The following is a 144,179-nucleotide window of genomic DNA, read 5'->3' on the forward strand; positions in this document are numbered from 1 at the left end:
AGCCCACCCATGAGGCAAGGTGTAGCGATGCCTCAGGCAGCAGGATCCATAGGAGCAGCAGATCTGGGCTCCAAGGAATGCATCACCCACTGCTGATGCCGCAGCCGGATCTGCTATCTCCTCAGCAGCCCCTACAACGTGGCCGCTACAGCGGTGTGCTGGTGAATAAGAGACACTACACTACTGTTCTCCTCTAAGCCCTAGGGAAGAAATGGCAGGGTCTGCCCTCTGGAGTCTCCTGGGCTTTGCATACACCCAGCGTGATTCAGAGCACGCGCCCCATACCAACAGCATTTGATTCTCACTTAAACCATCAGGAAAGGTTGCTTCGATTCTCCCCCTTGTTCCCGATGTAGATCTTCCCTTCCCACTTGTCCCTGATGCAGATCTCTCTCTCTGTCTCTCTCTCTGTCTCTCTCTCTGTCTCTCTCTCTCTCTCTGCATTCACCCCAATTTCCCTGGCTGGGGAGGCGCCATTTTGTGATTCGCTTCAGGTGTCAAAATGCCTTGAACCGGCTCTGCTTTGCTCCATCTGCCCTTATCTGCTTTTAAGTGCCAGGTAAAAACATTTTTTATTCAGCCGGGCCTATGTAGCTTAACTCTCCACATATTATTTTACCGGTAGTGCAGTGGATTTGAGTTGGAATTGCTCTTTTATGCATATTATTGTATTTTAGGCTGTTTTTATATTAGTTTTCAATGTCTCTGAATACCACAGAGTACATTCTTGGGAGCAGGATGAGCTATCGATATAAATAATATATATGCTGTCTTGGGGTTCATGATGGAAGAAAGTTTGCATATAAATGTCAGAAAATAAAGAAATAAACACAGGCATAAATAGATGTATCCAAGGCACACAGGAAAATTGCTTATTCTGAGTCTTACTTCTAAATATATTTTATTAATAATACTTTATTGTGTATTTTTCATTGTTCCAGTGCTCCTGCTTCTATACTCAGTCTAGGCTTGGGCCCACAGAGGGTTCATTAATGCAAAATGACAATAACCTTGTATTCGAAAAGACATTTAAGTCAGTGTCCACTGTAAGACGATCTTTGGACATGTCTCCATCTGCATTTCTTCAGCTGACCAAGATAAGCCTTGAATGTTTCAGATTACGAAATGGTTTGTGTTTCTTATCTGAGGAAAACACATTCTTGCAACCATACACCTTGCGATCTACCTTCTTATGGCCAGGATTAAATCTGGAGTGTAATCCCCACCCCCACCCTGGTTAGAACCAATCTCTAGCTTCCCTACGGAGCTACAGGCAAGCAGTTATTATAAAGCAGGGGAGGAAGTAGAAGTCCTTTTACGTAAACATTTTGCTGTTCCTGGGTGGTGAGAAATTAAAGCACACCTCTACTCTGCAAAAACAACAAAACATCACTGTAGAAATGACACTTTCTTATATAACAGACCCATTCCGCCTGCATTCAGAGTTGCAACTGCCGGCTTCCGTGTTTAAATAGAACTGAACTTTTACAGAACAAAAACAGCTAAGGAGACGGCACTGGATTTTATTGCCGGTTGTTTATCACAACACTTATTGGCTATAGCTGAAGCAGAATATATTGGGATTTGAACACCCCACTGTCGTCATAATTTGACCTCTGGAGTCATGCTTGCCATTGAATGATATGCACACAGAAAAAGCAGCAGTTTGTATTATGTATCTGACACTAGTATAACACCCGCAGAGGTGGCTTTACAGAGCAGATTGGAGGCTCAAGTATAGGAGCCAAATCCTAGGGGCCAAGGTTCCTCTACCCCCCCTAACATATTTGAGGGGTCAGCTCCCTCAAGGTGATGGGCATTGCCATTCAAATGCTGTGCATGTGAGGCAGGGATTACCTCCCCCTCCAATATTTTATTCAAGTTGGCACCCCTGGGCTTCGTTGGCACCAGAGAAAGTTCACAAAGGCACCATAATTAGAGACTTCTGAAGTTCTTCTAACTCTTAAAAGTGTTCGCTCTAGTATAGGATTATTAGAAAAATTCCTTAAAAGGGTGAAATACAATCATAAAATAGCTATTGACATTAATATTGAAGTCTATGGGTCACAGTCACCTAAATCACTGCATACTTAATGTAGTTTTCCCTTCCTCTTCCTATATTGTTATTATTATTTATTGAATTTATATACCACCCTATACCCGGGGGTCTCAGGGCGGTTCCCAGAATAAAATCAAGATATAAAACCACAAAATACATAATAACAATAAAAACAACCCAATAGCCCCCCCAACAAAAAGCACATTTTAAAAGGGCATAGGATGTAAATCAGATCAACCCAAGGCCTGGTTAAAATGAAGGCGCCAGGCGAACTTCCCTGGAGAGAGCATTCCATAGACGGGGAGCCACTGCAGAGAAGGCCTGTTCTTGTGTTGCCACCCTCTGGACCTCTCGAGGAGGTACATGAAGGAGGGTCTCAGAAGATGATCTCAGCGTCTGGGTACATTCATATGGGAAGAGGCGGTCCTTGAGGTATTGCGGTCCTCCCCTGTCCCAAACCTGCTCCAAAGTGTTGGGGAAAACCTCAGAGCAGATTTGGAGGGAATGTAGGAACAGTGGGGGGGGGGGGCATTCCATTTTGTTCAATGATTTCGTTGGATACAATCCTGTGTTTCCTGCATATGAAGTTGGATTCACACCACTAAGTCCACCCATTTTCCTAATCTCACACTGAACTGAATGGGAGCCGCACTAGATCCCAGCTGTGCTTTCAGCATGTTTCCCATACATTTCACCGGGGGTGGTATCAGAGAAGTTCTCAGTAGATTCAGCCCTATTGTCTCACAATATCTCTGCTTTAAAGAAACTTGTTGGTTTTGCTTAAGCATAAACCTCCCTCCCCATCTTTTTCTTTTTTTTCTTTTCTTTTTGCTAGCTGGTTTATTTAGCACATCTTGTATTGACAAAGTGTTTCATTTTCTCCCCTCCACGCTTTGCTACAGCAGCCTGTAAAATACATCTGGGAGAGAAACCTGTGCCATCCATCAGCATTATTTCAGATATGTTTTTTTAATCAAATATCAATACTACTTAAAAGAAAGATACAAGTGGGAAATGGTGTTTGTACAACCTGACATTCCCCGACCTAGGTGTATTTGCTGAAGAGGTTAGCAGCTTTATGGTACATATTAGGAAAGAAATGAAATCGCAGGGCTATGGGCATAGTTTGTTAGGCGATTATTCAGCTGACAGTACAGAATGTAAGCAGAACAAGCATCCTGGTCTCCAAAGAATGAATGCATTATCCCTTATAAGCAAAACATGACTCCCCTGTGGGATTGTAAAGTCTGCTTTTCTTTTCTCTATTGAACACCTTACCTGTATAAAAACCTCAACACAGTGTCATTTCATACCCCAATTACTCATTTTCAGAATGGAACTGCATGCCAAGACTTGACTGTGCTGTTTTTTCCTTCCTTTCCAATGGACAGGTACATGCGCTCTCCCTCCCTCCCTCTCTCTTTCTAATGAGAGTTGAACAATAAGCCATTTTAAATAATGATGGTCAGATGAGTCTTACCAATCTGACTTCTAAGCTGCTCCACACTCCCCGCCCCCAACCTTCAGGGTGTGTAAGAACAGATGGAAACTACAGTAATTCACTGCAGAAGTTCTAACTGGACAAATATAGCCTTCTGGAAGCATTGCTGTAGCTAGGGCTTTTTTCTCCAGAGGGGAACTCAGCTCTCAGGAGAGTTCCGGGACATCATCTTTCTAGAAAAATAGAACTAGTTGTAGCAGATATATAATATGGCTTTGAATCTGTCACATTTCAAGAAAACAGGATTCTAGCGGAATAGGGGTTTGAAATCACCATGCTGGTTTACTCTAGCATTTGGCAGAATTTTTAGCTTAGATGTAAAATCTGGTACTATGGTTTCAGTGGATAGGACATTGCCCTAAAGTTCCTCTCTCTTAAATCGTATAGTGTGTGACACTCACTAGCATTCACACACAGCTTCAGATTAATTATAATATCACAGATAGCACTATGATCCAATTGATTAAAAATAATGCAGTGCCAATCTGTTACCTACAAACTTGCTCACTGGAAGGCTTCCATTAAGTCAGTCTCAGTTCCCCATCTTATAAAATGGGGAAAATAATAATGGTCCGCCACTGAGTTTTTCAGAAGGGAGATAGTTTTGCTTACCATTTCCTTAACATTCATTGTGTCTTAGTCCCGGTTTGGAAATTTAAAATTATATATAAATTACTAATGTAACAGCTCTGCATGCTTTTTCTTTATATAGAGAGTTAAAATAACAGTTGGTTTATCATTCATTGATCATTACATTTTATATGTTTTGAATTTTAGGAGGTTTCTGAAACAGATGGAACAAAAACTAGATTTTCCACTATCAGACTTCTGAATCCTCGAGCTTCAATCCTACATATACTTACATAAGACTAAGTCTTGCTAAACACAGCAAGACTTTCTCCAGGTAAATGAACATAGGAATGGATTGTGGGACTTCTCTTCCTCTTTGAGCATAACTTTGAGTCTATGGTAGCCTTTTAAAATTAGTGATAAAAAAGGGAAAACCTGGTTTTACCAAAGGGGGCTAGTGCTCTTTTAAAAACTATTTGTTGCATCCAATGTTAAGTCATATGTTAGGAGATACATTTAAATTAATAGGCATGACTAATTAGCTCCATTAATTGCAGTGGGTTTACTCAGAGAAGAACTTAAGTTATATGCAACCGAATGAAAATGACTATGTGCAGAAAAAACTGCAAGGTTCTACAAGCATCTGATACATTTTAAATGCACTGAAAATGTTCTATTTTAGTAGTATGGTGAAACACTGGAAAGTTTAACAGTAAACTAGATCCAACAAGAGACTGACAGATACTGAAACTCAAGCTGCGTGGAAGGAAGCTTGGAAATGAGCCTAGATAGATATCTGAAGAGATCCATGTACTGGAAATTCATGTAAGATGCAACAGGCTGAACTAGATAATCTGAGCGCCTTAGTCTTAGGTGTCAAACTGCGGATTCTATTCTCTGACATTTCAGCTGGCCACAACCAATACAATTACTTATTAGAATAAAATAAATATTAACTTGGTTTAAGTACACACTATGTACGCTTTTATTCAGAAGCCTGTCTACTGAATTAAATGGCACTTGCCACTTAGTAAGTGTATGGGTAGAGGTATTTCATAAATGGTTTGGGTAGAGGTATTTCATAAATAATTATTAGAGTTGTTATGGAATGATTTTATATTACAATGACGTTCTCTCACTATTCTTAATACATTCCAGAGTGGAGCATTTTTATATTTTACTTTGTAATATATGACTTTCTTATTATGTTGCCATTAATCTTAGTAGCACCAGTTCTTCAGATTTATTTTCGGTTCTCCTCACACTTCTAAACTCTTCCAATTGGTTCCCCCGCCCTTTGAATTTTATCCTGTTAAATATGGCAGCACAACTTAATGGCTCAGTTATCCTAGAACCTGGTATGTTCTCATTTAGTTTCATTTCACAAGCAGCAGATCACTGAAGACTCTAAAACTGCACTCTCCAAGGCACCAAATACCAGCATTTCATGGGTCATAATTCTAGCGGGCTTCATTTTGGTTCTCACAGGCCAGCAAAACAGGAAACATTAAATTTGCAGATGGCACCAAACTGGGAGAGATAGCCAATGTCGCAGAAGACAGGTTTGAAGATGACCTTAACAGATTGGAGAACTGAGCCAAAACTAGCAAAATGAATTTGATTAGGGACAAATGCAAGGTTCTGCACTTTGGCAGGAATAACCAGCAGCACAAATATAAGATGGGGAACACCTGGTTTGCCAGTAAAAAGGGGTCTAGGGGTCTTAGTAGAGTCAACTCTAAAATTCTTTGATTCTATGAATTCAGGGAAGCCTCTGGTGGAAAAGATATCTTGAAGATCAGGATTTCTAAGCAAAGGAAACAACCAGGAAAAGGGCACCAGGAGAGAACTAGCAAGCCAACACTGGCCTAAGTGATCCCAGAACTGGCCTGCAATCCATTTAAATGGAAAAACAATCTATCTGAAGTGCTGAGCTTCTCCTAACCTGGCCCACCTGGAGAAACAGCTCCTGTATTAAACACACTTGACTGAGGGAGGTTTTCTGAACGGTTTGTTAAGAGATGCAATTGAAATCAGAAGAAATAACAGGCAGTAAGGTTGCATGTGAATGTTTTGAATTGTTTTAACAGAGTATATTAGGAAAACATCATTCCATATGTATCTATTCTGGAATCATTTTACCAAAACAAAACAAGTTGTCTAAACTGAGATATTGTGAAATGCCCCACTGTATCCAAACCCTTATCCCCCTTGTTTTTATAGATTGAAGAAATCCAAATGAATTCCAGCCTGAACTTTCCAACTTCAGAGAAATATACTCTGAATCGCACTGAAATGTCATTTAGGCATAATGCCACTTTTCCTATATCTTTCAGAGAGCACCGTAACACAGAAAAAAACAAAGAGAGAGAGATTGTTATCATTTTATGGTCATCAGTGAATACTGGAACAAATGCCACTGTTTCATCAAATGTCCTGGCTAAAACAGACAAGGCACCATTTATACAATTAGAAATAGTGTAAATATCTCTTTAAAATAAAATAGCAGGAGCTGGGCAGCAGAGGGGAGGAAGATCCCAATTGAGACCATGGTATGGGTGGCAGGGGGAATTGCCTTTTTGCCCCCTGCTGTGGTCCTGATCAGGAGCATCATGCCTGCTATTTACACTGGAAGAAAAGCTTCCATCGATGTGAATGGGCCGTTTCTTCATTTGCAAATAAGCAGGTTTGCAGTGCGGTTGTTTTTGATCTTGACCACAGCACAGAGGAATTAGCACCACCCCACCCCATAGTCACACTGGGTTGGCATCCACTTCCAGATTTTTTTGGGGGGGGGGAGCTTTGTGCCTGCTAATTACTTCTAAGTCATTCACACAACTGAGAGTAGTGTGAATGGCTTCTCATCTGCTTTGACCCTCAACTCAGGCAGAAATTAGTAAGAGCACCCATTAGGTTAGGTTGGGACAATGTAGGGAATTACAATATCAGCATCTTCGCAGAATATGTAAAGGGTGTATTATGGATCAATACTGCATGCCCAGGAAGTATGGAATTGTCTCCAGCTCTATGGTATTATTATTATTATTATTATTATTATTATTAATATTTTTTATTAAATGTGTGTACTGCCCTTCATCCGCAGATCTCAGGGTGGTTCGCAACATAAAAACAAACGAACGCAAAGCACGCAAAATGGTACACATATCTGGCATCCTTATCACTGCGAAGAATCATATAATCCACTCAGTGACTTCAGGTTATATTATCTTACTTTTGATCATGAACCATATACCTCTTAGCAGGAAATTAAAGTCACCAGTAAATTGAGATTTTATACTCCTGCCTACTAAATGCAAAAACACTGCTGATGGCTTTTCAGGAGATGTAAGTTGAGCCTGGAACATAAATCATTGCAAAATCTGGAAATGATTCATAGTTACAGTTCAGCACATTCTTTTTTTGTTTTTTTGCTTCAGCTCTGTTGTAAATGCCCATGTATCTGTAGGACACAGTATCTGCTCTGCTTCTCCAACATTACATCCCATCCTCCTCCTTTCTTCCACAGAGCTGAATCATATTTAGATACTTAAAACAGTAGCCATGTTACTACCATCCTATTTAATTAGCCAACTAACCTCACATCAATTACTAAAAGACAACGGTAAGTTGATGGCAATGTGCCATGCCATCTCTAAGGGAAATTGTTATGCATAGGTTGGGAGTTAATATGCACTAATAAATAAGAACCTAGGAAGCTGTCTTAACCAAGGTGCGACTATTCATCCATGCAGGCCAGTACTGTATACTCTGACCGACAGCAGCTCTCTGCGGTTTAAGGCCCAAAGCTCTTTCCCCTGACTACCTAATCCTTTTCGCCAGAGATAGCAGGGACTGGGATCGCCTCCCTCGAAAGCATATGCCCTACTACTGGGCTATGGTGGTGGAGAATCAGAGGCAAGAAACTCACACAGTGAAAGTTCCCCCCCCAGTTCCAGTCACTACACAGAAGCAGCTTAAGGTCCAAAATAGTTTACTGCTGCAAAAGGTTAGGCTTCAGTAGCACATTTCCTGATGTTGACAATGTGGGCAGGATACCTGCACTGTAGAGGGTTGGACTAGACCAGGCATCCCCAAACTCGGCCCTCCAGATGTTTTGGGACTACAATTCCCATCATCCCTGACCACTGGTCCTGTTAGCTAGGGATGATGGGAGTTGTAGTCCCAAAGCATCTGGAGGGCTGAGTTTGGGGATGCCTGGACTAGACCCTCAGGGTCCGTTCCAACTCAACAATTCTGTGACACACACACACACACACACACCTTGTAGGCTTTGCAGACAGAGATACAGATAAGTAGAAAACATTTCTGTTGCTCCCACAATTCAAGACGTAACACAGACTCCTGACTCACGGGAGGACTCACTGACCGGACATATCACTAATATAGATGGCACTCGACCGCTGTCATAGCAACTGGCTTGGCTGACCTTGCACCTGTTAGCTTATCTCGTACATGAGGGATTAAACTCATGAAGGAAATTAACCCTTCTCTCCATCTCCAGTTCCTCCAACTATGCAGTAAGTAACAAGTAAATGAGGACTGCTGTGCACAACCTTTTGCTTAACTGTTTGACTTCAGATAGCAGACACAGGGTAGAGTGTGTAAACACCTTATCACATAAAATTCTCTACAAACCTGAGAAATAGCTGTATGTTGGGATGGGGATTTGAGTCCAGCTTTGCTCCTTCTTTGTTTCTTGCATGTGTTGCAATAGGGAACCTCAGGCCTGGGGAAATGTGGCCCTCCCTGTCTTTCTACGAAGCCATTGGTATGCCCCCAAGCCACACTGCTCACTGGTTCTATTTGCATCCCAAGTCCTTTTTGCCTGGTTTGAATGTGTCCTTGAAAGCTTGATAATGCCTCTTGCCTGCCTGCATGGAGGATCGAGAGGGTAGGTGTGTAGAAACCAATCTGCACGAAGGTGAAATTTACATTTATTGCTCTGGCTGCTTTTGTGTCTGGCCACACTTACCAAACGCACATGGTCCCTGGCAGGCTGCCCAGAGGAGCATGAAGCTCATAGGTTTAAAAATAGGTCCCTGTCCCTGCTCAATAATATACCATACAAGCATCTTATTCCTTCCCAGACCAGCAGACCATTAGCGGTTACAGCAACAAGCCCTATGCATCTAAAAGACTACAGACTGTCATGAACTGGTAAGACGACAGGGGGGAGGAATGGGATCCTGGCAAAGGGGGGTAGCCAGGACTGGGACACACCAGGACATACAGAGAATAGGGAAAGAAGTACTCACGGGGTGATGGAGAATGGTAAGGGGATGAAGGTCAGTGCACAGGAACCAGAGCAGCAGGACCCATCACCCGAGCCAGAAGGACCCCTTTCTCCATGAACATGGCAGGCTCTAAGGCATAGGGGGCAGCAGGAGGGGTGATCCAGGAGACTGAGGCAGGCCAGGGCCCACAGCCCAGCTCCCTAGCTGGCCAGGTGGAGCTCGCTAGCTTTGGGAGGTATGATTCCTCAGCTGCAGTAGGCTTGGAACAGGTGAGGGTCACAAGCCTCATCAAGTCCAGATGCTGCAATCAGCATGCAAGGTATAAAAGGGCAGCAGAGCAGAGGCGCTGTGTCTGCCCATGTTGGTGGACCTTGGCTTGGATGTGCCTGGCGCTCTATGGGTCTGTGCTTCAGGTTAGACTTCGACTGTGTAGATTGACCCCTGGTCTTTGAACTTTGGCAAGCTGACTTGCCACTAGGTTGGGTAGGAGTTTAGGGTGCCAACATCGGCAGAGAGGACACACTTTGTAGTTCTACCACCTTCAGAAGGTTTTTCCCCTGGGAGATAAGGAGAAGACATTCCCTCCAGCAGTCCCTACATTGCAGAATCCCCCCTACACACACACACACACACACACACACACGTATCTGTCATCTTCATTGTATAATTCTTGCCAAATGCTTAAAGCACACCTCCTTACTGTTGCCTTTGACACCTGAGATATATATTTTAAGATGCACCCTATTCTATTGATTGTAATCTGTTTTAACTGGGGGTTTTTAACACTGTATTTTTAAATAGTTGTAACCTACCCTGGGACCTCATGGTAAAGGGTGGGAACGATAGCATACAGGTGGATATAGTTGTCATTATTCATTAGCTAAGGAATAAGAGAGAGAAAATCATCTCCATTAGCAGAACTAAGGCTCTTGAATAGGCATAGTCTTAAAGAATAGTGGTATTGAAATATACAAGCTAGATTTGAGGAGTCTGGTCCTGGCTACTGCCTTAAGTGGGAGAAGGCCTGGAAATCACACAAAAGACCAATCTGAAGGAAGAACAGGTGGGTGTATAGGCACAGTAAAAAGATAAATGTTGTCAGAGTATCAAATCTATGAAACCTGGAGAAAAGCAAGAAAAGGCCATCTCATGTGCTTGACCAAAACTGTGCCTCAAACTAAATCTGTCCTTAAAATTTCTAGATTTCTCCATTTTGATTATAAACTAGGAGAGCAGAAGTAGGGACTATCCCTGACTGGGATCTGCATATGCAGGGTTCAAAAGCTTGTGTGGACTATACTTGGATTCATTGTTAGTTGGGTAAGAAAGTAAGCAAGACCTTCACCCACCTAGTCTGGGGAGTTTCCCCACTAAAAATAGAATTTTTGAATAGGTTACAGTCTTAGAAAACAGTAACAATACACATTTCATTTATGGACCACCAATATTTAAGTTACCATCTTCTCTGCAGAAACGTCACCAAAACCAAAATCGACACAATATATTCCAAAGTAATTCAAAGAACAGCAAAACAAGGTAGCCCATACCCTGCCCCTCAATGATACATGTTCTTGGAACACTGGGAACTCCGAGGAGATTAAGTCAATTAGAAATTCAGTTTTCCTATCAATGATTTAATTTAAGTTACTGGCCAAAGAAGAGATAAGCCATTTATCGACAACAGCCAACTAAGCATTTCAGCAAACACTGCCAGCCAAGTTATCTTCAATACTGAAGTGAGAGGAATGTGATGGGAGAAATTAAGTCTTCACACAGTATCATGTAAGAGAATCCAGCTGTGCTTGTATAGTCTCCAACTATTTAACAGAAAAGAAAAAAGAAAAATGTTTAGAAACATGGAAGGTAGAAGAGAAATAATAAACTATGCAAATTAAATATACCCAAACAGCAACAAGAACTCCTGAAATTAATTCCCGTAAATCTGCAATGTATATAAATGTTTATTCTGACTGGGTGAGTTCGCCATGTGTATAAGCACAAATAAGGATATGCTATCCTGAAAGTCTCTTGTCCTTTTGTTAGTTTGTAGATTTAAAAGGGTATAGCAAGCATCACCTTGTTCGAAAGCACTTCAACGGCAAATGCGAAACCTGCATTCAGTTAGCGCTTTATAAGAGACATAACTCAGAGATGCAGTGCTTTGGGGGATGAAGCTATTACATGTTTACAAGGAAAGCTCAAACCAAAAACAGCTAGAGCCCAAGGACTGGTAATAAAGACTTATTAAAGGTAAAAGAAAGGTTATCAAAATGTAAGGAAGTCTGTAAAAGCTCCAGTACAGACCTTGTTATAGAACTCAAACAGCTCTTGATGACTGAATTCCACAAACACTTTCTCCATGTTCTGTGAAAGAGAAGAAAACGCCCAAAGAGTTAGCCCATATAATGTGATGTTACCTGCAACACTTCTTCAGGCGTCAAGACTCTTAAAGTTTTAACTCCAGCAGTTTGGGACATAAAAGAGCAGAATACTCCAGCAAACCCCTACAGATGTTGACAATACATACATATTTACATTATGGAGAGAGAGAGAAATGATGTTTTTTGATCTGCAACTTCATTTGTTCCTCTGGAAGTTGTTCTCCAAGTCATAACAAAAGTAGATGCAAAGGAAGAAAATTATTTCATTGTTGTGCTTTTCTAGTTAAATGCAAGATTACATTTCCACTTTCTCAGTAGTCCTTTCAAGTGCTGGCAAATTCCATTACAGGGAGACTGTGCAGGCAGTGAATGTGACTGAACTCGCAGAGCCATTAAAAGCAAGTACATCAGCTCGGAGTTAATACCTCAAATTAATCTAACAGTTTTGAACTTTTCATGCTGAGATTGCTACAGCCATTCCAAGCTGCTTCAAAGCAGTGGTAAACTAAAAGCAAAAGGAAAAACTGAAGGAAGGGGCACAGTGGGTGAAACAGGTAACGGCTCTGTGCATTAGTAAGCCTGTGGTGGTTTGATGGTGGAGTTAAATACATTGTTTTAGGCATTGTTGTTTTTTCCATATGTATATCCAACCTGATGGTCTACTTGAGTCAAAAAAAGCATGCTTCAAATGTGATGTCTTCCTACACTGATTCCTCTGAATTTGCTTTCAGTTACATAGCACTGTTTTCTATCACACTTTCATCTCGTCAAGAGCTGAAGGAGGACATAGGGATGCACCACAACTAACTCTGGCAGGTGGGTTAGGCCACAAAGGAATGACCTGTCCAAAAGTACACTTCATGTCTCCCCAACCCAGGTGCAGCACACTGTTCTCTCTATACCACAGTGGCCCAACAATTCCTGTAGAAAAGCTGTCACTGTTGTATTGATCCTGGTGTGCTGCTTTATCGATCTGTATGGAAGAATTTCTTCTTGGCACAACTGACTACTGAAGGAGAAACAAATTGATGGCAAACACACGCATACACACAAAGTACACTCCAGCCCAATTAAGAAATATATTAAGGTACTAAGTGGGACAAGAACTCCATTCAGTTTTCTTGAAGGCTGCAGTGAAAATTCTACTCACTCCAGTGTACTTATTTTCGGGTAAAACTACTGCATTAGCAGCTAATCTTTCAGTAGACGTTGTTGATCAAGTTACCTAAAAGGAAATAATTTCTGAAGGGTAAAGAATCTGATTTTAGTGCCCAGATTACTGCGTACTAAACAATGGAACCCCAAGGTAAACGAATGGTTTATTAAACAGTGGGATCGTGCTCTTTAAAATAAGCTTACTTGGTATATCCACATTAAACAAGGATAATGCAAAATGTATGTTGATTTAAGGTGGAAATTCTTTGGAGCTTTTCAGAATGCTAAGCTAAGCAAAATATTGTAAAAGGTAATCCTTTTCCTTTGATAAAGTGTTGTTGTTTACTCGTGTCCGACTCTTCATGATCCCATGGACCATAGTATTTCTTGCCTATTCAGACATGGATGTAACATGACACATACATTAAATACATCACTTGCCACAGCCAGTATGAGGAGCTGGCTTGCCCTCCAACCTGCCCCCACCCCCAACAGTTACAGGAAGAAGGTCAGGGGAGCTCAGAATGAACTCTGGCTTTCCAGAAATGTTAAAAACATTTAAAAGGTTTCTTCATGTTTGAAGCAACAGGAAGAACAAGCAACTAAGTAGGTCCCAAGGTCATTCTCACACACTTGATACTCCTAAAATACCCACTCACATAACCTTTATTTTATAAAAGAGATTCTGAATAAGTTGTGTGCAAAGGTTAGACTCGGACCTTCTGTAAAGTGATTTATTATTATAGCGGGTGTATAAAATCAGTTGTGACCATGCCAGACCAAAAGATTAAACAAATTAAAATGGCACTTCTTTCCCCCAAGTGGTTTAAGAGGTGTTTTATATGCATCTTCGGTTCAAGGCAGGAAAGAAAAACAGGAACTACAAGGATTGGATTTGACCACCAGCCCAACTATTTCAGGGAACTTGGGCCTGGCATACTGAATTTTCATAAGCAAACACACTGCCCAACACATACCCTTAAAAGTGGCTATTAACAGCCATAAAATCACTGGGGCCAGCATGTCTACCTCAATGCCACCTCCTCTCTTCAGTAGAAAAAGCCCCTATTCTAGCAATCTGGGGGAACTTACAAAGGACCAGTAATTTGTATGAGAGACTAGTCTTAGCTCTAGTGGAGGGAACAAAGCAATGCTGGGAATGGGGTAGTGAATAAAAAACAGAAGTCCTGGAAAAGGAGTTCTTTCTGCCATGATTCCCGCTGCTCCTCTCTCTATAAAAAACACACACCATAATATGCTAAAAGGAAAGTGAAAGATTTGTAAAATGTTCCGCCGGCCTTTAAACAGAGAGCAAGTCAAGAAGTGGAGGGAAAGACAGAGGAGGGGCCCATTTCTAAACAACAATTTACTGTAGTGTCTCAACCTCCTAGTTTATCACCTGCAATCTGAATCAGTGCTATTAACACACAATTCTGAAAAGCAAACACATACAAACGTTAGAAAATATTACTGGAAGTTTGCTCTTCACGCTATACAAACAAAACTTGGACGCTTTGGTCAACTGTCAGTCGAGATTTGGCACTGGTTAGCGCAGACCCTAACTATTCACAGAAAGTCACAGAAGAAAAGCCTTAATATACTTTTGCATGTATCTTTTAAACCATTCAGCCAATAAGTACCGGTATATAACAATGTTGTGAAAGGGTACCGCTGACTGGAAATTTTGCTTAACTTTAATTTTTGTTTTAAATGTAATATCCTTGGCACCCATTAACGTTCAGAACTTCTTATACTTTATAGGGTTTAGGTGTATTACATTTTCTACATTGCTTTCCGCTAAAAAGAAGTCCTGTATCAATTGACAACCAAAGTAAAAGAAGAAGGGGGGGGGAGAAGCAATTGCAACATTAAAACAGCAGTACAACATAGCTCACAACACATCAAAATGTAAACTGTTGAAGATGGTCTTGAAAAAAATAATCTACTGAAGATGCAAGGGAAATATTATTTAAGAGAGGGGTGAAGAACCTCCAGCAGTTCAAATGTGGCCCCTTTTATCTAAACCACGGTCATCTGACCCATAAATGACATCATATGTGACATCAGGTGTAGGGCCTGTAGAGGCGCAGCTGCCAATGAGCTAAAAGTGCACTTCCGATTGTGCATTGGTGAGGGAATCCAGGCTCTGACTCTATGGCACAGCCAAAGCCTGCCACATCAGGTGTGCAAGATTTAGCTGTGCACAGTGCTTTGGAGTCTTGACTTTGGGACTTCAAATCACCCAGTCACCTGGTGTCATTGTGACATCATGTGACCTTATAAGCCAAAAAGGTTCTCCATGCCTGACTTGAGAGATTTCACCACTTTAGCATCAAACACTTCAACTCAGCCTAGTATGGATTCATGTTCCATATTTCATTCATTCTTAGCTTCCAGTCTGCATTTTGACACAAAGCAGTACAATGGACACTCGGGTTGTGAACGTGATCCGTGCGGGAGGCATGTTCGCCACCCGCAGTGCTGCATCTGCGCACGCGCGGGTCGCTCTTCTGCACAACCCGAAAAGACGCAACCTGAAGTGTCTGTAACCTGAGGTATGACTGTATATACTTGGTTCTATTTTTTTCCTGCCTTTCTAGGGAACACATATGAAAACAGAATTATGTATTTAAAATATTGCCACATTTTGTGGAATTGTATTAGTGACTGGCAACCTGAATTGACAGCATGCTGCATATTTCATTTACTTTTTAACTAATGTTATTACTGTTGTAAGCTACTCAGAGAATTTGGTTACTGGGCCGCATATAAATACCGTTAAGATGTAATAAATAAATGAATGATGAGACTCATGGTGAACACTAAAAATATATATTTAAGGCTGGACTCCTACCTTGACTTGTATTGTTGGCTGTGCTGTGTTTACTTTTATTTATGTATTATTACAAGGTTTATATGTTGTCCATCAACACACATTCCCTGGGTGGCTTACAAAACAAGAAGTATTAAAATGCAAGGTAATAAGTTAAAAACCACGTTAAAACCCCCCACTAAAATGCAGCATAAAAATTTATCCTTTCTAGCAGATGAAAATACAATAAATTAGCGTCTCAGTTTACAAAATAAAACATGGCATAAAACAATGGTCCAGTTTGCACGTAACAATAAGACAAATCGTGGATAAGCAAGTGTGTAAAAATCACATCTGCTTTACTCGTCACAGGTCCTGCAGAATCAAACCACGGTTTGGCTTACGGTAGTGTTATGCCCAAACCCTGGTTCGTGGTTTGTTTCGTTCAAACTCAAAACAAAGCACAAGCTGTAACCAAGCTTTATTCTTGGCATTACCATTCATGGTTTGTTTGGAGAGAAACAAGCCAGAGGCCTGGGTTCAAATGTAAGGTGAAGCCAATCCATGACTTGGCTGCAGGTGAGCAGCAGCAGAACTGAGGAAGGAATGAGCACCTCCAAGCTTGCAGGGCTCCTTGAAGTCTTACAAAAATAAACCAGCCTTTAGGGCCTTTTTCGCAGCTTCATCAGAGCTGTGTTCAGGATCTGGATAAAAATTGAAGGAAACACTCCCCCCCCTTTTCTTTTCTTGGGAAATATATTAGCTGTTTGTCAAAAGAGTACCCCTCATCAAACATGCAGATTCTGACATGAAAAAGCCAGCTCAATTCTAACTAAAACTGGCATAATACTGACAGATGTCAAGTTTTAAAACTAAAAGCTACCTTTTAAAAAAAGGCACTAAGATGGCAAATTAATGTCAAGCACATCTAAGAAGGCAGATGGAGAGACAGGTTGGGTTGTGAATGAGCTGCAAAATAGCTCTTGCTGCAAAAGAAGCAGTCAGAATTTTCAATAGTTTGTTGGTAGAAACTAATGGAAGCCCAGTATATAGCCTTTACTTTTTAAGAGTCTAATACTATATGGAGTAAAAACAAAATTTATTATTTAATAATATTGGGATTTCACAGTGTTACCTGCCCAAAATACTATTTAGTCCCATGAAAATAAACACAAGTTCAGCTAAAATACAGCTTGTGAAGCTTTCCTTTATATTGCACAGATTATGCAGTACCTTATATCAAGATACCTGGCTGCACTTCTAGCCCTGTCCACGAAATCACAAATCTGACAAGATGGCTTGAAGTACCATCACTCTCAGCACTTTGAGGAACAAGTGGAAGTATGGTGTGAAGCAGCTTGCTGCCTAACTGACCTCTTTTCAGGTGCAAGGAGTGGGAAGGGTAGAGAAAACCTTAATAGCAAAGTGTTTTCCACATGGATGAGAGGATGGAAATCCTCTCCCTCCCTCGATGGTGCTCAGGGAACCCTCATCAGTGTGCACCCCGTGTGCTCCACTTCATAGGCCGGGATCTGTTCCTTGATCACACTAGTTAGTTGCACTTAGTTACTACTGAAATTAAATGGGACTTGCCCCATTTATTTCAATGGGAACAGAGCCCATTGCAATTTCATCCAATTAATGGGACAAAAACAGAAGCCGTTTTTATCTGTTATGGAACTCTATAATAAGATTTAGTCTGGGCATAATTAAACAACTTTGATAGTTTTGGTTTTTCTACTGCAGCTTTGTTTTATTTTTCCAAACCCACTACCTTACAATACAAGTTAATACTTGCATTAGCATGGATACCGTGTTTCCCCTTTTTTAAGACACCGTCTTATAACTTTTTCCCCTCAAAAAAACACACAGTGGCTTATTTTCAGGGGGTGTCTTTTTTTTAAAAAAAGTGCTGGTACAACTGGGACCCACTGGCTCAGGACGCTCAGTGCTCTCTTCTGCGCACTGCTGGGCGCGTTGTTGGCGCTGCCAGTTCTGAGCGCCTGCAGGGTGGGGTGGAGGTGGCAGTGCTTTAAACCCCCAACCCTGTAGAAAGCAATGGAAGTTATGGACCGTAACAATCCTTAAGAGGCGCAGGTCTTAAAAACCCCCTGGTATCGCCCTTGAAGCACAGCCTTCCAAAGTCAGGGGGGAAGAGGTCTGTTTAGACAAAGGAAAGGATCGGGGGTGATTCTGCGCCCTGGGACCCACAGAACTACTTTAAAAATCCCAACCTGGGGGGGGGGTCAAATAGTGAAGCCCCATAGCCCTGTAGCAACAGAAGGCACATTCTGAAGCACCCGAGCTGTTCGGTTCCATAAAAAATCCAGGAATTGTAAAATTAACAACAATAATGGGGGGGGCACTCTATCCAAAGAGTTAAGAAGGAATGGGAAAGTGTTGAGTTATATATGGAAAAATATGGAAAGGAAAGTTAGTTAAAGATAAAAAATAAATAATTATCGCAAGGGAAAAAATAACATCATAAAGGGTAATAATATTAAATATAAAATAGACAACACAACAGAAAAAGCAAGTATATGACTAAATGAGATCGCACAGGAGTGAGGGAAGTGGGGAGAGAGGGAGGGGGGGTAAGGAAAGGAAGGAGGCAATGGTTGGAGGAGGGTATAGGGGGATGAATTGAAGGAAAATTAAGACTGAGAAGCGCATGGTTTTTGTTTTTTAAAGATGCAAAGGCTTGCAATCAGCCAAAGTATAGAGCCCAACTTCCAGGAGACTGCGATCTACTTGCGGATTTATAAACTGGAGGTGATCTACCCCCGTTTTATTGGTGTTCAGGTCAGAGTTGTTTTTAGAGAGAGGAAATATCCCATTTTTGAGGTTAAAGTAAAAGTTCCTGACATTTTTTTTATAATGAGGAAATGCTGCTAAAACTCCGTTCTTCATTCCACGAAGGGGAGAGGGGGCGGGGCCGGGTGCTCAAAGACAAAAGAAATGGAAAAGGAGATAGCGATCAACTGCAGCCTCCTGGGGATCACCAGCCTCGCATTCATGCAGCCGCCGGGAGAGGCAGGGGCTGCAGCCGAGTGCTGCTTCGCAAACAAACGAGGGAAAGTGCTAAGAACTCAGAGAATTCGGCTGAAATACATGAAGCAGCAACAGCAATTGCACACACACCATCCCAAGCCAGCACAGTCCCCAAGTCCCAAAAGCAAGAAAGGACTCAGCAAACACTGCTGCGGCCGGTGTTGCTGCTGCTGGGTAACGCTGACTCAGGAAACTCAGTGTTCTCTTCCGCACAGCGCCTATCACTATGGCTTATTTTCGGGGTACGGTTTATATTTCTCAAATGCTTAGAAATGCTGCTATGGCTTACTTTATGACTACGTCTTAAAAAGGGGGAAACACGGTAGAAATGCAAACATTCTGTGGACTTCCTTGACCTTTTTACCTGCTGAAGAAATTTTGCCAAGAGCAAACTGTGACCATTCAAGAGTTACTTTCCTTCTGTACCGATCTCTTATCTGGCACAGTATTTCTGCTTTTTTACATTCTCAAACAGAACACATTGAACGAATTAGGTTACCAACTACATGCCAATCAGAACAGAGAATTCATTTACTGCTGTGTGTGTGTGTGTGTGTGTGTGTGTGTGTGTGTGTGTGTGTAAAAGTGTCTGTGTGTGCAGATATGCCACTATGATTTAAAAGCTCACCAGGAAACAGCTTAGCCACAAACATAAAATGCAATATGTATGTTAAGAGTTGCTTTTCGAAAATCATTAAGACTTAGCATTGCTGTGTAATCGGACTTCTTACTATTAACTGAAAATCATTGATTAAATTAAGAAAGAGCTTCTATTGCAACAACTCTTTCCTTAAGTGTTATCTTATCCCACGTATTAAAAATGAACTTTTCTTTTCCTACCCAAGCACACTGTATCAAATGCAATAACACACACCTTAATCACATTGTATTAGCTAGAGATTTGAGAAAGGCTAAAAGGCAAAGCTCTGCCTTCCTCAGTCAAAATCCATTTTGTTTGGTACAGTAATATTTTAATCACAGAAATGAATCAACATACCACTTCATCTTTTAAATTACATCACTGCCTAAACTCCGGAGTAATGAAGTCATTTACAGCACAAGAGGGAAAAGCAATGAGAAAAGCAAGTTAATATTTCTCAACAACATACAGTAGCTGTTTTTAGTTTAGAGGAAAGGCAAGGAAGAGGCAACATGACAGAAGGGTATAAAATTACGGAGAAAGTGGAGGCGATTTACTGCTAAAGGAGGCAGCAATAGCAAGGGATCCAGCGTCTCCCATCAGGACACACACACCCCAATCTGACTCTGGGCCCTTCGTCATAATATTCAGGTTCTAAAGCTCAGATCCAGTAATGCCGTTTGGCATTGGCAATCCATGTTTCCCTCCTTCCGACCTATGCAAGAAGAGGCTGCAGATCCCACGGTCAGTCTCTAGCTTCTCAATGCTGCTACAACAGCGGTTAAAAATGGATAAAGATGAAGTGATGTACATACTGTAATAATATATTAGGACCGCCCTTGAACAATGACCTTTATCAGGTGTAGGTTTACTAGGTGAGCAAAAACTTTTGAACCAATCAGTGTTACACTTATAATATTTTATGTACTCAAACGAATGTCACCATATTCAAAGAATACAATATGCAAAACACAGATTGGGCATGTTGTTGTTGTTGTTTAGTCGTTTAGTCGTGTCCGACTCTTCGTGACCCCATGGACCAGAGCACGCCAGGCACTCCTGTCTTCCACTGCCTCCCACAGTTTGGTCAAACTTATGTTCATAGCTTCGAGAACACTGTCCAACCTTCTCCTCCTCTGTCGTCCCCTTCTCCTAGTGCCCTCCATCTTTCCCAACATCAGGCTCTTTTCCAGGGAGTCTTCTCTTCTCATGAGGTGGCCAAAGTATTGGAGCCTCAGCTTCACGATCTGTCCTTCCAGTGAGCACTCAGGGCTGATTTCCTTCAGAATGGATAGGTTTGATCTTCTTGGAGTCCATGGGACTTTCAAGAGTCTCCTCTAGCACCATAATTCAAAAGCATCAATTCTTCGGCGATCAGCCTTCTTTATGGTCCAGCTCTCACTTCCATACATCACTACTGGGAAAACCATAGCTTTAACTATATGGACCTTTGTCGGCAAGGTGATGTCTCTGCTTTTTAAGATGCTGTCTCTGCAGCATCTTAAAAAATTGGGCATATCTTCTTCAATAACAGTTTCCCATAAAATAGAATCAGCTTCTTCTATATCATCAACAACAAAATTCCCAAAACCAGCTTAGACTGTGCTCAGTGGGGAGAAATTTGTTTCAGGCTAATGAAGCTCTAAAAAAGCACCCAGTCACACGGGTTTAAAAGTGTTTATGTTGAGCCAAGATATCACATCATTTGCTTACTTAATTATAAGAAACCACAGCTATATCCCAAGGCTCAACACCAAGCCAAGCAGCTAAGGTTGCTTTGATTTGGATTCTCATCGATACCTTACTGGACATTTGGACTCATTACATTTTCTTCCGCAAGGCTGTGGAAAGAAAAATCGGCAGCAATTCTGTAAGAAACATGTTAACTCCAATCTTCCATTTAATCTAATCCATGGTATGTCCTCAAACACGTCTAACCATTCAGTTCCATGAGAAAGTACATCTATTTCAATAGCACTCATCTTTCTTTAAACATCTTAAACGTTGTCAATATTATGAATGCCTCTGGGTCATTCATATCAATGAGGTTGAACTCTACCACTTTTCATTTGGAATATAATCCAAGTCTTCCTATATTTTGTGTGTCAGTGTCCCAAAGTTTGTATTTTCATTTAATATACTGGTCCTTTGAACACATTTATTACTATATAAGCAGTAACATTGCTATAAACAATGTCAATGTTCCTGGAACAACCTTATGAACAGAGGCTGAAGACTATATACTTTAAAGACAGGCATCTTCCCATCTTATTTACAGAACTTTGAGTCATTTTTGTGTGTATTTCAGAACTACGGTTTGTTTATTAGGGAATATGAGCCCTATTCATAATGACAGTGGCGATATTATAGCCATGTGAAAATACGAAAGCAGGGACATGATTATCTCAGAAGGCCTACTGGGAAATGTTACATTTCAAATTTTAAGACAATGGAAGACTGAGCCATGATGAAAAACTTGCCAGAACTAGTGATGTAATGCTAAATCATTAATGCACACCAATGTTTTAAGTATATTTTTCTTAAAATAGGCTCCACTGTAATCAACAGACACATTATAAGACAATTCCTGCAGGATCAAACTCAAGGTGCACCTAGTCTAACATTCTTCTCACAGTGGTCAACAAAATGTTGAATGGACTACCACAAGCCATTGCTCCCCAACAAGCAATGGGATTCTACTTCAGAACAAGGAAGGTTTTTTCCGTTATGGCCTGTGAAGCAGACTTGCTCAATTCAGGGTTGTGTTTTTTTGTTTTTGTTTTAATTGATTTGTGATCTTGCTCTGCGCTACATCTTCTCTATAACAAACACGTTAACCAGTTAACAGATTGGCCACTTAACATTTCAGTCATTTTTGTGTGTTTTCCAATGGCCTCACTTTCAAGGATTTTTAAGGATTTTAATCCAAGCCACCTTTATACTTTTCAAGATATATTGATTACGTAAATACAGTCTCAGAAACTGACACGATGGAAAGCCTGGTGTCCATCAGATGGTGACTCTTTCTCATTTATGCTTGGTCCTGTACCAAACGCTTGCCATGACAGCAAAATAGAATGACTTTGCTAAGGGTATGCTCCCAGATAGAATCAGAAGAACTATGAGTGGAATGGTACTCCTTGTTCTAATGTTTGCTCTGTAGAATAAAAACACTAAAGAATGGCAAAGTTTAAAAGACGGTTGTCTATACAGCATATTTGGGAAGTCCCATTTAAGTCTGTACAGCCAAAAGATCACAGTCTATAACAGGGGTCAGCAAACTTTTTCAGCAGGGGGCCGGTCCACTGTCCCTCAGACCTTGTGGGGGGCCAGACTATATTTTGAAGAGAAAAAAATGAACGAATTCCTATGCCCCACAAATAGCCCAGAGATGCATTTTAAATAAAAGAACACATTCTACCCTGTTTCCCCTTTTTTAATACGTAGTCAAAAAGTAAGCCATGGCAGGGGTTTTAAGCATTTGAGAAATATAAGACATACCCCGAAAATAAGCCATACTTCCGTGCCACGGAAACCAACCTCCGCAGGCACCTCCACGCACAGAGTCACTCCATGCGGCCGGCACTGCAGGAGCACGATCAGCTGTGAAGCGGCGCTCCAAAAGCTCTGCTTAAGAGCTGATCGCGTTCCCGTCTTGCTGGCTGCATCCCTGCGCTCCGCCTTCTCGTCCACCGCTGTCCCTGCCGCTTCCGTGCTTGCCGCCACCGCTAGGCTCACTGCTTCTTTCTTGCCTGGCCTGGCCAAGGAGCTTGGAGCGCCCTCCAGCAGCGGGCAGAGCACCTGAGCCAGCGGCCTCTGCCTGGCCCGGCCAAGGACGCTTGCCGCCCCGCCACCCAGAACCGGTGGCTGCTGCAGCACCGAGCACTCAAGAGAGCCCAGCAGCACCCTGAGCCAGCGCCCTGAGCCATAAAATACCGTACTGGTAATAATAATATAAAAAGACATCCCACCGAAAGTAAGCCACCCTGTGTGTTTTTTGAGGATACACGGGTACTCGTGTAAAAAACACCAGGCAGGCCCCACAAATAACTGATAAGCTGGAACGTGTCCAGAAGAGGGCAACCAAAATGGTCAAAGGCCTGGAAACGATGCCTTATGAGGAACGGCTTAGGGAGCTGGGTATGTTTAGCCTGGAGAAGAGAAGGTTAAGGGGTGATATGATAGCCATGTTCAAATATATAAAAGGATGTCATATAGAGGAGGGAGAAAGGTTGTTTTCTGCTGCTCCAGAGAAGCGGACACGGAGCAACGGATTCAAACTACAAGAAAGAAAATTCCACCTAAACATTAGGAAGAACTTCCTGACAGTAAGAGCTGTTCGGCAGTGGAATTTGCTGCCAAGGAGTGTGGTGGAGTCTCCTTCTTTGGAGGTCTTTAAGCAGAGGCTTGACAGCCATCTGTCAGGAATGCTTTGATGGTGTTTCCTGCTTGGCAGGGGGTTGGACTGGATGGCCCTTGTGGTCTCTTCCAACTCTATGATTCTATGATTCTATGATTCTAACCCAGAGATGCATTTTAAATAAAAGGACACATTCTACTAATGTGAAAACATGCTGATTCCTGGATCGTCCGTGGGCCGGATTTAGAAGGTGATTGGGCTGCATCTGGCCCCCGGGGCCTTAGTTTGGGGACCCCTGGTCTATAAACACAGACATAGCTAGGAGATGCAACAAAATTCTTTCAAGGTCAAAGGGGTATAAAAATGAAGGGAAACGAGAAATTGTCTGACTTGGAAACAGTCATGCCATGCCATGACATCTTCAGACAGATCCTGAGTGTGATATAGCCAGGCTTGCTAAGCCAGGCCCTCCAATGTTTTAACTGTTCTTACAAAGAAGGAGAAAGCATTTTAAAGGCATATAGTGAACACCTCTCCGCACTAAGAAAAACTGTACTCTACTGCCAGCACCCAGACATTTATTTCAACAGGATACTTTCCCATTAATTTTGTCCCTACCTTGAAATGGTTGAGATATGTTGTTTGTTTGTTTTTTAACATTTCAAAGAAAAATTTAATACAAACTCATCGTGCCAATATTTAGCCCAGAGTTGCTTTTATCTTTCTTAAAAGGCTCATAATAAGACCCTGGGGGGAAATCCGTAAAAAAAGAGAAGGTAAGCAAGGGAATGTTCTTAACTATATGGCTGGGTTCATTTTTAACAGCATCTGTAAATAACTGTTTAATGCTATGGAGTGTGCTAATAGCAACTGTTGCTGGGCAGACAATAGTAAGACAGTTTGGGCTGTGTGTTGTTGCAGTTTGTCTCTTGGCTATAAAACTAAAGGCAAAAGATCAGCAGTTTTTGCTGCTGAAAAAGCTGAAGGAGAAATGTTACAGAAGACATGGCGTTTCATAATTAAAGGAGTGGTTGGATTTCAGAGAAGAACCAACTAGCTCAACTTTCTGTTTTAAGAGTACTGAACAGCCACAGGCTACATTTTTTTAAAAAAATGCATAAACACAAAAAATACTGACTGTACTCCAGCCGTCTCACCACATCAGTAAAACAATACAGTTGTAAAGGGAGGGGAGAGTGAAACACATACTACTAACCCTACGCTGTTGCACAGTATCTCACATCAGAAAAACAATTAAAAAATCTTTTTTAAAAAGTCCTACAGTATCATTTACATTTTTCTCCCTTCCAAAAATTGATTCAATCAGTATGCAGGTTTTAAACAAGCCCATCTGCTTTCTTGTCCATCTGAGGAAAATTAATTTTCAGTGACCAGATTAACAATTCCTCTACATGACAATAAGAGGACTAGCTCTTAGGACTTTTACTATATTGCTCCTGGCAACATGCAAAGACCTTTTTCTGTTAACTCTTATTAAAATGTACATTGGTAGGGAATCTTTCAAACTGAATTTTTAAAATCTACAACTCTTCAATGTTTGGCGCTTCATATCCAATGCACATTCTAAACAAAGTGGGTCAGTAGCAGACAGCATATATTAATAATAATCAGGCTATTAGTATGGACCCTTTATTGCTGCTCTTAATAAGAAGAGGTCGTACACTGAAAAAAGCAAGTTGGCTGCCAATCTGAATCTCCTTTTCATGCCAGTCTGAATCATCTTCTAACGCTAACCACTTTGCACAACCCAAGATCATTTTAAATTAACTATGATTATACCTTTACTTACATGCCACGATCAAACAAATTGATATAATTTCAACATATGACTATAACACTTCAAATATGGGTGAAAACATATTCCTGGCACTGAGAAAAAAGGTGAAAATAAACACTCAAGCTACTGAATATAAAATTGTGGTTTTTTTAAAAAACAAAACAAAAATTAAGCTAAAGTATGCAAAACAGCAACATAAAAATCAAATCCATAAAAATTGTAAGAGACTAATTTACTGCTAATTCCATACTCTTAAAACATCCAGAAAACACTATAGACTTTTTTCAGTACGGAATCATTTACAGACCATTCAAAGTACTGATACACCTCACTCTGGTAGATGTGCAGACCAAGCCTATGCAAGGAAGTACAGGGGAAAGAGAATCAACATTCCACATTTTCCTCTCAGGAATGACATATATATCCCCTAACTTTAATTTGGTCGCTCATTTTGCCAAATGATACATCATCTCCAATCTGTACTCCATTGCAGGTTCCAGGGTTGTAAGCATTGCAAGCATTGTATAGTGTTGAGGGACACTGTCAGAACTCCCAAGACTTTCATGCCACCAAAAAGTACTCTGTGTCATTAAAATAGTCCAAGTGCCAGTTTGCATTTCTTAGTACAGAACGTATTGATCTGATGTGTAGAGATCTTTCCTATTCTACTTAGTTGAAGAGGGTTCTGGAAGCTTATCTGTGTGAAAGAAACGAGCAGAAGGTCCATGATGTTTGGGTTATTCCAGGCATCCCCAAACTTCAGCCCTCCAGATGTTTTGGACTACAATTCCCATCATCCCTGGTCCTGTTAGCTAAGGATCATGGGAGTTGTAGGCCAAAACATCTGGAGGGCCGCAGTTTGGGGATGCCTGGGTTATTCCTTCAGCGAAGCTGAGTATAGCTAGGTTGAACTGGTTCTCTTATCTCTTTGTGTCAAGGTCCTGCTGACTATAAAAGTAGGGCCAGAAGGAGCCTGGGCTTCACTTTCTCTTTCTATCTGTTGTGTGTTCTGTACATAGTATGCTTAGTGTTAAGGTTTAGACTTATTATAAGTTATTGTAAGTTTTAGTTTAAGTATGCTGCAACTGGATTTCTTATGGTCAGGTCGAATCCTGAATGTATTGGATTTGTGACCTTTATGTTCATTTGCCTTCAGTAGCAGTAAAGCTCTGCTGGGTGAAATACAATGGCCTCTGGTCTCTTTTGGGGGGAATCCTGCAATGTGTTTAAGTTGATACTCTGCTAACTATACATTGGAATCCACTCTGGATCAATAATGAGTAGAATTTTCATGACACCAAGTGCATTAGTTTGAGATTTTTAGAGAGAACCAAACAGGCTTTGAAACCATCTGGTAATGGCTAGCTGTGGGCTGTGAGTGTTGGAGGAAAAGTGCCATAACGTAATTGAGAGTGCTTTTAAGTAGATTACCTGTGGTGAAGCCATTTGCATGGGGTCATATCCCGACAACCACATGGAGAGAAGTGGCCAAATGCACATTATATTTTAACATATCAGCAGAAATGAGCAACATGCAGTTCAGGACATGCTAAAAATAGTCTAACCAACTAAACGTCCCTCGGCTACACTCCGTGCCCTGGACATATACTGGTGCATATATGTCAATTACATTAAAAACAAAATAAAATTCTGGCATGAACAGGAAACAAGACCAAAAATTGTAGAAAGCCAGGTTTTAATAGCACTCCATTCATGACCCCAAACAAAAGGCAATGAATGTATATGAGAAGATGAACTAACTAATTATTCAGTTTGGATACAAAAGTTCATGACAAAAAGATCTATAACTAGAAATTCAGTTTCACAGTGAGTGCATGCCTTCACTAATAATTCTCAGGAAGGACCCCTGCAGTAGATTATTTTATTTTCCACACAGGACTTCATAATTATGAACATACGACTACAATTTAAAGCTGCGTGAACTCCTGAATAGATCTCAGACCAGCCAAACAATAATTACCTACTGCTTTGATATTGCGGTTTCTGCTGAAAGGTTTATAAAATATAGTAGATGAAAAGAGCTAGAATTAATAACCTGGAATGGCAACTTAAAAAAAAAAGCACCGCATAACTTTTGTTGCAACAGTCTGAACTCAAACTCAACTAGCCCTTGCATATCATACGAGCATACAATCGCTTACAAGAATTTACATACAAAATAATTTTTTAATAGTAAATACAGTGGTACTTCAGGTTACAAACACTTCAGGTTACAAACGCTTCAGCTTACAAACTCCGCCAACCTAGAAATACTACCTCAGGTTAAGAACTTTGCTTCAGGATGAGAACAGAAATCGTGCTCCAGCGACGCGGCGGCAGCAGGAGGCCCCATTAGCTAAAGTGGTGCTTCAGGTTAAGAACAGTTTCAGGTTAAGAACGGACCTCCGGAACAAATTACCGGGTAAGTTCTTAACCAGAGGTATCACTGTAAGTTTATGTTTTGCCATATATTACTGTAATCAATGGACTTGTCTGGAGGTAATACAGGAACTCTGCCAAGTAAGGGGAAACATACCGTATGTCTGGCCTGGGGATGAGCAAGTGGCGATGCCTGGGCCAAATTTGGGCCAGCTGGTCTCCAGTTAACCACCCTTCCCTAAGGGGCCTTCCAGTGAAACCACAGATGCCAACTTAACATTTAATCTGCCACTAAGTGAGACGCGTCTTTTAACGGAATACTGTTTCCCTGTCAAGGTGCAATCATGCTATCTCTACCAACGCTTTCAAATCCTCATTTTTACCTAAGCATGGAGGTCTGCTAAACAGAGAAATCAAAAGCTGGAAATGGCATTTCCTCTGCCCCCACCTGCCACAGCACCCTGCTCCACATCCTACACACCATTCTCCCAAGCATCCCCCAAACCCCAGGACAGATTTTTAGGAGGGTACAGTGACGTGAAAAGGGGAAGGATGGAAAAAACCCTGTGACAATATTCTGTTCACAGAAGGAGTTAGGGTCTTGTTGCAGAATTTGGGGACAAACATGTGAAAGATATGTTCAAAAAGGGGGTGGGATGGATTTTGAAGTCTGATATTACAAATTGTCTTATATGTGTTTTGCTACCTTGCTTCTGGGAAAAAAGGACAATTTCCTCATCCTTTGCATAATGGCAAAACTGTTCCTAGAAGTGACTGCAATGAAGAAGAATCACAGGATATGTGTTATTTTGTAAGAAGTCTTGTCGTTTGGAACTGAACATGGAGGAATAGAAGTTCTGTTGAACGGAATGAAAAGATCAGGTTTTCCTACTTACCCATCCACAGTACCCATCTGTTTTTATGTTTTGTGTTACACTTTTATACTTCATTTATTATATTGACTGTGTCCATAATGGAGAAAAGAACATTTCAGATATATATCGGGCTCAAATTTCGAAAGCTGTTAGAGATGCTTTTACGAACTGGAAATTTGCCAGATCAGAATAGCTTTTTCACTGGATTTGGTCTAGCATTTCTGGTTAACAAATTTTGGGGCTGCTCCAGTAGCTCTGCTGAAGCAGCAGCTCCATCAGGCTCCTTCCTCAAGTGCTACTTGGCACTATCCATACCATCAGGCTGCTGCAGCAATTGAGACGGGAAGCAGTGCCACTCAGCTATTTTGGGAGCAGCCGGTCATTATAAGAACTACTTCGCAAGTGTAAAAAATGGTGCCCAAGGGTGCTTGTTTTCCTCTTTCTTCCCCATTCCTTTTACCTTTTGATTATAAGCCTGTGGGCAAAAAGGACTGTCTTGACTGATCATCTGGAAGTCACCATGGGAGCCTTTCTGGCAAAGAGTGGTATAAAAATGCTTTCAAACAAAGGTATATTATAGATGCCACAGGGGTTCTGCTGAATGCATCAGTGGAAACTTGGTTTGCTTCCATTATTTGGAGAAAAATAGCAACTATTGGTTTTGCCATCTGATCCCTAGGTTGGATGTCATATTTTGTAACAACTACAGTACTTTTGCAAGTTTATTTCATCTATATCCCACCTTTCCTCTAAAGAGCTTAGGGTGGTGTACACAGTTCTCTTTCCCCTTTTATCGGCACAACAACCCTATGAGGTAGGTTAGCCTGAGAGTGAATAACTGGCCAATGGTCACCCAAACAGCTTCAAGACTGATTTTGGGATTTGAACCAGGCCCTAGTCCAAAACTCTAACCTTTACAACCACACTGGCCTTACACCAAAGGACCAATATACATGGTCCATTAATGGTCTTTAAATGGCAGCAGCACTTTGTGGTCTTTTTTAACCAGTTCTGCTTTCAGAGAGCCTTTAAAAAGAGATGCAGGTTTGAATATTAAGTGCTTTGCATGCAAATGCAGATGGTCTACCTATGAGCAATGGCATCTTCCCTTCAAGGTTAAAGAAAGGGGTAGTAACATTTCCTCTCCATTCTTTACCTGGATGTTATGGTCGTCTTTAACTTTTAGTCCAAAGGGACTATTTAATTCTGTGAAGTGTTTCGAAATCATGACACTACAAAGAGCTTGGCTTATAAATCAGAACAGTAGGCAAGCAATCAGCACCAACAAAGACATACTTTAAGTTAGTACCCAGCAACATTTATAACAACAGCAAAACAGCAGCATTTATGAACTATTTCTAGCCCAAGGGGAAAGAGATTCTTACAAGTTCTTCAAAGATGGTTAGGTAAAACGGGACCAGAAAGATGAAGCAAAGTCATAATGGGACATGCTAATGGTACATCCATTAAATGACCATTGATAATATAATCTAAATAATTCTATGGTCATTCCCTAACACCATTCTCCGAACACAACTGAAATATTTGACATGGTGGAGTTTCAAGTAAATGGGATTGTTGCTGTCTCACAAACTATGATGGGCAATCTAAACTTCTGCAGGGTATTTGCATTGTTTCATGTCTGTCTGTCTGTCTCTCTTACATACACCATGTGGTAGGGCTGGGCAATGTCAGCTTTTCAACACTGCGGTATATCACCAACCAAACATCACGATATGGCTATGCATTCTGTTGCTAAACGGAGGAGATGCACCACCACACCTAGCAAGCTAGGAGAGGGGAAGGACAATTGCCGTCTCCTTGCTTTGCATCGTTCGTTTGCCACCCTTCCCAGCTCCACAGTACCTTCCCTCCATGCTCCTTCATCCACCCATCTCAAGCCTGGCCAAGGCTGCTTATTCCTGTCACCGGGTGCTGGAGGCGGAGGAACTCAGGAGCAGTGGTATTTTCACTCATGGTATACCGCTGGATGAAGCCACCAAAACGCTCTGGCCATCATACCGGTCCTGAGCGATGTATCGGTACATCGCCCAGGCCCACAATGTGGAAGCCAAATTCCTCATGGGGCTATCACTCACGACTCTGCTATGCAGATGTATACAGCAACCACAAGGGTGGTGTAGATCTCCCTTGTGTCTATTTGACAAGGTCTAGGTAGCCTTTGAGATTAATTTTAAAGAAAGAGAGGAAGCACAATGCAAGCATAGCAAGGAGTTCCTGGCAAAGGGGAATAAAAACCTCAGCTCAAGTGATTATATTGTCTAAAAGTTATGCTTTTCCTGTTTTTATCAATTTGTCAATTATGAGCCAACTAACCAAGAAGTAAGTACAAAAAATAGTAACACCCTATTGCTCAACAGGATGCTACATCCTTGAACTTCCTGCAGTGATGCTTCCTGTAAATTAAAAAACAGCCATACAGAGAACCACTTTCGTAAGATTTGCAGGAATAATGTCTGCTTAAAGAAACTCCACATGACCCAAATATAACCCGTATATCTCCATATAACCCAAATATTATACAGTACTTGCTTCTTTTTCCTCACAGAGTTTAGTGCTTAGAGGAGTTCAAAGTATAAGTAGAAATCTTTTTCTTTAGATTCAGTATCAGCAAAACATTACTATGTGCATACAGAAATGATCAGACCTGAGCTAGGAGTGCTCCTTTTACAAAAGAATAAGATGCTTGCCTGAGCTTGTGGAGCAGAGCTGAGAAAGGGACAGACTGTGCTCACAGATATCAACAACATCATAGTCTGCTGCTCCCATTTTCCAAAACTGCTAGACAGTGTCAAACACTTACTTGTGGCTGTTTTTGCCAAAGATTTCTGAGTAATATTCAGGGTCACTAGGTTTTTTTTTTTTTTTTGGAAGCTTAGCTGATTATATATAGCATTCTCCAGTGGAACCTGTAACAAAGCATTGCAGTTATCTCCAGTCCCTAAACTGAGGAGGGTTCCTGGTCAGAGCTTCAGCTAGGAAGAGGAAAGGACACATTCTGGTCCCACCCTAAGCCCTGTGCCATATATTAGCAGAAGGATTTCATTGCAGAACATTTAATAGTGGCATAGTGGTGGGTGGGGGTCCCGTAGACTGGAAAAGGAAACACGTTCCTTTTTCCTTCCTTTCCTGCTGAAACATTCTTGTATAAGTGCAGGGGCTATTTTTTTTGGGGGGGGCAACCCACCCACCCCATACTCCCTCCAGGATTCAATATAAGCTGTATGGGCTCTAAGATGGCCTACTGCCTCTCATCACCTGCCCTCCATTTTCTTTTCTTTTTTTCTCCCCCTCAGCTTACACTGTAACATTCAATATCTCCACCGCTCTCCGTCATACACTCAATTGATGGTCTGTCTACAGGAGTCTAATTTATGCTCTTTTCAAATCCCTTTACTCTCTCAAGTTTCAAATGCCAATGAATTCTGCAAGTCCTAGAACCATTTTGGTCTTTAAAAAGAAAAAGAAAAACCCTTTTAATTTATAAGCACATATACTTCTGCATCCTGCGAAAGCCCCGAAAGCATACAGATGCCACTCCCTTCTTTTTGAGTGGCCTTGTTGTGCTTCCAACCACCTGTGGTTAATGTTGAAATGGGTAATTTCTATTCTGAGGCAAGCTAGGAAAGGATACTTGCAACAGTAAGATCTACATTAATTGGACTGGAAGATAATGAGATCACTAGGAAAGTAGGCAACGGATCTTGCCGGAAACCTGCTGTCGCTAAATTAATAATGTTTTCATTGCCTAGAAAAACCATTTGAAAAGTAGACATTGATAGGGGAACAACTTGAAAAGCACTTAACACACCTAAAATACATGAAATGTGTTCCCATTATATGTCATAGAATTAAAAAAAAAACTATTAGAAGGGATTCACTGTTTGATCAGAGAGCTTAATGTTGACACAGCTGCTTAGAAGATTGTCAGGAACAGATGATGTCCTGTTCTGTAAAGGTCTTATCTTAAACAGTTAACTCACAACGCAAGCATACAAGTTTCAGTGACAGCACAATATTGCACGTGCCTACTCATAAGTCAGTCCCATTAAGTTCCATAGGACTTGTTCCCAGGTAAATGCGTATAGAGTCACAGCTGAAGAAAACTTTTATCTTCATAATCCCAAGAGGTAGTATTTCACTCTGAAGCGCATACTACAAGATGTTAGTTACAATTTGTACAGTTAGTATATCATGCTTGTCATTTATCAATATGAATTGGTTTAACGCGACAAATTGTTTAGACTAGTAATCTGCCCAAACCTAAACTCCTTTGAGCTTGTGTGCATAGCTACCACAAAGTTATTTGGCTTTGAAGTTTAAAAATATCACTGGCATCATAAGCACTAAGATATGCAATCAAAGCATAAATTCAAATTATGCCATTTTTGGTTTGGAAATATTTTGCTGAACCCTTGTTTGCTTAATTTAAAAAGTCAAGAGGAGCTCCTCATTTAATGGCAAAAACTCTGGACAAAATAAAAGCCTTCTCTTATTCCGCATAGAAGCCAAGACCCCAAAAGCAAATTTCGCGTACCCAAAGCTGTATTTGCCTTGCAGCCTGTATAGTAAAAAGCTCTCAAAACCAAGGGGAGCAGCAAAAGAAATCTAGGACAGTGATAGGCAACCTTTTGAGCTTGGTGTGTCAGAATTCGCCAAAAAAACGAGCATAACTCGGGTGGTGTGTCACTTCGAGAAAAAAACCATAATTTCATGATATTTATAGTTTAAATAACAAAAATGTATAATTATAATATATAACTGTATTTAATAAACAAAAAACTAATTATTTAACCTAACCAAACCAAAAACCCCTTATTTATCACAAAGTGCCCAGAGTTGTTGAGCTTTTGGGGGGGGGAGCTGCTGACCAAAGTTTTGGAGGTTTTTTGGGGGGGTGCAAAAGTTGCTTTGCTTTTTGGGAGGGTGCCCCAAAGCTGCTGCACTTTTTTGGGGGGGGAGAACAGAAATAAATGACGAATAATACATTCGCTGAAACTAACATGCAGCACTGACATAGTCTGCCAAGGCGACAAAAAAACCCAGCACAGAACAGGTTAAAAAATGAATGCTGTTACACCCAATCATAGTCTGCCAAAGCGCCAGGAAAAAACAGCATAGAAAGGGTTAAAAAACCAATCTCTGGCTACCAGCAACAACAACAACAACAAAAAGGATCCGGGTTTTAACAGCGGAGACAAGCTGTAGCGGAGACAAGCTCTAGTGGAGACGAGCTGTAGGAGGAGCAGGAGAACAAATGGGGGGAAAAATACAACAACAACAGCGTGAATGGGCCGATGGGGCGCGTGCCAGCAGTGAGGGCTCTGCGTGTCATGTCTGACACGCGTGTCATAGATTCGCCATCACTGATCTAGGATATGGCATGGAGGGGTGGGGCGATGAAATCTGCTGTTGAAATCTAAAATACCACTGGGTGGGTACAAACTCTTGAATAAGCTTAAAGTAGCTCTTTGGGTGCTGGCCAAATGCAACCCTTGTGAGGCTCCAATTTTAAGCATGTATAAACTCCGGTGGGGTTATCTCCATTCCTTCAGCTGTATGTATGTTTATGCACTTTGCTGCATGAAGCTCATATAGTGCAAGGTGGCTCAATTTTTTTAAAAAATCAATTTTTTTATGTTATGCTCTTCATTAAAGCCATAGAACAGTTTGCAAGTACAGTGGTATCTCGGGTTAAGAACTTAATTCGTTCTGGAGGTCCGTTCTTAACCTGAAACTGTTCTTAACCTGAGGTACCACTTTAGCTAATGGGGCCTCCTGCTGCCGCCGCACAATTTCTGTTCTCATCTTGAAGCAAAGTTCTTAACCCGAGGTACTAATTCTGGGTTAGCAGAGTCTGTAACCTGAAGCGTCTGTAACCCGAGGTACCACTGTAACAATATAAAATGCATAATCATAAACAGTTAATAAAAATAAAAAACCCAGTTTAAATCCCCTAAACCAACTCAACCGTTACAAACAGCAGTGGGCAATACTGTTCAGTAAATCAGATGTCTAAAAAGCTTCTTTAAAGTAACATCAAAAGGACCCAATGCCCTTTGTATTCAGCATACAAAGGAGAGCAACATATGCAAACATTGCAAATGTTCGGATATAAAAATGTGCAACTGTCATGATACTATTTGATCATTCTTATCAGTTGATTGCAACGAAGTATTTCTAAAAGCACTGTCTTTAAAAGTTTTAAAGAGAAAGCACTTCTGTTGAAATATCACTGGACAGAAAAAGCATTAAGCGGTTAAATTACAGTCACCCGCTGTGGATGTAGTCCATTAGGAAGTTCTACCAAAAAAATAAATAAAACCTCCCTAAAAAGAGTGGCAGCGTAAGAGCACATACCTACTAAAATAGAGAGGTCAATTTTACGAATGCTCCTTAAGACAGAGGCACATTCGGTCCTGCACCAAAATAATTTCATTTTGCTGTTAGAACATAAACCACAACAAAAAATACACACACATACGCACCTAAAGTACTATGGTGTGCCCAGTCTGGGGAAGGGAGCCATCACATCAGGTGATTATGCACTTTGAAGTTCTGAAGCCAGGACTTCAAAAGGACCTCACAACCAACAAAGTGCTGCTAAAGCAAAATAACAAACCCACCCCTTTCTTTCTAGCAGCAAGTTTCTATGAACAACCTTTTTCCTGAATTGAAACAAATGGAAAGATCCACTGGACTCACCTGAAGGGTGTATCTTCATGCCAGCATCTTGGACCTGCTCTAAACAAGAGGTCAACGTGGAGCGTGTCAATGGAAAAGCAAATGAGCAAGCCGACTGGTTGAGCAGAGCGACCCTACAACCAGGGGAACGCCATTTATCTGACCAACTGTTCTGCCAAATCCAAAGCGAATTCAGGCTGATCCAACTAGAGCTGCCCACTTTTCTCCTCAGCAACCAAACACCAAGGTTCTTTTCCAGGTACCACCCACAAGTAGAAGCCATGGATGCCCTCCACACAAACTGGTCCAAGGGACTGGCTCCTGTTTGCCTTTCCCCCTAATGCCTCTTCTAGCAGCCATAACCCTCAAGAAGATACAGTAGGAATCAGAAGAAGACCTTGGTTCACCCAGAAAACATGAAAGCCACCACGGCATCTAACCAGTGTTTCCAGACCTTCTCACACCAGAGACCAGCATAGGAGATAAAATCTTCATTTTAGAAGGGGACTCCATCCTACTTAGCTGGGTTCAAGTGAGCAAAAGTTCCCTACAAGGAGCTCTCTCCGTCATCCAAATGAGCAAGACCGACCTTACCATGCATCAGCTGCTGCATGGAAGTTTTACTCAACAATATAATCTGCAGGAGCATTGCTGGCTGTCCCACAAGTTGATGAAGTTCATCTGACAGCAAAAAGAGATCAAGCTTTTAGTGCAATTGGCCTAATCCTGCACAATGTTCTGTCCATAGATATTCAGCAGGTACCTTCTGTTTTAACCTTTAAAAATCTGGTGAAAACCAAGCTAATTACAGTACAGTATAAGCATTGAAAAAAAATCTTCCTTTAATAATTAACTGATCTATTATTTGAAATCTTTACATGGTGTTTTGTGTGTGTGTGTGTGTGTGTGTGTGGTTTTTGTTAGCTGCATTGATTTTTTTTGTATGAATAGCAGTATTTTATGTCTACAATAAAAATAACACATTATGATTGATCTCTTTGTTAGTTTTGTAATTGGAGTTAATTTTCTCATGCTTGTGGGGACTAAAATATTCACCAAGTATGAATTCACGGCAGCCATCTTGGATTCCAATGTGAAAACTACTTACCTGATTGGTAACAGCTTCTCCGACATAACGCAAGTAGCTCTAACTGAAATATACGCCTGCCACTTGCAGCAATGAGCTTCCTAAAAGGAAACACATTGTACTGTATCTATTTTTTTTTTAAAGTTTTGAGCATTTGGAAAGAAAGAATAAATGTACAAAGCTTCTGTTTAGAAGACCTGCACATGATTATCCTGTGAGATAGGCATGATACCCACTGTAGAAGGAGAAATTTAAACCAGCTGCCTTGTAATTTTATTCCAATATATGCTGAAAATATTCTTATTGTGACAGGTGTAAAGCATGGCATGAATTCAAGAGGTAATAGCTTGAAGATGGCAAGGCTTTGAACAGTCACAACAAAACAGTAACTTCTATTAGGTTACTTTTCCTAAATCAATATCAATTACAATAACCCACTCGTGAAACCTTTTCTAATCTAGCTGCCTTTTCGAACCCACTTCAAGAAGATAGAAGCTCTCTCATTCGCCACTACTTATCATCATTGTTAGGTATTTTACATAAACAAGTAGGAAAGCAAGAAAACCTCCTAATAAATTAATGTAATCATTCATTCATTTATCGCTAGAGACCGATACAAAAAAACCTTTAGTCATGTTACCTATAAAAGCTTTTAGAGTGCCTCGCAAATTTATGCATACGTGCCTCTTTCAAGTGACATTTAACTTACTTTCCTGTCTTACTGACATTTATTGAATGACCTAGTTTGGCTGAAGTTACTAGAGTGAAAAAGTATCTTCAGTTTGATAAGTAATTTTGCCCAGACACAATGTCTCATTCTGAACAGCATACAAGCATCTACAACCCTGATTGCAAAAAGCTGATTATTCATACACATATTCAGGGGTGTGTGGAGGGTAGGGGAGGTTAGAGAGAAATGTGGTACAGTCATACCTCAGTTTAAGTATGCTTTGGTTTGAGTACTTTCAGTTTAAGTACTCCGCAGACCGTCTGGAACTGATTAATCCACTTTCCATTACTTTCAATGGGAAAGTTCGCTTCAGGTCAAGTACGCTTCAGGTTAAGTACAGACTTCCGGAACCAATTGTGTACTTAAACCAAGGTACCACTGTACTTCTAAAAGAACCTTCTTTCAAAAAAGCAAAAGTAAAGGTTTTCCCCCTATTAACCCAAACACTGAAATATATGCTATGAAGTACAGTGGTACCTTGGTTGTCGAACATAATCCGTTCTGGAAGACCATTCGACAACCGAGGCACAATGAGTGGTTGGCAAATTCCATTGAGAAAATTGGGAAACACGCCTCGGAAGCCATTCGACTTCCGAGGTGCATTCGAAAACGGAAGCATTTACTTCCGGGTTTTCGGCCTTCAAAAACCGAAATGTTCGACAACCCAGGTACCTCTGTACCTACATGATTGTGTTGAAATTATCTCGCAGGTGGAAACATTACTTAAAAACAACTCCTCTTAATTAATTAATTTCATTTATATATCCTGTCTTTCCTACCTGGAGTTCAGGGCAGCATACATGGTCCTCTCCTTTCTACCTCACAATATCCTTGAAGTAGTGGGCTGCTTCAGAGTCAATGAAAATGAGCCTAGCCTCTTCCAAGCCTTGCACACACTCCATCATTCACTAGGGCGGCAACAAGGAGGAGTCTAGAAACTTTGCTGTGTATTTTTGATTAAACACAGTTTACTGTGGCATCCAAAGCTGGACGCACCATGGTTAATTTTAGTGGAAACAAGCCATAATTAATGAAGCTAAATTGTTTTCATGAGCCACAGCTGAGATTAACCACAGTAAGTTTGGACAGCATGCTGAAGTGTCCATCTAAGATAGAACCTTCCGGTCTCCTGTGGTAGAGGAAAGCGATGGGGAGAGGAGGGAGAGCAGAAGAGCCTGGGGGGAAGGCTAAGTTAATATGAAGTGAGCTTCATGGCTGATTTGGGATTTGAATCTGGCTCCTAGGCCAACACATTAAACTAGTTCTCTGTTTTGGCTGTAAGAGGGAACTCTGGTTTAAAATAAGCCATATCAAAGATGGCAATAATAGTAACACAGAAGCCATTAACTGCACAGTTTTGTAATTCAAGCCAACCTTTAGCCTTTCAATGTGTAATGTTTTATTATGTTTATCTTTATTACGTTTATGTTTCAGAAGCCACCCAGAGTGGCTGGGGCAACCCAGTTAGATGGGCTGGCTACAATTGTTGTTGTTGTTGTTGTTGCTGCTGCTGCTGCTGCTGTTATACCAAGATTTATTGTGTAATTTAATTCTTAAATATTAATCACAAAACCATACATACTAGATTCAAGTATTCCCAGGTAGAAGCATTATTTTGTACTGGAGCTAAAGTAATACTGGATTTTTCGGCCCGTCATCTCTTCTGTCTTACCTAGAACTGGGGATACCCAAGTTCAAATCCGCATTCAGCCATGAAGTCCACTAGTTAAAACTTCAGTGTAGTCATCATCTCTTTGCCTAATCCACCTCTGCTTTTATAGTTCCTGACATAAACAAAGCCCACCAGAAACGTCATTTTGCTGGAAATACTTTAAGAAACGCCACCCAGAACACCCTCTCCATTCCCAGCTCACAAATCAAATAACTACAGCAGCACCCCTTCTTGAATGCAACACGCACGCACACACACGCACACACACAAACAGAGAGAGAGAGAGAGTACCCACAACACCATTCCAAACAAAACATTGCTATGCTGGAGGGAAAAAAAGAGGTTGGCTTCTTAACAAATCCAGTTTCTGATATACTGTATCCTGATATTTTATATGCCAATTACATTCATTAATTTTATCAAACTTTATCGACTCAAATTATATCTCTAACTGTAGACTGAATCTGGTGGCAGATAGGAAGCCATTCACTGTTATCTTGAAAGTTCAGTAATGCAACACACTTGAAATATTTAACGAGCAACTTGGAAACTAGTCAGCTTGGCCTTTGGATGCAGACTGGTTATGCTGCAATACCAAACGCAGCCTAGAGTTTAAAGCACAGCAGATACCTGAATCACAAGTGCAAAAATAATGTATAATTGCAACTCCATGCAACCAACAACTGTGGAACGTGAAAATGCTCAGTTTCTTTTCCTTTAAGCCACTCACAATGCTACACTGTTCTCTCCTCAACAGGGCATCTATTCAAACGACACTGGATTTGGAGAGATCACGAGTGGTAAAACTGTAGCCCTCCAGATGTTGGCGAACTACAGTTCCCACCTTCCCTGCACAATGGCCATGATGGGAGCTCTAGTTCATCAACATCTGGAGGACCGCAGGTTAGGCATTCTTGCTACAGATTGTGTATGTCCTCTTCAATCAGGAATCAGGCATGTTTAAAACCTTACCAGGTATCAAATTTTTTCCACACTGGAGAAAATAAGACTTAAAACTGAGCTGGCACAGCCAAATTTGATTAGCGCTAGGGCTGAGCAATATCTGGTTTTCAGCACCAAGATATATCACCAGCTAAACACTGAGGCATGCTGATATATCACAATGTCTGAAATAAGGATGGAGCTATGTAGAGGCATTGGCTGGCTTCACAGTCCCCCCCCCCCATTGCGATTTTTGCATAGCATGCACATGCAACGCACACACATCATGATTTGCAATATATTGCCAGGTCAAAAACTATGAAACCAATATCATGATATGGACTTCAAACTGGTTTTGGACAATATATCGATATATCACCCTGGTTAGCGTGTGTGAAAAGCAGAGAAACAGCTAACAGGTGCCTAAAGGTAAAGGGACCCCTGACCATTAGGTCCAGACGTGACCAACTCTGGGGTTGCGGCACTCATCTCGCGTTATTGGCCAAGGGAGCCGGCGTACAGCTTCCAGGTCATGTGGCCAGCATGACAAAGCCGCTTCTGGCGAACCAGAGCAGCACACGGAAATGTCGTTTACCTTCCCGCTGTAAAGGTAAAAGGTAAAGGGCCCCCTGACCATTAGGTCCAGTTGTGACCGACTCTGGGGTTGCGCGCTCATCTCGCATTATTGGCCGAGGGAGCTGGCGTATACCTTCCAGGTCATGTGGCCAGCATGACAAAGCCGCTTCTGGCAAACCAGAGCAGCACATGGAAACGCTGTTTACCTTCCCGCTGTAGTGGTTCCTATTTATCTACTTACATTTTGACGTGCTTTCGAACTGCTAGGTTGGCAGGAGCTGGGACCAAGCAACGGGAGCTCGTCGAGGGGATTCGAACCGCCGACCTTCTGATCAGCAAGCCCTAGGCTCTGTGGTTTAGACCACAGTGCCACCCGCAGGTCCCTAGTTTTGTGCAAAAGCAAATATTAACAGAAGAAGAGATGTAAAAACTGTTGCTGCTTGGGTTTCTTGTAATGCTGCAACCCAGGTACTAAAAAGTGGGTGAGGAAACAACTAGCACCGCAAGAATTTGACTCTGAAGGCCTAAGTAGTAGCAAGAGGATGTATTTGGTTTGGATGAATCCTGAGCTGTGAACAGGATGGGTCCAAGACTCTTCTGACATGAAACGGTGTCCTCTGAGATACCGTGTTTCTCATATTATAAGACATGTCTTATATTTATTTTTTCCTCAAAAAACACACTATGGCTTATTTTCAAGGGATGTCTTATTTTTTTCCTCCTCCTCCTGCCGCGGCCGGCATTGCTGCTGCGCCTATCACTATGTCTTATTTTCGGGGTATGGCTTATATTCCTTGAATGCTTAAAAATCCTGCTATGGCTTATTTTATGGGTATGTCTTAAAATATGAGAAACAGGGTACAGGCAATGACCAATTTATACATGTGCAATTGACGTGTGACTGCACACACACACATGTATCGCCACAATCTGGAAGTGGCCAGGCAGACTTGCGTGCGCACCGCCAACATGCGCGGGGCCCAGGAATGTAACCCCCGTGCAAAACAGCCATTGCCTGTATCCCAAACCTGATCAGGCTGCTGCTGGAGCCTCAGGGCTTCACAGAAACCCAGGGAACTCAGACCATTTGTTTAAATCTGTTACTCCAAATAAAGAGGAGGTTTTAACTGCCTGACTGATAGTTTTAGCCTGTCCCTCAACTTGTCGAAATCAGACAATTAGAGACTAGCAATGAGCCTAAAACCTTCTTGAAGCGTTCCAGTTTTTTCAATATTTATAAATTCGTTCGCCAAAATGCAAACAAATGCTAGTTATCCTATAGAATATATGTTACTCCTATCTGTAATAAGTGAAAACGGATTTTTAAAAAACATATTCAAATGAAACAAGGTTAAAAAGCAGGATTTATAGCTATAAATAAGAAAAGTGTGTATGTGTGCTGGTATTTAAGTTTACTTCACAATATGGGGGGTGGGGGGAGGCTATACACAAATACATTTTATTGCTTGTAATAAAAAATAACAACTGTGAAAAAGCCAGTGGTATACTTGGCCTCTTTATTTTTGAATTCTGTGCTTCTGCAGTCTCAGTTAATTAAACTAAGGAACTTCTAAAATGTGCACTATGGGTACATTTGAAATTTATGACAAGGGACAACAGCAGGAGGCTTACTGTGGCCTTTGACCTTAAATGATGCTGTTCAATAATGAGGGTCACTTTACAATGCAGCTTTAGTGTTAACAGATGTGTAGACTGCCACTATCCTCATAATAAGGTATTAAGATGAATATGTCTTAAAAAATAAAACATTATTATAATTATAATCTCTGATTTGGAGTTTAGTTAAGAAGCCAGACAGTTGTCCAATAAGAGTTCTATTTTTAATTACTTTAAAAAATATCCATTCTATAATATATATTTATTAAAAGATGCACAATAAAAGCCTAACTCAGACCACACATACCACATATTACTTAGGTTAGCTTCCTCTTGCCCACAAATAATACAAAAGGTTGTGAAGCTTTTTAAAAAAAATCCCCTTCTGGCCAAAATCTGATGTAGCAATTAAAAAAAAATCAGAGCAATCTCTGGAAGAAATGAGAAATATAATTCTTGTTCCCCGAGTTTTTTTAAAATGGCATGATTCGATTATACATTAAGAGCTATGAGGAAATGTAATTCAAACTTCCTTTTTCATTTTAATAAGACCTTTGGTGGAATCCATCCCACCCAGGGCCTTTAACACATTTCTTACCTGGGTGGTCATTATGTCATCATTTAAACTTTTTACAAAAGGGGCTTTATTTGGTTCAAACAGTGCTGAACAATGAGTTTCCAGGGACCTAAGAGCGGACAAGGAAACGTTCTGCGGTGAAAAACTTCCTCAAAGAATAATATAACCTTACAATGGCTTACTGTTCTAGCAGCATATGGGCCTTGTTTGGACTTACAATTGAACATAATTCTACTTTATTTTCCTGACACTTTTTATGTCTCCAAATCTTCCCAAGTGCTGCGCTCTAATGCAGCCATGAAATCTTCCCAATCGCAGATATTCTATAAGTACATTATCACCGCCAAATGAGTCCTCAATCTTGAATGTTGGGAGGACAAGGAAGACACTAGAGCTGGATTCTCAAGTCCACCGACGATCGTGAGCCCACAAGCTATTACTTTTGGAGGAACAGAAGTACTAAAGAGAACGCCTAACCTGAATCATCACTAGGGCTGTTAACATTCTAATTTACTTTGAAACATACAGAAGATTTATTGGTTTGTTCCTTTCCCACCAGCTTGGCTCTACAGAGCTCTCAGGGCAGCCTACAACAAATCAAACTCTGACATTCCATCTTTTCCCAACAAATTTGACCAAGCTAGCACACACAAAACTAAACAATGCGTTGTACACCAAGTTTTCAGCAGTAGCAGATCACTTAATGCAAAACTACCAAACGCCTACTGAGATAATAAAGGGAAAATAGTAATATAAAATCACGCTGGCCTGATGGGATTTCCCCGTGGAAGGAGTTTCATAAATCAGGTGCCACCACAAAGGTGGCTTTGCTCCTCAACCCAACCAATCTGGCTTCAGATAAAGAAGATACTTTGAGGAGTGCATTTCCAAACGTACAATGTGAGAAAATTCGAAACAGCTCCTGTCACGGTCCTTGTTTGGCTACTTCTGAGAAACTAGTACCACAGCCATTCTGTCTTTAAGGCTTTTATTTTGCCTGATATTTACAATATGATTCAGTATCAAGAATACATGTCTGATCAGTCTGACGAAGATTCTCCCAATGCCTGGCGTCTGCTCCTCCCCCAGCATAGTAAGCATGGGATTCCTGCCCTCCTCCCTTTGCGCCTGCGCACCTTGGAATGTCTTAAGTCAGGCATGAACTAAAAAGGGTGAGGCATCTCCCCACTGGACACTTCCCCTGATCCCTCCCCCTGGTATCCTGTCTGAGGTTGCAGTAAGGGCTCTAGGATGCTGCCTGAGCCAGGGTGCCTCTCTTCTGCGATTGTCAGGGAATGCTCACTGCTAGAACAATCCCTGACAGCTCCCTTTGAAAACAGAAGCAAATAGCTATGGAATCATGTCTGGATTAGGGCAACCTATTGTACTCCATCTTATGTCTCAAACATTTTGGATCGGGTTATTTAAGAAAACAGCACATACTGCCAGTCAGAAAGTAGAGAAAGGGGCATCCAGGCCTGTCAAGAACAGGAAGACTGCCAATTTCCCAGACCTGAGAACCAAATACCCATAGCATGTCCATCTTGCTGGGGTTCAGCTTTAGCTTGCTGGCCCTCCCCCAACCTGTTACTGATTTCTATTAATATATAATTATTCTCAATGCCAGGTATTATACCTGATGTTTCATTGACTTCCTCAAGGTACCCCAGATGGCGGGGTATAAATAATAAATTAAAAAAAATAATAATAAATTATATCTGTCACGAACTAAAAAGGTCACAATAAAAACTTGGAAAGTTCCAGTGTATCTCTGAATCTGGAAACCCCAGTAGCTGCTAATAGCGACATTTTACAATTCACTTTATCATTTTGAGTCATAGTACAATATAAACCGCTGAAGCTTTGAGGTGGAGCTACTATGAGCTAGAAGGTTGAAGAGGAGACATATATCATTTTAAGTCTGACGTGAAGTGCATTTGCAGTTCCTTGCTCTTTGTGAAGAAATCTTGATAAAATGCATAGTTGAAGTTAGCAATCAGAGAGTCAGACCTGGAGTTGGCAGGGGGAGAAATTATTTTACACTTTGGATATTTTAATAATTCAGGGAACAGATGTTCGTCAGTAGCGTTAGATTAATAACACCATCCTATGCATGTCTACTCAGAAGCCAGTCTCACAAACTTCAAATGGGCTCATTCCCAGGTAAGTAAGTACAGGATTTCAGTCTTAATCTACAATTCAATGTCCATGCAGCTAGGGGAAAGGTAAAGGGACCCCTAACCCTTAGGTGCAGTCACAGACGACTCCGGGGTTGCAGCGCTCATCTCGCTTTACTGGCCGAGGGAGCTGGCGTTTGTCCGCAGACAGCTTCCGGGTCATGTGCCCAGCATGACAAAGCCACTTCTGGTGAAACCAGACCAGCGCATGTAAACACCGTTTACCTTCTCGCCAGTACCTATTTATCTACTTGCACTTTGACATGCTTTCGAACTGCTAGGTTGGCAGGAGCAGGGACCAAGCAACAGGAGCTCACCCCATCACGGGGATTCGAACCGCCGGCCTTCTGATTGGCAAGTCCTAGGCTCTGTGGTTTAGACCACAGCGCTACCCGCATCCCACTGAATTTGGCAGATTTATTTCCAAATAAACAGATAAGGGGTGGGGATAAAAGACTTTTAGCAATAAAAAGCATGGAAGACTTGCAAAACAGGACTGCAACTATAATATATGCATGGCTCTTTAATAGAACTATATTTTGGTATTAATCAAAAGCTTTACTGCTGGTGTCAAGAATAACGTACTTCCTCACTGATCAGCAGGACTAACTATTCCCATACCTCAGTGACCATGAAAGACCCTTGGAGGGAGGGAAGGAAAGACATGCCTATTCTAGGATCTGCCTGTTCCCAGATAAGATCTAAATATTTTCCACGTGTGGGAGGGTGCTTTGTTTTGTTCATTATTTTTAAATTGTGTTTCTCCTAACAAACCCAGCAGCAGCAGCAGCAGTTGGCTGCAATGTTGAATCTGTTTGTTTTACCAAGTGCATCCTAATAGATTTTTTAAAATGTTGTCCACCCCATCTCATTTAGTGAAATAACATTTTCACAAGCAATGAATAAATTCTTTTTTTATGCTTTTGCTTTCTGTTTTGCATTAATATTCACATATACCATATTTCAAACTAAAAGGCATTTTCTGAATAATTTGTAAAAAGAGCTCCAATTTCAGTTCATGCAAATTATAAATGCTAATGACAGGCAAGTGTTTAACTCCTGTTAATCTGTAACGTTTGAAAGAAATGTGCATTTTAAATTCATCTCACGTTCAATGCAGAAATATGCATGAAGAAGTCAGATCTAATCACTCTCTCCAGAGTGGAGATGTATACGAGATGGAAAAGAGAGGGCTGTTCAATTATTGTTGCCATCTTAGTGGGCATACAACACAGGCCTTTAACTGTGGAGCCACTAAAACCATAACACAAGGAGCAGTCCTCAATCCAAGGGGTAAATAATAGCAAAACCAACCAACAAACAAAACCATACTTGTAAGATGAAATAATATGACACTAACTGCAAGCATTCAGAGATTTTCTCTCTCTCCAAATAGCCATTGAATCTTGTCTCCAGAACAAGCTTTCACTAAACAGTTTGAAGTCAATTTCTGCAATTCCGCAAATTCACAGAAAAATAGACTGTAAGAATTTTTTTTACAGATAGTTCAGCAATTCTGCAATATTATTGCTTGGAGTTGATTGTGCTAAGGCAAACATGCAGGCTTCAAGAGATGAGCTTGCAACTGATTTGTTCCAGTCCTTTTTGCTGCTGCACCACACGAAGCCCAGATTTTCCTGCACTGAGACTCATAGACCTTTATAGTTTGTGGTTAGTGAGACAGTGTATGGCAATGATGTACCTAATAATACCATATAATAATGTGGGGGGGGGATGAGAATCTAAAAACACAATGTTACTCAACCCATGCTTGTCATCCTCAGTGATAAAATATAGATTTGTAATAATACATATTGTTTCTCCCCGAACCCTGAACAAGAATACCATGAAAATACATATCCTTGCAGCATTTGCAATAGCCAAAATCACATATGAAAAAAATAAATAAACTAAAGCATCCAAAAGGAGAACCCCAAATATAAAACATAAACATGCAAATTTACTAGAGTCAAAACAATGCCTTCACCTGGTTATAAGTTGTCATGGAAGAGGGCCTCATTCCTGCAGTTGTTTGCAAAGAGCCTTGTAATCCATTAATTAGAGATATTAACAGAGGTCCCCTGCGATAGTAATGTGTAACCAAGGTGGGGTTTATATTAAACAGGAGTTTGAGAATTAAGAATTGTTCCCTTAACTAGTGTATACAAGTGTTCATTTGTGTTTAAGGACATTCCCCTCTGTACCTTTGTGCCGACAACTGTAAGTGTGATGAAGTTAAGTTGTAGAATAGCTGCAGGTGGCAAACTTGTTTGCAGCAAACTGCACAATGGGATCGATGTAAACTGCTGGCCTTGCAACTGATTGAGGTGGTGACCTGTTCAGATACCTGAAACATGTCTGCAATGGTTGCTGGAACACTGTGACTGCTTATTTGCTCCCTGCTAAGCTTATACAGTGTTTATAACATGCAACAACATGGACTGCAATATTCAGCTTGTCAAACAATACAGGTTTTATGGAGATGAAACTTAATCTTCCAATAATCTGCATCATTTCATGTTTTTACCCCCCACCTTCCCTTCCAAGGGCCTCAGGATGTCAGGTCACAACAACTCTGAGGGGTAGCTTAGATGAGAATGACTAGCCCAGGGTCACCCAGTGAGTTTCATGACTCCTATTTTTTGTATGTTTGGGGTTTTTCCTCCTCATTTCCCTCAGCCCTTTCTTTGTATAACATTCCTGCCTGATGAAGAGCACTGGAGAACTTGAAACCTTGCTGGCTATTTTGTGACATTTGGTTGGTCCCAATGAAGTGACTGCCCACCTGTGGATTTGGGTGGTGGTGTTTTTTTTAAACTTATGAACAGATGCAGATGCCTTTGTTCAGACGCCTAGTAGACAGCATACTGAGTGGAATATATTAAGGTATAAGGACCCCTGACCATTAGGTCCAGTCGTGACCGACTCTGGGGTTGCGGCGCTCATCTCGCGTTATTGGCCAAGGGAGCCGGTGTATAGCTTCCAGGTCATGTGGCCAGCATGACAAAGCCGCTTCTGGCGAACCAGAGCAGCACACAGAAATGCCGTTTACCTTCCTGCTAGGTTGGCAGGAGCTGGGACCGAGCAACGGGAGCTCACCCCATCGCAGGGATTCGAACCGCCGACCTTCTGATCAGCAAGCCCTAGGCTCTGTGGTTTAACCCACAGCACCACCTGCGTCCCGAGTGGAATATATAGCCAGAGATTATTTTCTAGTACCTGAATTGGGATTCTGCATCCTGTGTTGGAAGCCGCCCAGACTGGCTGGGGTAGCCCAGCCAGATGGGTGGGGTATAAATAATAAATTGTTGTTGCTGCTGCTGCTGCTGTTGCTGCTGCTGCTGCTGTTACTGAGGGATTACATGCCCTCCAATGACCAATACTACACATTTGGCTTCAGATGACTTTTACCTTACTACCCACAATTTAATCTCCAGCTTTACTAATATAAATACTGCCATATTTAGCTTTGCAGCTGCTTCCTGCCTAACCAGAAACTTGCACGTTTTTGTTTAAAGCATTAGACAGAGCTGGGTAACAACCAGCTTTTAGGTTTTTCCAAATGGGGATCAGCCATTGTTTTGTCATCTTAGAATATTAGGTATTACTGAATACCTGCAACTACCCAGCAGGGACTAATTCAGCCTGCAATCTTCCTTGTCAGGCTGAATTGAAATGAAGACCTCGAGGCTTCAACATCCAACCTAATTTTTGCACTAACTCCATTCCCAGTGCCCCCAACCGTTGCTATGTGCAATATCTAGCCTGCTCATTGCTTTTGGGCATTATTGGTACTAATAAAGGTATTGCTCAATGTTCTTATGAACAAGTATGAATGCATTTGCTAGTTTAAAATTCTGTCTACTAGATCCTGAGAACAGATTTACCAGCCTCCTCAATAACACCCTTTTGTATCAAGTTTTTAATCCCTTCCAACACAGCATCTCTAATTTCAAACAGTAAACAACGTAGCTTCTGATATGCAGGTACTGTATCGCATAATGTTCAGTTTAATTTTAAGAACAAAAGCCAAGTTTTCCCTCACACTGGTCCTCTGATGCGGCTGAAACTGTGTTTGTACTGCAGCAGCAGCACTTGACTGAGGAGGGATGTGTCCATCAACTATACATTCAATGCATCAAATATACGTCTGCCAAGAACAGGAGTGCCATGAAGAACAATACAGAACTCTTTTAGGTGCCCGAGAGGAGCAAAAGGTCGCTTTTTAAAGGTAAACAATCACACTGAGGAATCTGATTCTTCATATACTAAAGCCAAAATTACGATTGGTGTGCTCAATGGCATAAATTAATGCAAAGAAACCAATTCAGGTAATATAGAAATTCCTGAGGCAATATTCAGCATTCATTCCATATCCTTTGGTAACCTTGCAGCTGTAGCAAAAACATTAACCGCACACTTTTTATTTTTTTTAAAAAAATGCAAGGTGTGTGACTAACCCTGTCCACACTCAAAATAATAACACCGGGTACTGTAACTATATGTGATTTCTAGTCAGACTGACGACGGTGATACACTTCAGCAAAATGTCCTCTTTTTTACAATTAGTACATTGAACCAGCTTAGCAGGGTATTCTGTGTAACTTGCAGGGTACTGCGAAGGCTTACAGCGGAAATGTACTCTCACTAAAAACACTCGACTTTGCTGAAGTAACCGTTTTCAACCAGCTCGCTTTTTAACTCTCCATCTGCTTTATACTGGAACTTCCCAGCACCACACCCGCTTTATTGGAGCTCATTATTTTGGCTTCTGTCAGTGCAACTTCAATTTTGGGTGCAAGAATTATAGCTCTGCCCAGTGTAGGATCTGTCTCTAGGAGCAAGTGCTCACATACAAGGCATTAGATGCTTTCTCAATCAGATGGTCTCTAGCCTCATCTGCCACATATCTGAAGCTACAAAGCCCCTTTAAATCCTTCAGAGCAACCATGCAGATTCCCCCACCTAGGTTTCAGTTCAAAGCTGGCTGAGTTTGTACTAATGAGCTACCACATTCGCATTTGGCACAAAAATGCTGCTTAAAACCGGGAGTGTAGCCTCATATTTATCATCTATCTACAAAGGGGAAGGGTGCTTTCCCAAGCCATGAACAAGCAATGCGTGTTTCCTTGCTTCAGGGATCACTTATCGTTATCTGCAAACAGAGTTTACAAAAGTCCAGATCCAAACTGGAAAAGTAATTGGCAAAAAAAAGAAAAAGAAAGCTGCAATAAGGTTCAGTGGCAGAAGAGGCATCCTAATCACCAATGTGCAATAACCAATATGCAAGGCAAGAATAAGTTTCAAACACTTTATTTTAACAGTACAGAAGTAACCATGAAAGCAGAACTGAGCAACAAGCACCTAGGCTTAAGGGAAAAGCCCATTGCTACTTCCCGCTTCTATTTATAGTCTGCTTTCCCTCATATTCCCAGCTGTTCTAAAAAGTTACACTCCCTACAAAATCACTACACAGCATCACTGGTATCTCAGGGGAAGGGCAGAGAAAGAACAAAGGAGTTTGGGGGCTGCAATAAGATTTGAAGATCGTACCAAAGCAGCCATTTCTATAGGCAAAGTGTGTGTGTGTGTGTGTGTGTGCGCACGCACACACACACACACACACACACAAAACACACCCGCTATAAGAATTCTGCATTTTATAAGAAACGAACTAAAGATTCAGAAATTGCCAATAACAACCTAAAGCCTAACACTGTCAATGCTGCTGGCTGCAATAATCACATCTTCCCACCTTGTAGGTACCCATGCATTTTCTGAAATTCCAAGATATGTGGGTGGGGATATGTGTTGTCTGCCCTCCTTGAAAGGAAAGAAGAAGCAAATTTCCAGCAGTGAAGGGGCAGAGAGCACAGATACAGGATACAGATAAAATTATACTTCCTGGTGTGCACTACTGGTTTAAAAAGGCTGTCGACAGGTATGGCAAAGTTAGCAAGCTGAAACATTTTCAGAAGACAGAACCCTGTGGACAGACTTGAAAGGGCCAATATAGCATTTGATTAGAACAGACTGGAAAAAAAGTTTTCAGTTTGAAAAGAACAGTACTTTTAGTTTATAAATCTCAGTGGCATGTTTATGCTTTGATTTTTATCAGGCTACTATAAAGCAGGGCTAGAGTCCATAAGAGAAAGAAATCATAAAATAAATCTACAGCAAGTTTGTATTTTACATTTCAGTATCATTTGATTTTGCTTAAATTAAAGATTGTCAAGAAGATTCTGTAAATTCCTTTAATCAGTTTGTTTTGCACAATCACACTATTCAAAGGAAAGAATTTGCATGGGAGTCCACTGAAATGCATCAAATTGCACAGTGTGGTGGATTTCATCTTTTGGCAGGTTTCACTAGATACATGTTTTAGGAGGCAACATGACCAATGCAGACTACAGCTACTACAGTGGTACCTCTGGTTGCGAACGGGATCCGTTCTGGAGGCCCATTCACAACATGAAAAGGCCGCATCCGGAAGTGTTGCGTCTGCGCACGCGTGTGACACAATTCGGCGCTTCTGCGCATGCACAAAGCACAATTTAGTGCTTCTGCGCATGTGTGCGCGCCGAACCCGGAAGTAACCCTTTCCAGGACTTCCAGGTTCTGCGCATCCGTAACCTGAAAAGACGTAACCCGCAGCGGACATAACATGAGGTATGACTGTACTTTTTTTTTTAAGAAAATAACAGATACTGTATTCACATAATCAAAAAGAGTCTTGAGGCACCTTAAAGACAAACACAATTATGAGTTTTCAGGGTGCCACAAGACTCTTCATCCATTTGGTTCAACAGAGAGACAGCTTTCCCTCTAGAAGATATTCACATAGTGATATAGGGATCACACAACAGCACCTCCTCTTCTTCTCTGCAACTATTTGTGCACCCTGAAAATTTGCTCGGGGGGCACTAGAGGTGTTTGTGGGAGCTGCCAGAGAACAGGATGGTAAAGTCTCATTGCAAGAGTTAAAGTCACACAATGTTGGATTCTGTCCAAGCAGAGGACCTTCTCGGTGATGGCGTCTGTCCTCTGGAACGCTCTGCTATCAGATGTCAAGGAAATAAACAACTATCTGAGTTTTAGAAGACATCTGAAGGCCCTGTTTAGGGAAGTTTTTAATGACTGATGTTTTATCGTATTTTTAATACTTTGTTGGAAGCTGCCCAGAGTGGCTGGGGAAACCCAGCCGGATGAGCAGGGTATAAATAATAAATAATAATAATAATTATCATCATCATCATCATCATCATTAATTATGTCCACAGTTTCTTTTTATATTTTCAAAGAGATGAAAATTTAAGTAGGATGAACAGAAGAGTACATTTATTCAATGGATACAGATCTAATTTTTTGTTGTCCAAAATGTAGAAAATCTGAAGGGCTCAAATCTGGAAAATTTGCCGTCACTGGAATTAACAATGGTCTAACGTAGCCATTATTCATTTGTTGTCAAACTGATGTTGCAGCATGGTACGAATAAATCCAAAGTACTGTACATGGAAGTTGTTGAGAAAGGGGGGGGAGCAGCATTCAGTTCACCAGGTTTTAGGAGAGAAAGGCTTACTTCCAGGGTTTTGCACAGCCTTTATTTCACACATTCCTCTTTTTTGGGGGGGGGGAGCACGACATTCAAAGCCTTTTACAGCACAATTCTGAACATGTCTACTCTGAAGGAAGTCAGAAGGAAAGATAAACAGGACTCACTACCAGGGAAGTAGGCCTACAATTGCAATTTGTGTGGCAAAAATGCTGAAATGACAGCATTTAAGAGTCCACTTACAATGTGCTGTTTCAGCATAGCTCTTTTATTTACATGCAGGATACAATGAACTACAGTGGTACCTCTGGTTATGGATTTAATTCGTTCCAGGGTGCCGTGTGCACCCCGAAAAACCCGTTACTAGAGGGGCCGCTTCTACACACACATGCAGCGCAATAGAGCACTTCTGCGCATGCGTGAGCAGCAGTATACGCTTCCGGGTTTGCCTCAGCCATAACCCAAAGATTCCGTAACCTGGAGGTTACGCAATACCTATTTTAATAGCCGTTAAGGGGCAGGAGGGGGTTTATTGTTCATGTTTTTGTTATATGTTTTGTGTTTTTATGTTGTGAGCCGCCCCAAGATCTACAGAGGAAGGGCGGTAAACAAATTTAATAATCAATCAATCAATCTCTCTTTGCAGACTTCCAGTATAATAGTCAACTGATCCACACTACCCATCCATCCATAGTTTAAAAGTTTAAGAAGAACTTGCAAAATATATGTTCGGTTGAAATAGTGGCAATTGAGGAAATTAACACAATCACTACGAAAAAAATTAAGACTGCAATCCTATGCACAATTTCACAGAAGTATGTTCCATTTAACACAGTGGGGCTTTCCTCCAAGCAAACATGCATCAAATTGCACTGAAAGAGAAAATTTACGGCACAAGAGAAACAGTTAGGGGGGATGAAGGGAGAAGCTTAAAAAAAGGAAAGAAGAGCCAGCATGATACATTTTGCAAAGACAATGTTTTTCATCCCGAGTGTTTCCAATTTGAAACTCTTCCCACAAGTAGTGCACCCTTTGCAAACAGAATCTAATCCAATTCTTTTTTGTAAAATAAATTATCCTTTGTTGTCAAGGCGATTTCATGGCAGCATCCTGGGAAGACGGATTAAATATAAACTCAAAGCAAAATGGAATTTTTATTTTATGAGAAATATAATCTACCAGAAGTGATTAGATCTGAAGTTACCAAAATCTCTCTTCATCAGTTCAGTCACTGCTAAGTTTTAGACAGCCTCCTTCCCTTACTGTTAGAACACTATAATCTATAGTGCAAAATATTCCCCGAGAGTCAAAGAGCTCTGACAAAACAACACAAATCTCTTAACACTAGAGCATTAACCATAAGCGATGAGACCTTGCAGTTTAATCCATTCATTTCCTTATACCCACTTGGTAATTGTTGCTTTTTTCTATTTTCAAGCAAAGGAATATTTTTAAAAATTCTGCTTATTTTTCCAGCAAGCAGACAGATCACACAATAGCAACTGAGTATGCACTGGCAAGAAAACTGTTTCCGCTCCTAACCATTCCAGTACAGAGCAGACTTAAAGAAGAAAGCCATGTTAGACATCATTTTCACCATGGAAAGTTGCCAGTCTCCTGGCCATAACATGAAGCGGAACTAACTGTACAAGTAAGGTGATCGTGGGGCAAGTTCCCATGTCTGTGCTCCACAACAGCAGTGGCCACCAGTGAAGACAGGGAAGCTAATATCACCAACTCACTTGGCAAGCTGGTGGGAAACTGATTGCAGGGATCAAGCCCACTTTGAAGTGAGAAAGAGAAGGGGCAGAGAGAAGGGGGAAGAAGGAAGGAGACAGGCAGCAATGGGAGAGGAATGATGATGAATGATTATTATCCAGCACTTCAACAAAAAGAGTTGCACATTATCAAGTTGCATACTTCATTCTCCTCCCATTTGTGGAATATGCCTTAAGATGTAGGAACCCGTAAGGAAACGGAATATTAAATTATCTCCGAATAGTCATTTATTGGAAATTTCTTTTAAAATTATGTCTAGATGGCATCTGACCACATGATGGGATTAAAAGAATGATAGGTTTTACAAATGGATTTAATATATTCTTCTTTTGTATCTCTGTATCTCGTATTTTATTTTTATTTATTTATTTTTTGTACATCACCACAATCTTTTTGAGTGGTGGGCAGTTTATATATTATTTAGTGATTTAAAAAAAACAAAAAAACCAGTATCCAATAGAACTCAGTACTGCTGCCATGATCCAAATAAGGCCTGCATGGGCATAACACAGTTTGGCTTTGCTATTTGCTTCACAAGATTTCTGTTGCCAGAGAGACAAGCTGCTTTTTATTCTTAACAGTGGCTTGTCTCTTCTGCACTGGAAACATCTGTGGCCAAAAAAAGCACACAAAGTTTCACACTGCAACCTTTCTTCTTTGGTTCCCATACTGGAACAATAAGCAAAAAATGGTAATATACCTCTATGGCTTCTTTTGAGGAGTCCAAGTTAATAAGAAATCCCTTAGGTATGTAGTTCACTGGGATTCCTTAAAGGGGGGGGGGCATAAGGTTTCCACTGATGAAAAAAGCATTGCATTGATTTTAAAAAGCATTAAAATGAGCAGGCAGGTATAACAGAACCGTACTGTTGTATGTAGATTAGAAAGGTAAACACTGTTTCCCACCACAACTAACTTCACAACTAATTCAACAATGTTATTTGAGGGAGAGAGAAAAGCATTCAATGTGTCAAAGAAAAACAGACACTTGGAAGAGCTCTACTGCCCTCTAGTGAGCCAATACAACACACATTTCAGGCCAATAAGTAGCTAACCACCAACCACTATTAGTAAAATCAGATTTTGAAGTCGTTGCTTTCCACAGCAAAATAAATAAATAAATGAAAATATGACCGCATAACTTTAAAAGAGGAAGAGGAAGCTGAGAAGGATTAGAAGAATAAAGCCACAAATGTTTTATCGCACTTGACAGCAATATTTTATACATTCCTCAAAATAAATAATTCAGAGCATTCATTTAAGGAGGGGACATACTTTTTACAAAAGGCTCTTTATAGTTCAAGTTTATTTCAGTTGGCTTCTATTAAGATTCAAGATGCAATGGACGCAGAAAGTTATAAATGTTTGCAAATATACAGAGGACTGAAAAATTGCCCCCAAAAGAACAAGTATATTATATGTACACAATCAGAGGTCCACATAGCCAGCCAAAGTTCATGGTTGCCAGAGATCCTACCCTTCTCCCAAGAAAGGGGGGGGGGCTTGCCCAAGATCACATGAGTCCACATGACTGCAAGGTCAAGACTGCACATTCGCCTCAAGACAGGCAAGAGGAAGAAGGTGTATGTTGTTACCATGGCACTAAGACTTCCAAAGGCTCAGAAAGCAGAAAGATGCTTCACTGCTTACCACACCTCTTCTTAAGAGTTCAGTACAAAGGACTGGAAGAGAGGGACCTCTCACTGTGCCTTGGGAAAGGGTGGAGAACAACATTCTGCATCACTCCTTCTAAGGACATTTGAGTCAGCATGACACCTACTGGCTGAGGGAAAGGGAAAGGAAACTTTCCAGAACAATAATAAAATCACTTTATTTTAAAAGGAACTCCTATGTCAAGTGAAAAATTTATACAGCAAGAGATTATCTACTTAACTGGAGGTAAATCTGCAAGTTGGGGCACTACTAATCTAGAATCCGGTTTATAATCCGTATAGGAAAAGTGATAAGGATTACCAGGTCCCATTTCTCTGGGAAGGGAACTCGCAGGATCCTTTTAAAATGATGGGCTTGAGTACAAAACGTTACATATCATGCCTCTGCAAGGAGCAAGTTGCACCAGCATCCACTTCAATAGGCTATGAGAGCTTTGCGAAGCCACAGGCTCCATTCCAAAAAGCTGTGTTCCACTTTTTGCTGTGAATGCTCATAATGGTGGAGGGAAACTGTTGCTAGAGAGGCTATTCAGGAGGAAATCTCCCCACTTCCACCAGGGAGATCATAGAGGGTAGCAATAGGCATTTTTCCTAGGATTGGTCCTGTGGCATCCCATAAGGTCAAGAGACAGGACTGTGCTGAGCTCTAGAATTCAGCATCAGCACGGTGCTGAGGACACACAATATGCCGTTCATTTTACTGAAGTCCTGCATACGTATGTGGGTAATGATGATCGACTATTTTGGGAGCGGATCAGAAAGGACAGAAAAGGAGACAGGAACAACAGTAATAAGCGGTTCTCATTCCCCAATCACAGATTCAGCTGCACAAATTGGTACGGTTTATATTTCTAAATTGAAGTTCATTGTAATGGGTATCGACTATTATCTCAAATGTGCTGAGTGCTCTTTAGGATTGTGTAATCTTTGTATTATGGTTAAGATATTGTAGTATTTGTTTTATTTATTTGTACTTAACCTTGGAGGCAGTGATGCATCCACTCCAGAGGAGGATTTTGCTGGACTCTGAAGTGCCCACTATTGCTCGGTGGCAAATATCCCCTTTTGGGGCAAGGTGCTCTGGGTGTGTGTGTGTCCAGTTTCAGGCATGCTCGGAGGACATTGAATATCTGGATCCTTTTTGGTCATCAGGCCAATTCAGGGCACTGAAACTGCCTTAGTTGCTGTGGCTGATGGCATTTGTTGCTGGGGGGGGGGAGGTGGAGGGAGTTTAAACTTTCTCTTTTTATTGACCCTCAGCAGCTTTTGAGACTACAGACCATTGTATTCGTCTGAAGCAGCTCAAGAAGGTGAGAGTTCTGTGATTCAATCTACAATCAGGGCCATTCATAACATTTATTAAAAAGTAGCACCTTAGAGACCAACTAAGTTTGTTCTGGGTATAAGCTTTCCTGCGCATGCACAGTTCTTCAGATACCTAGTAGGACAGGTGGATTGTAGAGGGTTCTTAATACTAAGACCCTTAGGAATAGTGTCCAGGTTCTTGCATTTAGTCAGAAAGGAAATATCAGTCTGTACCTGTGCAAGTTTCTTTGTGAGGTTGATGGACTTCTCTGAAGAAGTGTGCATGCACACGAAAACTTATACCCAGAACAAACTTAGCTGGTCTCTAAGGTGCTACTGGACAATTATATATATATATATATATATATATACTGGACAATTAAGGTGCTACTGGACAATTATATATATTTCGACCGCGTCAGACCAACACGGCTACCTACATGAATTCATTAAAAAGGTATTTAGAACTGCTGCAACAGTTGAGTTGGATGGTTAAGGGTATACTCTATAGATTTGAAAACGGCAATGTAAATAAATATTATATGTAATGGTTTTGACGCATCGTCCACCTTAATGACCCAAAGAAAGCCCTGATACATTAATTCACTACGAAAGCAAGAGAAGAGTTTCCCTGCATGGCACACATATAAGAATCATGAAACCCAGGTCATTTAGCGATACCTCAGCAGCTCTACACACCAAGGCCTATTTAAATTTGCTACCTATCTTTGATATCTGAAAGCTGAATCATCACCAGCAGCATTGCAGCAATGGCTATGAGAGGAGGCTTCTTACCTTTGAATCTTCATTGCTCATTCCAAGTTCTAAAACAGCTTGAGGAGATTTTTGTTTTGCTTGGGTTGATTGAGCCATCTGTAGGTTAAGCTGCCATCCAACAGACTCAAGCTAGGAAACACAAATGCAAATTAAAATAAGATGTGCCACAACCACCCAGGTAAACCAATGTTTTAGCTTTCAAGGCTGATGCTATCACTCCCTAAGCAAATGCCGACAGCCTTCAGACTTCAAGAAACACACTTCTAGAAACTTTGCTCAGTTCTTTCCTTAACCTAAAGCCTGGCTCGTTTTCACTGCAATTATATGAAGTAACAGATAAGGCTTATTTTAGGACAATCACCCTATTCATGAGGATAGACTTCAAGCACCCTAAAAGTATGCAATTGTGATTAAAACCACAAACCACAAATGATGTTTGCTAGTTCCTAGTTCTCTTAACTGTGAGTGCTGCAAAGATAAAAAGTGCCTGTGGTAAAGAAGTTACTATGTGAAAACAAGGCCTTCTCAAATCAGCCAAACTGCTCCCTATGTGAATTCAGTCAAAGCTACTGACTTCTAGCAATGAAGTGCACACTGGTGGTGCTGTGGTCTAAACCACTGAGCTACTTGGGCTTGCTGATCAGAAGGTTGGCTGTTCAAATCCGCATGACGGGGTGAGCTCCCGTTACTCTGTCCCAGCTTCTGCCAAGCTAGCAGTTCGAAAGCACGCCAGCGCAAGTAGATAAATAGGTACCGCTGCAGCGGGAAGGTAAATGGTGTTACTGTGCGCTCTGGCACTTGTCACGGTGTCCCGTTGCACCGGAATCAGTTTAGTCATGACCCGGAAAGCTGTCTGTGGACAAACGCTGGCTCCTTCAGCCTGAAAGCTAGACTAGCGCTGCAACCCCATAGTCACCTTTGACTGGACGTAACTGTCCAGGGGTCCTTTACCTTTACCTTTATTCTAGCAACGAAAATATATTTATAAATCCCTGACTTGTCAGCCATTTTTTGGTTTGCAGGGCTAAGAGCATGAGATTCAAAAGCCGTTTCCTTGAGCAGATCAAAATGCAAGCCTGAAGGCAAAGTTGCAAACTTTTACATGATGTACCAGTTTTTAAACCCAAGGATTTTTCTGTGTTCTATTTCCAAACATTTCTGTAAGCAAGTATCACAAGGCAGACACCACTGCTATGTTTACAGGAAACAAAAACTTCCAGGATTTATATAGAGATATAGATATACATGATATATAGATCTATTTAAGAGGGAGGGACCATAAAGAAGACTGGTCGCAAAAGAACTGATGTATTTGAATTATGGTGCTGGCTAACAGGACCAGTGGTCAGGGATGATGGGAATTGTACTCTCAAAACATCTGGAGGGCCAAGTTTGCCTATGCCTGGAATAGGCAGTGTTTGGAGCCCCATCAAAGGCTTCCTACATGGCCTAGGGGCAAAAGGTTGTGTGAAAAGGGATCTTTTGGGATAAGGAGGATCTTTTGGGATAAGGAGGAGCCTCTGCTTTTTTAATTGTATTTCCAAGATTGGTATAGTCCCTCAATAACTTAAATGAACATGAACCTTTGCTCATTTGTATGGATATAGTGGTGATGTATGGAAGTGAGAGCTGGACCATAAAGAAGGCTGATTGCCGAAGAATTGATGCGTTTGAATTATGGTGCTGGAGGAGACTCTTGAGGGTCCCATGGACTGCAAGAAGATCAAACCTATCCATTTTGAAGAAAGTCAGCCCTGAGTGCTCACTGGAAGGACAGATCGTGAAGCTGAGGCTCCAATACTTTGGCCAGCTCATGAGAAGAGAAGACTCCCTGGAAAAGACCCTGATGTTGGGAAAGATTGAGGACACAAGGAGAAGGGGACAACAGAGGACAAGATGGTTGGACAATGTTCTTGAAGCTACTAACATGAGTTTGACCAAACTGTGGGAGGCAGTGGAAGACAGGAGAGCCTGGCGTGCTCTGGTCCATGGGGTCATGAAGAGCCGGACACGACTAAACGACTAAACAACAACAACAAAGAGGGAGGGAAAACTGGTATTATTTGCTAGGACATATTTATTGTTTCCATCTAGTGCTATAAAGTTCAAAAGAGAGATTTTTATTCCCTGGGCGAGTATGAATAAAACAGAAACAGTAGGCCAGAGTATGTGGGCAGAGAATTCTGGATTCCCATTACACTATTAACCACCCCTTAGACAATTTTGATTATGTGATCAAGTGGTACCACTGGTACTCATGCTATCATGTAGCCGAAACAAATTCCAAGTATGCTGGGAAATGTACTTGGCCAATTATCATTTGGATAGCTGCAAACGGTATTTTCTTGAATGAGTTAATCTCTCAGAATCTGTTTGGGTCATTGTCTAAAAGGCAACTGGGTCCTCATAGCCATACTGTTCCACAATTCTATTTTTATGTAAATACTTGAAAGCCAGGCTATTTATAAATGTTTTCATTCATATATCACATTTATTTAGATGCGCGACTTCCACAGGGGAAAATCAAACAGGAACACCATATGGTGTACCAGTTTATATACTGTAAATCAGGATATTTAAAGCTTCAACTTTGCTAAAAGTTTGGGATAGAATTGATAACTTTCTTTTTTAAGCTGGGCTTAGACTTTCAGTGAAAAGTTACCAGTGTAGCCTTGGGGCTTCCACTATATGAGAAATAAAACATTTGACCTTATTAATGTTAATATATCTCTGTTTTACAAGTATAGTTGTCTCCTATGGAAATAAGGAGATGAAAGATGGAATGTTCTTTTCAGAGCAAAGACTTAATACACAGGTATTAGTATCACATAATCATTTTTCCATCCTGGTTTTAGTGATCTCAAAACATGTTTCATTTCTGATACACAAGCCACAAGATATCTTGCTCACATGTCATTGTAAACAATAATGAAAGTTTATAATGACTGCACATATTGGCCACTTTGCTCACGGAAGAAACAAGCCATGATCCCTGAGTTAACATTATGCCCAACCCAGAGACCATGGTTTGTTTTGCTCCAAACAAACCACATCTATAGCCAAGATTTTTTATTCACTTACTGACTGTGGTTTGAGCAGGTTTAAAGAGTTGTCGTTTTATGAATATTTTCCTGTGAATCACCCCAAGGTCTCTTGGTGGAAGAGAAATTCATAAATACAAATAACAACAATTCATTTTGTGGCATAAACAATTCCACACGTTTATCAACCATTTCAGAAGCTCTTCGACTGCATCGTGCTGGCTCCCTTTTCTACCATGCCCAACTCATGAAATGTTGTGTCAATATATCATGCAAGCATTGCTGTGCATGGAACACAGGTTTTCCTCACAACTACACTTTCTTTGACGTATAGTTATTTTTATCACAATGGCATTGAAAACTATTATATATATATTCAGATTTAATGCGCACACTTAAAAATATCAGAGAACCACAGAAGCACTGGAACAATCACAAATTACACTGCAGATTAACGGAGTTAGCAAGCAAAGGAAAACCCAAGTAACCTTTTCATAGATTGGGTGGTCTGATTTTCCAGTGCAATTCAAGTGGAGTTTTCACCCCACATTTCTAGAAGTATAGCTATGCTTTCCAAATCTTTGATTAATGTACCATATGCTGCCTGGGGCTTCAGAATGGCTTGCCTATTTATTTTATTGAAAGGAAGATTGAATATAATAGAGTCCATCCAACTCTGACTGCTAAGAGTACATGATATATGATTACAATAAAATGGGACAAGGCATATAGGCATAGAGAAGTGGGTTACTTAACACATGCTGAGAATTAAGGAACCTTCCAAGTAAGCAAAATTATTTTACGGAGATTTGCTTTCGCAAAAATGCTATACAACAATATATTGTTACATACAGTAGGTCTCTTACCAAACACAAGTTTTAAGGCTGGGGTTTTATTTTTTGAATGTCTGTGCGTGCAAAATTATCACACCTAATATGTAGAATTACAAAGTTCAAAATCATTTCCCAAAAGCAATAACATATCAGACAGTGGATAACCTTCAGTATTACATTCCAGTGCACTTCCGGGGCGGAGGAGGCCCATGGACATGTGCACAAGCTATTTCCGGCGCTTTTCCAGCCCAGAAGTGCGCCAGAAATATCATCTGCGAATGCGCATGCGCACGCACTCCCCCGCCCTACCCCGCTTTCCAGCCCAAAGCCGGGTAAGTTTGGGGACCCCTGCTCTAGACCAACCCCCTCCAGTGCAGGAATCACAGCACAAGCATCTCTCACTAAACAAGTTTGCTCCATCTTCCCTGTGAACAGCCCTTCAGATACAACAGAATAACAGAACCATTCACAGAGTTGGAAGGGAACCACCAGGGTCATCTAGTCCAACCCCTTGCAATGCAGGAATCATCTGCCCAACATGGGGCTCATGCTTTACTGACTGAGGTTTGTTTCTGTTTTCTGTTTTCTTTTCCCAAGCAGAGATAATGTGTAAGCGTGGTGTCAGCTCCCCAAAAAAGGTCAACAACTTTGGGGTCCCCCCCTTAAAAAAGGTCGACAACTCTGGGAAAGGGGGGGCGCCGGAGGGATCTTTGCACCACGCCGCCAGATATGCTTAAGACAGCCCTGGCAGCAGCTAAAAGAATGAACTGCGAATCAGACTATGCTTTGAATCTCATTTCTGCCTTAGGCCACCCCATCTCACTCTGCCCCAACTACACAATGAGGGATGGTAATACAGTATCAACCTATTTTACAGGGTTGCCGTAAAGAATACAACTGTTGGTGCTTTCCCTTAACACGAGAAAGCTACTTCCAGTTCAGCAAGCATATTTTTGTGACCTGGGAACCCTAAATACTAATTATGGGCACCCATGTTTTGCATGGGGATACCCCACACAAACACTCTTTATAGTCACATTCTTGGTCCTCTTTTTGAAATATAAATTTCAATCCAGTTTACAGATAGCCCTGTTTAGGGAAGTTTTTAATGAATGATGTTTTAATGTATTTTTTATCTTTTGTTGGAAGCCGCCCAGAGTGGCTGGGGAAACCCAACCAGATGGGCAGGGTAAAATCATCATCGTCATCACCCCATCCCTACAAAAACCTGACCGAGTACAGAAGTGGCTCAAACTAGAAAAACCTGCACTTGTTTCTTCTTAAATAGCAGGCATAGTGGAGGGGGGTAAGGGTTAATTCCACCCTCAGGATCCTGATGAGAATCCCTTCCTCTAGGTGCTATTTGACCTTGGATGGAAGCTGCTATTGGCAGCAACGCTTGTTTCCAGCACCGAAAAGTCACACTTGCATAAATTTCTTATTTGTGCTCCAATTTTAAGCTAAGGAATCTGCGCGTGAAGGATTCATGCTCCCAAGAGGAGGAAACAGGTGAAGAGACTGGGGGGGGGTGAGAAAGAGGCTGCAGACAGGTTAGATGATGCATTTAAAAATGAACTTAATGTGATTTATAACAGTGTTAAAACAGCCCCTGTAGTAATGACAAAGGTGACAAAGCCCAACATCGTTTTAGGAATCAAGCTAAAATGAGGAAGATAAGCATCATTAAACATTAGCGCAGGAGGATTTTTAAACAAACAGTGGCTCAAAGCTCCTGAAAGGAGGACATTGCCAGAAAAAATATGGGAAGCTACGAACCACCTGCTCTTTAGCAAATGTTTCTCATTTTCAGCAAAAAGGGCTTCTTCCAAAAGAGAGTCTTCTACTGGACCTTTCTCACTACTGTATGTCCTGTTTTTCTTTGTTTTTGAAACATTTTTATTAAGCTTTTATAATTACGAAGTGGTAACAAAAATTCTTTATATAATCAAGCCATGAGATTCTCTGAATCTCGTGACTTCCCCCCCCCATCCCTTACATGGGTCCTAATAACAATTTTTTACCAATCTACATATCAATATATTCTCCATACTTCTCATAAGTGTGAGTTGTACATAAGACCCGTTACTTTACAAGTGGTTCTTAAAGTCCAGCTAATGTTTTGATTTGCTTACAGTGTTCTCTTAGGCAGATTATTAATTTTTCCCATTCTTTTTTGTATGTCCTATTTTAAAAAACTACTAGCCCATTAAAACCACTAGCCCATATTTAAATAAAACTTAGCAATTATTTTATGTCCTTCCACTAGGAATGGACTGGCATTCTTTGTGTCAAAAGCATCTCTGGGAACTGGGATACTGCAAGAGCCAGTGGCTACATATGCATAAACACCAATCTTGAAGCATCTTATCTTAGCAGTAGCAAGCTTCTTCCGGACACGGAGCCCAGACTCAACCTGTTACAGCTGCTTAAACCAATCACATCACATTTGGTGGCTATGGTGCAGCCAATGGGCCACGCAGTACCCCATTCCTAGGAATGTATAAGGTTTCTTAGTGCCTGGCTACTTGCAATGATGGGCATGGAGAAGAGGAGGGGATTGCAGCCTTGGGATCCAACAGATCATAATGTCAAGAAAAGAACTGTGAGCAAATCTGACCCTAGAAAGCAGTGCTTCCCGACTGGTGGTCCTTGAACCCCAGAAGGTTCATGTAACTCACCAAGCAGGTCCGTGGTTGCATTCACCTAACAAAAACTACCATAGAGATAGCAACATTTTCAAAAGTAGGAGGTCCATGGCTTGGCTTTTGAAAAAGAGAGGTCTGCAGTACTTAGCTAATTGGGAACCACTGCTATAAAGCATAATGTGGGCTGGTTTCATTCACTTAACTTTTGTGGATTTTTGTTTTGTGTGTCAACCTTCAGTGGGTTAGAAGTAGAATCTTGCCAGCGTAAAAATATATATATAAAATTAAAGCCGTAAAATCATCTTTTGATGAATTTTTCTTCTTCTTCTTTTAAAAAAAGAAAAGATTGCTAACACAGCAATAGTATAAGCACACTGAAAAAAGAGCAACCACAAAGTTATGGCACGGTAATAAATCTTGTATTGATCTCTGTTATAATCAACTATCAGTCAGACCACACCAGTCCCTCATTATGTCATCCCTTGAGCACAAAAGAGAAATAAAACTAAACGTTTATTTTTATATTAGATCTTGCCATGTATCCTGATCTACTTCTAATAGTTCTGCTCCTTCTGGCATTAGCAGTACCCATAACCAAGCTGTTAATGTGAACAGTCATGCTTTGAATTTATTTCAGGTTAATTTCAAGGCAGCTTCTAACGCATTGCTTCCAAACAGCTACAACAAAACAAGTAAAAATATTAGGGCATAAAGTATCTTCATATGAACTTTCATACATGAACTTGCATACGCATTATGGAGCTTTAAGTGTGGATATATTATTACATGTGCATTGCTTTATTTTGGTTTACATTACTGTATATCATACACTTGCCCTAATCTATTTACTTGTTTTCTATATTTGTCGTCTATAGAGTATGTGATATCGGCATTATTATTCATCAGCTGGTCACGTTTCGTTGTATGGTTTACGCATAGCTATACGTCTTAGGTTTGTTGTTGGTTGTATATTGTCCAAACAGCTACAGGCAGACAGAGATTTTAATCTATGTTAAATACCTGTACAAGAAGCCATTTGAAGCCATTAGCTGCTTCCACCTCCACCCAGCCACCCACGGAACACAAAATGAAGACGGTGAGAATGAATATCTTCCTGTGTTCTATCCATTTGTTGTTGTTGTTTAGTCGTTTAGTCGTGTCCGACTCTTCGTGACCCCATGGACCAGAGCACGCCAGGCACTCCTGTCTTCCACTGTCTCCCGCAGTTTCGTCAAACTCATGTTCATAGCTTCAAGAACACTGTCCAACCATATTGTCCTCTGTCATCCCCTTCTCCTTGTGTCCTCAATCTTTCCCAACATCAGGGTCTTTTCCAGGGAGTCTTCTCTTCTCATGAGCTGGCCAAAGTATTGGAGCCTCAGCTTCAGGATCTGTCCTTCCAGTGAGCACTCAGGGCTGATTTCCTTCAGAATGGATAGGTTTGATCTTCTTGCAGTCCATGGGACCCTCAAGAGTCTCCTCCAGCACCATAATTCAAAAGCATCAATTCTTCGGCAACCAGCCTTCTTTATGGTCCAGCTCTCACTTCCATACATCACTACTATATCCATACAAATGAGCAAAGGTTCATGTTCATTTAAGTTATTGAGGGACTGTACCAATCTTGGAAATACAAATCAAAAAGCAGAGGCATGGCATCCTCCTTATCCCAAAAGATCCCTTTTCACACAACCTTTTGTCCCTAGGCCATGTAGGAAGCCTTTGATGGGGCTCCAAACACTGCCTATTCCAGGCATAGGCAAACTCGGCCCTCCAGATGTTTTGAGACTACAATTCCCATCATCCCTGACCACTGGTCCTGTTAGCTAGGGATGATGGGAGTTGTAGTCCAAAAACATCTGGAGGGCCGAGTTTGCCTGTGCCTGGCCTCTTCAAGCCCCTTTCTCATATTCTCCTTCCCATCTCCTTTCCTTGACTCCTGCTTGCCATTTACTGAACTTGCATCCTTTATAGTCCCAGGTTTGTTGCATTCAAACCTACACCATTCAGCTTTCTTCTAGCACCAGCGACCCCAAGCTCCCTTCTACTGTTTTAGAAAGCTGAGTGGCGGGGGGGGGGGGGGGAGATGCCTCATTTAAAAAATTTACCAGGGGAAAACGAGAAAATTTGTCTTGTGGATTTCATTAAAGACTCTACTATAATCTGAGCCCTTCCTTTCAAGTTGTCATAAATCATGTTAGTATATGTATATGTCTATCACACCGATTCATCCTGGCTCACACATATGGCATTTCCATGCAAGAACAGCTGACATGAGTCCTAAGAGCAGAAGCAGCTGATGGAGTCTGCTGCACACTGGTACTTCTCCCAGGCAATACGAGGGTAGCTCTTGTTAAAATAGCACCCAATACTAAAAAATTCCCAAAACAAATCATTCAGAGCGAAGGACGAGCTAACATTCTCCTGCCTTTTCATCTGGCTCTGACCTTCTGCCTCTCTAAAAGTGTGTAGCCTTTCAACTCAGGCAGCTACTCCACGGGATCAATAATAAAAGTTCATAATACAGTGTTCCCCCTTCCTGCCTTCTTACCTAATGGGGTATGTAAGGTAAAGGTAAAGGTAAAGGGACCCCTGACTATTAGGTCCAGTCGTGACCGACTCTGGGGTTGTGCGCTCATCTCGCATTATTGGCCGAGGGAGCCGGCGTACAGCTTCCAGGTCATGTGGCCAGCATGACAAAGCCGCTTCTGGCAAACCAGAGCAGCACATGGAAACACCGTTTACCTTCCCGCTGTAGCGGTTCCTATTTATCTACTTGCATTTTGACGTGCTTTCGAACTGCTAGGTTGGCAGGAGCTGGGACCAAGCAACGGGAGCTCACCCCGTCACAGGGATTCGAACCGCCGACCTTCTGATCAGCAAGCCCTAGGCTCAGTGGTTTAACCACAGCGCCACCTGGGTATGTAGGAGCATTTAAAGAAGCAATCTATCCCACATGAGGTACAGAAGTAAACACAACTCTCTTGATAGAGCACCATTAGAGTAGTTTTTGCTTAAACCTTTCCAAACTCATTTGTCACCTTAATTATGCTCTTAAGAGTAACAGAGGTGGGTTTTTTTAATAGTCCCAGGTTTTAATACTCAGTACATTTTAATTTCCTCCCATCTCCCTTATGCATCCATCTCATATGGATGTTTTTTTAATTGTACATGAATGAAAACTGTAAACAATCAGTACAGTGGCGACCAATTAAAATAAGATGAGGCACAGCAGAGAATAAGATTCATGGTGATACAACAGAAATGAATGCTCTGAATGTATTATTAATGTATTGCAACATTAATTAATAAACAAATAAACGAATGCTCTGATCTTGCTACATGTACGTGTTGCCTTAAGGAAACTTGGGCACGCTGCCCAAGTACATTTCACAAATCAACCAGTAACCATATCTACCAATAATAATATGCAACATGTCATTCTTAAATAAATGGCTTCATTGCCTTATCTGAATCATTTAATGCTGTACTCTCTTACACCAGCCAAGTATCTTACTCAACCGACAAGCCAGTCACGTAAATGAATGGATTCTCTACAAGGAATTAATGGGTTCAAAGCAAGGTTTGTTGCTGTTTTTTGAACATAATGTGTCAAACTCTCAAAGCTGACTCATGCATATGTATGTACACACACTAGAATGTTGACATTGCTTGGATAGCAATAAAATAAAGGTTTTCACTATTAAAATATTTCTTTCAATTTTGGCACACACCTAGTTCTTAGCTCATATGCATCACGTTCACCATTCACGGTGTACCTTTTGTCCCAATGGAAATGTATTTTCTATATGTTTCTGTAACCGTTACCTTCTGAGGTGACAAAGTCCTCTGTCTGAACTTTTCCACTGTCTCTGGACCTGCAGCAGCCCATGTGGTGGCAAACACTTCTGCTCTGTCGTGATCCACTTTGGAATGCTCCAACTGCTGCTGCAGAACAGTTGGCTTCAAGTTGTGATACACAGCCTGTAAAAAAAGAAAGAAAAATGATGCAATACACACACTTCTCTAGCTCATACACTAGAAAACATGTTCAGCAACCCAAGTGATGGTAAATATTTGACACTCACGGTTCATTATTTAAGTCAAGGCGGGTATGTCCAAAATGTAAAAAAAAAAAAGCACAAAATTTACAACAGCAATGAGAGCACTGGCTGAAGGAAGAACAGAATGTTTCTAACAACAAAATATTTCTGCAACAGAAAGGATACTTTAAAGTTGTTGGAACCGTTGAAATGATTAGCTGCACATTAGTTGTAGGGCAAACCAACTGTCTGGAAAGGCCTTGTACAATTGACACATGATATACAGTACCAGGATAAAATCCTACTTAAGTCAATGTTTAGGATCAGGATGTTTCATTACTTGTAAACCTATTTACATGCCTAAGAGCAGGCTTCCTCAACTTCGGCCCTCCAGGTGTTTTTGGCCTTCAACTCCCATGATCCCTAGCTAGCAGGACCAGTGGTCAGGGATGCTGGGAACTGTAGTCTCAAAACATCTGGAGGCCGAGGTTGAGGAAGCCCGCCTAAGAGGAACAAATTGCAGCTTTATTATTTCTTCCTATGCACCCATCCCAGTTAACATATGGGTATATGTTCTTCAGTCCCATGCGCTACAGCACACCATTATATATACCACTGCAAGAAACAGAGAAGACTACATGTGTCACATGTGTGTGTGTTGCGCGCGCGCACACACACACACACACACAGAGGGTTCTGAATTACAACCCCAAATCATCCCAATTTAGATCACAATCCTATGCATGTTTTCTTGTAAGGTAGGTTCCATTCTGATCAATGCAGCTTACTCACTAATAATCATGCAGGGACAGACATCATAAAGCACGAAGCAGCAATCCCAAGTGTTTTTAATGAAATGGGGAATCTCGACATAATTCTGCCATACAGCTTGAATCCTTTCAGTTATTTACTACTGGCCTAAGTTACAGTAAATACTGCTACCCGAATAAAGGAAATAAAAAGTCAAGTAACAAAACACTTGTGGCTGATGCAGTACCTTAAAGGAGGAGGATTAGCCCTTATATTTTGCATCAATTTACTGAAAGTATAGAACTATAATAGAAGATACCTGTTCCAAAATGAATGCAATGGTTTCAAGGACAAGATGAAGATCTTGCTTCTCCATTGAAAAAGCGACTTGAAGCTTTTCTTCCTCCTCTTCTGTGAAAGTACTCTCAGTCTAAAATAAAAAGATTTCCATTTACCAAAAATTAAGATACTATTTTATTCACTAGATTGATTGGTCTCATGCCTATTCACAAACAGCATAAATGTTGATTTTATTGGCAAAAGCTGCTTTACACTGAGTCAGCCCACTGGTTCACCTAGCTTAGTATTATTTATACTGACAGGCAAAATCACTCCAGAGCTTCAAACAGGAATCACCATCCCTTATATAGCTCCCTCTCCCATCCCTTCGAACCTCATCCTCTGGCTTTCATTGAACTAGCTTTCAGCTATTTCCCGTGAGAGTGGAATAATAATTATTAGTGGTAGTAGTAATAGTAGTAATTAAATTTATATACTACCCTATACCTACATGTCTCAGGATGGTTCACAAAATAAAATTGCCTGGAGAGCACAGCAGCATTTTTTAACCCCATCAGTTGCCCAAAAAGCTAAAAAGCCTGTGAAACATCTACTGAACGGTTTTTCCCCAGGTCTTCCTCCCAGCAGAAAATATTGCCCTTACAGAACTCTCAGAGGAAAGCTCCCATTGGCAGAGACACTTGGACAAGCAACTGTATTGTACTTTTCTGAACCTATACTCAATTGTCGCCCTTGGATACTACCAGCTTAAGAGATTTCGCTGTGCGTTGTGCAGTCATTTTCTCTCTCTGTATACAAACCTTTAGGTGAAGCTTCTGAAGGATGCGGGAGAGCAACCGAGAGAACCTTCCCGTGTCTATAGCATTGATGAGGGACACAGCCTTTCGAACACTAGAAAAGTGGAAGAGAGGGTGGCAAGTGTCAGTTAAAGACAAGGGACTTGGTGGGCACAATAAGTTTTTCTTGGTTCTTTTCTGATACCAGGAGGTTTAAACAACAATGAAAAGGGCTGCCTACTTTTCCAGACAAAGTTCCTGAACACACAAGTGTTGTGGGGAAACCTCCCACCAGAGATGCGGCCACCAAAGAAAAGGAAAGAAACAGTCTCCTGATCAGCAATTACCACTTTATTTAAAATGTTTATTGAATATATTTTTTGGGGGGGGGAGTGTGTACATTTGAAAACGTGGGCAGCATTAAGATAAATTTAACAGTGTAAATAAGTTTTGATGGATGTAATAATGGAATACTGAATGGTTAAGTTTATATAAAATATGCAGGGATTTATTTTATGCAAAGTGAACCATGGGAAGAGAAGAAGGGAAGTCACTGAAATTTTGAGATTGTTTAAATGAATATTCTAAAATGTAAAACAGAAAAGTTAATAAAAAATATAGAAAAAAGAAGAAGGAATTACCACTTTATTCTATGCTTGAGCATAGCATTTCAGCTTCTAGCAACCCTGAGAAGCTAGAAATTAAAAATGCTGGAACAAAGGACTGGGGGGGGGGGTGTTATACCCCAGCAGAATTTTACATCTGGTTTCGGGCCGTCTAGTTCCTGCTTTTCAACCAGCATACCATCCTCTGTCCTGCCTGAAAGTGTGTGTCGCTCAGCAAATTGCTGGCGATTGCTTTTTTCTTCGGTTCGTTGCTCTACGCACATCACAGGCTATCCAACAGCAAATACTGGTGTTGTTGTTGCTTTTCCTACCACTGCACTTCTATGCTAAGCGCAGAGGGAGAATCAGCAATAGGTTTTCTTTGCAGCGCAATGTTATGCACGTCTCGGAAACCAAGACCCGATGAGTTCAGGAGAGTTTGCTCCCCAATAAACGTGTGCACAATAGCAACCCCGGTTGCCATGGAACTGTTCAGACACGGGAATACCGGCAAGTCCGAAGTTGCGGAGACACAGCCTCAGACCCACGCTAGGTAGGCAACGTTGGCGCGGTGAAAGAAACCTGCACATGCCCAGACACCACTTTGTTTTTGCTACTTTGGTATAATAAGCCTTGGCATTGAAAACCGTTCCAAGGCGCCACACCCTCGCCTGTGCCCGTGTCATATTTAAAGGGAGAAACGGGGTTGAGGCAGGGCCTTTGGCAGACCCACAAGGGAGGAGGCAGCACAGCAGATCCTACCTGACGGTATCCGGAATAACAGTGGGCGCCGCCATCTTGGTCGCTGTCGATCATACTCTCCCCGCCCCCCGCCCAGCCAATATCCAGGGAGCTAAAGCCGAGAGCCAATCCCGCCTCAGGATGCCCGAGCTAGCTCCGCCTTTCGACTTCAACCCCGCCCCGACAGGACTGAGGTTTAGTGTCGGAGATGCTTTCGCAAAGTGGGGCGGAGAGCGGGGTGTTTCCTCTCTGTCCGCCAGGCGGCGCGGTCCTTAGCTCGCGTATGCCAGATCACTTACTAATGAGACAATTGACCCATAAAATGAAAGCAATAAACAATGTACTGTAGAATCATAGAATCATAGAGTTGGAAGAGACCACAAGGGCCATCCAGTCCAACCCCCTGTCAAGCAGGAAACACCATCAAAGCGTTCTTGACATATGCCTGTCAAGCCTCTGCTTAAAGACCTCCAAAGAAGGAGACTCCACCACACTCCTTGGTAGCAAATTCCACTGCCGAACAGCTCTTACTGTCAGGAAGTTCTTCCTAATGTTTAGGTGGAATCTTCTTTCTTGAAGTTTGAATCCATTGCTCCGTGTCCGCTTCTCTGGAGCAGCAGAAAACAATCTTTCTCCCTCCTCTATATGACATCCTTTCATATATTTGAACATGGCTATCATATCACCCCTTAACCTTCTCTTCTCCAGGCTAAACATACCCAGCTCCCTAAGCCGTTCCTCATAAGGCATCATTTCCAGGCCTTTGACCATTTTGGTTGCCCTCTTCTGGACACGTTCCAGCTTGTCAGTATCCTTCTTGAACTATGGTGCCCAGAACTGGACACAGTACTCCAGGTGAGGTCTGACCAGAGCAGAATACAGTGGTACTATTACTTCCTTAGATCTAGATGCTATACTCCTATTGATGCAGCCCAGAATTGCATTGGCTTTTTTAGCTGCAGCATCACACTTCTGACTCATGTCAAGTTTGTGGTCTACCAAGACTCCTAGATCCTTTTCACATGTACTGCTCTCAAGCCAGGTGTCACCCATCCTGTATTTATGCCTTTCATTTTTTTTGCCCAAGTGTAGTACCTTACATTTCTCCTTGTTAAAATTCATCTTGTTTGCTTTGGCCCAGTTGTCTAACCTGTTAAGGTCATTGTGTGATCCTGTCCTCTGGGGTATTAGCCACCGCTCCCAATTTGGTGTCTGCAAACTTGCTCAGGATCACACAATCAATCAGTCAGTAGCTGAACTGGGTTCCACACAGTCACAAAAGCAAAACAAAAAGAGCCGCATGAACAAAAACGCAAAATAAATAGCAAAAACAGACAGACCTCAGTGTAATACTCAAATCGGAAGGGTAACACTCAAAACAGAGCCCGTTCAGCTTCTAAAAGTTCGCAGACCAGAACACTACCGGGTTTGCAGTGTTTGGGTTCCAAGTTGTTTGAGTACGAAGGCATTTGAGAAACAAAGTACCACTGTATAGGTTATCTTAAAAGCGGAAGAAGAACCCCTAACTCACCCTTTCCAACTTGAGCTGCCTAATGTCTTCTTTGTGCTTCCATAGGGGTTGTGTTGGTCATGTAAGTTAAATAATTATGCAGTTGGAAGGAATTCCCCCAAGGGCTATCTTCCTGCAAGGCAGGAACCGCTGCTAAAGAACGACTGGCAGGGAGGTGGCGCAGCCTCTGTTTGAAAACTTCTAAGGAAGAAGAACCCACTGCCTTCTGGAGGAGCCTGTTCCAGTGGAACAGTTCCACTGATAGCCCTCTTTTCCAGGAATTTGCCTAATCCTATTTTACATGTTTGTAGATCACAGACAAAAGCATTTGGCTTAATTATATTTAGGTTGATCAGAGTTTTCTCTCTCTAAGCAAGCATTTAAAAGTCATGTTAATTTTAAGCTGTTCATATTCATGCCATAAAGTTGTCTTCTATAACCCGCTTATACAGCTCTACTTTGTGTAATTTTGATACTCAGATCTCAGTTGGATTGTGTTTCTTTCTGTTGGGTGTGGGGGGCAACATTCCATTTTGTTGGGTTCAGGTAACAATAAGAACCAGTCCACAGAGCAATCTTCTCAAACTTGGTGCCTGCTATATCTTTTGGACTACAACTCCCATCAAACTCTCAGGAAACATGGCTGGCACCAATTTAGGGAAGGCTGCCATTAGAGAAATTAAATTTCAGTGCTTAGGGCATTTATGGAACTGGCACAAAACTTCCTCTGAATTTGCCCCATTGTGTGGATTCTGCCTAGGATGAAACTGAATGACGAGTCATAATAGCTAACTCAGAAACAGAGGAAACAATTCTGACTGAATTTATTCACTTCTCACTTTTTAATTAAACCTCTTATTTGCAATGTCCCCCTCTGAAGTTAAATATAAATGTATTTTTCTTTTTTTAAGAGAGTGGACTAAAATCCTTCTCAGAGTTATACAGTCATGCCTCGGGTTACAGGCGCATCAGGTTGTGTGTTTTTGGGTTGTGCACTGTGCTGAACCCGGAAGTACCGGGACAGGTTACTTCTGTGTTTCAGCGCTCGTGCATGCGCAAAATCACTAAATCGCCAAATCGTGACCCGTGCGTGTGCAGACGCAGCACTGTGGGTTGCGAACGTGCCTTCCGCACGGATCACATTCGCAACCTGAGCGTCCACTGTACAGGATTTGAGTTTAAAGTCTGGGAACTGGCTGGTGTGCCCGAACTCGGCTGTCTACACCAGGGGCCAGCAAAGTTTACCTCGCCTGGGCCAGTTTACTCCAATAGAGATCCCTCTGTGGGCTGGATTGTGCGCGCATGTGAGCGCGCGTGCCTGCAATTTCCAGCGTCTGCACCTGTGCAGACGCAATTTCCGGCATCTGCGCCTGTGCAGACGCAAATTCTGGCGCTGTGGAAGCAAGTCCCCACACTGTGCCAGTTTAGCACTGGATGCAGGGACTTGCCGAGAGGGCGGCTTGGTTCAGGGGCGGCTCATGGGCCAGTTAGACGAACCCTTGGGCTGCTTGTGGCCCACGGGCCTTAGGTTACCTACACCTGCTTTACGCCAATGGGACACTGCTTTGGGAATACATAATACACAGCAGGGGCGGATTTGGGGGACAGGGTGCCCTGAGCGGGGACAAAAATGTGGCGGGAGCCCCCCTTGAAATATTTCTTATTTTCACAATAATTCCTTTTGGTACAATTGCTTTTCTAATGGATCTTCTCAGTAGGTACAAGTAGTGCTTTTTTCTTAAAAAATGTTTAGGGGTACTCTCATTTTCCTACTCATATTGAAATACTGCCTCAATGTGGCCAAACTTAGATTCACAAAATGTTTAGGGTATGTGTACCCCTGTGTCCCCCCCGCCGCCGCCCCGAAAAAAGCACTGGGTACAACACATAGGTGCCATCTTTACTCTCTGCAAGAGAAAAGAAGGTTCCTATGATCTGTGTTCCTTTGGAGAATTGAGACATGGCAGAGTCTGCTGTAGCTTTAAGAAATATAGTTTATTCACCTATTTGCACCTTCAGTCTGCACGGAGGGGGTCCAGATCTTACAGCATGGTCATGTCAAGTGGGCACTATTCCTCTGGTGCATCTATTCAGTTACAGAAGCCCTTATCCGTACTGATATTGTTCGTCTTCATCATTAAACATCCATCAAATTGTTGAATTATGAAAACATACTCAATAATTGCATGTTGAACTGGCTTTGCTTCAAAATAAAAAAAAATCCTTCCAGCAGCACCTTAGGGACCAACAAAGTTTGTCATTGGCATGAGCTTTCGTGTGCATGCACACTTCTTCAGATGCAGTCTCTAAGGTGCTACTGGAAGGAGTTTTTTTATTTTGTTTTGACTACAGCAGACCAACACGGCTACCTACCTGTAATTGGCTTTGCTTCAGTGTTATTTCATTCCTCCCCTGCAGTTTTTCTACCTGCCCATCTATCAATAGGTGCCTTCCTAGTCTATTTCAGGTGCAGAATACCTGAAGGAGCCTCTCCACCCCATCGTTCTGCCCGGACACTGAGGTCCAGTACCGAGGGCCTTCTGGTGGTTCCCTCGTTGCGAGAAGCCAAGTTGCAGGGGACCAGGCAGAGGGCCTTCTCGGTGGTGGCACCCGCCCTGTGGAACGCCCTCCCATCAGATGTCAAAGAGAAAAACAGCTACCAGATCTTTAGAAGACATCTGAAGGCAGCCCTGTTTAGGGAGGCTTTTAACGTTTAATAGATTATTTTATTTCATTTTTCTGTTGGAAGCCGCCCAGAGTGGCTGGGGAAACCCAGCCAGATGGACGGGGTATAAATAATATATTATTATTATTATTATTATTATTATTATTATTATTATTATTATTTTCTGCATTTGCACCACTATGGCCCCTTCCTGGGTCTGCATGCCACATTAAAGGGGTGTTGTGCATGTGTGAGTACAGAAAGGAGTGGTACCTGCATTTTATTCAGCATTATTCTTCAGCATTATTTTAAAATAACCCAGAGCTTACAGAGGGAAACAAATATGGGCAATAAACATCCGGAGGGATCTCTTGATTTACGGTAACTGGCTCTCTTATGTAACTTGAACACGATACAGTAGGCCCCCCATAACATACAATTTTCCTCCTAAGACACGGTGGTACTTGCATCATAATAATAGCATAACAATTCTGGACCTAAAAGTACAATCCCCTAAAGATTCCTGGGTATAATATTACATGATAACATATCTGCACTGTTTTTAAAAAGATGAGCAGTGATCTCAGGGAGACCTATGGCTCCAGAAAGTCTAATAGTTTCAATCCCAGGTTTTGACCATTAAGCCGCCCCTTTGGGTTTCAAAGAGTGATTCTGATGTATTTTGGGCAAAATGCCAACTGGTCCCACTTCATCACTTGATGGAAAATGAGTCTGGCCTGTTCAACCACTCGTAGCGATCAACGTCTGCTATGGGGAGAGCTTAATAGTTAATGTTCACCAGCCTTGGCCTGTTAAGAGCATAACTATGCCAGAACATTCACAAATCACAACCTCTTTCCAGGCTCTTTTTCTTTTAACAATACAAAGCTGAACGTAAGTAATATTTCCAAGCCCAAGTAGATCTGATTGAGGACCGCCAGTCTCAAAATCAGTTAAACTTGGAACAAAGCCTCAGCAAACATTTCAAGATATAATCCAGATACTTTCTTTCTTGGTCTCTGCAATCTTGCAACTGATACAAAAATTAAGTTGTAGTGTGACTTTGTCAGCTGAGCACATTCCAAACTCCACACTAGAGTTTTGGAGTCAAAGAGCAACCATTTGTGAAGGGTATCTGGCTGCCTATTAAGTTAAGTTCTCTGCTTTTTTTGTATTTAATACAATACTATTTTAACACAATAATGCTATTCTTAACACAATAATGCTATTTTTTAAAGATATAAACAGTGAAAAGCAGCACAAAAAACAGTGCTTTCTGGAAGAGGAAGAAGTAAAACTATTAAGAATACAGGTATACAATAAAAACTACTAACTTTAGAAGCCCCGATTGTAAAACAACAAGGTGTTTAAAGCCTGAGTGGACATACATTTATTCATCTAGTGCTGAAAAGAACATAAAGGTGGTGCAGGGAACATGCATTGCTGGGAAGGACATTACATAACCAGGGTTTTGCCACTGAGGTCTTTCTTCATTAGCCACCTGCTTCAATTAGCATCATAGAATCTTAGAGTTAGAAGGGACCTATCGGTCATCTAGTCCAACCCCCTGCAAAGCAGGAATCTCAGCTAAAGCATCCACGACAGATGGCCATCCAACCTCTGCTTAAAATCCTCCAAGGAAGGAGAGTCCACAACCTCCTGAGGGAGACAGTTCCACTGTTGAACAGCTCTGTCAGAAAGTTCTTCCTGATGTTTAGTCAGAATTTCCTTTCTTGTAACTTGAAGCCATTGGTTTGAGTCCTATTCTCCACAGCAGAAGAAAACAAGCTTGCCACAGAGCCTAGAGCTTGCCAATCAGAAGGTCAGCGGTTCAAATCCCCGTGACGGGGTGAGCTCCCGTTGCTTCGTCCCTGCTCCTACCAACCTAGCAGTTCGAAAGCATGCCAAAGTACAAGTAGATAAATAGGTAACGCTCCAGTGGGAAGATAAACGGCGTTTCCGTGTGCTGCTCTGGTTCGCCAGAAGCGGCTTTGTCATGCTGGCCACATGACCTGGCCACATGACCTGGAAGCTGTACGCCGGCTCCCTCGGCCAATAACGCGAGATGAGCACTGCAACCCCAGAGTTGGTCACGACTGGACCTAATGGTTGGGGTCCCTTTACCTTTAGTTGTCTATAGTCCTTTCCACCACCACCTGTGGGCAGTCATGTGCCTGCAGTCAGCAAAGCATGGGTGTGTCTGAAAGCAGTGTGTGAAGTGCAAACTAATCCCACGTGAACAAGTTTCTACTTAATAAAGACCTGGGGGATAAAGTAGGTGGAGAAAAAGCCTGGCCACATGACCTGGAAGCTGTATGCCGGCTCCCTCAGACAATAGAGCGAGATGAGCGCCGCAACCCCAGAGTCGGTCACGACTGGACCTAATGATCATGGTTCCCTTTACCTTTACCTTGATCTGGACTCTATACTTCTGTTGAATTGTTAAATGCAGATTTTGCCGAGTAGTCTTATTGTACTGAACCTTTCAGAATTCTGTCTATATGCCAATAAAGGATTGAGATTGAGATTGGTCTTTGGTCAAGCATGTCTGCAAAGGGGAAGCCCATACGCAGCAAACCCTACAATTTGTACCGAGAATACAAGAATAACAAAATTTAAAACTGCAAGCCTACCACAAACACAGAAGTGTGGCTTGAGCACTTCCCAAAACATTTTGTGTGACATTGAAGGGACATACTTTTAAGCAAAACATTGACTTGTGTTGGAGCTATACCAAACAGCACCAGCTGAAAACCTGACCAAGTTGGCATATCAGAAGTGATTTCCCGTGGCTGCCTGTCTCACATTAAAAGCCGATGAGGGGAAAATGAAAGTGAACAACCAAGCCTCCCAACAGAAAGTGTTATGGCTCAATTTTCTCTGAAATAAGAAAAAGGGGTCAAGGCCACCTAGCCAATTTTGTGAAGGTCAATTGGAGTCAAAAGAAAACTACAGCCAAGCAAAGAAGTATTGCAGGGAGGGGGGAACCATCAGCTCTTATGGGATTTCACATGCGAATTTAGTCCAAAGTTATTTAAAGTTCTAATTTACATTAACAGTTTAAGTGTGCAGCTATTGCATAACTGCATTAGTAAACTGCAAAGAGAAGCAAACACTGCAGAAACCTTGGTTAACCAGAATAAAAATTAAACCTGTTAGCATTTCTCTTTGCTGCAAAAGGTGGGGCTCCCTCAAAATTCTAATAAAAGTTTTCATTGTGATATTAGCCACTATATCATTTGATAACCTCTTTCATATATACCACTATATTACCAGCATACATGCCCATTTCCTTTCCACTAACCCCTATGTCGCTGATGTATTTATTTTTTCAGTCAAGGAGCCGTGACTTGTTGTCCAGTTTCAGTATCTTAATAGTAAGCAACTCATTTAAGGAAGGGGAGGGGAAGTGACTCAAAGTTGGAAATGACACTTTTAATAAAAATCACCTGCATGTTTCCTTTTATGAATATCCGTTTTTATGTACATTACAGGCAGACTAGTGTAAAATGGTTGAGAACATAACTTTTAAACTATGAATTCCTTAAAGACATTTAGAACCCGGGTATTCGTACCAATAAAAACCTGTATGCTTGACATGATTTACCTCCAACTTTATTTTCTGCAACTTTGCTCAAGGACTTAAACATTTACTTTGATAGCCCCTCGTTCTGCACAGATGATAAACACAGAAGGAATCAGTTTTCAAGTTGTGCAGCAGCCCGTTGGGGAAAAAGAAGAGGCTTTCATTAATCTTGAATTCCTTGGTTCCCCCTTTCCTCTTTCTGTTTGCAAGAGTCACTTTGCAGTGTGATTTTTCGGAAGGTCACAGTCTTTTCACCTGAGCAATAACAGGGTACAATAATCTATATGAGGCATGTATAGATGCAGTCAAGAAATAATGAGCTTTTAAAGAGGGGAGGCCTGCTTTTTCTTTAATTTGCTTCTGCTGGCTTTGAATTGGTTTATTCCCAAGGCAGCTGGATCTGTCCAACGAAAATGTTCAAATCTCACACACACCCCTTCTCTACAGCCTTAACAGATGAGAAAGATTAAATAAACTTCCTAGTAGCCAATTCCAACTCCTAACTTGATTAAATTAAAGAAACTCAGAGGCTAGGCAATATATTATGAACCAATGCCTGGTTCAGAGCAAACGTGAACAAAAAGATATGAGAAAGTGCTTGAACTTTTTCATCTGCCCTTTTCCAACTCCACACACCTAGTGGCTGTGCGTGTATTTTGGCCCCCACAGACAGAAAAGACTGCTTGGGGGGTGATTTGGAGCAGATAAGTGGTGGGTGGTTAAAATGTTAAGCTCCGCTCTCTTCCACACTCAATATTATGGTCTGCATGTCACACCCTGACAGCTCTGCTACCCGTCTTTGAACGTCAGGCATTTTGTTCCTCTAACAGGAGGAATAACACCCCTCTCTCTTCTTAAATAAATAAGTCCAGCCTCTGTTTCACAACAACAGTGGTTAGGTAAATAGCCGTTCAAAACGGAAATCTGATAACTGCCCCGGCCTCTATTTGAATCTCATCGTAAACCCATTTCCGGTTGCAGCGACACTCTGCCCCACACTTGGTGGAATTGCATTTAGGGCAGGGGTAGAAGCAGCCCAAGCAGTTCTTATCCAGGCAGTCACACAAATCCACTTTACTGGAAAGCAGCCGGCCGTGTTTGTCATATTTCTTCGTGGGTCTGTAAAAAAGAAAACATGGAATCGCCATTGGTTTTCAGAGTATGAAGCAAATAAAAGTGGGAAAGCCATTGGGTGTGTGTGCTCCGTACTTCCTCCTGATACTCCTGCAATATACAGTGTACCTCAGTTGTCAAAAGTAATCCGTTCCGGAAGACCATTCGACTTCCCAAATGTTCAACAACCGAGGCGCAATGGGCGGTCTCCAAAGTCCGCCAAAGTCAATGGAGAAAATTGAGAAAAGTTTCAAAACGGAAGCAATTACTTCCTGGTTTTTGGCATTTGAAAACCAAAACATTCGGCTTCCGAGATGCTCAAAAACCAAGGTACTACTGTACTGAAAAAACAGTTTTGAATCTCAGACCTTAACTTGGGGAGATATTACCTAAGTCCAACATGGAAGGATGAGTTAGGGGTTGTTTGGGGAAGATGTTTGCTAAGGACTGCTGTGCCCAGGAAGATTTTCCACAGATAACCTGGATGTAGCCACAGTGGCTCTAAGTTATGCAGTTAAGCACTGTAGCCATATAAGAACAGCTGTCATTTCTGCGGTTAGCAAGGGACCCTAAATATCAGGAATCTGATCAGTTGCACAACTTACCTAACAAATGGGCACACATATCAACAAACTAGGGTTCAGTGGAGTATTCTGCAGGGGACAGCCAGGAACATTAGCCACAAAGACTGGCCAGCATGATTAATTACAATCCAAACTAACGAGAGATAAGGAATTGCATTCCTGTACTGTCTTGCAAACAGCATATTTAAAATAAATTAGAGGTGTCCTGGATTCTGATCTTGATGAGCACTATCAATAAGCCTATCCTGGTTCCTTATCAGCAGAATTCACAACCACCATCAATTCTAGTTTTCTTGGGATTCAGACTATTTTTTTTGTCCTCCTCATCCAATTTATTAGTGTCTCCAAGCACCAGTTCAAAGTCGCTATTTGCTTCCGATTCAGATGCAAAAACAAAGTAGAGAAGGGTACCACCAGCACATTGATGGCCCCTTTCTCCAAATTCTGGACATTTTCCATGGAGTTTGTTATACTGTACTAAATAAACCATGTGAAGAAGAAGGGGAATGAGAAAGGTTTGCTGCACTCAAGTACAGTGGTACCTTGGTAGTCGAACGGCTCGGTTCCCAAACAAATCGGGTCCCAAACACCGCAAACCCAGAAGTGTTCTGGTTTGCAAACGTTTTTCAGAAGCCGAATGCCTGACACGGCTTCCACAGCTTCCAATTGAGTGCAGGAAGCTCCTGCAGCCAATTGGAAGCCGCACCTTGGTTTTTGAACTGTTTTGGGAGTCGAACGGACTCCTGGAACGGATTAAATTCGAGAACCAAGGTACCACTGTAGTCTCCATAAAGATGTAAGCTGTCCATTACTATTTTACCATTATAACCAGAAAAATTCTAAACCAGTTGAGTGCAGGGACCCGAACTGCATTCCATTCCCTAAGGATGGCATGATAACTTATGACAATTTCTTTTATGCACTTTTCTCTTGTTTTTTAAAGACAAAGCAGCCTCGGCAGATAGAAAAATCAACTCTGCCCTCAGATGAGCAGGTAATATTTATGATCAACTGTGGTTCTACTCCAGATGAACACCTGCCTACTGGGGCTACTGAAAAGGATACAGTCTATGTTGGAGCGTGGAGAACAAGGAGAAGATGGATGTTACCATTGGGCCCCACTTCTGATTTTTCCCTTGTCTGCCTAATGAATGTTAATCAACTACCAATTCTGTGCCTATTTACTCAGAAAGCAAATTCCAGAGAAACCAGTGGGGCTTAAAATACAGTTTGATCTTAAATTATAAGCATCAGGACCCAGCCTTATGATCTCATGGTAATTGTTATGATGGTCTGTAATTACTCCCAATTTAAAATAGAGAATAAGATGTCGCATGTTACTTACTTCTTTGTATTGTTAAAACAATCCTGGTTTATCATTGACATGCAGGCTTTCTTCTGTTGCTCTCGGGTTTCAGGGTTGAAGTCTGCTAGAAGCGGTCCCGGATTTTGAAATGCCAGGCATTTCAGCTGACGCTCTATTTGTTGCTAAGAGAAAAAGAGCGGTTCTGATAAAATACTCTAAAATAGTGATAAAATACTCTAAATCAGGCAGTAGCACAGGGTGGACCCATTCCAAGCCACACCCAAACTTAAAGCATTCTGCAGGGTGTGACATGCTTTTGAACAAAGAAGGCATTCACCTTCTTACCTTCTCCATTTGACAGCCACACCTACATACACCCAGCCACTTCAATATGACTCACACTTATTTATTTATTATCTATATTCTTAGTCATCTCAGAATATAGATCCTCCAGATGATGTACAGTAAGTTAAATAAAACCACATTTTAAATGTAACAATGATGATACGAGCTCACACTAAATGCCAGATCAACACAAAGCAATAAAGCAATGCCTATCCCAAAAACCCATTGTGCACATCAGAAAAGCCACAACAGAGGAGCCACCCCCAAAAAGGCCTTCTCTCTCCAGCCATTCCCACAACCTGTCTGCTGTGCTGAACCCACTTTATTGGGGGTTCCACTAATCCACTAATGATAGTGGTGGATTGCTGGGCGCATGAAGGAAAGGAGGGAAGGATGGTCGACCATCACAATGCAGATGAGATCAGGATGGCAAAAGGCAGCCAACTGATTTCTGTTGCAATGCAGGAGAAAGTATCGGTTCAATCATCCATCACTCTCTTTTCCTCTCTTGCTCACCATTTCTGCATGCTCAAGGCGGAGGATTATCTTTACCATAATGGCATCAGCTGTAGGGCACATGCAATTTTATGAATTATGAATTATAAATTCCCCTCATCTTGTCATAATTTAGCAGAGAGAGCAGATGGCAAACACAGGGGTGGAGAGATAGCCAATGCACAGAGAAACTATGCCAGCCAACCTGTCCTGGCCAGGCAGGCAGCTGCACTAACTGCTACTGGAAATGATGAACAAAATCATGATAAACCAACACTTATTGGTGTCAACAGTAAGTCATCATCAGAAACAAATCACGGTTTACAGTGAATTAACAAGCAATGTGCAGAAGCACTCGTGCCCACTCTGCCTTGCCTATCCCTAGGAGAAAAAAGCATTACGTGCAAACCACTAACTGGTAAGCCAAGAACAAACCTTTGAATCCATTTGTGGTTTACTGAGAGAGAAACAAACCTCAAATGCTGCTTCACACCTAACACTAAGGCAAGCCTTGCCGTTTGTTTGTCCCAGAGATGCTGAAGGTGTGATTGAGTAGAACACACCAGGACACTCCTCATAGTTTTTTCCTGATTATAGCTCACCTTTACCTGCGAACCAGGCCAAGGTTAAATGACAACAAAGAAACTATAGGGCAGCACCACTGAGCCTCTTGGCCTTGCCAATCAAGAAGGTCAGCGGTTCAAATACCCACAATGGGATAAGCTCCCGTTGCTCAGTCCCAGCTCCTGCCAACCTAGCAGTTTGAAAGCATGCCAAAAACTGCAAGTAGATAAATAGGTACCGCTCCAGCAGGAAGGTAAATGGCGTTTCTGTGCGCTGCTCTGATTTTGGTGTTCCATTGCGCCAGAAGTGGCTTAGTCATGCTGGCCTCATGACCCAGAAAAACTTCTGCGGACAAACGCCGGCTCCCTCAGCCTGTAAAGCGAGATGAGCGCCGCAACCCCAGAGTCGTCTGCGACTGGACTCAACTGTCAGGGGTCCTTTACCTTTACTAGCATTAGTAAGGAAGCTGCTAGGCAGGCATGATAGTTGAGTTGCTCACTTAAGCTAATTTTGTGATGTCTAAGAGACCCTCAGTTTGCCTAGGTGCCAAGACAACCACTCAAAATGTACCGGTGTCATGATCAAGGGCCCTGACACTTTATCTACAGGGGGAAAGGCCATGGATTCAGAGGATATCTCTGACTGGGAGGGAAATGCAGCCTCTGAACCCACCTGTGACATGCATCTTCAGCCTGAAGAGGTCACATTACTTTCTTCAAACACCCAAGGACTTCAGCTCAGAAGCTACAGTAGTAGTAGTAGTAGTAGTAGTAGTAGTATATTATTATTAATTATTATTATTATTATTATTATTATTATTATTAATACCCCGCCCTGGAAATGCTTGAACTCTGCTACTCTCTGCTAGGTAGTTGCCTCCCTCCAAGCTCTTACCGTCTTCTTTCTCCACTGATCCCCTTCGCCTGGCAACTCATGAATCTGAAGGCAAGGAAAAGGCACAGAAAGAATCATTGATGCAAAAACAAGAAAATGGGCAAAGGTGCTACAGCAAAGTACTGAAAAGAATGAATAAACCAAAAGCCAACACATTAATAGCTAGGGAAAGTATTTCAGGGTGGCCGTTTTCTTTTCAGAAGCAAGAAAGGGTTGAATTTTGATTCATAATAAAATGCAAGTAAGCTAGTAAATTTTGTGCACAAATTCAAATGGGAGCTAAGAATGAGGTCGTGCTTTTATTTATTTATTTTAAAATATTTAAGTCAGTACAGTAGTTGACTACCGTATTAATTTAGTTGTTCGAAAAGGTGGGGGGAGGAGGGACAAGTCAAATAAATGAATTGCAGAAAAAACAAGCATCTATTCTGTTCTAATAAAAGGCTTGCACAATGAAAGCGAAATGATAAGGAACAACATTGAAGGAGAAAACGCCAAACTTATGCTCGATCAACTGTGCAATGATGTGCCTATGTGGCTAAAAATATATCACCTGCCTATGTTTGACTAAATTGCTCTCGGGCTGTTACCTTTTCCTATTATCAGCTTAGGGATGAACGCCTTAAATTCTTCCATGTGGAAACTGTTGTGACATGACGAGTTGTGGCTCACCATAAAGTCTGAGCAAGTTCCACCAGGGAACTGCTAAACTCCCTCTTCCAATATTTGTGGTTACATGGCCAAACCTGCCTAATCTGCGAGATGAATCACCATGGGCAAGCAGCTCTCCATGTAACAACAGCTGCCACATGAAAGGATTTAAAGCAGCCTTCACATGCTAGCTGTACTGGATACATCCCCCGCTATCACACACACACTTTTCAGAGCTGATTGAGGATGCAAATGTATTTGCAGGTGCTGAAGCATTAACCTACGTTGCATATTTGTAATGTGTGACTGTTTTCTTTGTGTCTGGAACTTTATGTCAAGATCTGGCCCAGATCCTTATCTCCCCCGTCATACACAAGCCACATTTGATAGGTGGGTGGGACCTCCCACCTGTCTGTCACGTGATACCACGATGCCATCAGTCACCTGTGTAGGTGGTCACCTGATGATATCACTGATACATGAAGTTTAGATACAGGTACAAGGATGTGGGAATGTTAAGGATAGTAAGAGAGGATATATTGATTAGACATTATCCTTCCTTCACTCACACCAGTGAGTCATGTAGCAGAGCAGATTCCCCTCAACACAGCAGGAAGCTAGTTTGCAGATTCATTTGAATCGCTTTGTTAAGCAATCTAGATGCATTATTCCTGGTGTCCCCTTTTATCCCTCTTAAAAGAATAAAGACACAAGAGTCTTTCCTTAAAAGTAACAAGATGTTTACTCACATTCAGTTCACAGTATGATCCCTGAAGGCAGGCTTTAGCTTGTGATTACATAACAAAGTGTGAGTTAATCCCACACGGGGATTGAGCCCATGTGCTGCTGGCTGATAGCCAGCAGACAGCAAAATACATTAAGAGAACAGCATCAAGAAAACAAAATGGCTGCAGGAGAGCAGCATGGCATCAAAAGAAAGATGGTTGCGTGACTCGGCTCTTTTGCGGAGTCAGCCAGGGTCACGCCCATCTTTTTGGTCACATGCAGGGGGAGGACGATCCAGATCAGGGGAACAATAAGTTATACTGACTGGAGTAACATCCCCCTGCCTGTGTCCACTCTAGGGAAACAAGGAATGTTGTATTTGACTGCTCCAATGGATTACATCCCACAAAGGATAGGTTTTTTAGACAACCACTTATAACTTCATGAGTAGAACAGGTGAGTGTGGCAAAACACGCTTGCAGGTCAAACTGGGATGCCTCACAGCTGGAGGTTCCCCACCGCTGTTTTAGATTACTATTGCTATGCATGTGGTTTGCATGGCCACATTGCCACACCCTCATCACTGACAATATAAACATTGATACACACATAAGGATAGGTTCTTTTGAAAAGCATTCCCTTCTTTAAAAAAAAAAAAGAGAGAGAGAAGAAAAGCCAGATGGGCCATAGCACCATGTAGCTGAGTACTGTATTTATTTCTGCTTCTCAGGGAAGCAGAACAGAAAACAACCACTGGCAGAAAACTGCTACAATATATAAGAAAGCAGATAAAATAAAAGCAGCTAATACACCAATTCAGAGAAGAAGAATAAACTAGCTCTAAATCTATGTGTGTTGTGTGCAAAGGGTAACAGTCTGCACAGTGACAGTACCTACGCACAATACAACCTATTATATGACCCCAACAAAACCATTTGCTGCATCACACATCCCTGACTAATCCACTTTTTGTCTAAGCAAGAGCATATGAGAAACTGGATTCTATGCACATGTCAACATAAATATATGAAGACGTCAGCCCAACCTAGATCGGCTATATATTTTCACCCTAAGACAGAGATTGTTTTAGTTGCTGAATCAGTCCCTCCATAAATTTCTTGGTTTGGATACTTGTGGAACTACAAAGTGACCCAGTTAAAACAACACAGTGGTAGAGTGGTTAGAGTTGTGGACTAGGGTGTGGAAAGCAGTGAAGTTCACTGTATGACCTTGGGTCAGTGGCAGTATCTCAGCCTAAGCTACCTCACAGGGCTGTTGGGAAGATAATGTGGGGACTGGAAGAGCTACACATGCCATCTTGATTATTTTGGAATGGAGGTGGTATATAAATGTAATAAGCAAATAAACTCATGGTGTGCAGTATATTGTTTTGGAACTCATGATTTTGTGATTGTGACATATTCTGATGTCATTTACAGTGTTCTTACCCTTCCCTGTATCCTGCCACATCCTGGGGATCACAAGACAAACTTAACTGTGTACCTAAAAGCCCCACCTCGGTCAACAGAATTAAGTCTACAATAGAATAGCCAAATGCATTATTAACTGCTACCATATAGAGCCACAGAACTTTACCATAGTTTGGTTAAGAGGCTGAAGATCAGGACATGCAGTGAGATACTGGAATCCCACTGTATCAAACCACACCAGCTGTGTTTAAACCTCAGAAACTGATTTATAAACCAATTATACACAACATGGTATTGAAGCCAACTTACAAAAACAAAAAAAGTTTGTTCTGACTTCTGAACTTGCATCTAACTACTGTCATAGGCAGTGAATGTTTCTTATGTGCTTCAGAAATAGTGGAGTCTAAAATTACAAGTCTTTCGTGCTGCTCTCATGGTAAATGAATAGCATTGCTCCTCATCAGGTAACTCCAACTGAAGGCCCCGAGCACAGGACTGCATTTATAGATACAGTATTTGCCTGTAAAGTTAACAGAGGCCTAACTGCATCAGGACGTTGGCTGGGATGAAACGAAGGTTGATGGTCCATTCAGGAAAGGAGGCAGGAAGGAACACTGGAGCCTTGGGGTGTAGCAAAAGGTCAAACAAACATTTCAGTTTTCTATCATTTGACCCCAACTCTTTGTGTCAGCTACAATAGTTCAACTTCTGGTTCATACACAACAGCAAGCCAAGATTAGGGGGAAGTGAATCTTCAACATTCTGGCAAAGCCCTCAGGTAGAACAGGAGAGGGGTTGGACATGAATCCAAAGCTTTGTTTGGAGTTCTTCCAACTCATGTACGTAGCACTAAAACTGTGAACCTGTCCCACGTGGAAGGAAGAGGGGTGGTCAGTACTGCAGTGGTCAGTGGAGTACTGCTTACCTAACCTGACACTCATATCACTGTGGCTTTCTGGGAGGGGGTGAGGCAGCAGCAAGGCTGCCAAAACATGTAAACCTGGTCATTGTAGCAATAAGGATGTACTGGCAAGCTAGCTGCATTGGCTCCAACACCCTGTCAACCTCTACTGGAAACAGGAGAAGATATTGGTGGTATCACAAATTCAAAGCAGCCTTCTCAGAGAGGTTCAACTGGCACCAGTGCTTTTTTCTGGGGGGATGCAGGGGTACACATATCCCTAAACAGTTTGTGAATCTTTCTACTTTTGTCCATTTATTGCATTTATTTTTCCCCATTTGAACGATAAAATGGTGATTTTCTTGAGTCAAAATGAGAAAACCCCTAAACATTTTTTTAGGGGGAAAAACACCACCTGGCACCATCTTTATGATATTTCCAGCACCAGGTGAAGAGTTATCTATTCTGTAATTAACACTTTATAATCTCAACCTCTCAGTTTTAAGCTGAGTTTTGAATTGTGCTTTAGGGGTTTGTTTGTTTAAAAAAAATTAATTTGTTATAGTTTTTAGTGTTTATATTTTTTTAAATGTTGTTTTTGCTTTGTGAGCTATCCAGAGAATTCCTGCTATGGGAAAAATTATTATTATTAATTATGCATATCAATCAAACTTATTAGTTGTCCTTTTAAAAAAAGCAACTCAAATAAATCCAATAAATAAACAACAGCCTAGTACTTACTGTTTGAACCTGTGACACGTTGTCTCTGAGCTATATATCCCCCCTCCCATTAAGATGGTGAAGAAAACTACACATCACTTTACTGACAGCATAAAGTCCATCCTCCATTTCCTTTGTCCCATAAGGAGCCTTGTCAGTAGAAAGATGGTTGAAAATATGGGCATCTTGCAGCACTTAGGAATACTGGAGCTGCTAAATAGCTAGGGGAGGTGGGGGGGTCCCCAAACCCAAGAGAAATCTAGGCATGTTATACATTTGTATCAGTACTCAGGTTCGAGACAGATTTCTAACGGGAGGAACCCCCTGGATCGAAAATTTTTATTTTATTGTTATTTATTAAATTTGTATACCGCCATTCATCTCCAGATCTCAGGGCATTACACACAGACACAGACACACAGACAGACACACACACACACACACACACACAAAATACAATATAAAAACCACAGTGTGGATCAACTTGAAATCTCATTTTCTATACTGTAATTTAGGAAAGAATACACCTTTTGAAAGATAGAAATAAATAATATGTGTGCATTCAGGTGTCCTACCTGTTGTTTTTGCTCTTTAGTGCAGGTGCTAATTGCTCCTACCAGCCCCGCAGCTGCAGATTGTTTTCCTGCTGGACCATTTCCTTTTGAGGAACCATCCATTGTCAAAGGCATACAAAACCTAAAATGGCAGATGTACAATGTATACAGGTGAAGCATGTGCCAGACTTTAGGCAGCTAAAGATTTTCAAAGATGGCAGCAACAAGACCTTTTATGGGGCACATTGACCTAGCTAGGGAACCCTTTCTTTACCATAGTAACTGAACCCAGGTTTTTTATTATTCATTCTTACTTACATTACTCCCTTGCCCCGCCTCCAAAAAAAATCCCACTGATAGACTTCATCTCCACATGTTAATTCCTGCAAGAGTGCTTCTAAAGCTTCAGAAGGCACCACAAAAATGTTTTTTAAAAAACAACAATGGCAGATTAGGACAATTTGAGGGCTGCTTAATCTAATAACAGTATCAGCAAGAATGACAAAGAGCCTTCTGGCACGATAAAAAAAAAAAACACCCTAAGAAATTTGTTGCAACACAAAACTTCATTACATTAGAGATATATTAAAAGGTATCGAAGCCAGTATACTATAAAAGTCTACAAATGTTTGCTTGGCTTTCTAGCCAAGCCAACAACCCTCAGTACTAATTCCAACCTCACCCACCCCCTCTCTGGCTCGTGCAGAGGACAAATTCTGGAAGACTCTGTTGTGACGTGGGGTTTGTGATTTCAGCTCTCTTGACATAATATGCTGGAGACAGTTCTCTAGTAACAGCTCTTTATTAAAGTGAACAAGACTGACTCTGAGGGCAGGAAGGCTACATTTATAGGGACAGGGAACTAGCTAGAAAGGGATACATTTCGGAGGGAACAATATCAGGCAATCACAGTGCTGCCTTTTGGAAGACACCAATAAGACAGAGGATCTAAATACAGCAGCTTAAATGAACCAATAGTAGCTGTACCCTCTGGAAGCAAAAGGCAGTTACTTTATCCTAATGCAAATACAGACAATAATAATACAGATATAAAATCCTTTGACTCAATACACAACAGACACCAGGTTTTTGGTGAACGGCAATAAGGATAAGCTTTCCTTTTCTATTCCTGATGTGTAAATCTGAGCCCCAGTCTTCCCTAATCCGAGACCCTCCAACTACAACTCCCACCGGCCCCACCCAACATAGAGGACTCAGGAAGGAGACGGCGCCTGGCCTGAATTGCACCAGAAGTCTAGCTGAGATAAAGAATATGAGGAGATATTGAAGAGATCTATATACTTTATACTATACTGTGTATATGCTATATACTAATCTCCTCAAGGGGGTGGGGGGCTTGGTGAGAGAGACCCCCAAGACAGCCTCAGAGAGGCTCTCACGCCTGCAGTTAATTTGACTTAGAATAAAATAAAATATATATTTGGCTAAGAATATATTATAAAATATATATTTGGACACACACACACACACACCAGATTTCTTTCAGGTCAAGTTTTGTAACAATCAGGAATGGAGGTCATCTGGAAATAAGGTGAATAAAGCAGGAGCTGGAATTGGGCCAATGTGCTTTCCTGTCCCCAATTCCTCTGCACCAAAACAGAAATCTTCCAGGATTTGTTAAAGACTGCTGCTTCTTGTATGTATAAGCCCTTCTTCCTCTCATCCCACCCCACTTCAGGGAGCAATGTATCTGGCTTCTCCTTCCTCTTTATAGTCGCAAAGCTCAGTTAATTACAGGGACTTCTTCTATCCATTCTAACTATATATTTTCATTTCTTTTTGTATACAATTTTATCAAGTTTTCTGTTTTACAATTTAAAATACTCATTTCACATCCTTAATATATCAATTCCTTTCTTCTCTTTCCATGGCTCATTTTACATATCATAAACTCCTGCATATTAAAAAAAAAACCTATTCCATTATTGCATCCATCCAAACTTGTTTACCCTGTTGAATTTATCTTAACGCTTCCAGCGTTTTCAGCTGTAAACAATTATTTCCCATATATTCATAAACCTTTTCCAATCTTCTTTAACGTATGTTCTTCTTGTTCTATATCAGGGGTCCCCAAACTAAGGCCCGGGGGCCGCTAAATCCAGCCGACGGACGGTCTAGAAATCAGCATGTTTTTACATGAGTAGAATGTGTGCTTTTATTTAAAATGCATCTCTGGATTATTTGTGGGGCATAGGAATTCGTTCATATTTTTTTTCCAAAATATAGTCCGGCCCCCCACAAGGTCTGAGGGACAGTGGACCGGCCCCCTGCTGAAAAAGTTTGCTGACCCCTGTTCTATATGTCAAGTCTGCGAGTTGTGCTTATTCTGTCAACTTAAGTTGCCACTCTTCTTTAGTTGGGCCCTCGCTCGTTTTGCATTTTGGGCTAATTACAGGGACTTTTTAATGACAAAACAGCTTTAGACAGCTTTCCTTAAAGGTGACGATATTTTCCCCCACCCACAGTAAATGTTATCTCCTGCCTTTCCCTTTTACTAGTTTCAGCCCCGGGATGATAGGGAGCCTCGGGGCCAGCTCTAGATTTTCCCAGTCTCTGCTTTCCTTCATTTCCTTTCTTTATAAAGGAACAGAAGGAGCTAGGCCACTAGAGCACTTCAGGCCACACAGTGTCACAATGGGGTGGATATGAGCCCCAGCCATGCCTGGCCTCCCCCAGCAGGCCCAGTGCCGGATTTACGTACTTTATAGCTTAGGGCCCCACTCTCTTGGGGGGCCCCAAAAAAATTAAAGGAAAAAAACCTGGATGTAAATTTCCAAAATATAAGATAAAAAATAAAACCTACATACAGCAACAGTGTTTTGTGTTGTGTAGCCTCCTATGGTGTAAGTCATGGGCCCCACCTGTTAGCCTCTTCCCTAAAATATCACTGGTTTGCTCATTTCTATATCAATTACTTTGATATAATACCTGTTTTGTTATGTGAAAATGGCTTTAGATACCTATTGGGTCCGTAAATGACCATCTAGCATATATTCAACACAAAAAACAGCGACCATTTGTTGTTGACAAAGGACAGCTGGACATAGAAATGGCCCCATTACCTTCAGTAGCTTAGGGCCTCATCAAACCTAAATCGACTCTGAGCAGGGCGTGTCATTTTAAGGGGTGAAACTTATTTTCCCCCAAATTTATTCAGTGAGGGGTCTTTAAAATATTGTTTTTGGGTGTGAAGAATTCAAACCTGCTGTTGTTTTTGTGACTGGGCAACATTTAGTTTGGTAAATCTAAGATTACCACAGAATCATAGAATTGCAGGATTGGTCCAACACCACAATGCAGGAATCAGTGTGGGGCTAGGAGATTAAGAGTCTCCTAAGAACTGCTTTCAGAAAACCAAAGAATTTCTATTTTACCTTCTGAAAACATCAGTTAATATGTAACGGCAAATACTTGGCCATGCTTTTTAACTACTTCAATGCAATCTCTCACACATTTTACTTACCAAGCAAAACTAAATTATATTAATTTAACCCGAATACATTTTGAATTCCCAAGTCGCGTTAGAACTTTTTAGCACCCTTCGCTTTTGGAAGCTGGAAGTTAAAAAAAGTCAACACACCCAACTCACATTTCAATTACCTGCAAAAGTTTTTTTTAAATCTGAAACTCATGTGCTTCCCTGTTGCATAATGCCCCAAAGGGAAACACCGAACTCCATTTGCAGGGATGAGCCCAAAAACTCTGGCACCTGAGACAAAAAATCAAAATGGTGCTCTCAACTGTGGCAAAATATATATAAAAAACAAAATTCAAGTAGGTAGCTGTGTTGGTCTGACGCAATAGAAATATATATAATTGTCCAGTAGCACCTTAGAGACCAACTAAGTTTGTTCTTGGTATGAGCTTTCGTGTATCTGAAGAAGTGTGCATGCAAACGAAAGCTCATACCAAGAACAAACTTAGTTGGTCTCTAAGGTGCTACTGGACAATGTTTTTATTGTTTTTATTTATAAAAAACAAAATAACTGACAATTTGCTGTTTTTAAATGGTACTCCAAATTCTGATATTTGAAGCTGACCACCACACTCTTTCTAACTGTAGGGCCAATTCCAGAAGCAGAGGTATCACTCTTTTATCTTAAATATGAATTCTGCTGTCTTTATATCTGCTGTGTAGGCCACACATAAAACACAGGCCTGCTGTGCCATCTCCCTTCATTGCAATGTTATTTCCATCAGTGGTCACCGAAAAGTATTTCACAAAATTTAAAAACTGTATTTGGGGCCTGTCTGACTGGTCACGCTGAAAGGCCTTGTGTTGATTTGAAGTAAGAAACAGGTCTTAAAAAAAAAAGTAATATGTAGTTAAACTGATATGCCATTAGGTGTCACTATTGTTCTGTGAAGGCACAAGGACAGTATCATGCCACTCGAGGAATGAAAACTAAACGTACTGTATATGTTTCTTTTCGACACAGACCATGAAGCATTCATTTGAATTGCCATCCCACTTACCTTGCAATCAAATACCTTGCAAGGTTTTCACACAGCTTTTAAGTTAGCATAAAAATTATTGCCAACAATTATTTTGATACATAACACACGCATAAATCCCAATGCAAGTTTCAGAACGAGCCACTATTTCTCTCTTCCCAAATACCCGCTTTAACACACAAACCCTTGCCTCCAGGGCCAGCCTTACCATTGGTAGCAGCAACAAACAGACAACACGGTTATGTTAGCAAAACAATGAAAAGGTAAACTACCGTGAAGTGCAAATATATAAATGTATAGGCACCAACAACCTTCACATATACAAGGAGTTTCAAAAATGTGTACAAAATCTCATGCTCGAGGTCTTAAAAGTCCAGTATAAAGTGCAATAATCAAGTCCGATATATCAAGTCTGATGTATCATGTGTTCTTATCTCATCCAAACATTGTACATGAAGCTTTGGTGAGTATTTTAAACATTTCTGTACAATGTTTGGATGAGATAAGAACGCATGATACATCATAGCACTTTACTATCGGATTTGATTATTGCACTTTATACTGGACTTTTAAGACCTCGAGCATGAGATTTTGTACACATTTTTGAAACTCCTTGTATATGTGAAGGTTGTTGGTGCATATACATTTATATATTTTCACTTCATGGTGGTTTACCTTTTCATTGTTTTGCTAGCCTTGCCATTGGTAAACGAAAAATCACAAGAACTCGGGCCAGAAAGGATAATTTCAAAAAATCTTCACAAAGTTTTATTCAGGATAACTTCCAGTAAATATCAACATCATAGTATGCAGCAAGTATGTTTGGTACACTTAGACCTGAGAAACCTCGCTGATGAAGAATCATCGAAACAGGGCCTTGTCCTGATGTTGATATTTACTGGAAGTTATCCTGAATAAAACTTTGTGAAGATTTTTTGAAATTATCCTTTCTGGCCCGAGTTCTTGTGATTTTTCGTTTACTTCTGGACTTTACCAAGAACTCCAATTTCTACTGTAATTCAATATAGCCTTGCCATTGGGGCAAGGCAATCGCCTCAGGCAGCACAGAGGGTGAAGCAGCAGCAGCAGCCCCCACCCCCATATGCCATTCCTCATGAGCCCTCTGGACAAGAGCTTCCAAGCTCTCTCTTGGAAGACCAGAGCTCTCTATGCCACAAAACCTGGCATGCATCCCTTAAAGTAGCCTGCCCACTCCCTTTTGCTCCATAACTGATAGCTGGGCCCCATAACACTGAAGCAAACACATCACGTACCCAGCTGTCCCCAGCCTGCCGAGTGGCTGGGCCTGCATAATCACATTCCCACAGTGATAACTGCAAGGTGGGTTATACCTGGTCTGCTCCTGAGCTCGAGATAAGGATGGGACAGGAAAGAACTGCCCTGTAGCCAACTGAAAGAATCCCTGGCTTAAGCATGCTTTGTCTACACAAGTTCTTAGGCAATAGTAACACAAGAAACGAAGAAATTGGGCATGCACTTGCTAGGATCGTATAAATGCTTTTGTGTTTTGTGCATTTGAGGACTGGTCTTTTGGAGAGATCCTGCCAAACCTCTACGCTGCAGCATTGAATAAACTCTTTTGCCCTTCTGTCCGTTGTCTTTTATTGGCGACAAAAAGGCAGCAAGGGAGGTCTTGCCTCCATCACATAGCCATCCCATGCCTTCCAACTGCTAAAATGAGAGGCAGTGCACACTTCAGGTTTGCAACAATCCCTATCTATCCTTTATCCATCTTGTCATTCCTTGGGAAATACAAGTAATTTGCAACTTAAGTGCATTTAACTTGTACACATTCAGCTTTACACACTTGGCATAAAATAAATAGAAAAGGGGTGGGTTTTTGGAAAAATGATTACGGCAATCCCACCCACCATTGGACCGAATGGGTTTTTTTTACTATACACAATGGTGGCTTTGCACACAATCGCTGGAACCTAAACCCCGTATAATATAAGAGTCGCCTGCACTGCGTTTTGATGCATTTTCCTGAAAACCGGTTTCAATCCAAATTGAGAAAAAGGATGGACCTAGCTGTAATGTGTACACAGCTTCGGGTAAAATGGAGGGTACTGTCCCATTGTCAGTGTTAAAATAAGAATCAACTAAACAGTCGGCTTCTGTACATGTAATGTGGTTGGAGAAATGACATCTTCATTGTCACATAAAATGCCCTGGGCCAGTTTTCCTTATTTCTCATAAGTCTACCCAGCCTATCCTCTGCTATGACTTATGCATGGTTTACATATTTTAACAGAAAAAGGATACTACTCATTTGGATAATCAAGCATAAACAGTTCAAACGTACGATGATTTCAGTATAGTCTTAATGCTTCTCTTGGATAGCCATGTGTCCTACTTCATGGAATATATTTTTTCTCTTGAAAGGAGTCCATTATCTGAAAAGCTACCTGTGTCATAGAGTGATCAGTGCTGGATTTACGTATAAGCTATAGCTTAGGGCCCCACTCTCTTGCTCCCCCCCCAAAAAATGTTACAATTAATATACTTCTTAATTGTATTTCAGTTCAACAATTACTTTGATAAAATACATATTTTGTTATGTGCAAATGGCTTTAGATACCTATTAGGTCCATAAATTACCATATAGCATGTATTCAACACAAAAAACAGTGACCATTTGTTGTTGACAAAGGACAGCTAGACATATAAAGGGCCCCATTACCTTCAGTAGCTTAGGGCCTCATCAAACCTAAATCCAGACCTAGGGGTGATTCTGTAAAGTATCACTGGGTGCGGCCCCTCAGGCAGGTGTTAATAATTAGTCCCCAACGTGGGAACAGGTGATGGGGCTGCCCTATAAATCTTAGAGTTAACCTAACAGGGTGGGGAGTGGAGAGGAGTACTGTCACGGTCCGGTCGGCGGGCAGCTGAAGCCCTGGCTGAGGACGTCAGGACCAGAGGCAAAATGGTGGTGTAGAAGCAGGAGCAGGTGCAGGGCTGAGGGTCCCGTAGCAGGCAGTCGCAGGGTCAAGGAGCAAGGCGTCGGCAAGGCAAAGGTCCAAGGGTCGAGGAACAAGGTGTCAGCAAGGTGAGGGTCCAAGGAGCAAGAGGCCAGAGGCAACCAGGCAGGGATAGCGTTGCTGTGGCAAGGAGCTGAAGGGAAATGCTGAGTTTTTATCCCTCTCAGCTCCTGCCACCAGGTGCAGTGAAGTATCAAGTGGCCTCACCTGAGTGACCACTTCTTGCCTCTCCAGCACAAGCTGAGGTCTTCACCTGAGTGGCCACTCCTTGCTTCCCCAGCAAAAGCTGAGGCAGGCCCCAGTCCTGCAAAGCACTACAGGCCCCAGAGCCTGACTCCTGCCCATACTCCTGACAAGTACATGCTGTAGATAAGACTGCTGTTTGGTGTCTGTAACTTGTGCCAGAGAAGACTGCAGTAAAGCCTTGTAACCCGATTGGTGCCTACTGTTGGCGTTGAGCTGGACGAGCAGGAGTGGTGACAAGCCCCCCCCCCCTGGGAGGATGCCCCCACGGGAGAACCTGGGGAAATGGAGGAATTCATGGAGAAGACTGGTGGCGGCATTCCTCAGAAGAGGAAGAATCAGATAGGGAAGAGGGAAGACCAGAACAGGAGGAGGAAGGAGTTGAGTCAGAATCAGGTCCTTGTGAGGAGAGGAGCCGGCGGGCCCCCTCCCCTCCTCCCTTCTCAGCTGTAGAGCGTAGAGCTGAGAGCCGTAGGGAACAATTGGAGGCAGCTGCAGCTCGTAAGAGTCGTGGTGATGAGCCGGCTACTTAAGGAAGGCTGGCTGCTCCTTTTGCCAGCACTTGCAACAGCTGTGCTGAAGCGTGTGGTTCTTCCTGCTTGTCCTGTTCCTGATTCCAGTGTACCTGACTTTGGCTCCTCCTGACCCTGGTACTGATAACTGACCTTGGCTGGTTCCTGACTTCAGCTCCTCCTGACCCCGGTACTGATACCCGATCTCGGCTGGTTCCTGACCCGGACCATTGGATCTAGGCTCCATCTGCCTCCAACTGCTGCCTTCAGCATGCCAACCTGTTGGTGCCCTAACACCTACCTGTGAGTTATTGGAAGCTTGGAGGGAGGACTTGGGAAGACGACCCCCTCCTTGACAACCTGGTCAAAGTCCAGATGAAACCGTAAGAATGGAAAACAGGGCTCTTGAGTCGACATGGACAGTGGACTCTGCAGGCACACAAGGTGACTTGATCGTTTTGTGTCTTGTGTCTTCCTCATTAAGGTAAGATGTATTTCTGTCAAATTACCTTTATCTAAAGGCAGCTATATGTTTAATCACTGGAGATTTTTGCTGACCTAGTAGTACAAAACGAGGAAGAGGATTGCAAGATAGTTCCAGGAAATTGGACACTGAAGCAGAAGAAGGAAGATACTTTAGCCAAAAAGAGCATTGCTCAAGCCACAAACAGCTGTGCATTTAACTCTGTGAAGGAGCCAGTATTATAAAAACCTTTTTCGTAAAGAGCAACTGCTCGCAGAGGTAACAGCTACCAAATGATATTGCATTGCCAAATGCAGATTTACAAAAAAAGCTAATCTGGAAAAAGTTAGTTGGACTGACACCATTTCAGTTTATTATATTGTTTTGATAAACCATTAAATATAAAAATTTGGATAATTTATACCAGGCTGGTTTAAAAGGAATTGTGCAGAAGTTTGCATCAATAATGTGCTTTCATGCCTTTAAAACTAAACCATAAATCATTCAGGGGGAAACAGAAATGCTTCTTATTCCAAACCTTTCTACATTAGGATGAAACACTGCTCTGTAAATGTTTTTCCCTCTCTTACAAATTTCACAGCAAATTAGTTACTTGGAAGAAGCATATTAGTCCACAAATTAAATCTGCACTTGTACTAGAATGAAAAGGGTTTTTTATATTTAACTCTTTGCAGCAGAGAGGGGAAAATGCAGCATTTAATGTGAATATGCACAGTGTCATGAATTCAATGACAGTAACTGATCATTTACTGAAGTTAGCATTGACCTAAAATCATGTCATTTTTTTTAAAGGCGGACACACAAATTTCCGGCACATTTGGCATGTTAGAAAGAGATCAGTTTTTCAATATGTTAAAATGCCTACTGTATATTCCTGTGTATAAGACTACTTTTTAACCCAGGAAAATCTTCTCAAAGCTGGGGGTCATCTTATATGCCGGGTCGTATTTCTTATACAGAGAGTATATCCCAAACTCTATATTTTAACTGGAAAAGTTGGGGGGTCGTCTTATACACCCAGTTGTCTTATACGCCGGAATATACACTATACTGTATCCCATATCAAAGGGCCACTGTACATTTTGTCTTGAACTGCCATGTCAATAGCATAAGCTTTGCCAGCTCAGAATTTAGGAGAGAAAACCACAAGTTCCCACCTGTTCTTTTCTGCAAAATATGAAGAATCATCCCACCTCACAAGCTGGAACTGAAATTTAAATGTTATGCAAACAGATACATACGTAGATTATTATTTTCTACCAAGTTAGCATTTTTATGTGCATATATATATATGTATATCTTACCTAATTTGATAATTAAACTGCAAAAAGCAACCTATTGCTGCATTCCATTTGGAGTTGCACAGAGCAGAAATTCAAATGATTGTAGAATTACACAATGGCCCGCAGATAGTCTCTTGGTAGCGATGCTGCTTGTTTGCTACACACAAATGTAATTGGACACAATGGGCCACCAATTCTGCCAATTAAAACTGTTAGTGCACCTGAGACATGATTTAATCAGTGGTTCTGTAGACTGCATGAGAAAAATACTGTGTGGCGAAAAGAGAGTGCACGTTTTAAGAGCGTGGATGGCAGTTTTCAAATGTTTGATTTGTTAAGAGTTAAATCAGCTAGGCACTTTTCAAAATTTAAGAGCTCTCCTCATAAACACAAAACAGACCATTCTCTTCATGTGGCTTCTGCATCCATCAGGACTCAAGCCTACAGCACACACTATCAGAAGTCATATCAGTTGTGCATTCTTTGTGTGCAACATCACACAGCTCTGGCCAAAGCAGAGATCTGCAGCGACTGGGAGATCAACCAAGCCCAACAAAGAACAACAGGCCACAGTCAGTGAGCTAGTGACACCGGCTTTAGGTCAGGTTCCCCTACAAGTCTTTAATTTGAATATGTTGCTGGTGGTTATAGGCTGCCAGGGTTGGGCTCTAGAGCACTCTGTTAGGAGCCACGAATTGAGCCAGAGAATGAGATCTATGGGACTAAGGAGAAATTGTCACAGAGGTGTAGACCAGAGCTTGGGAGTAAGTAGGAAATGGAACCAAGGAGTAGGTCAGAGATGAAAATCTGTGCCAGTAAGCAAGTCAGAATGAATACCAAATAAGCAAGCAAGCACCAAAAAATGAGCACTGAACAAACCAATTACTTGTGACTGGACTAAAGCCAGGAAGACTTTGCTTTTCAGGCAAGGCTGAATTCACAACAGAAACCACTTCCTGCCCAGGGAGAGTCAATGGCCAGCTTTTCTCATGTGGTGAAAAGGATGCAGGGCCCTCAGCTATTCCACAGTCCCACCACACAATCATGTATTTCACTTCTGGCACCATGCGTTGTCTTTGTCATGAACTTCCAGATTCCGTGTAGTAATTTAGAAGATACATTTTATTAACAAGCAAACATCCATGTTGTACAACATCCATCAGCTGAAAGGCTGATAGGCTTAGCGGTACAGTAACAAATACCAGCATAAAGAGAGGGCATAAAAAGTGTGCATAAAAGAGGGGTGCAGAATAAGAGGAGGCACGGAAATGGGGTGGTAGTCTGAGTGCAATAGAAAGTTGAAGGAAAGAGTTGATAGGAAGCAAGGAGTGAAGGAGTTAATGGAGTGTGCGCGCAAAAAGGGAGTGACAATAGGAGAGGAAAAGGCCTAGAAATGGGGGCGATCTGTGTGCAATGGAGAGTTGAGAAAAGTAGGGGCTGTAGGAAATAAAGAAGTGAACATGAAAATGGGGGTGCAAGGAAGGAGGAGGTATGGAAATGGGCTTAAAGATGAAAGCTTCTGAAGAACAAGTGGCACGGTGGCTTCATAACTGGACAGAAGGTGGAAAGGATGTTTAGCTGTCTCAATGTGGAAGGGGGGAGATAGTGGGGCTGCAGAATACTGTAGAAGAAGTGGCTTCAGAAACTGGGTGGGGAAAGTGAAAAGTGAGTTTAGTACTTGCTTGGGGTAGGAAGGGGAAGCTCTAGGGGTTGATGTGGAAGGAGTATTTGGGGGGTTAGCAAGAGGAAGCGAGCTGATGTTGCCCCCCTTTAAGAGGCAAGAAAGCTGAAATTTTACAGATGTGCAGCCCGAAGAGTCCCACGTCGCATAGCAAACTGACGACAATGGCTTCCTCTAGTTGCTAGTTCTTCATTTCAATTGGTAAGGCTTGCTACATTCAGTCCATTTGACATGAGCGTCAAGATATTCCTTAAGGTTCCTTTTACCTTTGTATAGGCACGGGGTTGTTTTTAGTTCATTCTGTCTTTTATGGCAATGTTCTGAGTAGAAATTTGACTCCACAGTAGCCTGGTTTGCACAGACACTATTGCAAGACTACCACCATTTAAAACATTAAGTGGGAGCTCTATGCACAAAATATGTGCTCCTTTTAAAAAAAATGCTACTAAAGCAGTTGCCAAAAACAGATATTTGGAAGAATTCTCAAATGTCAAATGTCCATATTTCTTTGTAGCCACTTGACCATTTTAGTAACTGATTCTTTTCTTTCTTCATTTCTAGATTTCGTTTTCTGCAGCATCTCTGTAGGAATTATTGTTTGTTCTGGTTCAAGTGTATTGTTAAGAAAAACCCGGACCTAAAATAACGTTTATGGTAAATTGGCAGATGTTATTCAAAGTTTTGCATTTTCACTTTCACTCACTCTCTCTTTAATTATTTTAAAAATCCTACATACATTTCTGCCACCTCCAACCCTCATTTCCACCACCCTCCTCTACACAGAAGGACAAAGAACAGAGAAAAGGAATTCACAAGACTTGTCCATTCTGGCTTTGGGGCAATTGAAGAGAGGATTCCATCCCCTGCTGATATGGATCAGAGATGGGCAAAGGCTTCTAAGCAGTGGAATTACCTAAGAAACTCAGCTGCGTTATTCTTTCTATTCCACATGGTTTTTATATAAGATCTTTTTAAGGGCTTAAAATCCTTCATTTTCAGAGCGACTGTTCTATGCTGTGTCTGTCCTACTTACCACTTGAACCTCGAAGTCTGTACTGATAGAATCCATGAAAGCATATAATGGTTCAAAGGAGCACCTATAAAAGAAAGCATGTTCATAAAGAGAAAACGTTTTGATAAAAATGTTGAGCAGTGCGCCACTCGTCTGTTTTCACTCAAGCATATTTTGCAAAAAGTTTGACAGAACGTTCAAATGGATTACCAGAGTAGACAATTCACCTTGTAAAGGGAATGAATGTTCTATGATTTAACACCACGGATGTAGCCAAGAGGGGCAAGTAAATAAAAAAAATTAACTGAGGTTCTGCCCATGTTTAACACCCTTATGTTTTCCGTACATTATTTTCTGAGAGATTTTTGAGTATTTCATCTCTGGATTATATTGGTATCAAGGGATGCATGTATCTTGCCCACTCCCTTCTGAAGAGAATGCAGCCCACAGTGGGGGAAATGATTTATCACCCCCTGCTCTAGATAATGGATTGGATCCAGATATTCCCATGAGCTGAATTTCACTCATGAAATGCTTCTGTGAGCAGAAAGGAGGCAGGGAAATACCCCCCCACACACCTTCCCTGCATCCCCAGGTGCCCCACAAAAACCTAATCTGGAGAGTTAGAAAACTCTGAAGCAGTCAGTATAGGAGATACTTTGAAAGATCCCATAACAAAGTGGAATTATGTGGGGTGGGGTGGGATGGCCTCCCCCACCTCCTGCTTTCCATTAGTAGGAACGTCCACTCCTTCCGCAAATGGATTTGAGATAATATGTTGGTTCCAAGCCAATGAGTTTTGGATACTTTTCATTTATAGATAAAGGTAAAGGGACCCCTGACCATTAGGTCCAGTTGTAGATGACTCTGGGGTTGTGACGCTCATCTCACTTTATTGGCTGAGGGAGCCGGCGTACAGCTTCCGGGTCATATGGCCCGCATGACTAAGCTGCTTCTGGCGAACCAGAGCAGCGCACGAAAACACCATTTACCTTCCCACCGGAGCGGTACCTAGAATCATAGAATCATAGAGTTGGAAGAGACCACAAGGGCCATCCAGTCCAACCCCCTGCCAAGCAGGAAACACCATCAAAGCATTCCTGACAGATGGCTGTCAAGCCTCTGCTTAAAGACCTCCAAAGAAGGAGACTCCACCACACTCCTTGGCAGCAAATTCCACTGCCGAACAGCTCTTACTGTCAGGAAGTTCTTCCTAATGTTTAGGTGGAATTTTCTTTCTTGTAGTTTGAATCCGTTGCTCCGTGTCCGCCTCTCTGGAGCAGCAGAAAACAACCTTTCTCTCTCCCTCCTTTATATGACATCCTTTTATATATTTGAACATGGTTATCATATCACCCCTTAACCTTCTCTTCTCCAGGCTAAACATACCCAGCTCCCTAAGCCGTTCCTCATAAGGCATCGTTTCCAGGCCTTTGACCATTTTGGTTGCCCTCTTCTGGACACGTTCCAGCTTATCAGTATCCTTCTTGAACTGTGGTGCCCAGAACTGGACACAATACTCCAGGTGAGGTCTGACCAGAGCAGAATACAGTGGTACTATTACTTCCCTTGATCTAGATGCTATACTCCTATTGATGCAGCCCAGAATTGCATTGGCTTTTTTAGCTGCTGCATCACACTGCTGACTCATGTCAAGTTTGTGGTCAACCAAAACTCCTAGATCCTTTTCACATGTACTGCTCTCAAGCCAGGTGTCTCCCATCCTGTATTTGTGCCTTTCATTTTTTTTGCCCAAGTGTAGTACTTTACATTTCTCCTTGTTAAAATTCATCTTGTTTGCTTTGGCCCAGTTGTCTAATCTGTTAAGGTCATTCTGAAGTGTGATCCTGTCCTCTGGGGTGTTAGCCACCCCTCCCAATTTGGTGTCATCTGCAAACTTGCTCAGGATTCCCTCAAGCCCATCATCCAAGTCATTGATAAAGATGTTGAACTATTTATCTACTTGCACTTTGGTGTGCTTTCGAACTGCTAGGTTGGCAGGAGCAGGGACCAAGCAACGGGAGCTCACCCCGTTGCGGGGATTCGAACCGCCGATCTTCTGATCGGCAAGCCCTAGGCTCTGTGGTTTAACCCACAACGCCACCCGTGTCCCTATATATTCAAGTATACATATATATATGCTATATATATTCAAGTATATAACTTAAATATCTGTTCATTTTTTAATGCTGTGGTGTTTATTCTATTTTGCAGTAAATTAATGTGCTTAATAGATTCTCAAGCACACCACCATTGTGTCTGGGGTTTGCAAGGTAATTAACACCTCACCCCTACCCCACCCAGCAGAATAATATTAGAAATATAATATTAGAAAATCAAGTTAAAGGGAAATTACGTAAAGCAGTTGCTTGCCATACCTATTATACAAACGTGACCAGTTTTCTGTTATGAATTTCCATGCTATCCAGTGGCCAGCCTCACTTTCTGCCACGTATCTAATTACTTCTGATACAAGATCTGATGAAATTACAGAATCGTTCAGGATATACTGCAAGAATCTAAAGAGAGGTTTATTCATAATAAACATAAAAATTATAATAAAACAATTTGCAAAACACTTCTAAGATGAGCACCAAACTTCCATCTTCATACATTTTACATCAGGCATCCCCAAACTGCGGCCCTCCAGATGTTTTGGCCTACAACTCCCATGATCCCTAGCTAACAGGACCTGTGGTCAGGGAAGATGGGAATTGTAGTCCAAAACATCTGGAGGGCCAAAGTTTGGGGATGCTTGTTTTACATTGTGGGTGAGGAATCCAGTGAACTGGGGTTGCAAAGTGGACACACCAGATCTGATCTACTGAGATGTGGCATCCAGTGTCTTACTCCATTGCCTTGCTCCAACTCTCTTATGAATTTTTCTTTGAGACAGTTTGAGAGCTGCCCCTTTGTCCTCCTGGTTGCCTTTTAAAAACTAATCCGAGCTGCCTACAATTGGCTAGCTGGCACACAGGGCTCCTGCCACCACTGCAAGTAGATTCCAAATAATGTCATCAAGTTCTAATGCTCCCAGGGAGACTTTGCTCCCAGGGAGACATGAAGAACCTGCATGTGAAATGCAAAATCTGACCAACCTGGTAGCTTCCTGTAAGCCACTGGAATGTGTATTTGGCTTAGAGGAAGCCGCCGCTGAAGCCTGACCTAGCCAGAGAATCCTAAAAATGTCTTCTTATTTAAGCAAGATGGAAACTTGCTCTAAATTTTTGTCTTATGACCACAGAGATGCAGCTGTGGACTGCTAAAGTCGCAGGCACCAGAGACCACTTTGTTAATTAAAGATTGACTTTCTTAACTACACCACTCAGGTCCCTCGTTAACAGACAAACCACCAGTTCTGTTCTCTCCCCCCCCCACCCCCAAAGTGCTGAGAGTAATTCAACTTCCATCCAAGAATGTCCCATTCAAGGAAAAAAAATCATTGTATGTGTGATATCCCACCAACCTGATAATCAAGGAGCAAGTTCTGAAGTGTTGTGGAGGAAGGGAAGATTTCTGAGTGCACATTAGCTAACTTTATCCTGAGAAGCAGACTGCCTTCCTAACAAACTCAGATCAGTAGAAGGATCTGCAAGATTGTGTGCTAGACTTGGACAGCAAGGGTTTATGTCATAGCTGCCAAGTTTTCACTTTTCTCGCGAGGAAGCCTATTCAGCATAAGGGAAAATCCCTGTAAAAAAGGGATAACTTGGCAGCTATGGTTTATGTTGGTTGTACTGCTAGGCATTTCACCCACATCAAGAAAGAGGAGCAGCAGCTGTGGAAAGCTCATGGAATGGATTGTGTAAACAAAAAAGAGTAATGCTTTTCAGACCATTTCTGTTGTTTGTCCTCAGTGCACCATTTAGTTACTAAGCATAAATTCACGATAACTAATCGGGTAACCCAGCAAAAAATATATTAGTAGTAGTACAGTGGTACCTCGTGTTAAGAACTTAATTTGTTCTGGAGGTCCGTTCTTAACCTGGAACTGTTCTTAACCTGAGGTACCACTTTAGCTAATGGGGCCTCCAGCTACTGCTGCGCCGCCGCTGCACGATTTCTTTTCTCATCCTGAAGCAAAGTTCTTAACCCGAGGTAGTATTTCTGGGTTAGCGGAGTCTGTAACCTGGAGCGTCTGTAACCCGAGGTACCACTATTGTATTATAAGGGATCACAAAATTTAGTAGTTAATTTCCCATCCAGAGAAAAACTTGAATGAATAAGATGTATGTTACTGATTTTCAAAAAAATCTGGAGTGGAGTCCCTAAGACATTTGAATGGCACCTTGTACGCCTCTTTCCAGCAACTCCTGGAGCCAAGCTGGTGCCAAATGTATTGCTCTGCTTTCCTTTGGACAACATCAGTGAGGTTGAGAACGGGGTCTTGTCACCTGGTCTTGTCACCTGGGCAGACCAGGACCTCCATACAGGCTTAAGCCCTGGAGTGCTTAAACAGTCTGCTAAAACAGTCAGTGCTGCTAAAACAGTCGTTTGACTTCACGCACACACACCCGGGCACACTGTCTTTTGAGACAGACGGATGCCAACAACATATTTGGCAAACATTTTTTAAATGCACTGAAACAGTAAGTTAATTACGGTCACCTTTGAAGTAACCATGGCTCGCGGGTACAACTCATGGCGAAGAGTAGGTAATAATTTCCTTGACTATCAATCCGCTTGTACATTTGCCATTCAAAGTCCCATTCTTTGTCGCTACCCAGCTGAATACCATAGCAATGAATTGCACGGCTAATAGAAACAGGAACCCTGCAAGAGAGAATATCTCTTAGAACTGGCACCATACAGTCCTTTTTTTCACAATTTAAAATAACCTATTGACATAATGAAATCTGTCACTATGGCTGATGGAATTTCACATACAGTGGTACCTCGGTTTAAGTACACAATTGGTTCCGGAAGTCTGTACTTAACCTGAAGCGAACTTTCCTATTGAAAGTAATGGAAAGTGGATTAATCTGTTCCAGACGGGTCCGTGGAGTACTTAAACTGAAAGTACTCAAACCAACGCATACTTAAACCGAGGTATGGCTATACACTGTGGTTGAGACAAAAGGAAATTAGGGTTCCCCATTTCAAAAACTGAGGATTTGCTACTGGTAATTGGAAGATTCACATTTGGGAATGCTATACTCCTCTGATAAAATGGAGTATTCCTGTAAAACCATGACCTACGTACAAAGAGGACAACATCATGAGAATAATTAAGCCAGGTTTGACATTTTGTGTTTTCAAATATTTAACTTGAGAACTCTGAAAATCTTTCAAATCTTCAACTAAAAAACTTCTGTGAATATTTCAGAAATATGTTTATGACCTCTCCTTTTTATTGAAAAGCTTTTAGTATATGTACTGTTTTGTTAATTATGATAGAAAGCAGTCAATGGAGAAAACGATGAACATTACTTGGACTATTACAATTTCACTTATTTGTGCAGTAATACGCTGTTCAAAGAACAACTGAACTTCTTTAGCTATAACTATTACTTTGCTAATGTGAACTGATGTGTTACTGTATTGCCATGTGGGAAGCTAACTTCCACCCCACATTATCACACTAATTGTGGCCCCCACCAAATGAATCAATACCTAATGCCAGGCACCCCCAAGCTTTGGCCCTCCAGATGTTTTGGACTACAAATCCCATCTTCCTCGAACACTGGTCCTGTTAGCTAGGGTTGTAGGCCAAAACATCTGGAGGGCTACAGTTTGGGGATGCCTGCCTAACGCAAAGAAAAACCTACTCAGCCATTCTGTGTACTGAATAACCTTTTTTTTTTAATGAAGAGCTTTGTGAAAAATTTCACTTGCTCCAATACACGACAGCCTGGATAGCTCAGTTGGTTAGAGCATGGTGCTGATAATGCCAAGGTTGCAGGTTTGATTCCCATATGGGACAGCTGCATATTCCTGCATTGCAAGGGGTTGGACTAGATCAGGGGTCCCCAGACTTACCGTGCAGCGGGCCGGAGGGTAGGGGAGTGCGCGCGCAGCGGGCCGGAGGGCGGGGGAGTGCGCGCCCGTGCGCATGCACACACGCACATGGTCGGGGAAAAATCGCCGAAAATCGCTTGTGCGCATGCGTATGGGCCTCCCCCGACCCGGAAGTGCATCGAAAATGACCTCTTCTGGGTCGGGAGAGGCCCATACGCATGCGCACAAAGGATTTTCGGCGATTTTTTGCCGTTTTTTAAGATCGTCGCCGCGCCGCATGCCGTAAGAGCGGGCGGCGGCAGCGGGGGTCGTCGCGGGCCGGATTGGGAGGCCGATTGGGCCGCATCCGGCCCGGGGGCCGTAGTTTGGAGACCCCTGGACTAGATGATGTTAGGGGTCCCTTCCAACTCTACAATTCTATGATTCTATATTACCAAATATGTATCTGACCTGTCAGAAGGGGGAGAAAATCCTTCTTACTGAACCCCTGCGGAAATCATTCGTAACCAGCTAACATTTTCTCAGACGTAAATTTGCAGGCAGATATTATGCACCATACTCACTCAAAATTGGGATCGTTCATCCACTTGGTGAAGATTTCGGAAGCTAGGTCTAAACAGTCACGGGCCCCCAACCAACATGCAGTTTTTAGAATGGTTCCTATGCCCCTTTTTGGAAGATAGAACAAAATGTAAATGGATAAATAAAAGGAGACAGACAGAAAAACTTATTAAATGTGTTGCATTTCCCCCCACCCAAAGGGGGGGGGGTGGAGTTGATGTGAACTGACGCACTATCACTGGAGTCACCTGGAACTGCATCCTCTGCAGGCACCTTTGGGCACCTGAGTTTTTATGTGAGTTTATTTATAGGGAATAGCCACGGCCCGTTGGTAGAGCCTCTGTTTTGAATTCAAGTACTGTACCAGACTGCCAGCATCTCCAAGTAAGACTGGGAAAGGTTACCTGTCGGAAACCCTGTAGAGTTGCTACCAGTTACATGTATACAGTACAAAGAGCTAGATAGACCAGTAAGGCAGCTTCCTATGTTCCTATTGTCCAGTTTATCTGCTCTCATCGGGACTGCACAATCTGATTTCAGAAGTAGGGTGGGATTGATGAGCAAATAGTTCTGTTTTTGTGCATGGGGTTAGGCCAGGTGGCTTTTTAATTTCTTCCCAATTTGCAATTCTATCCCGAGGTTGAATAGATTCCCAGTCTATGTTCATATGCTTGGATGACAGGGCTACTCGAACAACTAGCACTAAATTTACAAGAGCAGGGACAGGATAGGGTGGAGGTGGGAAATCGCAGAAGGATTTGTAGCTGTAACTGGCAGGAATTTTTAAAAGGAAAGGACAGTAATGAAGTAGCAGTGTATAGGAACAACCCTTTTGCATTTTCTAATGTTCTCAGCGCTGAACATTCAAATTTAGGGTTGTGAAGAGTTTTACATAAAACAACAGATTTTACTTATTGGTTTTTGTTGGCCATTGCAATTTATGCATCATTTATAATTAAATAGACCTCCTTTCTCCTCTTCCATATATCATGTACAGTGTGCTAGAGACCCAGCATGGTGCAGCTGATAGATGTAAACTTATGAGATCCAGGCTTACCTTTATGTTGCACGTTCCATGATAAGGATGCTGGATTGTTTTAAAAATATTTAAGGACTTACACAGTATAAAATTCATCTTCCAGTACTTCAAAGCTCTGACGAAGGAGGTTAGTATAATGATGACATATTGGTGAAATCCTTGTTAAGAAATATTTCTTTGGAGAAAAGAGAAAGATGTAACATATAGATGAACTCTACTTTTATTACATTTCTTCTAATACAAACAGCACAATCTTTTCATATCTACTCAGAAGTTCCACTGAAATAAATGTTTTTTGTCCCAGGTAAGCATGTATGGGGACTGCACACAGCCTTAAGTAGGTAACCTAGGTTAAGGTACTGTGGTTTTCATTTTAGCATTCTCCTTTTCCTCCTCCAATATTTATTTTATTATTATTTCCTTTGTCTACATTTGATAAAAAGCCTATTTGGACAATGATATCCCCCCCAATGTGTTCTGTACAGTGTTTTAGACACTGAATGGCAGTAACAACGATTATAGCAGAGATTATTATATCTACGGTAATTTATATTAAAATATGGCCCTGCAATGTCGAAAAAATTATTTCACTGACGAAATAACAGAACATATTGCCGCTGCTTGTGTGAATGTTTTTTCTATTTAGAATGAGGATGGAAATAGCACATAATTCCTAAGTGGACAGCAAGACATATAGCTAACTCTTTGGACGTTACATTAATGGCCACTTTTCTGCACGCATTCAAATGGGGAAATGTCACATCAACAAGTGTCTGTACTCATCGTAAAATAAGCACCCTAAATTTCAGAATTTAGATACCTTTAAAACTGGGTATAATTCATAATCACTCTGAATGAGCCCCCAATTCTCAACTTCTAGATGTTGCAGTACCGTTTCCCACACTAAGGTATCATCTTCCTTTTCAAGGTACTTAGTTAAATATAGTGGAGTATCATACTCAGTATAACCAGACCTATATTAAAAGAAATCATATTTAAGCAATGCATACAAGGAGCTATGTACACACGTGTGTGCGTGTTTTCATTATTAGACAATGATTATAAGCAAATAAATGGTCTGCTCTTGAAATACTTTAAAGAGAGCTCACAAAAGAATATTCTGCTGGGGGGAATGCTGGGTTGTTTACAAGCTGAAGTGTCTCCATTTACGAATGATATGCAAAGAGTCCTTTATATGAAAGCAGATTCTACTGAAATCCACGGAACTTGCTTCCATGCAAAGGCCATGATCCGGTGAATGTGAAGCCGTGATTCAAAGTGGGGCCATGTGCATATGTGTAGCTTCACAGTTGTCAGTTATAGGAAGTTTAAAAAGCTCCGATGGGCATCCAGAGCTGAGAAAATCCCCAGGCACCAAGGTCTATGGGTGGTTTCCAGGGAATGAGTACTCACACCTCCCTTTGTGGGCACCCTTTGCGGGACCACGCGCAGCACGCCCGGGCCACGCGGGACTCACCAGCTGGATGGGCTGGCCCGCCTCCCTGTGCTAGTCATTGGGGGTTCCTGCCAAACCCAACTTAACCTATAAGCATCGTGTGGAGGTGTGGCCAGTTGCATAAATAGGAGGTGGAGCCGGCAACAACCATGCAGTCGGCTCCGGAGCTTCACCCACCCAACCCTCTCTTTGCCTAATGCTTGTTTGCAGGTTAACCATTTTCCTTCCTGGTCAGTGGGCGTTGCTATGGTCTTTTGATGGTTGCTGTTGAAGAACCGGGAATTTTCCTGAATTGGCAGGTTTTGCCTTCCCCGTAGCAACTGTCACAACTTTGGCGGTTTGAGGCCTTGGGCGGAATCCTTTGGTCTATCTTCCCTAAATGAGGGTGGGGGGCGAGAAGTGGTCACTCACACACACACCCCTCGGTGGCGGTTCCAGGGTCCCCTCTTAAAGGAGTTTGTGAAAAGGGAGTCACTGGCCATACACTGAAAGGTTGTCAGTGAACTCCCCTTCATTGAGCGGATATGGGGTGGGCTGCCTGCATACACAAGCGTCTTGCAGTGCACCCTCCCATTTCCCATTCACCCTGAGGAGCCCCAGTTCCCCTGGCTGGGGGGCTGGGGGAGATACACGCCCAATGCCTAAGCCTAGGTCTTCCTACATCTGAAACATTTAATAAAGATGTGACCAATTTTTAATTCCACAGCACGTTGTCACGAGCCGTTATTCCTTCTGGTGGTCTCTCAGAGTCAGGGGGTCTCTGCCTGGGCCCGCAATGTTATTTAAGCTTGAACCCAAGTGAAATCAATCAAATTCAAGCACAATCTTAAATTGCTAAGGAACTTAAGTGACAGCAATGCAATGGTAGAAACTGCATGCGGAAGCAGCTTCCCACATGAAGGGTCTACAGTGACATTTCTGAAATCACACAACAGCAAGGGAAGCTTCATAACCCAAATCACTTCCTACACGGTGCTGCACCCCACAAAGTATAACTAATGTGGCAATCGTGTCCCTGGCATTATAACCCCAACTTTAATGGTTTGCGTGTCAGGACTCAAATGGAGGGAAGTCCCAGCAGAATTAGGTGCAGCAGACAGCAGTGTATATATACTCACAGTTCAAATATTATTGAATGGTGATATTCCAGGCAGGCAATTTATAGGAGGAGGAAGCGGAGCTGGAAGCAGAGTCAGGAAGCAGGCTGAGGCTGGAGAAGGGAGGCCAGGTGGGCTGGACTCAGAACTGGAGCAAAGAGAGGGCAGGAGCAAGACACAGGCTAGAGGCAGATCAGGAAGCACATGTTTGGAGTGCAGGATCAAAGTTGTCTATGAGAACTCGGCTGCTGGCTGCACAGGCAAAAGCCTCTATGAGTAAGGTTCCAATCCTGAGCACAGTAAGGTGTCTGCTGTGTCAAACTTGCTCCTGAGTAAGCAGCTTAAAAGTGTGCTGCAAATTATATATTTGGGGGACAAATAGGGCAGGCCTTCATTATGGTCAGTGTATACCTTAGTTCAGGCATCCCCAAACCTCAGCCCTCCAGATGTTTTAGACTACAATTCCCATCTTCCCCGACCACTGGTCCTGTTAGCTAGGGATCATGGGAGTTGTAGGCCAAAACATCTGGAGGGCCAGTTTGGAGATGCCTGCCTTAGTTGATTAAACAGAACAGTGAAGGGAAAACCTTAACAGGCCAAGGAAGCCAAGCTGTTAGCCTGACTCCTAGCAAGTCCAGATTTCAGATTTATGGACAAAGATCCTGAGATATAAATAAATCCCAAACATTTCTTTTCTTTTCAGTCAAACCTCTGCTTCTAGACAAAATATTTTTCAGTCAAAAATCTGAACTAATTATTCCTCTATTCTACTGTAATGTTGCATCAATATTGCCAGAATCCATAGGCATGTGTATTGTAGCACAGGGGTAGGGAAGCTCAGTCAGTAGAGCATGAGACTCATGGTTGCTGGTTTGAGCCCCGCGTTGGGCAGAAGATTCCTGCATTTGCAGGGAGTTGGACTAGATGAGCCTCATGGTTCCTTCTAACTCTACAAGTCTAGGATTCTAAATCTGTGGGAACCTCTGGCCCTTAGGACAAACTTGGTCTGCAAGGTCATTGCTCCCTAACCACCTTGCATCAGGTGCGGAGCTGATCCCTGCAGGAAGCTGGTGCACAGAGAGTTCAATCCTGCTTGGTTCTCACACTCCAAAACCCTGCAGAAAGCAGGACTGACACCCAACGGCTGCCGTTAGCGAATGCGCAGGGAACTCTATCCTGTTTTGTCACCATCTCCCCCCAGCCATATAGGCCAATTTTGAGAGAGAGGTGGGACCACCGCTTGTCAATCGTCAGGCGTCATTATGACCTCAGATGATTGACAGTTGGGTGATCCCACTCACCTGTCAGAATTGACCCACAGGATGGTGGTGGGGCAAGAGAAATATCTGGCCCACCAGGTCAAAATGTGTCATGCCTCACGCCCAATACATGCAGACAACAGTAAAGAAAGAGATCTTTATTCCAGCACGTAATGGTACAGGCTTGGCAGTGGACACAAGCAAGATCTTCAGGACTTCACAGAAGCAACCAAGATGTACCGACAGTCTCCATGTACTGCGTGTCAAGTTTTTAAAGACAAGGCATGACATGCTCAGTTGCAAAATTTGGCTCTGTGAGAACAACGGGGTTTCAAACAAGCACTCCTCTGGAACAGGCAGGTCTGCCTAGTTTCAGGCTATACTACTGCACTGGTCCACCCCGGGTGCCGGCGGGGGGTTGCTACACTGCTGTTCTCCCTTGGCAATCCATGGCCCTCCCCAGTCTCCAATGAAACTCTCTGTTCCGCTGGGAGGTAGGGGTGGGGAGAAGCCAGCATCCCTGCTCCCGCTTCCTAAGTGGCTGAAGTCAAGGCACACCAAGGGGAAAGGATTTCATTGAATTTGCAGCTGTGATCATCATACCTGGTGAGGCTATTCTAAGGAACTGGGGAAACCGCAGCAGCGTAATGTAGGACTGCACAATCCATGTCCATTTTCCCCTTAACTTTTTTGTGCTAAGCACCCTGCACTCTCAAAGCAAAAGGTGGTGCAGAAGAAGTTGTAGATGTGTGTGTGAATAAAGAAGCAGACAGAAGTGGGGAAAGTATGGAGCTCATTTACAAATATAGCAAAAACCTGTCTTTGGGAGGTATCCTTACCATCGCAATTCAAAGGCATCTCCCACCAGTTGAAATCTGCTTACAGAAGGAATGACCTGCAAAAGAGCACCCATTAAATCTACGTGTTTAAAAGGTCCAAACAGTTCATTAAATAAGTCTACTGCATTTCAAGATATTCACAAGAATCTGCAGCACCCAAAGTCAAGCTCATGCATACTTTTAATTGAAATGGTTCCCAGTTACATATTCCAAGATGATTGTAATTTGAGATATTGCACATTTGGAACTGGGACATTAGATTTCATTTACTTAACAAAGTTTACATAGCACTCAAGCAACAAAATTACATTAAAAAGTGTAAACTTTTCATAACAAAATACAATTAAAATAAAATCTTAAAGTAGGCATAAAATATATCGAAATATTTAAAAAATCTGAGGTTTTATAGCAGATATACTAAATAAAACTAAGAGTTTGGGTAGACTTGCCTAAACAGAAAAAAATGGGGTTGTTTTTTTTTAGCAAAAACAGTAAAGCAAAGGTGTCTGCCTAGTATTAACAGGCAGGATTATCAGCCAATCCCTAGCTGGATAAACAAACTTCAGTTAGCATACATACACAAATAATGTAGGAAAGGTACAGCATATCTTTATAGTTGATAATAAAAAAGAATACTGTATATTGTTACTTTTATTTACCGTAATTACAAAACCAGCCAGACATGTTTTTATATCATGTCTAAATTAAGTACAAATATTTGGTGGCAGCATTTAGAAGGTGACTCACCAGTGGTAAAAGAAAAAGGTGATTCTCCACATATAAAAAGAAGCTGAACTCCCCACACAAAAAAGGAGGTTGTCTTGACATAGAGGGTCACATGACTGTATAATAATCATTACCTTACCTTTGGGTTTCTTTCAAGAACTTTGGCCAGTCTTCTCCAAGACTTCTGGTCATAATTAATTCTATAGTAGCCAGTCCAATTCACATTTAAAATAATCCAATCATGTTCTGAATCTGATATCTTCATTTCCGGAAATATTTCTGCAGGTGGCATGAGGGAAACAAAGTTGGCATGAATTTAGTGGTCTTTGTAGGCCTGTGAAGACTGCGGGCTCATTAATAATAATAATAATAATAATAATAATAATAATAATAATGTATTATTTATACCCCGCCCATCTGGCTGGGTTTCCCCAGCCACTCTGTGCGGCTTCCAACAGAAAAATAAAACACAGTGATCTATTAAACATTAAAAGCCTCCCTAAACAGGGCTGCCTTCAGATGTCTTCTAAAAGTCTTTCTAAGGTAAGATAAAACATGAAAATGCACAAATTTGCTTCCTACAATGCGTGAGCACACAAAAAAAACACCCTGGGAATCAGGCAAAGGGCCTTCTCGGTAGTGGCTCCTGCCCTGTGGAATATCCTCCCACCAGATGTCAAGGAAATAAACAACTACAGTACAGTTTTGGACTTTTAGAAGACATCTGAAGGTAGCCCTGTATAGGGAAGTTTTTAATGCTTGATGCCTTAATTTGTTGGAAGCCGCCCAGAATGGCTGGGACAACCTAGTCAGCTGGGCAGCATATAAAACATGTGTTGTTGTTAATGATCCCCACCAAACATCAATACAAGATGAAGTACAGTACACTGCAAGACTATGCCTGGATCTTAAACTGATGCACCAGACAGCAAGTTCCTGAAATATAGCTAGTAGATCCCAAAAGAGATGGGAGTATGACTATTAAAACCAGTGCTTCCTCACTACCCCCACCCACAGCTGCTGGAGAAACTTGTGTCTCTTTCCCTAATTGTGTTGAGGCTCCAATGTCAGTAGAAGCAAAATGGGAATGTGCTGGGGAGTGTCTGAATGTGATGGATCTAAAGTGTTCCTATTCCACCAGCATTAGGGGTGAGAAAATATGCCAGCCCCTGAAACGGACTAGCAAGGGGAGGGGGAAACACTCTCCTCTTTTCCTACTGCCAGACACCCAGCAGAGCTCTAGAGCTGGCATCTTGTTCCCCTTCTCCCTGTTATTTGAATTGCTCTGTTCATATGCTTTTAGCCAGTTTTCAAGATTGTGTATTGCAAATAGAGGCTTCCTTAAATTCAGAGAGAGAGAAAACTACTTACTGCTGCTCTTATCGAGCCATGCCAAAGGTTGTACAGTTCCGTTTCTTAACCAAGAAATGGGAATCGTCCACATGTTGCTTCATTAAGGACAAAAACACATGATTATTTATTGAACCTAAGTAAATAAATGGTTCAAATGCAATCAAATAACTTACATTTAGGAAACATTTTCTGGAAAAAAAATAGTTCTCTCAGCCTTTCCTTTTAACTTCTTTATCATTTTAAATGTGCATTGCGTGCCGAGGCCATCAGACATCCCCCCTAAATCACTCACACCACACACAAAAAATTTTGTTTGGGTTTTTGGCATTAATTTCGGGCACAACTTTATTTAAATACAATTTTAAAATTCGAGTGTTGGCTTAGGCATTGGTTAATCTTCTGTCCCCCGCTTGGGACAGGACCAGCTCCGACTTCCCTATCCTTATAGGAAAGTCAAGTAAACACCTCGTGGGAGAGGAGGTAGCTGTGTCCAGGCACTCTCCCCTCGACCGGAAATGTTCCCCAAGGCTCGTGCTCTGTTATGGCCCTAGCCCCCACACTGTTGCGGGGATGTATGGACTAGAGCCGTAGCCCCAGGATTCCTTTAATGGAATACTTCTATGAGGAGCATTTTATTGAGGGGTAAAGGGCCCCTGACCATCAGGTCCAGTTGTGTCCGACTCTGGGGTTGTGGTACTCATCTCGCTTTATAGGACGAGGGAGCCGGCATTTGTCCGCAGACAGCTTCTGGGTCATGTGGCCAGCATGACAAAGCTGCTTCTGGCGAACCAGAGCAGCACATGGAAACGCCGTTTACCTTCCCGCCGGAGCGGTCCCTATTTATCTACTTGCACTTTGATGTGCTTTCGAACTGCTAGGTGGGAAGGAGCTGGGACCAAGCAACAGGAGCTCACCCCATTGCAGGGATTCTGATCAGCAAGACCTAAACTCTGTGGTTTAACCAGAGGGGGTAGGTATCTCCATACCATACCCCTCCACCAACCAGGAATTATTAACCAATGACTAACCGCCAACCTAACAAGTTGTGACGATTTGCTAAGCAGTAGGCAAAAACCAAATGGCAACAGCCAATCAGCAAAATTCCTACTGGGGCCCTGCAAAAGGCGACCCCATGAGAGGCAAAGCAATGTCAGGCTAAACTTTCAGAAAAAGCGGCGGGCGGGAGGGAGATTCAAACACTTTGCAAAAGTGAAACTGGACTGCAAGACGCTGAGAATATAATGGGCTCCTCCTGTCAATCAAAAATGGCAACATACTTTTTACCCCAGCCACCAAAAAGCCCCAATCACTCATGCTCTTACATACACTAGACCCTCCCCCACCCAGAGGAATATCTTTTGGCCCGGCCGCAACTCTCGCTCTCCCTGATAGAACGCGCTTTTCAAATTGCATCAGCACCTAAAGAATACTCACTTTAATCATATTGGGCACAAGCAAGAGAAGAGCTTTACTCTGGAACTTGAGCTTTGGTGTGAGTTTTTTGATTGAAACTACACTAACTTTCTCAGACCCCAATTCCAACATCTATGAGATCTGGAAAGTCAAGCTTTGTATATGCATGACAAACCTTCACTTTCCATAACTAATAACTAGGAAGCCACAGTTGTGCACATGGCTCCACTCCGAACCGGAACTTGCCCTTTGATTTACTTGCAAGCGAGTCTCATGGATTTCTGTGCAGTGTGCTTTTATGTAGTGGCAACAATCCATATAGATGCAAGCCCTGTTAAGCACATCTGATCTTCATCACCATAATTTTCATCAAATTTATTATTCACCCTCCACCAGCAGATCCCAGGACAGGTTACAATTTAAAATTTGGTATAAAAACAGTTACAACAAATTGCATTCACATGAATATGGTTGCTCCTGAAATCCCAGAAAACTGAACCCAGATATTGCAGTCCCAAGGTTCCAGGTGTGCCACTTTTATGCACAACAACAAAAAATTTCCATCAGCCAAAAGATGCATCTTGCATTCAATCCCAGGAGATCCTGGCCCAAAATCTGAGATCCTAGGAGCTATGGAAACCTTGTGTGTGCACGACACTTGGGCCGGCACACGTTGTCATATATTTGACACCAGAAAAAGCCTTTCAGTTTCATGTGAAGAGAAACAGCAGTGCTTTGACAAAAGGAAATAGTAGTCGACTATTTATTCAAAGTGGTTTACAGCATACTACTGAGAGCTCTTAAAGGGTAAAGGGACCCTTGTCGAGGTGCAGACAACTCTGGGGTTGTGGTGCTCATCTTGCTTTATATTGGACAAGGGAGCCGGGTCATGTGGCCAGCATGACAAAGCCGCTTCTGGCAAACCAGAGCAGTGCACGGAAACGCTGTTTACCTTCCCGCCGGAGCAGTACCTATTTATCTACTTGCACTTTGATGTGCTTTCGAACTGCTAGGTTGGCAGGAGCTGGGACTGAGCAACAGGAGCTCACCCCGCCGCGGGGATTCAAACTGTCAACCTTCTGAGCGGCAAGCTCTGTGGTTTAACCCACAGTGCCACCAGCGTCCCTACTGAGAGCTCTTAATAGAGAACAAAAACAATACAACAGCCCATTTGTGGAGAATCAGAAATTAGCCACAGTTGCATTTCCCTCCTCCTCTCTCGCATGCAGTTTCACATCTCCTTTTTTTGGCACAACCCCACAATTCCTGGTGACATCCAAGGTGGATTTCAATGTCTGCTTTGGAAGGAAAGTGCAAATCATAATTTGCAGGCTCAGAAGCTGTGGCTAATTATAGTTTGGGCAAAAATAGAAGATTATCAGAAAAAAATAGCTCCCTACTATTCAAATATACACCAAAGTACTTTTTTAAAAAATTGAAATTAAAACAATTTTACTAAATTAGGCATACTTGGTCTTGTTTGTTCCTTTTTTAGAATAAAACGGTTCCTGACTGATGTTCCCAGTGGTCAGATTTACTGTTAGGAGTGGCAAGCCATGTTGGCAGGTCCACGAATCCATTATAACTTTTACTGGAGCCGGCAACTGGAGGTCATTCTGTTCATCTACTACCTTCAAGAAAAGTCTGGATTAGAAAACAGTTTGGTTTATTTAATTTCACATAAATGTTTCTACTTGTACTAACAGCAGGTTTTCCAGATTCTATTTGCTGATTCATACACAAGTAAAATCCAGCATTTCTAAACATTTAATAGCTCATACAGGGGGGGGGGGCGAACTTTACAGATCACTTTTCATAAGCGAGGTTGCAATTAACCACCTCAAGCAGCAACCAGGTGTGGATCAGGGGGCTGAGCAGTGCAAGATGTGGGATTGCTTATCTGAGCCAGGCCCTGACTCTGGAGTGGAGCTGAACCCTTTCAGCCAGGAGCCTCTCGAAACAGAATCCCTCAGACGTCCAGAGACAGTACCACCCAAGCAAGATTGAGTGACTGGTCTCTTCACATCATAGGCTATTAGCTCACTGATATCTCCTTGCAAATACAGGTAACACACAAAGCCTCAGAGTACGGTATTATACTTCAGGCCAAAGGACTACCACTTTAAGGCTCTCCACTCTTCAGGAAGGGACTGGAGCCTGGAGGTATAGCCTGGTCCAAGAGGGATGAAAGGCCCCTGTTGAGCTCCAGATTCGCCAGAGCAACTTGTCCTATTGAAGCCAATTACCATACTAATTTGTGATTGGGCCTGGGTAATGAAACTGTCAATTATGTATAGGATGCCTGATCTAAGTAGTGCTTGAAGTGGGATGGGGGCTTTTTCTCCACCTACTTTATCCCCCAGGTCTTTATTAAGTAGAAACTTGTTCACGTGGGATTAGTTTGCACTTCACACACTGCTTTCAGACACACCCATGCTTTGCTGACTGCAGGCACATGACTGCCCACAGGTGGTGGTGGAAAGGACTATAGACCACTAAAGGTAAAGGGACCCCAACCATTAGGTCCAGTCGTGACCAACTCTGGGGTTGCAGTGCTCATCTCGCGTTATTGGCCGAGGGAGCCGGCGTACAGCTTCCAGGTCATGTGGCCAGGTCATGTGGCCAGCATGACAAAGCTGCTTCTGGCGAACCAGAGCAGCACACGAAACGCCATTTACCTTCCTGCTGTAGCGGTAGCTATTTATCTACTTGCACTTTGACATGCTTTCAAACTGCTAAGCTGGCAGGAGCAGGGACTGAGCAACGGGAGCTCACCCCGTCACGGGGATTCAAACCACCGACCTTCTGATCGGCAAGCCCTAGGATCTGTGGTTTAACCCACAGCGCCATTAACTGCTGCCTGCAAGGTACTATCACGTACCAGACATAAGCGATCATAGATGTGGGAACGTTTAGCCCTCCAGATGTTGCTGAACCGCAGCATCCCTGACGTGCTTACTGGGGCTGATGACAGTTGTAGTTCAACACCTGGAGGGCCGAAGGTTCCCCACACCTGAACTATCAGATTGAAAAAATGAGCTGCTGCTCAGGGAAAGACCTGACTTGGAAACACGTCAAAGAGGCTTAACACAACATATTGCTGTTTTGGTGCTGCTGATCACTGAGTCCAAACTAGCAGAGCATCTGAACATTAAGTTCAGTACTGTTTAGTTCAAACTAGTGTTGTGCACTGATTTTAGCTGAACCCTGAACCATAGCTGCCAAGTTTTCCCTTTTCTCGCGAGGAAGCCTATTCAGCATAAGGGAATTTCCCTTAAAAAAAAGGGAGAACTTGGCAGCTATGCCCTGAACACCACATCAGGCAGATTCAAACAGGTCATTCTTCTCCCAGCCCTCTCCTGACCACATGTTTAAACTAGGATGAAAAACCCTAATTAAGCATTAAAGCTAGCCCCTGAATTGATCTGGTGTATGGATCCAGGTCAGTTAGGCCAACCCCGAGTACCAGATTGGGTCTCACTTCTTATTGAGAGGCACTGCACAGCCCTGGTTTGAAGGCCTTTGACGATCAAGAATGCTGCCCACATTGGTTATTCTAAGAGCACCAGCGAAAACACTTAAAAGTTTTAATCACCTTTTGAATGTGATCCCACAGATCATCCTGGATGGCATTTGAAAAGGAAAATGCATTCAGGTACGACTGTAATTAAACAAGTATAATTAGTCAATTCACAGTGACAACGCATTTCGAATAATGGTCAAGATTCCAACTGTTGGTAATGTTGTTTTTGAAGCTCACATTAAGTGCTTTCATGAACAGCCTTTCAGTCACAAAGCTGGACAGCATCCGGAGGATGGCAGCCCCCTAAGAGAGAGAAATATAGATAAGATAAAGATGATATATCATTATGTATTTAGAATGATGAGACTTTGCAAGTCATGAAACTCAAGACATCAAACTACCAACATTACATTCAAATTAGTAGTTTTATTAAATATATTGCTTGTTGTGGGGTTTTTTTTAAGATGGGTAGCTGTGTGAACACTGCAGCAAAAACCATATATAGTCTTTTTATACCATACAGTTTCTTCAAAACGGTTCCCTGCACTCGTATCATACATCTCCAAGTGATGAGATTTTGTATATCTCAAACTGTTATATGGCATTATATGGAATACTGTGGCTCTTTTGCCACAGAATGCTTTATTTTTGTTGTTGTTGTTTAGTCGTGTCCAACTCTTCATGACCCCATGGACCATAGCATGCCAGGCACTCCTGTCTTCCACTGCCTCCCACAGTTTGGTCAAGGTAATTTTCACAAATGATACAAAGAAGAGCAAAAATATCTCACATAGAATAACAGACACATCGATCCCCATTCACAAATCAGAAATTGGAGAATAAAAGGGCACTTGTGGCATTCAAAGATGAAGTTTGCTGACCACATCAAACCTGGCAGGCAGTCATTCTCTTCCTAAAAAACCCTCTCCAGCTCCAGATATGTTGGCACATATTGTGTCTCCTCACAGGTGAAGGAAACATGGGTGGTATTCAACAAAGCTTTATTCAGAACAGACCTATTGAAAGGAATGGACCTAAGTCACAGTGTGATCTTATACATGCTTCCTTTGAAGTAAATGCCACTGATCTCAGTAGGGCTTCTGCCAACATAACTGTGCATAGGAGACACTCATTCCGCTCCCCCCGTACACTGCAATTTGATATACAGACTCCACTTCGAATGCAGCAGGCAGCCTTCTCAAACCTGGTACCCTCCTATCATTCCAGACCGTTGGCTATACAGTTTGGGGCCAACAGGAGTGGTGGTTCAAAACATAGAAGGCACCAGGTTGGGGGGAAATGTCATAAAGGCTTTACCATTCAATTCAATGGAGGCACAGGATTCCCTTTTTCATGTTATGAAAAAGTGGCAATTTCATACTGATGTTTCAAATCATGTGACCGATAACATCCTTTAATATACTGCTTAAAAATTTTGTTTTTACCTTCTTGTATGTTATTAAACCAAACAGATTAAATAATGCGTCCGATTCTTGTCTTTCACCTGTGTCTGATAAAGACTGATTTTGTAGTTCATTATCCATGCGCAAGATAGGTTGAAGCACTGCATAGCTAAAGATCTTGTCCTGAAAATAACCATAAAATAGCAATGTTTACCTAAAAATAAAAGACCACATTTTAAGTTACTTTGAGAATTATACCATATTCTTGCTCCATAGGACACACTTTTTCCCTCCTAAAAAGTAAGGGGCAATGTCTGTGCGTCTTATGGAGTGAATGTGTGGTCGATCGCTGGCTCCTTTTCTGGCCCTGCCCCCTTGCCCAGGACTCCATTGTTGAATGTTCTGCAGGCGGAGGCTGTTTGTTTCCCCAGCGACATGTGACTGGCTGATTAGATTATCTGTCTGGAAACACTAGGAATGGCTCCCTTTCCTTTCCTAAAGAAGCTGCAGAACTGTGAGTTGAACCCCATAAAAACAGGATTTTTTCCCTTTGCAAAGTAAGCTCAACAACTTTGAGCTAATCCTCAAAAAACCAGGGCTTTTCCCATTTGCAAAAGAAGCTGCACAACTTTGAGCTGATCCTCAAAAAACCGGGGGTTTTCCCCTTTGCAAAAGAAACTACCATATATTCCGGCCTATAAGATGACTTTTGAACCCAGGAAAATCTTTTCAACAGTTGGGGGTTGTCTTATATGCCGGGTATAAGATCTGTGGCCGCTGCATACAGTGGGGGGAGCTCAAAAACGGCCACAGCCACATCCCCGCCGTATGCGGCGACCGTGTAAGCGGCTGCCGCTTTCTTTCCATGCAGGCTTTCCTCCCTCCTCCCTGCATGGAAAGAAAGCGGCAGCCTCTTACTCTCTCTCTCCCCCCACTCGCCTTGGTGCCTGGAACATTAGAGTGCGAGTGGAGCCGGCTCTGGGATGTGCTCCCTCCCCTTCTTCCTCTCCCCACCTCTCCTCCCCTCCCTTCCTGCCCACCCGCCCTGAGCCAGAGGCCAGAGGAGCCGGTTCCATGCCCGCTGGAGCCTCCTCTCACCGCCGCCTCGTTTTCCCCCTCAGCGCACATATCCCGCTTTATCGCTACCCGAAGGAGTCTCAAAGCGGCTAACATTCTCCTTTCCCATCCTCCCCCACAACAAACACTCTGTGAGGTGAGTGGGGCTGAGAGATTTCAAAGAAGTGTGACTAGCCCAAGGTCACCCAGCAGCTGCATGTGGAGGAGCGGAGACGCGAACCTGGTTCCCCAGATTACGAGTCTACCACTCTTAACCACTACACCACACTGGCTCTCCAAGGGGTGGACAGCAGGCGGGTGGACACAGGGGCGAGGCGAGGAGGGACGGGCGCAAGTGACTGGGAAGGATGGAGGATGCAAGCGACCGAGGATGTGCGTTCAAGTCTCAGCCCCCTACCCCACCCCACCCCACCTCCCCTTATTCCCCACATCGTCGTCTTCTTCTTCAAGAGCTAACTGCAGTTTTTATGCTTCAGCTCCTTCCCTCCCTCTGAATGAAATCTACGGTAGTTCAAAATGCTACCATAGTTCTTGGCATGCCTGCAAGTAAGTGCATTTAAACATCTGTGTCTCTCTTTTGGCTTCATTTACCGGTATTTAAAAAGTGGGGAGAGGAAGAGGAAGAGAAAAATTTTATTTGGTGTGCGTTGGAAGTGTGGGATATACTTGTTATGGCGAGTATATCCCAAACTCTATATTTTGACTGGAAAAGTAGGGGGTCGTCTTATACGCCCAGTCATCTTATACGCCGACATATACGGTACACAACTGTGAGCTGATTCCCCCCCCCCAAAAAAACCGGGGTTTTCCCCCTTTCCTCCTCTAAAAACTAGGTGCATCTTATGGTCAGGTGCGTCTTATGGAGCGAAAAATATGGTACTTAATTCATAGAACGTAAATGGCTTCCTATTTTAAAAACCTTCGTTTTCAAGAAAATCTGCATTTGGCTGAAATTCTTATCACAGAAAGTCAATTTGTGGGATGCCAGCATGTGAAATGTAAATGTCAGAAAACCAGTATCATGTCCTGATTTTAATTAACATCTGCTACAAATAATTAGTGCGAATCAAATCAGGAATGCATAGCACAAAATTTCAACAAAAAGAATACCTATGGTTTATGGTATTACCATAGCGCAAAAGAGCAGTAGAAGACAGCTTTGACCTAGTATACAAGGCATGATTATTAGCTAGGGCAGTTGTTTTTCAACCAGTGTGCCCTCAACAAAACAGCAGCTGCCGAAGGAGCATGCACGCACACACACACAGAGACGGCTCCTCCTCTCCCCAACCAGGCAAGTAGGACGCACGTGTACCAGCCAATGAGGGAAAGAGGGCGAGTTGACGTTAATTGGGTGGGCCGTGGCAGGGCTATTCGTTATATAGTCAGTTGGGGGCAGGGTTTCGGAGGGGGACAGAGACGCCACCGGTCTCAGGTTGCCTCTCAGGTGCTGTTATCGCTAAGCCTGTTATTACCGCTCGGAGCAGCCACTGTTTTCACAACCCGAGCGGTGCTTTTGGGCATTGGAAATTGGGCAGAGCGGCAACGGACGTTGCTTCTACGCATGTCCAGACATGCATAGAAGCGACTTCCGGTGCTGCGCCGCTGCTGGTCCCGGATTTTTCAATCCGGAACTTGGCAGCTATGTTCTGGGTAGGGAGGGAAGATCTTCAAAGAGCTTGTAACCCATGTTCGGGGTTCTTACTCTGTGTGGAGACCTGTTGCACAACAATAAAGATTGTGGTCTACTGACCGCTGTTTTGCTCCTGTATTTGGCTGGAACTTCCTTTTTCTGCTAACTGCAGAAACCTGTGGGGAATATCGCCCTGACGAGTATCCTTGCACCCCAGAATTTTCCATCTCAGAATCCAGAGCCAGCAGGCCTAGAGAATCAACAACCAGCTGCACAGCCTTCCTCAGCTCAAGGGTCAGGTTGAGACTGGACCTAATCTGGGGCCCTCTGAGACCTGAAACCACCATTGCATAGATCCCATTAATTTCAAGGGACTGAAAACAATCCCCCAGTTTGGATAAACCTTATATAAACGATGATATAGTTCACACCTACCAGAGGCAATGTGGGCATTATGTAGTATGTACCGAGATACTCCAAGTAAGATGCAAATCCTTCGTTAAGCCATAAGTCGTTCCACCAATGCATGGTAACTAGGTTTCCAAACCACTTCAAATAGAAGGAAGAGGAGAGAGAGTCTTTCAATGCATTTGTTTTCAAACTGCTCTTCTAATCATCAGGCAAAAGAGTAGTTCATAGTCTCACGTTGGCATATGTTATCAAAAAGGAATGCTATAATGTTTACAGGTTTGTTTGAATTTAGAAAGGCGCCATTTTAGAAAAGCTACAAAGATAGAAATCGGCAGTTGAAGTATTAAAGAAAAATCCATTCTGGGATTTGATAACATAACCAAATAGAATTCTCTCTAAGTGTGTGATGCATTCAAGTGTGCAAATGCAATGAATGTGTATGTCTTTAAACAGCAGAACCACGTGGAACGAGGAGGGAGCCATAATGGTCTGCAAGACAAACTGCACTACTCACCTGCCTTCCCAACACTGAGTGTTACTACCTATTGGTTCCTGAGAGGCACAGGGGAGCTGAGTGCGGTGCAGGCACGGCAGCAGGAAGGATCCAGATTGGGTCTGCTCCATCTCCCGCATCATCCTGAGCTCCCTGGAGCTCCCCTCTCAGGAACCAGCAGTGGTACCCAGTACTGGGAAGGCAGATGAGCAATGCCACCTTGGCTGACTGCTATTGAGAAAATTAACTTTCCCCCTGCCAACTGCTATATGCATTTCCAGATAAGTTCCTATAAGCACTAATGGAGACTTCTCTTGAAATGTAAATAAGCAGCAATTTTGGGTCTGGTCTTTTACCCTTCCAATCCACTACCTTGATCCTTTTTCTACTTTAATTTAAAAGAGGCATGTTTGCGCTTTACCATCCCATTAATTGGGATAAAGCTTGTAAAGCATGGCGTTCCCTCAGTTTACACTTTTTTCAGACACCACTTTAAATAAAACTGTTATCGCCGCTTAACTCATAATGAAAAGAAAAACAAGTCAATGGGAAACACAACAGGAAAAAATAGATTTGTTTAACAAATAAGCAGAAGCATATATTGGAGTGTCAAAAGTTTTGTTTGGTACGGTATTAAAGTTTATAATAATCTGATTTATGTTTGCGGATTTGTAGAGCAAATGCTAATAAATCAAGTTTTGATCCAGTATCTTATTTTACATGCTTTCATTAAGTACTCTTTTTTAGGCTTTTAGCACACACACAAAATAGTGTGGTGCTAAACAAATGTTCCCTGCTGTTCCTTTCTTGCTCCCACTTCTATGTTTCCCCTTGTTACTTCCTTCCCTGCCCCCCACTTTAAACAAATGAGGTACCGGTACTCCATATCAGTGAGCACCATCACAAAAAAACACTGCATACCCATAGCCGCATACTACATTCAACTTTCAAGGAAAGGGATCTATTACAAGATGCCCAACTGCAAGCTCAAAGGGACAATGCACAATGAACTTCTGGAAGTCACTAAATGTATGAATTCTTTTTTTAACATGGCTGGGAACTTCACAGAGACTGGCCATGACAGTTAAACCTCCATATTTGCAGGCAAAACACCTGTTGAGTATCATGTGATAGGAACAAACAATATGAGAAGGTCACCACTTTCCTGTCTTGCTTATGAGCTCCTGTATATTCCTGCCTGTCCACTACTGGAAGCAAAATGCTGGGACCAATGCACTATAAACTGAACCAGAAAGGCGATTCTTGTGTGCTTCATTTATCCTCCTACACTTCTACTGGGACTAGATTGTAGCCGTGTTGCTAATTATAGCAGGGGCCATTGGCACTGTACCCCTTCTCCTTTGCGGCCCAAAAATGCTATTTAGGGGGGCTTACTTTTAGCTGTGGCGCTGTGGGTTAAACCACAGAGCCTAGGGCTTGCTGATCAGAAGGTCAGCGGTTCGAATCCCTGTGACGGGGTGAGCTCCCGTTGCTCGGTCCCAGCTCCTGCCAACCTAGCAGTTCGAGAGCACATCAAAATGCAAGTAGATAAATAGGAACCACTACAGCGGGAAGGTAAACGGCATTTCCGTGTGCTGCTCTGGTTCGCCAGAAGTGGCTTTGTCATGCTGGCCACATGACCTGGAAGCCATACGCCGGCTCCCTCGGCCAATAATGCGAGATGAGCGCGCAACCCCAGAGTCGGTCACGACTGGACCTAATGGTCAGGGGTCCCTTTACCTTTACCTTACTTTTAGCTTTGGACTCTTAAACAGCATCTTGTTAAACAGCACAGTGCCACAGGAAGCCTCACAGGTCAAGAGGACAATTCTGGTGTCTCTGAAACGTTGGCCCTTCAGATGCTGTCGAACTACTGCTTGCATCAGCACTAGCAGGCATGGCCAATGGCCAGGTTACATGGGAACCATATTTCAGCCACATCCAAAGGGACCAAAGGTCCCCCATACATGATCTAAGTGCTTTGAGAGAAAGCAAAAATGAATCCTTCGTTAGTAAATGTACTCGATATAGCAGTGACTTTTTTTTCAGTGAACAGTCTGTTGGGAAAACTCTCCACATTGCTTATGTTAATCTCAACACAGACACCCAAATACATTATGGGCTTTTTAAAGGTCATGCCAGGATTCATTTTTATTAAGTTTGTTAGTTCTATGTAATTCTATAAAGCTCTAAAAATGTATTCAGTCAGGAAGCAAGAGCCTTCTACTTCCCCAGGAACTGTACTCCCGGCGACCAATTCCAAACACTTGGCAGTTCTCAGGATTTATTTTCACATTAAATTACCACTATTGCAGCTACCGCTACTTTCAAAATATCAACTTCATTTTTTAAGATAGATTAAAGTGCAGAACATTTTACCACATTTTACCACATGCCTGGTGTGCTATCTCATGGGAAATAATTTTGCAAATCCAATATTTCTGGTGTGATAATTTATCTTCTGGGTGATACAACAAGGATTTTTCATGGAAAGTCATTAGCCCCCAGTTTTCCATAGCACCAGCTTCCATATCAGGTAGCGCAAGCAGATCTAGATTGGTTTAAATAAAGAGAAAAAGAAGGAGCTTTAACCATTTCACAATTCATACGTTTACACGAGTGCTCTTGGCTTAATCTGCCATTTCCCAAGATTTTCAGGTTACAGGTAGGTAGCCGTGTTGGTCTGGATCGAAGTAAAATAAAAAAATTCCTTCAGTAGCACCTTAAAGACCAACTAAGTTTTTATTTTGGTATGAGCTTTCGTGTGCATGCACACTTCTTCAGATTTTCAGATTTCAGATTTCCAAGATTTTCAGTCACTGACAATATTGGCATGAAAAGGAACCTAGCAAATACTATTGGGAGCTCCCCCCCATGTAGGTTCCCCCCCCCCCATGTTCTTAATAACAAACAAACAAGGAAGTATTTGTACAAAAGAACATAAAAATATACCTGCATTGTCACAGAGGATGCGTTGCGACTACTCTAGAGTAATGACTCTCCAGACCGTTGCCTTTTCATGCTTTTATTATGTGCCGGCTATTTACAGTGCTAGAGCTGTACAGGATACATGTTCTTAGTCTGGCCCAGAACCCTGGAATGGCGCTTCCCGCGTTTTCTTCCAACATAACAGTTTGGGCACCCCAAATCTCCTTCCACGTTTCCTCTTGCGTAATTCCGGAACTGGAGGGAAAAAGGGTCTCCTTTCCATGTTTTCCTTCTCCCCCCTTTCCCTGCTCTCTCTTCCTCTCTCACGTGCAGCAGAGGCTCTGCTATCCTGCCAGAGCCCTGTCTCCTACTTCCTCCTTCCCCACTGGACTCTTCCCCCTCCCAGCTGGCTCCGCTGCTGGTGGAAGAGCTGCTCCTCAAGATGGGAGGGGGCTCTCTGTACTGTTTCCCCCTCACATGCATAATCAGGTCTCAGGTCCACCTTTGTGCAGTGTGGCCAATCAGATGCCTTTAAGCCCTGTTTGTGGGCTTCCTGGAGGCACCAGCTTCTACTCTTGGATTCAGCAACTGATATTCAGTAGCATATGGAATGTTAAAACAGAGGTTCCATATCCTCACCAGCACAAATACCGTACCTCTTTGCTGGCAAAAATGGCAGCTTGGAAAAAGCGGATTACTTAGACGTTAGGTGCACCACAAAAAATCAAAAGGGTGTGGTCAAGGAAGGGGTGGAAAAGTGAATCGATTCAATAAAGAAGGGACATGTTATGAATGAGAAATTCCTTAAGATAGATTCCAGAGGACTAACCAGTCAGTAGCATCAAACACACACGCACACACACACACACCCCAAAAATTGACCTAAAACTTAGGGGGTATTCTGGTCTCAGCTTTCCAAGAAAAGAAACTACTTTTGCTCAGGCAGAACATCAACCATATATACATTTGAAAGACATCTAAAAATGCCTGGCAGCATGCTTGCTAGCAGGGGTTATTTCTCTTGAGTTGGCCATAGTTTCCCAAGGGCAGTAGCAGAGGCAACCAGAGAGCTGGGGGGAGACATTAATATCACACCCTCACCACATCTCTCTTAGCTGCCCCACCACCAAAGCTTTCTACTGAATTGCATAATCTGTTGATGGCCACTTCAGGGATATTTTAGATGGAACAGTGGGGTGTAAGTCTTATAGTGTATTCTAAGGTGTATGCTGTTTTGGACAGCTCACACCACAATAAACCAGTTAGTTTCAGGGTCACAGAAATGTTGTGCCTTTTGTTTAGAATAGCTGTTCCTCAAACTGTATGGATTTCTAATTCAAAGTCAGAAGAAAAAAGCATTTCTGGGAACGTAGCACATGATTCCAAGCAAAAACAATTTTGTCCATTTTAAACATTTTAAGAGGTTGTTTCTTTTTTAAAAAAGAAGAAGAAGCATGCATACCTGTTTTTGGAAGAGGGTAACTGATGTTAAGTAAGTCTTCCATAAATGAAAAGATTGGTCCAGTGATATTTAAAGCATATTCAGCAGATCCATTTTTAATTGCATCCTTCCGAGCCCAAATGCGTATCTATGAATATGCACAGAAATGGTTATTTTGGACAACTGATGAAAATCTATTTCATATCATTAGGTCTTCTTTAGTGGCCATGAATTTGCACAGTGACTTTCAGAAAAAAAGAAAACAGGTATTTAGCAGAATTCCTTAAAACTTCATTGCATTTTAGACCTCTGCTCTGTTCAGGTTGCCTTATCCTTTGAAGACCACCACATTTTCTTCCATGACATCATGCACCCTGAAACTCTTGTTCTTTAAAAACTTTATTGCTCCCACAGCCACATGCAGTTGCGCCATGTATTCTTCCAAACAAAAGAATGAGTATGCAGGTCGAAGGGAAAAGTGAAACGTTTGCTAGACGGTGGGTGGCACTGCTAGGTTTGTGCATGCTCTGTGTCAGTTAAACATTTGACAATCGACACACCAGTGAATTCATTTCTGTGTTATCCAAGACCACATAAGCAGCCACTTGAAAGGCATTGGGTGTTAGTCGTGACTACAATTTGCAAGAACCATTTATCACCTGGAAATACATGCAGCCAGTCACCAATCAATTTAAGAATCAGCACTGAGTTAAATAAGTGAGGAGATACGAGTGTGGTCAGCAGCCACAGAATGCTGCCTGACTCCAGGTGGAAAACTCTGTGGAAGGTGTAATGGAATGGACGCTTCTGTTACATTTTATTACCTTTTAGCTTCCCTGGTAGCCCCCAGTGTACCCAAATATTTTGAATTATCAGACATTTGGGTAAATGGGAGTACTATCTGCTTAATGGTTAGAGATATGAGGCTACGTGGGTGAAACTTTATATAATCAGTAGGCTGCTACAGACAAGGTTATCCTCAATACCTTTTCCCTAGCTAGACAACACAAGCACTGATAAGGACCTTGGAAAATGAAAATCCCGGAAACACAAGCATCTTAACTCTTTCCCCCATAGTGTAGATCAGTGGTTCCCAAACTTGGGTCTCCAGTTGTTTTTGGACTTACAATTCCTATCATCCCTGACTATTGGTCCTGCTAGCTAGGGATGATGGGAGTTGTAGTACAAAAACAGCTGGAGACCTGAGTTTTGGAAACACTGGTGTAGATCCTAAACTGTTCTGCCCATTTTGCAAGTGACAAGACAAATCCGCATGGGCAGTTTGGGTGAAACAGCAGAAGATAAGAGCTGTCTGACAGTGGGACAGACTCCCACGAGAGGTGGTGGGCTCTCCTTCATTGGAGGTTTTTAAGCAGAGTTTGGATGGTCATCTTGTCATGGATGCTTTAGCTGAGATTCCTGCATTGCAGGGGGTTGGACTAGATGACCCTCAAGATCTCTTCCAATGCTATGATTCTAAGATGATATAATAATGGCCCAGACTGGCAGCCTTTTAAATGGGATGATATCAATTTAATAAATCTTTAAAGGAGCACTCCCAGCACCAGTCAGCGGACTGGTGCTTGAAAGCATGTCTCCAAGGAGTTTCCTGTAATCACTGATTTAATAGTTACCGCAACCTCATTTGAACTTTGACAGCTATCAGTCACCTGCCCTCTTAATGTTAGGTGATTGACAGGTGGGTGGTCCCACTCACCTGTCAACGATGGCCTGCACAGGGCGAGGGAGATAAGCATCTTGCATGCCAGCTAGATCTGGTTCATCTGGTAAACCATGTCTGGAACAGCAGTGCCTACACCAGGCATCCCCAAACTGCGGCCCTCCAGATGTTTTGGCCTACAACTCCCATGATCCCTAGCTAACAGGACCAGTGGTCAGGGATGATGGGAATTGTAGTCCAAAACATCTGGAGGGCCAAAGTTTGGGGATGCCTGGCCTACACAGTGTGAGTGATGTTCTAGTAAGAGAACCCTATTCCAAAGGCAGGCAGGCATGTGGAAAGCAGTCTTCTAACAAACTAATGTTTCTCCACTAAAGAATCTAGTTGTACTGTGCTTAAACAAAACCTGATCTGGAGTAAACCTGTTCTGAGTAAGATTGCCAAAGTAGGAAACGGGAGTAGATGTTGCATATTAGTTTTCAGGATGCAATTTATTTTTTAAAAAGCCATTTAATCTTATACCATAATTTAAACATTAGCGCATATTGTGCAACACATAATTCACTCATAAATGCAAGTATATGCTGCTAAAGTCTATAATAAATTCAGCAGACTTATTCACCTCATTGCCCCTCTCCACTGTGGTGACATAATCAAAGTTACAGACCGCAAAAGCAGTGATATATGTGGACATTTTTGGTGTTGTTTCAAATGTTGTGACAGTCCAGTTCATCAGTGAAGTCCCATTACTCAAAGTACTCAATGTGCTCTCATTCACATCTTTATACTCAGATACATCTATAAAAGAACAATTATTATAGGCATTAATACTGAATATTATGGCAAATTTGCTCTGTTCAGAATGGAAGTCTAATATATACAGATTAGACTTCTATATAGCGACCATTAGATCTAATAGTTAAGCTATGTTCTTGTTCCCTCTGTAAAAAAAATGCCGTGGCCAAGCAAGGATCCGGCCCCCGTTTTGTTTCATTAGATTCCTAGGTTCTAGGACCAAGATTTTAGGCACCTAGATGATTCAGGGCACCTGAGATTTTTCTAATCCTGGCTGCAGCAACTATAATGGCAACAATATTAATAAGCCTAGTACCGTTGCCATTACATAACGGGTCCCACCACACAATTAGAAAGTCCCACATTCCCTTCCTTACCCTTAATCGGCATGTTGGAAAGCACTTTATAGCTTGGATGGTGAACAATACTGATGTTAAAGGTAGCTTTCATTGCAGGCTCATCGAAGCATGGGTAAACCCTCCTGGCACCTGCCGGTTCTAGGTGAGATACGACCAACCACCTAAATTGAGAATACGAATAAGTTTAAAGTCAACAGCTCGTAGTCTGGGGGGGATACTCCTGAATCCATCTCGGTCATTGGAGGCCCACGCTACCTCGGTGGCTGCGAGTCCCTTTTGCCAGCTTTGTGGTTTCTGTACCGGGGTAGACTGTCCATGAGAGGGTTATTAACCTGTGGGGTTACTTCAATGCACTCTGCCCGTGAGGCTGGCCCAGGTTGAGGTTGGTATACAAAGCCCTGTACGACCTGGGACACATGCACTGGGTACTGCCCATCACAGCAGCAGGAGGGCCCAGCAGGGCCTGCCACAGCTGCGGGCAGCCTCAGTGGGGCCCATCACAGCAGCAGAATATTGAGGGGGCCCAGCTTTTTGCTTGAAAATTGGGGGGGGATTGCCCCCCCCTCCTCAGAGCTCCTGGCCTGGGACCAGGGTGCATAAAGGATATTCTCAGCTCATATATCTTCAATCCTCCTGTGGATAACATATTATAAGGAGGAATTGGACCAGGCATCCCCAAACTGCGGCCCTCCAGATGTTTTGGCCTACAACTCCCATGATCCCTAGCTAACCGGACCAGTGGTCAGGGATGATGGGAATTGTAGTCCAAAACATCTGGAGGGCCGAAGTTTGGGGATGCCTGAATTGGACCTTTAGTGTGGGCCCCTACTCTTTGGAATTCACACACACACACATTAAATACTAGACAGGCACTATCTCTGTTGTCTATCTGGCTCCTCCTGGATAATTTCTTATTTCAACAAGACTTTTAAATGGAACTTATTTATTTTTTAAAATCCCAGTTTGGATTTGTATTGGTATTGTTTTTAGAAGTTTCCGTTGTTTTATCAGTTATGTATAAACTGCCCTGGACAGTTATTTATAAATGTAATAAATAAAATAAGATAGCCCCAATTCGGCCATGTTTGTGGAAACAAATTTCCACATGCAACCCCAACCTTAGTGGTACACATGTGCAGTTTTACCACCTGATCCCTGGAGCTGCGTGCCGTTTTTAAAATAAGCTACAAGCATATCCAACAGCTTTTTGGGCTAAGGAGTGCAAGCTATTGAGTTAGCCATTATTAGGGAAGGAGTATACGGCTTTACTGGAAGGAATATAGGTATACATTGGGACAGACTCTGAAGTCCTTTTGTCTCTCTGTTTTCCTGTGTGGTGGGAGGATTTAACTGGTTCTACTGAATGCCTCCTTCACCCCAAGCTGAGAAAAATGCTCTTCTCAAGTTAATTAGTTCACATTGACTCACAATATATATTAGAATTTCCACATAAGCTCATTTATACCCCACTTGGACTTTAAGAGTAAGTGACAAAGTAGGCATGATTATTTATGCTGGAGGGCAATGCAGGGCGCCAAGCCAAGGGGGTGGAAGATTTTGAAGATCCATAACTGAGAAGATCCATTTTGTTTGTTGTTGTTTAGTCGTTTAGTCGTGTCCGACTCTTCGTGACCCCATGGACCATAGCACGCCAGGCACTCCTGTCTTCCACTGCCTCCCGCAGTTTGGTCAAACTCATGTTCGTAGCTTCGAGAACACTCTCCAACCATCTCGTCCTCTGTCGTCCCCTTCTCCTAGTGCCCTCCATCTTTCCCAACATCAAGGTCTTTTCCAAGGATTCTTCTCTTCTCATGAGGTGGCCAAAGTATTGGGGCCTCAGCTTCACAATCTGTCCTTCCAGTGAGCACAAGCCAAGGGGGTGGAAGATTTTGAAGATCCATAACTGAGAAGATCCATTTTAGGGCGCCCAATTTTGGCCTTGCTCATATTTCCATATATTATGAAAGTCCACCCCTGGCTCCAGCACTTACAAGAAGTGTGAATTAAATTTGCTTTCCTGGCAAGACGAGACCATTCTTCCCAAAAATCACTGTACAGAGCTTGCTTTAAAAAGTCTAAGCCTGGGCTATGAAGGACAGAACAGCTATAAGGAAGAGGAGAACAGACATCCTGCTAGAGCATCATTGCAGGAACATCAAATCCTTCAAGCAACAACACAACACTGAAAAGGGACTCAAGTTAATTCAGGGAACTGAAGTGTCAGCATATTGTATGGAAATGCAATCAGGATTCTGAAGTTAGCATATGGGAAGTTGTTTAAAGTTATGTGTTTGTTTCAAGTTTCAAACTCTCATCCTAGGTCACTACACTTGCTTGCACAATTGAAGGGCAGTATACAAATTTAGTTTAATAATAATAATAATAATAATTCCCCCCTTTCTCCAATATTGCACTTGACCGGTGGGGCTGCTGTCCATTGGGGCTGGTGGAAGGCAGTCCAAAAGTAGGAGGAACCTAGTGATAGGCAGTTAAAAGCCAATGACAGGCAGACCCAACTCATGTTGATCCTCTCCTCTTCCCTCCAACAAGTCCAACAAGAGCAACTTGGAGACTGAGGAGCAGCAAGAGGAGGAAAGCAATAAGCCAGGCATGTCCAAAGCCTGTTTGGGGGGCCTAATCCGACCCACCGGTGGGTTTAATCTGGCCCCCGTGGCAGTTTATTTCCTGGGGTAAAATCCTTTAAAAAAAACCTCAACAATTTCAACCCTAAAAAAGCTCTTTGGTCGGCCCTTACGGCCCTTCATTTAATCAAATCTGGTCCTCTTTGAAAAAGGTTTGGACACCACTGTGATAAGCAGTGCAACCCTCTCAACTAGCTGCAAACAAGAAGGCAGGATGGTGGGGCCTCAGGCTGAGGGCAGAGTGAGATTGCAGGAGAAGCGCCCCATTTGCTCTAATAGAATCACAGAATTTTAGAGTTGGAAGGCACCCCAAGGGTCATCTAGTCCAACCCGCTGCAATGCAGGAATCTCAGCTCGAGCATCCATGACAAGACAGCCATCCAACCTCTGCTTTAAAAACCTCCAGCCTCTACTGCAAACGGTGTTGGCATGTCATGCACACTGGATCAAGAAGCATCGCTGTGTCTGGATGCAAGACCAGTTGGAGATCCCACCTCTTTGGAAGATGTAAGGAAGAGCATTAGGACAAATAACCGGATATAAACAGGCACCACCATTGCTCCAAATTGAGTCGGAAGGCCTGTGCTAAGCCTGTGGGCCTCGGGCTCAGGGAAAGTGTTTGACGCTTTCCCCCAAGCAACTCTCGCCCGTTAGTTCCATTGGAGGGTTAAGGCATACCCTCCAACATTTCTCCAATGAAAACAGGGACGTCCTAAGGAAAAGCGAATCAAACCAGAAACCTGGTCCTGGACAGCTTCTGCAAATTCGGGACTTGGAGGGTCTGGGAAAGCAAGCCAGGAACCGCATACCTACCTGCTCTCTCCTTCGTCCTTATAGCTGCTCCCGAAGAGCCCATGGAACTCCGGCTCGGCCTGGATCTTGCCCCAGAAGGCGAGCTGCAGCTCATAGAGGGCGCCCGCGCTCAGGTTCGCGCGCAACTCCAGCACCGCGTACTCGTTCCGCGGCGCTTCCCACAGCTCGGCCACGGCCACGCTGCCATTGGCGCCAGCGCCCGTCAGGGGCCCCCAGACGGCGGCGCTCTGGTAGACAAGCTCCACGCTGTGCAGCAGCACCGCGTCCGTGTCGCGGAGGCATCGCACGGTGATGTTCACCTGCCCCGAGTGCGTGCGCGGCTCGGGCAGGCCGGGCGCCAGGTGCGGCCACAGCAGCAGCGAGTAGTGCAGTGGCTCCAAGTCCCCCGGCAGACGCCAGGCGTCCCACGCGCCGGGCGGCCGCGCGGGTGGGTCGGCGCTGGCGGCGGGAGCCCCCTCGTCCGTGGGCGCCGCCGCCACCGCCGCCTGGTCGCCTCTTCCTTTTAAATCCTGCGCGCAGCGCCCGTACAGGATAGCCAGCACCAGCAGCGCCAAGAGCAGCGCAGCCGAGAGCAGCGCCAGCAGCGCGGCGGACTTTTTGCCCAAGTAGAAGCCGGAGCGCAACTTGACGGTCATGGTGGCCGGGTGAAAGCGAAGGGGGCCTGAGCGACTGAGGAAGAAATTCAGCACAGGGCAAGACCCCTCTTCTGAGACGGGGAAGGGTCAGGGCCGCTTCTTCGTTGACTCAGGGGGTCGTTGGTGGAGGCTGCAGGGCTGGAGCCAAGCAAGCTGTTGGCTGAGGTGGTCTGAACGCGGCACACCCCGCCTGGGCGCCAAGAACCCATCCTTCTTCCTTCAACCCCGCCTCTTCTTCCTCCCTTCCTGGGAGCTCCTCATCTGCACATCATCTCCCAGCAGCTGACTGGAGGCGAAAGCCCTCCTTAGTTCCCTGGAAGGGTGAGGAGGACTTGGAATTGCTTTGCATCCTCCGAGACTCCTCTTGGAAGCTCCAGCAGGAGGGGCTTTTTGCACATTCCTCCTCTGGGGGAATATTTCCCCTTAGCTCCCTTGTTGGAAAGGAGGTGAGTCCCTTCAGGAGGCAGGCCTTAGCAGCTGGTGCAGTTTGGAAAAGGGGGCAGGGAAGGTTGAGGGGGAAGTAGGAAACTCGCTCAGCACTTCCTTTAGATGTTCAAGCCCCTTTAAGGTAGGAACATAGCTCTTTCCTTTCTCCCTAATTATATTCCCAAACCACACATGTTGGAGACTCCTGTCCTGGGCGGTTTAAAGTGGGTGTGATGCATCCCAGGTGTGCATGCTTTTTGGCTTCATCAGCACGACCTTGTACTCATCCAAATTAATGGCAGTTGGCACTTTACGCCATTTAAGTTGGATGTTCCCGATCCGTGGTGAAGGGAAATACAACAATATAAAATTGTATGTACTGAAGCCCATTGTTGTAGGTGAGTTTGTTTGTTTACTTATAACATTTTTGCTGGGTGCCATCTCTATTCCCATTGACGAGGTGCTCATCAGTGGGCTGCTGATTGGGCCAAGCAACACAAGGCTTTGGGTTTTTTAACCTGCTGTTTTGTATAAGTCTGGAAAAAATGAGAAGAGTTGCCATATGCCCTCTTTTTCCAGGACACCTTTTCATGGGTAGAGCCATCATAGAAATCAATAGTTAAAAGCAGAAGTCGGCAAATGTGCCCTCTTTTTTGCTCTTCAGAATATGGCAACCCTGTCCATCTTCAGATATCTCAAGGGCTGTCACACAGAGAATGGTGCAAGCTTGTTTTCACCTGCTCCAGTGGCTAGGACCTGAACCAATGGGTTCAAGTTACAAGAAAGGTGATTCTCACTAAACATCAAGAAGAAGTACCGGTAAGAGCTATTTGACAGTAGAACAAACTCCCACAAAAGATGGTGCACTCTCCTTCCTTGGTTTTAAGCAGAGACTGGGTGGCCATCTGTCATGTATAATTTAGTTGAGATTCCTGCATTGGACTAGATGGCCCTTGAGGTCCCTTCCAACTCTACAGTTCTACGATTCTATGAAAAACAGTTGGCCATGCGTGCAGATAAACAAATACCTGTACATATGCCCACAATGGACACCTGGTTTCCTGAACTCAGGAGACAGTGGGGAAGTACAAACTGAGGGGAGGCAACATCTACATGAGTGTGGATGGAAAACATTGAGATAAGAGTCTAAAGTGCCCATGTGTGGATGAATGCACACAAAAGCACACTTGGAAAAATAAGATCTGTAACCACCCATGTGTGCCTTAACACACTGGTGTGGACACAACCTTGGTACTGGATGCAACCTTGAAGGTAGGTGGTCCATGCAGTGCTTAAGACCACTGAATATACATACAGAAGCGAAGGAAATAAATCACCAGTCCCAGTTTGTGACATGTGCACCTGTGCCATACATATGATGCAAAACATGTTTCGGTAATGTACGGTACCTGTGAAAACAGTTTTGTGTATCCATGTAAAAAAACTTCTGGATATCAACATCTATAAAGAAGCACTCTCCTTACAAGCAGAGACATAAAGCATACAGTGTAAAATCCGGAAATATTGCAATGCTTGGGGGTGTGGAGGGACCTTTAGACAAGGGATTTTAGATTATGCTAGCAATGCACAATCATTTATGCTTTTGGAGCTGATTCCCCCCCCCCTTCAACCCCAAGAATGCAAAAGTTTATGTCTCATTCTCCTAAATATAAAGCTAGTAAATGTTAAGATGAGAAAACAGGGACAGTTTACATAAACAAGAGTTCATAAAAATGTGTACAATGTGGTCCCCAGATGATACAAATAACCTGCATTTATGGGAGCACTGAGCTAAATCCACTACTGAGACCCTGACCACTGCTTGTTCACCGCCTATCTGCTCAACCCTACTGTTTTGAAGACATCTGGAAAACAATTTAAATGCATGCAGGAATGCAGAACTCAAGAAAACATTAACATTCATTTTGTTAAATACTACCGTAGTTTACATTATCATATCCTGGTTTAGTTCTTTCAAACAGCCTCCATCTGCTTCTTATAGAAAGGACACCAGTTGCTGCATATCGTCTTGCATCTCAGTTATCACCATATTGATTATGATAAAAAGAAGCATATACAAAAAAACCCCCAACAACAACCCTGAGCATTCATTATGGCTATTTGCTGTCCTTCTTGAACCACAGACAACTTTTCCATTCCTCCATTACCCCAAGCACAGTTTTGAAATCCTGTTGAGTAAAAAGAAAAAACATTACAAGAGGACTACTATTCAAGGATGGCCATAAACCGTACTGCTGTACGTCTGAGTAAAAGTAATGTCTTGACCACAGGATCAAAATAGGGGTAGCCAGCATAATGCCCTCCAGATGTTATGAACTACAGTGCCCATGATGAGAGTGCCCAGAGGTTAGGGTAGAAAGCTCCCAACTGAATGCTACATATCGACCAAATGAGCCTCAAAATTCCTCCCATCTCCAGGCTCAGTCAGAGGGATCAGATATGTCTGGCACTTGCAAACTCATAACAATGTTCATCTTAAAAATACGGTAACATCATGCTGTGTGTGTTTATGCAAAGAGGGTTGCGAACCGGCATGGAAATGGGGGTGGTCTCTGTGCAAGGGGGAGCTGAGAAAGAGGAGGAGGGAGAGAAAATGAGATAAAGGTGAAAATGGCGTGCAAATGAGGTTACAAAAAAAAGGGAGTAGGAGGCATAGGAATGGGGCATGATGGAATCTGAAGAATAGGAGGGGATGGTGGCTTCATAATTGGCCAGAGGGTGAAAAGGTTGTTTAGCAGCTGCAATGTGTGGGAAGAGGAAGATGCAGGAGTGGTTGCATAAAAGCAGGGGGAAAGACCAGTGTGGAGTTGAAAATGAAGGTGCAAAGCAGGCCTGCAGAACAGAAGAGAGAAGTAGCTTCAGATATGAAGTTGGGGAGCTGAAAAGCAAGCTTAGAAGTTGCATGGGGTGAGGAAGGGAAGTTCTAAGGAGTTAAATGTTAGGAGTTGGCAGACTGAGTGAGCAAGGCGCAGCTCTAGTTAGAGCAGTATAAAGCAGCAAGTGGGACAAGTGCAACAAAATCAGACAGTGTGGAATACTCCTGTTTAGTGTTCCAACAACAACAACAATTTATACCTTGCCCATCTGGCTGGGTTTCCCCAGCCACTCTGGGCGACTTCCAACAAAATATTTAAAATACAATAAAAAATCAAACATTAAAAACTTCCCTAAACAGGGCTGCCTTCAGGTGTCTTCTAAAAGTCCAATAGTTGTTTATTTACTTGACATCTGATGGGAAGGCCTCTACCTGGTTCCCTATAACCTCACTTCTCGCAGTGAGGGAACCGCCAGAAGGCCCTTGGCGCTGGACTTCAGTGTCTGGGCAGAACGATGTGGGTAGAGACGCTCCTTCAGGTATACTGCGCCGAGGCCATTTAGGGCTTTAAAGGTCAGCACCAACACTTTGAATTGTGCTCGGAAATGTACTGGGTCAATGTAGGTCTTTCAGAACCGGTGTTATGTGGTCTCAGCGGCCGCTCCCAGTCACCAGTCTAGCTGCCGCATTCTGGATGAGTCAGCTGTGTCCTCTTAAATGCTCAATTTTATTCCTCCTCCCACTTGGTTTTGCATTTCTTCTACCCAACAGTCAGTCTGCATTTCACAAACACCGCATATGCTCAGTCCTCATTGAAATGTTTTGGAATTTCCTTCAGAATATAATGTTCTTTTTTTGTACTTTGGGAAACCTCAGAGTGCTGCTAATTCATTCCTCTTGTTTGTCGGCGGTGCCATTTTGGCTGCATAAGCATCAGCCCCAAACAGTGCATCTTTTTTTTCCCCCAAAGGGAAGTTGCTCACACTCCATAAGTTTTGTTGCCTTTTTCCAGCTTTCCAGCTCTGCAATATCATTCTGAAGTGCAGCAATACTATAACAGTGTTCCAGATGTGGTCATACCATAGAATTGTATGAGGGCACTATGATATTACCAGTTTTGTTTTTTATTCATTTCTAATGATCCCTGAATCCACAATTTAGCTATTTAACAGCTGTTGCATCAAGCTCTGCCCTATTACCCCAAAATCTCAGTCACCACCAGTTTTGACCCTATTAGTAATAATGGAGTCAGGAAATTTTGCCCCGGTGTGTATCACTTCCTTACATTGAACTAGATGCTATTTTAATCCCCATTCACCCAGTTTGGAGGGATCCTTTTGGAGCCCATCCCAATCACCTGAATAATTTGTTGTCATCAGCAAACTTGACCATCTCATTGCTCACTCCTAACTCCAGAGAATTTATGAACAAGTTTCAAAGCATTGAATTTTTTTTTAACATCAATTCAGAAGAGTTTCCTGGAGGCAACAGGCTTATAGAATCATGATCCAGACAAATTGTTTGTATCTCACCACAACATGTGGTTGCATATCAACTGTGAACAGAACTGGCCAGAAATCTATAGTCTTTGTTCCAGGGCCCATTCCTGGCAGAACATCCAGCCTTCGTCATCTTGAGGCTTGAGACGGACGGCAAGCTGGATAGCACTGACTGTTGCTTAATCGTTTTGTAGAGGCTCCATTTGTTTTACTTGAACATGTTTAATTCTAGATGTGATGTAAAGAGTGGGGTGCTCTTTCTGCATTTTAACGTTTTGCAAACAATTGAACATTGGCTCACAAACACCTCCATTTTCTTCTATGGATCTGTGGCCCATTTGAATGGACAGGTTTTTTTGGTTTTTTTGAGATTTTGGAATGGGATCAAATAAATACGCATCCATTCCAGCAGTCCATACTGTGTCGTCTTCAGCCGCAGTGCCCACCTGCATTACAGGATGCACAATTGCAGGGCTATCTTAGTACAGACAGAATGATTGCTTCCAGACAACCTGCTTATCAAGCATTAATTCTGATTTGTTTGCAGGGAAGTTAGATTAGTCAACCTTCCAGTACATTTTTTTTGCATCACTTTCCTTACTGTAAGAATCTGGTCTTTCGTGAAAGTGGGCTTGTTGCACAAGACCAAATTAGCTTTAATTATGCAGCCAGAATTTGCTGGTATGTGTTTGAATCCCACAGTCTGGATATGAAATATGCTTCTAAACGAGATAGAATTTATAGTATCTACACCAGGCATAGGCAAACTTTGCCCTCCAGATGTGTTGGGACTACAATTCCCATCATCCCTGACCACTGGTCCTGTTAGCTAGGGATCATGGGAGCTGTAGTCCCAAAACATCTGGAGGGCCGTAGTTTGGGGATGCCTGATCTACACATAGAAGTTCAGATACCTGGTTAGAAAATGTACCTGTGCTATCACACACTGGGAGGAAATAGTAGGAAATTATTATTTCCGTCTTCCCTTAGGGTATCTGGCTGCCCAAATACATTTAGCTGTTCAGTTTGTGGTTGTTAATATTACACACAACAGCAAATCATAACAGAAAAAGTAATTGTGTTCTTGTCAGTTCCTTTTTTTCCCCAAGACTGCCATAACTGTACTTGTACAAGCCAGATAATCTCTAGAATTAATAACACTACAGGAGTTCTTACATATTCAGTAAAGAATGCTTTCATTATACCAAGGTGGGGAACATTTTTGACTCAGTGGTCCAGATCTTTTATCTCCCACCACCCATGGGCTTTTACAGGTGGCCATCTGCTTACCAACCATCTGACGTCATTATGATGTAACTGATAGACAGGCAGGTAATCCTGAGCATCTATAAATGCTGACCCACACAGGGGCAGGGAGGGTTCTGCTTTGAGTGGAGAATTCAGTCC

At 42.4% G+C, this 144,179-nt stretch overlaps 3 protein-coding genes across 4 annotated transcripts; all 3 read right to left on the bottom strand.

Moving 5' to 3' along the window:
• Window positions 1–5,196: 5,196 nt before the first annotated feature.
• On the bottom strand, window positions 5,197–71,817 carry COMMD10 (COMM domain containing 10). 2 transcript variants are annotated; one of them, XR_004691593.2, is made up of 8 exons: window positions 71,761–71,817; window positions 70,418–70,508; window positions 69,637–69,747; window positions 68,353–68,508; window positions 58,024–58,134; window positions 36,136–36,222; window positions 11,690–11,749; window positions 5,197–11,202 (listed from the first exon to the last, which is right to left on the bottom strand). XR_004691593.2 is itself a non-coding variant. In XM_035100291.2 (7 exons), the coding sequence occupies exons 1-7, from the start codon at window positions 71,793–71,795 to the stop codon at window positions 11,164–11,166; spliced, it is 603 nt and encodes a 200-aa protein (XP_034956182.2). In that variant the 5' UTR covers window positions 71,796–71,817; the 3' UTR covers window positions 5,197–11,163. The 2 variants fall into 2 exon arrangements, 1 of the variants encoding a protein (XP_034956182.2); XM_035100291.2 differs by lacking the exon at window positions 36,136–36,222.
• Window positions 71,818–79,339: 7,522 nt separating this feature from the next.
• Window positions 79,340–89,906, bottom strand: ARL14EPL (ADP ribosylation factor like GTPase 14 effector protein like). Its single transcript, XM_035100237.2, has 4 exons — window positions 89,805–89,906; window positions 84,802–84,846; window positions 82,543–82,685; window positions 79,340–80,619 (listed from the first exon to the last, which is right to left on the bottom strand). The coding sequence occupies exons 1-4, from the start codon at window positions 89,904–89,906 to the stop codon at window positions 80,412–80,414; spliced, it is 498 nt and encodes a 165-aa protein (XP_034956128.2). The 3' UTR covers window positions 79,340–80,411.
• A 10,980-nt stretch (window positions 89,907–100,886) lies between these two features.
• On the bottom strand, window positions 100,887–139,718 carry LVRN (laeverin). Its single transcript, XM_035100295.2, has 20 exons — window positions 137,377–139,718; window positions 133,940–134,082; window positions 133,390–133,565; window positions 131,108–131,234; window positions 129,114–129,268; window positions 126,249–126,362; window positions 123,146–123,286; window positions 121,938–122,003; window positions 121,773–121,838; window positions 119,648–119,808; window positions 116,783–116,859; window positions 115,551–115,690; window positions 114,686–114,741; window positions 110,855–111,008; window positions 110,115–110,209; window positions 108,998–109,102; window positions 107,085–107,249; window positions 104,855–104,995; window positions 102,498–102,561; window positions 100,887–102,101 (listed from the first exon to the last, which is right to left on the bottom strand). The coding sequence occupies exons 1-20, from the start codon at window positions 138,009–138,011 to the stop codon at window positions 101,955–101,957; spliced, it is 2,928 nt and encodes a 975-aa protein (XP_034956186.2). The 5' UTR covers window positions 138,012–139,718; the 3' UTR covers window positions 100,887–101,954.
• Between the last annotated feature and the right edge of the window lie 4,461 nt (window positions 139,719–144,179).

This window comes from Zootoca vivipara, chromosome 11, assembly GCF_963506605.1.
Source record: "Zootoca vivipara chromosome 11, rZooViv1.1, whole genome shotgun sequence".
Taxonomy (NCBI): Eukaryota; Metazoa; Chordata; class Lepidosauria; order Squamata; family Lacertidae; genus Zootoca; species Zootoca vivipara.

What these genes read in the sequence shown, in the direction of transcription:
- COMMD10 (XM_035100291.2), bottom strand. Translation starts at nt 71,795, where the DNA reads ATGGCGGCGCCCACTGTTATTCCGGATACCGTCAG. An exon ending in GTTATTCCGGATACCGTCAG is followed by an intron (nt 70,509 to 71,760) that starts GTAGGATCTGCT and finishes CCACTTTTCTAG; the next exon opens with TGTTCGAAAGGCTGTGTCCC. An exon ending in GGACTTTGTCACCTCAGAAG is followed by an intron (nt 58,135 to 68,352) that starts GTAACGGTTACA and finishes TGTGTTTCCTAG; the next exon opens with CTTGAGTCTGTTGGATGGCA.
- ARL14EPL (XM_035100237.2), bottom strand. Translation starts at nt 89,906, where the DNA reads ATGGATGGTTCCTCAAAAGGAAATGGTCCAGCAGGAAAACAATCTGCA. An exon ending in CTAAAGAGCAAAAACAACAG is followed by an intron (nt 84,847 to 89,804) that starts GTAGGACACCTG and finishes CCTTGCCTTCAG; the next exon opens with ATTCATGAGTTGCCAGGCGA. An exon ending in ATCAGTGGAGAAAGAAGACG is followed by an intron (nt 82,686 to 84,801) that starts GTAAGAGCTTGG and finishes TTTTTCTCTTAG; the next exon opens with CAACAAATAGAGCGTCAGCT.
- LVRN (XM_035100295.2), bottom strand. Translation starts at nt 138,011, where the DNA reads ATGACCGTCAAGTTGCGCTCCGGCTTCTACTTGGGCAAAAAGTCCGCC. An exon ending in TTACCCTCTTCCAAAAACAG is followed by an intron (nt 129,269 to 131,107) that starts GTATGCATGCTT and finishes AAACCAATCTAG; the next exon opens with ATCTGCTTGCGCTACCTGAT. An exon ending in GATGCCTTTGAATTGCGATG is followed by an intron (nt 111,009 to 114,685) that starts GTAAGGATACCT and finishes CTTTTAATATAG; the next exon opens with GTCTGGTTATACTGAGTATG.